The 142575-nt window shown below is 33.4% G+C and overlaps 3 protein-coding genes and 3 long non-coding RNA genes across 6 annotated transcripts; 2 read left to right on the top strand and 4 right to left on the bottom strand.

The window, feature by feature from the left end:
• Positions 1 to 4748: 4748 nt before the first annotated feature.
• Positions 4749 to 20598, top strand: LOC143042451 (uncharacterized). Its single transcript, XR_012967995.1, has 4 exons — positions 4749 to 5243; positions 6911 to 7126; positions 7988 to 8686; positions 20328 to 20598. It is a non-coding gene; the product is annotated as an uncharacterized LOC143042451 (long non-coding RNA).
• A 3500-nt stretch (positions 20599 to 24098) lies between these two features.
• Positions 24099 to 36494, bottom strand: LOC143042450 (uncharacterized). Its single transcript, XR_012967994.1, has 5 exons — positions 36430 to 36494; positions 30779 to 31773; positions 26631 to 26669; positions 25908 to 26025; positions 24099 to 24918 (listed from the first exon to the last, which is right to left on the bottom strand). It is a non-coding gene; the product is annotated as an uncharacterized LOC143042450 (long non-coding RNA).
• A 2861-nt stretch (positions 36495 to 39355) lies between these two features.
• Positions 39356 to 48407, top strand: LOC143043486 (uncharacterized). Its single transcript, XM_076215769.1, has 7 exons — positions 39356 to 39487; positions 41729 to 41845; positions 43798 to 43917; positions 45011 to 45118; positions 45614 to 45751; positions 47058 to 47198; positions 48253 to 48407. The coding sequence occupies exons 1-7, from the start codon at positions 39433 to 39435 to the stop codon at positions 48357 to 48359; spliced, it is 786 nt and encodes a 261-aa protein (XP_076071884.1). The 5' UTR covers positions 39356 to 39432; the 3' UTR covers positions 48360 to 48407.
• Positions 48408 to 52053: 3646 nt separating this feature from the next.
• On the bottom strand, positions 52054 to 71474 carry LOC143042449 (uncharacterized). The gene is made up of 4 exons (XR_012967993.1): positions 71343 to 71474; positions 61737 to 61938; positions 60714 to 60841; positions 52054 to 53508 (listed from the first exon to the last, which is right to left on the bottom strand). It is a non-coding gene; the product is annotated as an uncharacterized LOC143042449 (long non-coding RNA).
• A 13179-nt stretch (positions 71475 to 84653) lies between these two features.
• Positions 84654 to 89980, bottom strand: LOC143042448 (uncharacterized). The gene is made up of 4 exons (XM_076214739.1): positions 89892 to 89980; positions 89126 to 89321; positions 87051 to 87177; positions 84654 to 85187 (listed from the first exon to the last, which is right to left on the bottom strand). Exons 1-4 carry the CDS (start codon positions 89947 to 89949, stop codon positions 85185 to 85187), a joined length of 384 nt encoding a protein of 127 aa, XP_076070854.1. The 5' UTR covers positions 89950 to 89980; the 3' UTR covers positions 84654 to 85184.
• A 5719-nt stretch (positions 89981 to 95699) lies between these two features.
• On the bottom strand, positions 95700 to 102858 carry LOC143042447 (uncharacterized). Its single transcript, XM_076214738.1, has 4 exons — positions 102704 to 102858; positions 100954 to 101155; positions 97479 to 97603; positions 95700 to 96049 (listed from the first exon to the last, which is right to left on the bottom strand). Exons 1-4 carry the CDS (start codon positions 102747 to 102749, stop codon positions 95970 to 95972), a joined length of 453 nt encoding a protein of 150 aa, XP_076070853.1. The 5' UTR covers positions 102750 to 102858; the 3' UTR covers positions 95700 to 95969.
• Between the last annotated feature and the right edge of the window lie 39717 nt (positions 102859 to 142575).

Raw genomic sequence — 142575 nt, 5'->3', positions numbered from 1 at the left:
GCTTATCTCTATCAAAAATACATTTAAACAAAAACAAGTAAACATTTACTCAACGTATAAGTTTTATCTATGACACAATATAAATACAAAATGGCGCTAAATAAAACAACGTACAGATTTATATTTAAATATAAAAATGTTGTTGTTAAAACGGAAGTAAAACATTTTTACACAATCAATGAATTTGTTGTTCACTGTACGAGAAAATTCATCGCTACACAAAATACATACCAAAGGTGGTACATATTGGAAATAGTCAGACGAATTATAAAACACTAGATAAGTAAAAACATTGAATTATTGAAATGCATTACAAATTGTGTCAGCATATTAACTGAACACGAAAGTACGATTTAGCTTTATTTTCAATGTTATCAATTTTTATAGCGACACGCCCATTCTAACGTTGTGTATTCATACGCAAACATCTGTGTACGTTGTTATTCGTATTAATATATATCTTTGAGCCTTATTTTTTAAATGCTTAATTTTAAAAATTAATTTTTGACTCTTAACATTTAACATAATCCGCTTCGCGGATTATTCAATGTGAAGAGTCAAAAATTAATTTTATGGTTCAATAAATTCAAAATAAATAACAGCCATTCATTAAATAAGGAGATGTGGTATGAGTGCCAAAACTATTCACAAGTGTTCAAACGAAAAAAGATAAAAGCCTTCATAAATCACGGTATGGTCTTCAACAAGGTGAAAAGTCATGCCGTATAATCAGCTACTAGTATAAAAATGCATGCAAAGTGTTATAGCACAGTATTAGCACAAACTGTTAATATCAATTTGCAAAAGGCTTAACTCAGTCAATGGATACGAAGTACAAATAACTCAACTAACATAAAACGCAAAGCAATAACATTAGAGTATGCAATCACTAAAAGCCAGTTAAAAGACAATTAATCTAATAATGTAATAATTAAATCATATTTTCCTGAATTCACGTATCGATCAATACAAATCAAACTGATATAGTGTAAGGACGGTATGAAAAAAACAATTGAACATATGCAATGCCAAAAAATAAGTTACCAGTATCGACAAATTGTAGGATCATGAGTAGAGTGTAACTATCTCATACACTCAGTAAAACATTGAATCTTTAGCATAACAAATAAGTAGGACAACAGCTAATATGACACTTTAGAAATATATAGAATGAAGATAATGAGAACTATTAAGTGATGACAGAATTACAATATTTACTTAGTGCGGTGCAGTTGAACTCGTTGTAATCAGCAGAATGGTATGGTTTCCCTGCATTTGTATCACATTAGCAATGTAAAGCTGCACGTGTTTCGTAAAGTTTGAAACAAAGTAATCCAATGAATATCAGTACATATCAACAACTACCAAAGAACCAGAGTGAAATAAAGTGTTATTCTGTGCAGCATGTTTTTATTCATTTCATGCAAATTACATATCATGATCAACTGTGTGTTTTGTTACATGTTATACATGTTGAGGCCCTTTACAGCTTGCTGTTTGGTGTGACCCTAGGCTCCGTGTTGAAGACCGTATCTTGACCTTTTTTTTTACTTTTATAAATTGTGACTTGGATGGGGAGTTGTCCTATTGGCACTCATACCAAATCATTCTATATCTATATACTTTGATAGACCAGACAACAAGGATAAAGATAATGTCTACTTTCTGATTCACTGTTTAGCTTCGGTCAAGTTAATCTTTCACAGACCAAAAAACAAGAGTAAACACGAAGGTTATTTTTCCTGATTAACTGTGTGCTCTGATACATGTCATACTTTCATAGACTAGACAACAAGACTAAATAAGATTTTTTTTCTGAACATTTATGTGCCGTGGTACAGGTAAAACTTTCATGGACAAAGGAACAAGAGTTAAGAAGAACGTTTTTCCTCCTTCTGTAAGTGTTCTGTAATAATCATTACTACAGATTTATGTAAATTATCGGTTTCAATATTTAAAAGGGGATTGGCCATCAAGTCTACAACTCTGTGAAGTAACTATCTTGTCTTCTAATAAACGTACTAGATGAACTAGACTTCACATACACAAAATAACGGTGTTGTGCCATCTTCTTTTTATCATGTCGGTGTTAGCATTGTTGTTCAGACGATAACGGGCTACATCTATCTTACCCGTAAAACAGGCAATGTGCAATGGAGAAGAACCAGCTACAAAACCAAAGGTATAATCTACTGACTTCTTACTGACATAATCTGTAACATATGATGATTTAGTCTTTATAAGGCTATCGCATACTAATTATTTTACTTGTTTAACTGTTTTCTATGGATGCTTAGTATATGTGTCTACTAATGACTTTTTACTATGGATACATATGTAACAGTCATCACTGTTCTGTAACAGAAGCTATGTTATCTCGAGGACTTCAGCCGTCATTGTCACACAGATCAATATTAGGATTCATCTCTAACAGCAATCTTACTATATCAGTATGTTCACACAAAATTGCCATGTACAGATGACTCCTGCCATTATTGTCACATATATCAACATTAGATTTGTTTTCTAATAGTATCCTTACTATTTTAGTATTGTCCATTCTGACAAGCCAAGTACAGGGAACTACAGTCATCACTGTCACATAGATCAACAATAGAATTTTTCATTAAAAGTAACCTTACTATATCAGTACATACTTGATAAATATATTGCATTAAATGGCTGTTGAGTTTAAATATAAACAGGCCTATAAGATTCCAATGTTTCAGAATATATATGTACACCCTCTTGTTCAATTATAGATTATTTTTTTTTATTCTAGGGAATATTATTTGTTTAACTTTAGAGGAAATTATTGAAAATCTACTGAAGAGTTGTCTAAATAAGGTTTTAAAGTTTTACTTTTATTGAGAACATATATGTCATATTTTAGTTTTGTTTCCTTCTGTTTAATTTGTCATGTAAATTACTTGATACCCTTATAAGACCTATTTTGACATACAACTCTAAAATTTGGTTTATCATGGATTCAGTCAATTTTAATGGCATCTTATACGGTGTATATATATCTCCCAATTGATACGATATTCCCGTGCTTTCATTTCCTATCATGATTTTCTTGATAGCGGGTTGTTGCTCACAAGGAAGCTATTAAATCAAGAGTTCCAAATGGTGAAGTTTATAAATTATCTCTTCGTAAATTTTACGGACGCCATCACCAGTTTGTTGACCGTTATGGAATAACCGTTTCACAAATGATATCTGATATGTTCCTTACGTCGTAACTACAATCCCCTTCCCTTTCATAAATGTGACTTACCGAATAAGACTATTTACCGGATTTGTAATCTCATAAGCAACACGGCGGGTGCCACATGTGGAGCAGGATATGCTTACCCTTCCGGAGCACCTGAGATCACCCCTATTTTTTGGTGGGGTTCGTGCAGTTTATTCTTTAGTTTTCTATGTTGTGTCATGTGTACTATTGTTTGTCTGTTAGTCTTTTTCATTTTTAGCCATAGCGTTGTCAGTTTATTTTTATTTTATGAGTTTGACTGTCCCTCTGGTATCTTTCGTCCCTCTTTTATAGAGCTGCAGAAAATAATATTTTTCTGATACTCTTACACCGGCAGATTGAAAAATATCCTGTTGAGAAGGTTCATTCTCATTTTTATGAAGAGTATTAGGATTGAAATAAACAGCCAATAACATAGATGCTAGATTAGAATTGGGTGGATTTACTTTGGACTCTTATATTACATTGAAAACTCTTATGATATTAATCCTCTGGATATATTATATTATAGGGAAACAGTGAAGCATGACTGGAGGACCGTTCAATTTTATTATTTTTTGTTTGCTTATCTCAAAGACTATTTGATATTATGCACGTCTTTTAACATAGGTAAAACTATTAAGATATATAAAACGTTCACAGTATTTATCAACAGATGAAGTGTTTACTAAAAAAAAAAAGCAAAATGTACGTAAACGTCGCCATGCGTCGACACAAACACAAAATGTTACAAGTGTCCATTTCTTAAAAAATGAAGAATAAGCATGGACTTATATCCAATTGTTCAACATATTTGAAAAAATTAAACAAAAGCTCTGTTATTTGACTTTTGACGATGCAAATTTAAGCATGGATGCAATTTGGGTACTCCTCATTTCAGAATCAGTTGGAGGTCAGTTCAGACCAATTTTTATATGATTCCATATGGATTAAAAATTAAAATGATGAAACTATATAGTAAATAATGATACATCTACAAAAAAAACCTCATAATTAAAACTTTAATTTTGTCTGAAGCATAAATATACGTAAGTTAAAAAAATATTAAAATAGGTGCAATTTGGGTATCCTCACGTTATGTACCATTTTAATAGGTACCATTATTATTTCAATATCTTGATGCATTTAACAAACTAAAACACATTCTAAACCCCACCCTGAACTTGTTTGTCATGGTTGGAGTCTTCATTAAGAAGTTTTTAGAAGCAGTGAGGGTTCAGACCCATCATCATGCAAGCTGTAATAATTCAATTTGAACTATATCTTAAAATCAATTCTCTTGTATTGTATTCCATTGTATCAGAGACCTTGAAACTGCAGGGGCGGATCCAGTCATTTTAAAAAGGGGGCCGGTTCCCAACCCAGGATAAAGGGGAGGTCCAGCTATATGTCCCATTATTGTTGGTATCGGTGGTGCTCCGGTGGTTTATTTTTTAAGTATTAGTATCGAAAGAGATTCCAACCACAATAACGTAGATTCCTTTCCCCTTCACAAGCATTCCCTGAGATTGAGGATTGAATAAGTTCAAAAAGATGATAACATCACTTGTTCGAAGAAAATGTAGCTTTGTCGTCATTACACAGTCATTTCGATCTGCTCATACTTTAATGCAAACAAATAACAAGAACTTTCCATATAAAATTTATTCTGAAGACGATATCTCCAATGCTATTAGCAGGTGTCTTGAAAAGTATACTGATATTACCTTTGAACCGTATCAGATTGTTAAATTCTCACTCGGAAGAAGCTTCACAAACTCTGGTATAGACATTCGACAAATAGTAAAAAATTCAAATGGAAAAAGGATTGATCAATTTGTTTCAAATGAAGATGACGAAAACATTTACACAACTCAAATTAAATTTGAATCAGTTTTCAAGAAAGGTTTTGATGCCCTTTGTAATACTACAGATGGTAAATTAAGTAAAAGTGCAAAATTAGACTTTGCAACTCAAGCTTTCAGGACAGGATTTTTAGAAAACCAAGGTAATTTGATTTAAAAGTGTAACTTACTTTTATCATGTTTATACCAGGCCTATATTTTCTGACACCTACCTGTACATATTGTCCCTATGGAGTTCTTCTGTAACCGTAAAAAAAATCAATGATGTTCAATAAAACCAAAGTTTTTGACGGATTTGAAACGAGCTTGATAGTAGTCTATTAAAACATGTATGACGTCTAGAAAGGCTTTTTAATATTTTTGCTTTGACACCTTAGTTATATTTAGTGCAACTGTTACAGCATATTTTAAGGAAAAATATTAAATATGGCCTGTTCTCTCTAAAAAATAATATAGCCTTTCAAGAGTCAAGACTTCATAATACTTTGGCTTATCTGACACCTTGCTTAGTCATTGTCAGTCACTCTTAGATGTCCAGCATCCGTATCATGTTACACTTCAGGTCAGACAAGCATGACAAGTACATGACTTTTATAAAGTGAGCAGAAATAAATTTAAATTATCTGCGACATCAAAATGTGTAAGGAAAATTTGACAGGCTTCAGCGTCATCATGACATGACTGCACACATATCAAACTTACTTTTGTTTGCTCTACCAAGTGGTAAGTTTCTAAATGGAGAAAATAATTGACCAGAAAAGGTAGAGCACTACAATTAATGGTCGGAAAAATATGGCATGCATGTTTTTTGTGTAGTTCTGTTATTAAATATCAGCCACTGGACAGAATCATTATCTCTACAATAATGGTTTGATTGAAAATAGCGATAACCATGATAAATCATTTATAACTGAATTTAATAATCTAAATATTAAAAGTTACTGTATACTTACACAGTCATGACAGCGTATAAAAAACATAAATAATTTGTTATAAAGCCTACATTCTTATTTTATTTGTTGCTGTCTTAATGTTACAATACAATTGCTGGTTTTCAGTTACATTTTTGTATCTTGAAAATTATGGATATACATTGTATTATATATATATATGTATAATGATTTTATTAACTTTGTGGGCCCCTTTGTCAAAATCTTCAATTTCATGACTAGCATGTATATATGTACAATGTATACATGTACTATATTCATTTAAAAGAAACAAATGTGACTATTTGAAATTGAAACAGGTTGATAAATTGAGTTTTCTCCCTTTAATCACAAATTTCAGAATAATTGTACATGCAGTCTTTTTGTCCATGAATGTTAATTTAATCTATTGAAAAAAACAAATCAATTCACATAACACAGTTTTTCATATAAAACTAAATATAAATGTTTAACTGTCTACATGGTCTATGATTATAAAAATATCACCATGTAATTATTTAATTTGGTATTGCTGATGAATATTCCTTTGTATTTTTAAATTTGCTTAATTTTAAAAAGAAATATTAAAACGGAAATAAGAGATTTTTTATAGTTTGTTCATATGTCTAGATCTGGCACTGTATAAGTTTATTTTATGTTATCAGATGATACATGTATTTGTTCAATAGTTTTTTATGCATTTTATTCGCATCTATATATATAAAAGGTGTTTTAATACTAAATTCCTACACTATATCCATATTTATTTACAAAACTTAAAATTCAGCTGGAGCATACTGTCCAAATATTTTAAGCAATAAATTTTGATTTTCAAGTCATTTCCCATCACTTGTATATAAATACAAATCCTTTCATTTCAGATTTTCATGAAAGATGCTTAGAGAAGATGTTTTATACTGAAGAGGAAAGTGAATTATTCAGGACCGTACTTCTAGCTAACCATCTGTTTGGAAGACTAGCAGCAAACTTTGGTCAAAATTATTATGTATCACATGATCATAGATCACATGACACATATAATAAATGTCCTTGTGATGAGTGTGGAGAGAAAATACCATACAACAATTCTGGTATAGGTATGTATCTAATGCTCACAGGTCACTCTGACCTTGAGTTTAAACTTGACCCAAATGATAATAAAACATGGTCTGATTTTCATTGTGTGAATTACGTATGTACTTACATGTAAGCACTAATAAAGTAATATTGACAAAAAATTGAATGCAGAAGCATCAATCATAATGACCTCAATGACCTTTAGTTTCTACATTCACAGTGTACATATACCTTATATATACTTTTTTCTGGATCAGTATTATTCTTAAAGTAAATAAACTCATCATACATGTACAATGTAGATACCAGGATTAAATTTTGTATTTACGCCAAATGCTTGTTTCGTCTACAAATTAAGACTCATCAGTGACCCTTGAATTTAGCAAAGTTAAAAAGGCCAAATATAGTACGAAGTTGAAGAGCATTGAGTACGAAAATTAACCATTTGTCAATCTTAACAGGAAACCACTAATTACTGTACATGTAAATTAAGAATTTTATCAGTATGAATAATCAAATGCAGCTGGGTGTATGTTTTAAAAACATGAATAGGAACTATTCTATTAATTACATGCATGGAGCTGTATGCAGATTTTCCTGAAATTACAACTACTTTAAATTGAATGTACATATTAGTCCATTCTATAAAATTCTCATAATAAATGCATGAAATAATTTCTGAATTTACAGTATATATATACAGTAACAAGATCTATAAGGGATGAAAACCAACAATCTCAAAAAGTCATTGCATTAAATTAAGCCCCACTATGTGCTCAACCATAAGTGGATTAATTTTCCTGATCCAGTTTTGGAAAAGATTTAAGAAGTTACTTGCAATTGTTTCAACTTTTACAAGATTCACTTTTCATTTTTTGTAGGAAGTGAATTTCTGTGGTATGGATATCCAGATATATTGGTCAATTCTATTGGGGGAAGTACTTTGATTGCAAGGCCTGAAGAAAAAGATAGAGATGAACAAATAGCTGAAGGTGATATCTATTTTCATGCAGATTTTGAAGAAAGACAGATAATTGAAAGTGAAGAAAATATTGCACTTCTAAGATATGAAAGGAATGTATCAAAGTTTGTTGCTCAAGCTATCACTTTTTCTTTTTACCATAAATATTATCAGTTGAAAATGAATAAGAACAAGAGCAATGTCGTTCCTTTTACTCTTGTTCCAACATTAGCCGTTACTGGAACTCATTTTGACATTTATTTATATGACCATGAACATGATATTTTTTTGCGTAATAAAGGACCACCAATTCCGTTATGGAGAAATGAATATCCCGAGGCTGAATTAGATATGTCATCTGTTCTTAAAATTTGGATGGTTCTCAATCATTTAACACTCCGAACAAGTCTTGAGGAACACATTGTTCAAGAACTTAAAGGTTCATGTGGATTTTTGCATGTGTTGTCATTTGAGCACAAAACTATGATAGAACAGACTTTTGGTATGAGGAACAGGTTTTATCCTAGACGGTATAAAGAGATGGATGCTCTTCCCTTGACAAAACAGGAGAAGACGCTGAACCTTCCAAAGAAAAAGGATTCATTTTGAGAAATATGTGGTAAGATTATAAATAAGAGGAAATGTTTAATTCAATCATAGACAATTTGTTTACATATACCTCCTTGCTTAAAAGTTTTGGGGTTTGCGCTTATCGGAATACGGGTAAAGCAAGAAAAGAACTTTGAGTGCACAAAATTTATATTATTTTCATTTTGATACCTATATATACATGTAACTTGTCTATCTTTATCAAATGTTTATGTATAAAAAGAAGATGTGGTATGATTGCCAATGAGACAACTCTTCACAAGGGACCAAATGACACAGTAATTAACAACTATAGGTCACCATATTTCTTTCAACAATGATCAAAGTCCATACCACATAGTCAGCTATGGGACAGCGTTGTAACAGAACTACATAAGAAGGAACTATAAAAATCAGTTAAAAAAGGGCTTAACTCTCGCTATGTTGAATATTTGTAACTCAAGGACCAACAAACAAGTCATATAAAAAAGAAAATATTTGGATTTCCCGTCTGAAATTACTCTATGATGGTGACCATGGCTCAAATTAACACATTGACAATACTGTGAAAGTACTTTAATTCATGTGTATCAATATTCGTGGTTTGAGTAATATTTACATGTTCGTGGGTTTTTAAATTCGTTGATTTTAGTTTTCTAAAAAAAAAAAATAAGGGAGATAACTCGAATTCAAATAATTCAAAAAAGGAGGGACCCGCCATTTTGAATTGCTTTGATTAACCAATGTTCGGTAACTACAATACTATCGAAAATAAAACAACACCTACCTCAAAATCGCCGTTTTGATGTAATTTTATCAAAATTTGAATCGTACAAGTAACGTTATGACCTTCAGTTTGTTAGTTTTCATTTATATGACGTCACGTTAAGCCATAACTTCTTTGTGCAAAAACCATTCATGAAGTTTCGCGGAATTTTATTTTTATTTCATAAATGTACATTTTTATGCCTCCCCCCCCCCCCCCCCCCCCCCCCCGTAGCAAAGGGGCATTGAGTTTTATCCTTGTCTGTTTGTACGTCCATCCGAATGTACGTATCATGGTATACGTCTGTTTTAACAAAATTGGTTTCCGTTCTCTAACTTTAACCTCAACCAACTGATATAAAAGTTATGCACAATGCTTTTTACCACAAAAAGACAGAATAAATTTGATTTTTGATGTCGTCACTTTTACAGTCTAATAGATTTATGAGGGGTCGGACATGGGATAAATTTCTCCTTTCTCACGTCCCCTTTCTCTTATCTCCCGCCGTAAAACCTAAAATAAACTAATGTATGGGAAGCTCATTTCAATAGAAATCAATCTAATATCTTGTGTTTTTATGGCTTGTCCCCGTCTTGTCCTTTCACAAGATAGAAGTGTCGTTTATTCTGCTTCAAGAACCCCAATAACTTTTTCACTGACTGTTACGCTGTCTCTTTCATTGAATTTGTAAGTCTGATGCACACAGTTTCCGATTTTTTATAAAGTATAAATACAAATTATAGAAACGCAGGATTGAGTGAAAAACGGCACATTTTTGTGACACTTTCAGTCAATTTCGTTTAAAATGGTTGGAATTTACATAATGCGCTGTGTGTTTTACTTGTAGAGGATGCATATATATATATTCTCAGATATTTTTATTGCATAATTTTTACGAATATCAGAGTGTTGAACTTGGTCTTTTCAAATGTACAGTTTGCAAGGTTTGTCCGCAAATACGCACACAACCCACATGTTTACGTCATTCCAAATATATGTTATTTTATCAAGCACTTTTACAACTGACGGAATGTTTCTAATAGTAATTTATGGATGCATTAAAATGTGTCTTTCAGACACAATTACTGTATTGTGTCGTTCTGAACATGCCTGAAGTATTTGCAACCGGACAGTTTACAACCTCTTATCAAACAAACTTCTATGCATATCAGTCAACTTTGAATCAATTTATCTAAAAACAAGGATGGTAACATGTGTCTCTACACATGCACAGACTCACTATGAAATCCGAGAAATTGATAGTTTTTAGTCTTTTTCCTTATATAAGACATCATAATGAAGTAGTGACGACGCTTGGAATATTTTTAGGAGATCGTTTTCTGAATTTTTCGTTTCTGTTCTCTACCTTTAGTTTGCTTCAACAAAATGTTATAAAATTTATACGTAATGCTTTATAATGTTTTATGTTTATGCAAGAGGGGGCATCATTAGTGTCCCATGGACACATTCCCCATTTATTCCAAGCTCTAACGTATTATTTAAGAGTAGCCACAATCAATTTTGATTTGACGGTCGCAAATTTCCGTTTTACTGTCTCGCCTACGCGTCAACAGTAAAACTGCATTTGCGAACATCAAATCGCCAATTGACGGTAGGGACTCCTCAACTACAGTGCCGTTACTCCTGTGAGCTTCATTGAACTGATTTTAAAAAGTAAAAACACAAAAATACTGAACTCCGAGGAAAATTCAAAAAGGAAAGTCCAAAATCAAAAGGCAAAATCAAAAGTCCAATCACATCAAACTGCCATATTCCTGACTTGGTACAGGCATTTTCTAATGTAGAAAATGGTGGATTGAACCTGGTTTTATAGCTAGCTAAACCTCTTACTTATATGACAGTCGCATCAAATTTCATCACATTGTTAACGATTAGTGAACAAAACAAACATACTCAAAGAGTAAAAATGTCAAAATAGGGGTAAAGCAGTCAACATTATGTTATCATCTTAATCACTATAAAAACAACAAATGTAATAAAGAAGCACAAAAAGGCATACATCAAATTTAACATCCTCATTTAATTTATTGAAAGTATGTGAAAGTTTTTCATATTACAGGTCTACATAACTACATTTCTTAATTTAAATATGAACAATACATATACGGCTGGTCATATGTATTACCAGGCCATCTTCTGTTTCGTCTTTCGTCATGTATAGAAGCATGTAGTTTGTTTGTTTGGTCAAAGACCCCAAATCTGAACATCGTGTGTAACAATTGGACAAATCATACCAGTAATCTATCTTTCTCCAGCTTAGTCATAAATATTTGATCATATTTGAATAACATTTGTTGATGTCTAGATTTAAATGAATGGCATAAACACGGCTGCTGTAAATGACTTTACTAGTCAAAACTGATGTCTTTTCATCCAATTGCTGCATGCAAACAATTGACCATACATGGGGAAATAAAGCAATTTTCATTACTTTTAATCGCAATTTGAATGCTTTCCTAAGATTCAAAATATTGCAGTTTGAAACACTGAAAGAATATATATGTTTCCTTCAAAATCAGAGTCTTGTACATGTATTAATACACAAGTATGACCAAAGTTAAACACCTCCCCTTCCGATTGATAGTTGTGGGCATACAAGTTAAGGGACAACATCAAAAGTTCAATGTAGGTTGCATTATGTAAATACAGCTGTTTCTCAAAACACGCCTCTTTTGGTGAGATTATATTCATAGAAATTAATTTTGTTTACAAACTGGTTCCCAGTTAGGCAGCAACCATTTGATTTTCTGGGGGGGGGGGGGGGGGGGGCTATGGTTTTTTTGGAAAAAAAGTTTGTTTCCAGTTTTTGGAGAAAAAAATAATTTGTTTTTGATTCTGAGAAAAAAAAAATTGTTTGTTTCACCCTCAGCTGCCACTATATGTAATGCTAAAATTGAAAGAAAAAAATTGTTTTTGACTTGTCGCAAAAAAAATGGATTGTTTTTAGCCGCAGGCGGAAAAAAAATTTGTCCCAAAAAAAAAACCATAGCCCCCCCCAGAAAATCAAATGGTTGCTGCCTTATGCTCTCTGTGTTCCATCTCATAGAGACATAACTTGGGAATGTTACCAGTAAATACATGTGCATATTGTTTACATTGAAATCTGTGGTAAGTTGGTAACCCTTCATTCGAGGTAGGGATAGTTAAGAAAATTAGTGTTAGTTTAAACTCTGAAAAGTTCAGAGCATATAAACGTTGAAAATATGTCGCACAGCCCTATATTTTGACCTTTGAAAAATTGTAGTGCATTTGAACTTTCAATTCTAGGATAAGATTTTTTCAAAACTTCATGATAGCAAAAGTGGTACAGTTTTAGCCGCAAAAAGGAGTTCCTATGGGAAATTGCATTGTCAATATTTACAGAAATGCAACCTGTAGGATAAAAAAAAACTTAATTCAAATAGTTTGTTCACTGACCCCACCCCTCCCCCCTCTTACAATGTAACTTAATTTGGGAAAAATTGATTGAGCAATATGGAAATATGTAAAATCGATGTGAAATTAACAAAACTTGCAGCAAATTTTATCCCCCCCCCCCCCCACCCAAAAACTATTTGAATTTAAGTTTTTGTTTATCCTACATTGATCTTTTGATGTCATCCCTAAGTTAATCACTGTTTTCTCTCATTGATTATGGTCAATCCCAAAGTGTTACAAGACAAAATGATTCTTTGTAAATAGATGCTATTAAAGATGACTTTCTTCTTTGCAGATCAACAATTTTTTTTTTTTTTTTTTTGTGTGAACAAAAAACGCCCATTTCCGTAAAAACGAGTTCAGAGACATACCAATTTTATTAGATCATTATAATACAAATACACAGTGTAGATACTATTCTGTACGCTATCCGGAAGTCGCGATTTTCGAAGCGATGATTTCCAACTGGCTAACAGGACGGTTTTGCCTACGGTAACTTTTTCTCATCATGTGTTTACTTCAATATCTACAAAGTGCTTTGAACATCTTCAAGGTATATATAGCATCATAAATATGAGTAACTGTAACAAAAACATGCATTAGAATATAAAATATACGTGTGCATCACATCAACTTGGTAGAAAAAGTGAAATCGATGGACAATTTTGCTCTCGTAGTACAAAGCAAATAATCTTTTATTGCAAATATTTGCATCAGTTTACAGTTAAATATATACTGTTTCAATATTCTTTTCGTATTTAAGTAGAATATTCGTATTTCCCATAAAAAATATGTTTTCCTTGAGGATCCCAAAATAAATTACTGTACGATCAGTCTAGAACTGACTGTATTCTAGAAGCGATTTCAGATTTTTTGACTGTATGACCAGTCGTGATTTTGAAGAAAAAACAACAGCAATTTGAAGGTATATACGTGTATATGTGATATTATGAACTATCAAGGTTATTATAACGTGTAATTACTTTCATCAGACAAAACAAATATATTTCTGATGAATTTTTTAGACGGCAAAATAATTGTATTTTTGTTCCATCAATCTTATCAAATGCCTAAAAAGTAATACATGATTCGCTTCTGGACTTTGTAATAGTGTATCGTTACAGTTATCTGCTTAGCTATTACATTTTTAAAGATTATTTACACCGTCCGCCGTTGACCAATTGATGATAACAAAAATCAAGCTTGTCTTTTGAAATAACAAACTAGAGGCTCTAAAGAGCCTGTGTCGCTCACCTTGGTCTATGTGAATATAAGAGGAAGCAGATGGATTCATGACAAAATTGTATTTTGGTGATGGTGATGTGTTTGTACATCTTACTTTACTGAACATTCTTGCTGCTTAAAATTATCTCTATCTATAATGAACTTGGCCCATTAGTTTCAGTGGAAAATGTTAGTAAAAATTTACAAATTTTATGAAAATTGTTAAAAATTGACAATAAAGAACAATAACTCCTAAGGGGGTCAATTAACCATTTCGGTCATGTTGACTTATTTGTAAATCTTACTTTGCTGAACATTATTGTTGTTTACAGTTTATCTCTATCAATAATAATATTCAAGATAATGACCAAAAACAGCAAAATTTCCTTAAAACTAACAATTCAGGGTCAGCAACCCAACAACGGGTTGTCCGATTCATCTAAATATTTCAGAGCAGATAAATGTTGACCTGATAAACAATTTTACCCCATGTCAGATTTGCTCTAAACGCTTTGTTTTTTGAGTTATAAGCCAAAAGCTGCATTTTACCCCATGTTCTATTTTTAGCCATGGCGGCCATCTTGATTGGATGGCCGGGTCACCGGACACATTTTTCAAACTACTAACTCAAAAGATGATTATGGCCAAGTTTGGATTAATTTGGCCAAGTAGTTTCAGAGGAGAAGATTTTTGTAAAAGATTACTAAGATTTACGAAAAATGGTTAAAAATTGACTATAAAGGGCAATAACTCCTAAAGGGGTCAACTGACCATTTCAGTCATGTTGACTTATTTGTAAATCTTACTTTGCTGAACATTATTGCTGTTTATAGTTTATCTCTATCTATAATAATATTCAAGATAATAACCAAAAAGAGCAAAATTTCCTTAAAATTACTAATTCAGGGCCAGAAACCTAACAACGGGTTGTCCGATTCATCTGAAAATTTCAGGGCAGATAGATCTTGAACTGATAAACAATTCTACCCCATGTCAGTTTTGCTCTAAATGCTTTGGGTATTGAGTTATAAGCCAAAAACTGCATTTTACCCCATGTTCTATTTTTAGCCATGGCGGCCATCTTGGTTTGATGGCCGGGTCACCGGACACATTTTTAGCTCACCTGGCCCGAAGGGCCAAGTGAGCTATTCCCATCACTTTGCGTCCGGCGTCCGTCGTCGTCGTCCGTCGTCGTCCGTCGTCCGTCGTCGTCCGTCGTCCGTCGTCGTTAACTTTTACAAAAATCTTCTCCTCTGAAACTACTGGGCCAAATCAAACCAAACTTGGCCACAATCATCATTGGGGTATCTAGTTTAAAAAATGTGTGGCGTGACCCGGTCAACCAACCAAGATGGCCGCCACGGCTAAAAATAGAACATAGGGGTAAAATGCAGTTTTTGGCTTATAACTCAAAAACCAAAGCATTTAGAGCAAATCTGACGTGGGGTAAAAATGTTTATCAGGTCAAGATCTATCTGCCCTGAAATTTTCAGATGAATCGGTCAATCGGTTGTTGGGTTACTGCCCCTGAATTGGTAATTTTGAGGAAATTTTGCTGTTTTTGGTTATTATCTTGAATATTATTATAGATAGAGATAAACTGTAAACAACAATAATGTTCAGCAAAGTAAGATCTACAAATAAGTCAACATGACCAAAATGGTCAGTTGACCCGTTTAGGAGTTATTGCCCTTTATAGTCAATTTTTAACCATTTTTCGTAAATTAAAGTAATCTTTTACAAAAATCTTCTCCTCTGAAACTACTGGGCCAAATTAATCCAAACTTGGCCACAATCATCTTTGGGGTATCTAGTTTAAAAAATATGTGGCGTGACCTGGTCAACCAACCAAGATGGCCGCCACAGCTAAAAATAGAACATAGGGGTAAAATGCAGTTTTTGGCTTATAACTCAAAAACCAAAGCATTTTGAGGAAATCTGACATGGGATAAAAATGTTTATTAGGTCAAGATCTATCTGCCCTGAAATTTTCAGATGAATCGGTCAATCGGTTGTTGGGTTGCTGCCCCTGAATTGGTAATTTTGAGGAAATTTTGCTGTTTTTGGTTATTATCTTGAATATTATTATAGATAGAGATAAACTGTAAAAAGCAATAATGTTCAGCACAGTAAGATCTACAAATAAGTCAACATGACCAAAATGGTCAGTTGACCCGTGTAGGAGTTATTGCCCTTTATAGTCAATTTTTAACCATTTTTTGTAAATTAAAGTAATCTTTTACAAAAATCTTCTCCTCTGAAACTACTGGGCCAAATTAATCCAAACTTGGCCACAATCATCTTTGGGGTATCTAGTTTAAAAAATGTGTGGCGTGACCTGGTCAACCAACTAAGATGGCCGCCACAGCTAAAAATAGAACATAGGGGTAAAATGCAGTTTTTGGCTTATAACTATGAAACCAAAGCATTTAGAGCAAATCTGACAAGAAGTTAATTTGTTAATCAAGTCAATATCTATCTGCCCTGAATTTTTCAGATGAATTGGACAACTGGTTGTTGGGTTGCTGCCCTCCAAATGGTAATTTTTAAAGAAATTTTGCCGTTTTTGGTTATCTTGAATACTATTATAGATAGCGATAAACTGTAAACAGCAATAATGTTCAGCAAAGTAAGATCTACAAATAAGTCAACGTGACCTTAATGGTCAATTGACCCCTTAAGGAGTTATTGCCCTTTATAGTCAATTTTTAACAATTTTCATTAATTTGGTAAATTTATGTAAATTTTTACCAAATATAGTTCTCTGTTACTAATGGGCAAAGTTCATTATAGATAATATTGTAAGAAGCAAAATCGTTCAGAAAGTAAGAACTTCAAACACATCACCATCACCAAAATACAATTTTGTCATGAATCCATTTGTGTCCTTTGTTTAATATGCACATAGACCAAGGTGAGCGACACAGGCTCTTTAGAGCCTCTAGTTCTCAATACTAACCCAAAAGATGATTGTGGCCAAGTTTGGATTAATTTGGCCCAGTAGTTTCAGAGGAGAAGATTTTTGTAAAATATTACTAAGATTTACCAAAAATGGTTAAAAATTGACTATAAAGGGCAATAACTCCTAAAGGGGTCAACTAACCATTTCAGTCGTGTTGACTTATTTGTAAATCTTACTTTGTTGAACATTATTGCTGTTTACTGTTTATCTCTATCTATAATAATATTCAAGATAATAACCAAAAAGAGCAAAATATCCTTAAAATTACTAATTCAGGGGCAGCAACCCAACAACGGGTTATCTGATTCATCTGAAAATTTCAGGGCAGATAGATCTCCACCTGTTTAACAATTCTACCCCATGTCAGATTTGCTCTAAATGCTTTGGTTTTTGAGTTATAAGCCAAAAACTGCCTTTTACCCCTATGTTCTATTTTTAGCCATGGCGGCCATCTTGGATGGTTGGCCGGGTCACCGGACACATTTTTTAAACTGGATACCCCAATGATGATTGTGGCCAAGTTTGGTTTAATTTGGTCCAGTAGTTTCAGAGGAGAAGATTTTTGTAAAAGTTAACGACGACGACGGACGACGACGGACGCCGGACGCCAAGTGATGAGAAAAGCTCACTTGGCCTTTAAGGCCAGGTGAACTAAAAATGGATAAAGACAGCTTTGTGTAGGGGGATAATTCATGTGATATAATTTTGGTAAGTTTACAGAAATAGAAGGTCCATAATGCATTAATCGAGTAAAAATGGAGCAATTTCAGAAAACTTTAAGGATTGGTTTAGAAGGTGTTGGAAATACCTGATGGGTACCCCCATATAATGTAATGTTCAAGTCCGTATCTTATATAAAGTAACCCCATAAAAGATTTTTAGTAAAATTCGAAATAGACGGTACACAATACAGTCATTATCATTTATGATAAGGAATCCGAATAAGATTAATTAATAGTTATATCAGTGACGGATTCAAAAAAAGGGAATCCCCTTTTCTCCTGGATTGGACCCCTCTCCATTTAAAAATGGATGCGCTTACAAAACCGGCGAAACATATTGTACCGGTCCAACGGACGAACGGAAAGACGGACTTCTTTATCACTATAACCCCCCGCTTGACAAAGTGGTGTACAATTGAGTGTCAAAGAGACAGTTTTCTCGTTTGAATTGTTTTACATTGTCTTATTGGGGCCTTTTATAGCTCACTATGCGGTATGGGCTTTGCTCATTGTTGAAGGCCGTACGGTGACCTATAGTTGTTAATGTCTGTGTCATTTTGGTCTTTTGTGGATAGTTGTCTCAATGGCAATCATACCACATCTTCTTTTTTATATAGCTCTACATCTTAAACAAAGTGAAGGAACTGTGATCAATTATAGGCTACAGTACGGCCTCGAATGTGTGTAAATGCATGCATTTTTATATAACAATTAAATCTGTGTGTTTGTATAATTTTAAGTATAACGGAGGACACTTCTGAAACTTATATACTAGTATACATCAAACCTTCCTCTTATTTTAGCAACATTTAAACATCCTTATAATTAATGTAGTACCGGTAAGTCGAGTACACCCTATCAAGCTAAAACATGTTTCATAAGTTTTCAGGATGTGAATGTATTGAAATATATTTGTGTTATTTAGAAAAATGCCACCTTCTAATGTATAAATAACTTTGAAATCACCACTAGAATACAGTGACATAAAGACTGATCATACAGTTTTAAGATAAACAAGCGAGACTGATCGTACAGTGTGAAATTCAAACAAGTGTAATTATCTTATTTCTGGCTTCAAAGATCTGGTTGAAACTTTTACCACCACTTGAAATATACTTTATTGAGTTAATTAAGTCTGGTTTTTACGTTAATTTGTACACTAAGAAGGTAAAAAGATTGTTTTTAGGTTCGCCGACTGATTTTTCTTAGTGATGCACTTGAAAATCTCTTGATTAAGGCAAAGACACGAATATTGAATGTGCGGAATTTAATTCTAAACCATTTGAGAATATCGATGTCGGCTGATTAAGCAATGTACAGATGATCAACTTACCGCTTAATTCAGTATACCCATCAAATTTAAAATGTGATCCAAAAAGTTCTCGCTTCGAAAATCGCGACTTCCGGATAGCGTACAGAATAGTATCTACACTGTGAAATAGTTAAAATTTTACAAAACGGTGGACCCGGAAAAGGGATGTTTTTGGCTTTTTGTTGCCATGGCAACAGGGTTTTTTTAAACCTAGAAATGAAAAAATCTTGTTTTTAGGAACTTTTTTATGATTTTTTTAATTAAAATTTATTATTTATGAATGGACCACAATTATTTATACATGTTTTATTCAGTTTTATATTATTATACTCACTCGCATACATTATTATTTCAGAAGAATTCAAATACAATTTTCCCTAGAAATCGTCAAAAATCGGAATTTTGAGCTTTTCACCGGAAAAAACGGGACGGGCGATGTTCGATTTTTTGTCATTGAATGATTGGGTACTCCTCCCTGAACAAAATGATGTATCATATTGGTATAATGTCACTAAGAAAAAAATCCAGGTTTCATGCAAACCTTACCTTAAAAGATCAAAAGTTGTACAGTTTAATTTTTTTTTTTCTTATTTTTTTTTAAGTTATTAGAGATTAAATGGGTATAATTCTGCATGCGGTTGTAGTTTTGTGACGACTGCTATTAAAGTATTTTCAGATTTGGCAATATTCAATATAATCTCTAGATCATATCAGTAGTCAAACCTTCCGATGGGGATCTTTCCATGTTTTGATTTGGACAATGGTTGTTTTATTTCGTTGGACACTTAAATTCGTGGATAAAGTCATCCACGAAAACCACGAAAATTGGTGCCACACAAATAAAAGTACTTTCACAGTATAACAAATTTAAAATCAGTTTATTTTTTTTTATTGGTGTTAATATTGCACAAAATGGGAGAAAAAATCCTGTATACATGTATAAATCATTAATTAAAGCTAAACTTGTTATTAAACAACAGCTTTTATTAACAGTTGTTTAACTTTGTCATGTTGTATGAATCTATGTGATCTTATACAAAAATCAGTTCATGTTCAACTACAATTATGAACAAAGGAAGAACACTCTAATCATGCTCATTTTGAATACTAGTATATAAATTAATAAGATGTTTAATTTTTTAGTTTCACATTGCTAAATGAAACCATTCTTTACACATCTGTGCTCACAAGCATTCTGAAATTCTGAGATTGGAAGAGATCATTTTAAAAATTTGCTTTCTTTTCCAGGTTTAACTGCAGCCCATCACCAGTCAGGACCTGATCTATACTAGTCATCCATACAGAGATATTTCTTCATGATATAATGAAATACGACAAGATCAGTATTGTGCTATTTCTAGAATTGACAATCAACCAAGTTCCTGTCATTTGTAACTCTCATGTGATTGCTTAGTGTCAAATCATCAGAGAAGAAAAGATGGCCAAAATATCATTTAACATGTAACTGATTTAAACATGTTGTAAAAAATGTGACAAAAAATACAACAAGCAACTTATATTTTGTTTGATATATAAACAATTAATAGAAATCTAAGATTGATATAAAAGTAAGGAAATGTGGTGTAATTTCCAATGAGAAAACTGAATCAGAAACCAAAAAAAGTAGATTAATGAAACTATAAGTCACTGTACATCTGTCAACAATACACTACGATATATTCTACTGTTGAACATATGCATTTCATATTTTCAATATATCTTTGTGTTGGAGTGAAGAAATTTGTGAATGTACATAATAGAAACTAGGAAAAATCATATAATAAGAATGTAACTATACACCAGCACTGACATCTATCTCATGTGGCAGGGTAATCATTTTGTTTTCTCCACCAATCATCATTGATGATGGGAGCATTAGTTCTGTGCCCGTTCTATTTAATTGAAATGATGGAATTAGGTAATTTGGCATGCATTGTGGTCACATCAACTTGAAACTTAGTACACATGTACATAGTGATAGAGTTAGCAGGCGTGATGTCCTGTAGACATTACTTCTTCTATTTTTTTTCATATTCAGATTTAGTTTTCACAATTTAGATATGAAATTAATTTCACTTGCTCTTTAAATAATCAAAATAATTTTTTCAAGTAAAATGGTATTCAGCTCTGATTCCTTAAAAAGTCTGTCTGAGGTTCCATAAGCACAACTTCAAACCCAACTTTAAAAAGAGGCGAAATTTGAAGAGAAACAGACAAAAGCAATGACCAGTAAACGACAAAAAGACCAACAAGTACACAAAACACTACAAAATAAACAAAAGACTGCACCAGAGGACCCCCTCCCCCCCAAACACCGGAGGTGATCCTAGATTCTCCTGAAGTTAAGGCAGGATTTGCTCCACATGTTTATTCGGTTATAAGGTGTGATTTAAGAAAAATGTGTCCCTTGGTATTGGAAAGGAATGCTATTTGTTCTTCATTGATTTGCATATGATTCTCACAAATTGACAATCATAGGTTGCAAAACTGGCTGCAGTTCCATAAACGCTGCACACCGCATTATATTGCGGAATGGTAAAGACATTGAAACTACAACTGCATTATGTCTGATATGTCCATATGTGAAATAATCTGTGTACTGTAGTCTTCATCAATTACACACCGCAGTGACTGCCAACATATATAACTTCGTAACCACATGATTATTTCATTTAAATTGAAAAATGGGACAAACATTTGTGGTATAAGTATACCTACCATATTTGGGGTTTGGAATAATGATACTGTTTCTTCTTGAGTGCTTTTCTGTATTTACCTGCAGCATGGACTTTCAATTACTTAAATAATAAGTATGAATAAATGCCAAAAAAGGCAACTAAAAGAGTAAGCAAAACCAAGTTCACCAAAATTCGCTTAAATGGATTGGAATCTTAGTTTCTTTATATAAGTACATTTTTAAGAAAGGTATGTTATAAATCATGGCAATCGGTTGTTCAGTACAAAATATCTGTGTCTCAACTCTCTAACGACATGTTTTCGCTGTTTGGACTCTTGATAGCAGAAAAGGCAGGGAAATTTTGTACGTAAACGATAGTGTTATTTTTCCTGATTGTGGAATAGTGATGCACAGTAGCTTTCCCTGTCGACACATCTAATCTCGATCTTTTAAGAATTTGTAGGATTGCCTAAGTATACGTACAAATTCCAAATATCTGTTTGAAAAGAGAACAGTCAATTTGAGTCTTTTTTTTTTGTGCAATTGTATTTGACTTTTCTATCCTTCACACTTGTATTCCTCGTTCTAAACTTAAATGCAAATTGAAGGAATTCGTAGAAATTAATTTCAAAACAAAGTGGCCAACGTTGATATCTTGTGTTGCACTGGGTAAATTATAATTTGTAAAAATAAATGCTCTTTTGCATCACAAAAAATGCTTGCTTTTTAAATGACACCATATTTATAACGGTTTGAATACGAGATAAACAGCATGCAGTCGATACTCATATGAGAACCACATATGTAACTTGTATCCTTAACTTTCTCAATTAATTTTAAATTAACCGTGCATGAGATAATTATGAATTCAAGAACAGTTGCAACATAAGCAGAACATGCTGAATTTCGAGGAGCAAATGAGATCACATCATATCTGTCTGTACCCCATCTCCATAAGTGAAATACAGGAGAAAGATACAAAAGTGACATTAACACTCATATACACAAAGTAAATTGACTACGCCATGGCAAAAAAATGGAACAAGACAAGAAAACACAAGATAACTTACAAACTGAGCAACTGGAACCCTGGCAAAAACTTGGGGTGATCTCAGAGTAGGCAGATCCTGATCCATATATATCACCCATTGTGTTGCTCATGTAAGTAAAAACCCTGTAAGAAGTCTAGTTCGGTAGATAACATTCGGGGAAAGGGGAACGGGATTGTAGTACCAATTGGGACATATCCACTGTAATCTGTGAAACGGGTATTTCATAATGGTCAACCATTTTCTGATATCGTCCGTGTAAAATTAACATGATCAACAAAGTGATTCCTCGTGAACTCAACCTTCTATTCCGGAAATTCTGATGTGAAATGTAGTATCAACTTGGAGATCTTTATTCCGTATGCAGCCGCTGATCTATGTTGCTACATAGAACAACATGTAGAAATGGAAAGTTCACAATTGGGAAGCTGAAATCATTCCTTTAGTCGTAAAGTTTTGTTTTCAATTGGCCCTGATTGTCAATTTCTAGATGTAATTCAAGCTATAATTCACACTTTGCTGTATATGATATATTCTAATGTCTAGTTCGATGGGAAAAAGTTAAATCACAAAAATACTGAACTCCGAGGAAAATTCAAAACGGAAAGTCCGTAATCAAATGGCAAAATCAAATGATAAAACTCATCAAACAAATGGACAACAACTGTCATATTTCTGACTTGGTACAGGCATTGTAAAATGTAGAAAATGGTGCATGGATTGAACCTGGTTTTATAGCGCTAAACCTCTCACTTATATGACAGTCGCATCAAATTCCATTATATTTACAACGATGCGCGTAAACAAAACAGACATAATCTATTTTAGGTCAAATTGTCAAAATAGGGGCACAGCAGTCATCACCGTGTCACAATCTCAATCAGAACAAAAACAAACAAATATTAAACAAAGAATCACACAAAAGCATATATCAAATTTAACAACCACGTTCATTGCTTATTTATTTTTGTATTTGAATTAACCCATAAAAGATTGAAATATTTGAAGATAGATTGTCACAAAACTTTGAATATTTACATCAGGCTTATTTTTCGATTTTCGTGTTTTACCCATTGCCTGACATAATTATCGATTGAATTCATTAATATTTTGAAGTTGTGTTTTTAATTGATGGATTACGGTTCAGATATTTCAATACCACATTTCGCAGAGAAAAAATGTCGATAATGTTTAGGTCACCAGTACTAATCCACCGGTGGATTCATATATGAGAAGGGTACTAGCATGGATACAATATGATTTAAAATACCATGAAAAGTTATGAGTCTTAACTGTTGAAGACATTTTATTTCATTTCAGTACTTTAGATTTCAAGATACCAGGTTGATGATTTAGTATGTCAGACGCGTGTTTGGTCTACACAAGACACTTTGGTGGAATGCTTAACAAATACAAGGTTGATGAATTTTGGGTCCTCAATACTCTTCAACTTTATACTTGTTTGGCTATCTAACTATTTAGATCAGAGCGTCACTGATGAGTTTTGTGTTTGCGAAACGTGCGTTTGACGTATCAAATTATAAGCCTGATACCTTTGATATCTATTGACGAGCATTGATAACCTAAAATTCCAAAAAAACGTTGTGCAAAATACGGCTAAAGCAAACTGCTGCCTGTAACAAATTTAGCAGTAACCTGAATCTGTAAGGGATTGTAACCAGAAACAACTGGAAACAAAGGCTGTTCACAATTTACATTATGTACGATACAGAGGTTTTCTCCGTCTTCAATGTTATAGATTTCCCATGTACCAATATCTGTATTTAAGAGGAAACCTGAAACTATACGACATTCCTCGTCTACCTTGTTTTTCACGAGAGTTTTATGGAGTAGAACTTTCTTATCGGCGACCACATGGACACACACAGCTTCACATGCTGGATGATGAGCTCCCACTATCGAATATGAATATGGTTGACCTTCAATATATTTTTTCTCATCTATGGATGACTTCCTAGCAATACCAATCTCAAAAGCAATATTGTTTTCTTGCAGAGGTGTTGCAATTTTCAGATCCAATATAACTTCATAAAAATATATCCCAGGTTGTGTAAAAACATGTGTTCCCCGTGCACCTTTGAAGCGTGTGTGTCTGTAATCATAATAAAATCATTAAAAAAAATATCTGACCAACATTATCACAATGACTAAAGTCCACATTTAAAACATATGTTTGGTCTGTTTAATATCCTTATCCTTTTGGATATTTACATGTTTGATTGTCAAATTCATATGACCACACCAGTGACTTATTATTAACACGTATATTTTGAAAATAAAACATATTCGAGTTGCATTTCAGTCGTAAGCTTTGGTTTAAGTGAACACGATATTTGCGTTCAGGGGCCTCGATCGTCACTTCTGCTTCCATGTGGAGCGAATGGGTGGAAAATTATGACGCTATATTGCACGAATTGTTCGTCAAATTAAATACTTATAATTGACAATCAGCACTGCTGTCATTAGGGCATTTGGGTTTAAGTACGGACGGAACATACATATTTCTAGTTTATCATGCACAATGACAATCACTAAAACGCTTGATAAACGTTTAATAGTGCAGGTATACAGGCGATTCCCTCTATCTGGTAAATAACGCCATCAAGGCGTTAGTTGACGTTTTGCGGTGAAGAACATAACTCGAAGGTGGACTGTTGACCTGTTTGTTTATTATGTCTTTTTGTACAATCATAACTCGCTCAACTATCATTTTTCCTCATCAAAATAATATAGGTAAATTCAGAGTGGCGCATGATGTCCCTCCTCTTGGTAAGCGATCGATTTTATTTATTTGTAGTAGCTATGTGTCTCATATACTTTAATTAAAAGCTGAACTATATATGGTGTAATGATATGAATGTAAGATGTACATGTCCGTTTGACAGGGCTCATATCTTCTTTGGTGATATAATTTTGAAGTATGCCTTAATTTATAAGATGTTGTGGAATACGAAATTAATATGTTATCGTTAAGACGTCCATTGTCAAGTTCAATTAAGATCGGAATAGTAGCGGAGAGATCTCGACATTTGCACCCTATATTACAATGAAATATGAACGATACATAAAACAGCAGTATACCTGTTAGAATTGAATGACTTTAGTGGAACGTCCGGTGCGTTGTTTGCAAAGACTGTTCCCTTTTCCAAAACACTCACGTCCTTATGTGCAGTTTCCTTATCAAGGAAAAATCTCATTTCTGTACACGAAGAAAAATAAAGGCAACAGTAGATGATTTTAGATTTCCAGATAGACGTATCGACATATATATCTGGTTCATGTAAACAACTTGACAAGCTATTGCACAAATCTGTACATGTCATGTTTTGTACGGACAGGGTTTAATATTATAAATGTATAGTATGCGTTTGTTTGTGCTTGTTTAAAACTATGTTATGTTATTCCTTTATATGCGACAGTACTACTAGTATTATTTTATAAATTTGCTACTTTTATACAAAGGTGATAGAACAAACGATTTTAGAAATTGAAATCTAACGGTTGTGTTTCAAAAGGAGTTTTTTATAGTAGCAATGGCAACTGTCATTCTATATCAAGTTTATACAAAATTTGAAGCAATAATTCTTTTGAAAATATTTCAATGTGTTTCAAAATTTATATTTAGAATGGACACTTTGCATTATTCATAAATAAATGCAAATATGATTACAGTCGTTAAGATTAATAAAAACTGTACTGCTCAATTTAAACATCTTTATTTGGATTAGGGTTTTTTTTCTGTGTATAGGAAAACTAACTTTTTCATAGGAAATTTGTTATTTCATTTAATATATTGCTACTCACGACGAATCTGTGGTATGCTATCTGGATCGTTGTTCATAACTACAACAGATGAAATACAATAAGATGTGGTTTGAATGCAAATGAGATATGTCTCAACCGGAGACTAAATGACATATAAGTTAAAACTTTATACCACCGTACGGCCTTCGACAATGTACAAAGCCAGCTTCAATCTTGTTCGAAAGATCGTCATGTAATATGCGGGATATGAATAAAAGAACAAGACGCCATTTCGGTCACTATGAGAATGTCTAGTGTCTTTGAAGTGTAAATAACGATGTCATCCAGTAAAACAAAAGTTCAAAAATTCATCGTTTAAGGAAATATAACTCATTTAACGGGACAGTAACATAATTCACTGTACAGCTTAAAAACCTTAACAAGGTTAAATTTTCCAAAATTTGGCTGTGAATATCAAATGTGCCAAAACATATAAAGGTGTAATACCACCAAATCATGGTACGTCACATCCGGTTGTATACGAAAGTAGGTCTAAAAATATAATCCCTTGAATTTGACAGTTGTAGAAAATTAACCCTGCATTTCAATGCACTTAATTTTTTCTGAGTCATAAACATGTATGTTGGGTGTCTGAAAGCATCATTCTTTTTTTATTTGATGGTCTTTTAAAATATTTTGGAAAGTTAAGGTTACATAGTTATCAAAGCAGGTAACCAGTAAATAACAGTGTTAAAATTGGGTTGTTTACTTCCGGTGATGGTTACTTTCTTATATGCAATGAAATGTAGTGTGAAATTTTCACTGTAGCATTGGAAAGGATTAAACTTTATTCATGCAAAGTATTTCTTTGGTTGAAATAAAGGTAAATACTGTAAGTGTTGCAAAATTACGACGAATTTATGCAATTTCGGGCAAGCTTGCACCTCAAAATTTCTAATGCAAAATAGATCAATAAAGTTTTTTGTTATCATATTAATTTCATGACATCTAATTTTTTTTCAAGTTAAAAGTATTATGACCGCTTTAAAAACTTCGAACTTTTTTGGCTTTTTTAAGTTTCTTATTAGAGCGTCATTAATGAGTCTGTTATAGACGAAACGCGCTTCTGGTGTATAAATTGTATGTCTGATATTTTTTATGAGGTTTACCTTTTTTGAACTTTCGACTTCTGTTATTTAAGTAAAAGACATCATCGGATACAAGCGTAAATACTACACGGGCGTTCTTAAGAATGAAATTTTAAATTCATCTACATTCAAGTCCATCCGCTCCACAGAGAGTCATATAGTAAACAAGCATATCACAACCACATCAAAGCTTAAGACTGAACATTTGAAGGTCCCTACTATGTATTGGCTACCTAAACTTCACAAAAAACCATATACATATCGTTTCATCTCGGCCTCTAGTAAGTGTTCTACAACTAATCTTTCAGTGCTCTTAACTAGTTCATTAACTACTATTAAAGAGCTTGTCATAAACTTTTGTAATAAAATATATGAACATAGTGGTATAAACCATTTTTGGAGTGTAAAAAATTCTTTGGATGTTTTAGATAAATTACGTGCTTTTGATGGTCCTTTTGATTCTGTTAATAGTTTTTTTTCTACTCTGTACACTTCACTTCCACACTATCTTATTAAACAAAAGTTTTCCTATTTTGTTAAATGGTCGATTGGTAAAGCTGAATGTAGATATATTTGCTGCAACTCATTTAAAGCCTTCTTCTCTAATGAGAAAGGTAAATATGATACTGTGAAAGTACTTTAATTCGTGGGTATCAATTTTCGTGGATTGAGCAATATTTACATGTTCGTGGGTTTTTTAATTCGTGGATTTTATTTTATTTTTTTTAAATTGAAAATTAAAGCCTTTAGAAACGAAGGTTACAAATGTTTTGAATGGTAAAAATTGCAAAGTAAGCATTGACCCCTGTAAATTGAAGTGATAACACTAATGAACCCATGAAAAAGTGATCATCAAAGGTGTAAATTAGGCCATAAACATGTCACCTAAAGAAAATATAACATAAAAAATGATATAAACGTATCTTAAATTTTGAAATAATTCTTATCAAAATCAAGCCCAGTATGAAATTATTATTTCCCATATGTACGAGCACTATGAGGATATGAAATGAATACTTTATCATACTAGCATATCAATACCAGAAATCTGACTTTCATCGATCAAAAATATTTTTTATGAGAATTAAAAGATCAAAAGTTGTACAGTTTAGGCTATTAAAGATTAAATGAGTATAATCCTGCATGTGGTTGTAGTTCTGTGACTGCTATTAAAGTATTCTCAGATTTGGCGTTATTCAATATATTCTCAAGATTATATCAGTAGTCAAACCTACCGACGGGGATCTTTCCATGTCTTGATTTGGACAATGGTTGTTTTATTTCGTTGGAAACTTAAATTCGTGGATAAAGTCATCCACGAAAACCACGAAAATTGGTACCCCACGAATAAAAGTACTTTCACAGTAGATATACTTACTGGAGGTGTGATGAGATGATTGAAGCTGTTAATTTTCTCCTTGATAATATTGATGTACGTTTCGGCAACAAAGTTTATCGACAGGTTGTAGGTATCCCCATGGGCACTAATTGTGCCCCTTTAATAGAAGACTTGTTTTTGTACTGTTACGAATCACAATTTATGACTAAACTCAGTAAAGACCCGTCGAAATTGCATTTAATTGATAAATTCAACAACACTTACCGTTATCTTGACGATATTTTTTCGTTAAATAATCAAGAATTTTCTTAAAATACTGCTGAAATTTACCCTAAGGAACTTACTTTAAATAAATCAAATTTATTCGATAATAACTGTCCTTTCCTGGATTTAGATATTTCGGTTTTAAACGGGAAACTCCACACTAAAATTTACGACAAGTGACGATTTTTCGTTCCCTATTGTTAATCTTCCATTTTTAGATGGTAATGTTCCTTTGGCACCATCTTACGGTGTTTATATTTCACGACTTGTTCGCTATGCCCGTGTCTGTTGTGATGTTTTTGATTTTAACGAACGCAGCCTATGTATTACTGGTAAATTATTAAACCAGGGATATCGTTACCATAAATTACTTAAAACTTTTACTAAATTTTTCCATAGATATAAAGATTTAGTTTTGAAGTTTGGTTGTACCTGTAGAAAACTTATTTCAAACGGGATAGCACATCATCATTTTTACGGAAATGTTGTTAACCGTGCCCGGAAATTTAGATATGATCCATGTAAACTTGTCACGCCTTTAAATAAACTTATTCTAAAAGGTTAACTATTCAACACTGTAATAAGATCATTGAATATTGTTTTTATTGGTATAGATATTGATTTTGTTATCAGTAAATTAAAAGCCAACTAAATATTACTAGTATGTTATATATATATACATATTCATGGATCTACAATCTGTCGATACCTGTAAATTGGCATTGCACAAGGTCATGTTTTTCTCTGGCTGTTTATGACGTCTTTACACTAAATCCATTGGATGTTGGATGCGTAAGGATTGATAGGTTAGTCTTAGATGCATGATTTTTTATTAGTTGTTAGTGGCTTTGAACTAGCTGTCAGATAACTGCGAGTACTCTCAGGTCTGTTCATTGTGTCTTTTTTTGTCGAGATGTATAAGTACCCGGCCACGTCCACTTGTATTGTTGTCCATCTGATGAGTTAAGCCTTTTTCAACTGATTTTTATAGTTCGTTCTTATGTTGTACTGTTATACCACTGTCCCAGGTTAGGGGGAGGGTTGGGACCCCGCTAACATGTTTAACCCCGCCACATTATTTATGTTTGTGCCTGTCCCAAGTCAAGAGTCTGTAATTCAGTGGTTGTCGTTTGTTTTTGTGTTACATATTTGTTTTTCGTTCATTTTTTACATAAATGAGGCCGTTAGTTTTCTCGTTTGAATTGTTTTACATTGTCTTATCGGGGCCTTTTATAGCTGACTATGCGGTATGGGCTTTGCTCATTGTTGAAGGCCGTTCGGTGATCTATAGTTGATAATGTCTGTGTCATTTTGGTCTTTTGTGGATAGTTGTCTCATTGGCAATCATACCACATCTTCTTTTTTATAAATTATCAATAATTGTTCTTATCAGAAGTGAAAAACTAATATACTGTAGGGCAATAATTGACATGTGCATATACATATGAAGTATTTACCTTTTAGGAACTCCAGGTTTTTCATTAGTGATGGTTGAATTGGCTCAGTTTTAGGAACCGTCGGAACATGTGGAACTAATAGCTGGGCTTGATCTTTTCTTCCTATCTTACCAGGGACCATAAATGTGTAGACTTGATAGATATCTTTCCAAAGGAATAGACATCTTGCAATACTGAATATACTTCTGACAAAATTTTAATCTCTATGTTTTTGTCATGCAACTTTCTTCCACTTTCTAAATCTTCTAGGAATTTTGCTTCTTTTGATGCTGCTTTTTCAAGTTCTTGCATACCGACATATATTTGCAATTCAGTTGCATATTTTGTCATTGTACTAAACTCGTCTTCCAACTGACCAACCAATTTGGCTCTATTTTCCATTTCTTTAACAAGTTCCGCCAACTTTGATTTTATTTTTGAATATTTGTCATTTATATCGCCAAGAATTTCTCTTTCTAATTTATCGAAATGTTCATCTAGTAATTTACGCATGGATCTTATTTCATCGATTCCCTTTCCTTTTTGAGAGCTCATTGCTTTAATCCTGTCTCCTATGTGTTTTATAACCTCTTCAAAATTTTCTTTCAAATCTTTCAAATCGTTTTTCAGTAACGGAATAGCAGCAGATGACTTGACTTCTTTCAAAATGTCGGCCAATGGCTTCATGTCTTGACACTTCTGGTATGTATCGGCGATACATTGAATGCAACAAGGCGTTGCATGGGAAGAGCAATAAAGTTCGTACTTTTTGTCATGGCCTTTGCACCTATTACTCGTTTCACGTATGGACTTCGGTAACGTATGATAATTTACAGTGGACATTGTGCTATGTTCCTTAGAGGCTTTTGATCTTTTGTGATGTTTTTCACAATCTGTACAAAGAAAACCTTCACATTCTGTGCACCACGTGACTGCGTTATTAGATATTCCATCGTCCGTACAGAGGGTGCACAGATCTGTTCTTAGTGATTCCATTTTTATTTACTATATCATATCTGAAAAGCATTTCAATTTGCAGAAATTACTTTTGTTAGGTTTCAATATCCTCTTTTTAAAAACAAATGGATTAAGACATTGTATACAATCGTATTATAATCAGCTATAACAGGAAACCAACGAAACAACAGAAACACTGCATGAAGTGCAACAAAAAACAAACGACAATGCAACACACAAAGAAACGGACTATAAGATAACAACTGCCATATTCCTGACTTGGTACAAGATATTTTAAGAAAAATGCTTGATTGAACCTGGTTTTGTAGTTAGACAAACCTCGCGCTTTCATGGCAATGTTAAATATAACACTAAAATGACTATATTACATGACAGGACTACAGGACTACAGGACAAATGACACATGGAATATTTTTATAATACATGATGGACCATATATAAAGGCAACAGTAGTATACCGCTGTTCAAAACTCGTAAATCTATGGACAAAAAACAAAATTGGGATAACAAACTTAAACTGAGGGAAACGCATGAAATATAAGAGGAGAACAACGACACAACATTAAAATGTAACATACACAGAAACGGACTAAGCATTAGACAAAATCCGATGAGAATAACAAATATAACATCAAAACCAAATGCATGAATTTGGGATAGAAAAGTACCGTGACACGTCTTATAGTAATGTGAATTCACACTCAAATATAAGAGAAAACAAACGACACAACGTTAATATGTTACACACACAGAAACAAACTATAATATAACAATGGCCATTTTCCTGACTTGGTACAGGACATTTTTAAAGATAAAAATGATGGGTTGAACCTGGTTTTGTGGCAAGCCAAACCTCGCACTTAAATGGCAATGTTAAATATAACACTGAAATGACAACATAATATTACAGGACTACAATACAAATAAATAGGAGAACGTATTACACAAAGAAACACATGATTAATAGATAACAAAAGGCATCAGGTTTAAAATTCAATACGCCAAAAACGCGCCTCGTCCACACAAGACTCACCAGTGACGCCCAGATATAAAAGGATATTATTGTTCTCAATGTTTCCCTTGCACATTACGCATGTTACGCGATCTAACGCCCATCTCATCATGTCAGGAATCTAGGCAGATGCTATGTCTCCCGTTATTAGTAAAGCGGTAAATGACGATTTTAAAAAAAAGAACTAAACTCCAACAGTGCGTTTCGTTTATAACGGTTATGCTGTGAAATAATCTCTCTTTGCTTGAATATGAGATGAGTCAAAATGAATTATATATATCACTGTGCAAGAACGGAATACCAAAGTGAAAATATATATAAAATCATATTATGATGATTTATAGACGTTTTTTCCAACTTACTATATTTTAGCCCAGGTATAGATAACCTTAACCGTATTTGGCACAACTTTTTGAAATTTTGGATCCTCTATGTTCTTCAACTTTGTACTTGTTTGGATTTATAAATACTTTGATATGAGCGTCACTGATGAGTCTTATGTAGACGAAACGCGCGTCTGGCGTACTTAATTATAATCCTGCTACCTTTGATAACTATTATAGAAAACTTTGCCATTCTATGGAGGAATTATACCTTATAAATGAATTTCTTAAAATAATAGACTTATTACAGAAATATTTTGGACTGGGTCTCAATTAGAGCAGTGGCGCTATATTTGCCCACAAACTTTCACTGTGAAATTACTTAGAGAAGCTGCAATAGCTCTGCACTTATTTACTGATTACTTTACTTTACTAAATATACATTTTGGTTTCTACATTAAAGTATAAATGTATATAGAATATTCAATAAAGTATTTGGTCTCATTCGGCAGAGCTCAGTCCCAGAGGAAAGACCATATGTCCGATGCATAAACGACACGAAGGAACGGTGACACATAGCCACCCGACCCTCCGGTTACATTTTATGGTGGCCAATGTGTAATCTGAATTGAGTTGAAACTGGGCAGTGAGATCCAGATATATCTGATACTTCGATTTTTACTTAATTTAGTAAATGAATTTTATGGCACAACTGTGTATATATATATATATATTATGTACACAGCCATGTATCACCATCATTGATGGCGATCCGATGGATACATCTATTGTAGGGTTGTCACTGACTCAGACGTACTTATGAATATAATTATTTTCTGTGACTGTATCTTACATTAATTTGTAGGATCCTTTACTATAGATAATTTAGCTGATCTGTAACAATAACATCTTCATGCCTTATATATCATGTACTGTAGTACGCCGCTAGATTAAAACTGACGTGGAAAGGTAACACATGCCCACCGAAAGCTCTTTTTTGAGAGCCCAGGTGGTCGTGTGGTCTAGCGGGACGGCTGCAGTGCAGGCGATTTGGTGTCACGATATCACAGTAGCATGGGTTCGAATCCCGGCGAGGGAAGAACCAAAAATTTGCGAAAGCAAATTTACAGATCTAACATTGTTGGGTTGATGTTTAGACGAGTTATATATATATATATATATATATATATATATATATATATATATATATATATATATATATATATATATATATATATATATATATATATATATATAACTCGTCTAAACACCAACCCAACAAGGTTAGATCAGTAAATATATATATATATATAACTCGTCTAAACACCAACCCAACAAGGTTAGATCAGTAAATTTGCTTTCGCAAATTTTTTGTTCTTCCCTCGCCGGGATTCGAAGCCATGCTGCTGAGATATCGTGACACCAAATCGCCGGCACTGTAAACGGCGCGTTAGACCACATGACCACCTGGGCTCTAAAATGAAGCTTTCGGTGACCGGTTGTTACCTTTCACGTCAGTTTTAATCTAACGTCGTACTACAGTACATGATATATAAGGCATGAAGATGTTATTTTTACAGATCAGCTAAATTATCTATAGTAAAGGATCCTACAAATTAATGTTAGATACAGTCACAGAAATAGTTATATTTATAAGTACGTCTGAACCAGTGACAACTCTACAACAGATTGATCCATCGGATCACAAGCAGTGATGGTGATACATGGTTGTGTACATTCTGTATATACAATTCGTCTAAACATCAACCAAACAATGTTAGATCTGTAAATTTGCTTTCGCAAATTTTGTGTTCTTCCCTCGCCGGGATTCGAACCAATGCTGCTGAGATATCGTGACACCAATCGCCTGCACTGTAACCCGCGCGCTAGACCACACGACCACCTGGGCTTCAAAATGAAGCTTTCGGTGGCCGGGTGTTAGCTTTTCACGTCAGGTTTAATCACGACCACCTGGGCTTCATATATATATATATATGTATATGTTCCGGGCCATATGAGTATTTGTACCATACGCGTATGGTCATGACCATATGGGTATATACTCATATGGTCCGACCATACGAGTATGTGTATATTTAAAATATGTCTACATTTTGGTGAAGTGTTTACATAGTTAATTGGTTATACCGGTAATTGGACTTGGGAAAAATATTACTAGTACCTAGGAAAGCTGTGTGAATATTTTCAAACACTGTAAAACAATCTAGCTGTATGAACATTATGTGTATGTTTTGTTTGAATTGACTTTTAAGTATAGTTTATTTTCTACTTTCTACTTTCTGCAAATTTTCATGAAATATTAAAAGAAATTCAGACTGAAGGTTGCACTTTTTAAATATAGCTGTTTCCCAAACCACGCCTCTTTTGGGGAGATATATAATATTCATAGATATGTGAATTTGTTAATGTACTGGTTCCTGGATATGATGACTATGTTTCATCTCATAGAAACATAACTAAGGACTGTTACCAGTACAAAAACATACTATTTCGGTGAAAAATGATTTCTGAAGTAAGCAAAAAGTACAGGTAGGGTAGTACATAATTTTAGTACAAGTTTAACTCTAACAAGTTCATGGCATATGTAAATAAATGTTGAACATATGCCACACAGCCTTTTGACCTTTGAATAAAATAGTAGTGCATATCAACTTCCCATTCTAGGATATAATTTTTCAAGAAACTTCGTAGTAAAAGTGTCACAATTTAGCCGCAAAGGGAGTTCGTATGGAAAATTGCATTGTCTATATTGACAGAATTGCAACCTGAACCAGTTTATTGAAAAACAAATGTCAGTCAACTAAATTGACCCCTCAATATCAATGAAAGTGTTTCAATATTTCCTTTCATATATTTAAGTAGTACAGCTACAATTTAACAGCAGGTAAATATTATTCTTATTGGGGTATCGTGTTAAGGTCTGTTTCTCTAGTAATTTCATAGAAAGTGCCAATAGCAATGATCAGAATTGATTTGGCGGGAAAGGTGACAGGTTGCTGCATATCAAGTTAATGAATAAACGTTGCATAGTTGTTTGGCCCTTTTCATAATTCTGGATCCGCAACTGGTATCTAAAACTCATCTATGATGTTTATAGTTATGGTATCAGAATAGAACATTTAATTCTAATTTGATTAGTTAAACAGTAATACGAAAGTTGACACGATTTCCACTGTTTTGTGTATGTATTCTTCTCAAAACTGTAACTAACATGACATGATGATCAAAACGCGAGACCTGCGCAATAAAATCTGAACCATGAATATTAAGTATAGTATGTCGGTATATTTATAAGTTGACAGTGATAAAAAGAAATTGATATTAAGAAATGTTCTTACCATACTGTAATTATAAACGTAAATTGTACAGGGAAGTAAAATGTCCACAAACTGGGACATAAATATTTATTGCATATCGATTTAATCGCATATACAGTCTATCTTTAAAGAGATAAGGCCATGTATGTTTATTTATTCGTTTTGCGTCAATTCAAATAATCACCAACTACCACTTAGAGAGGATGGAAATCATATAATAAATACAAATAAACTCATCATAGAAACCAGGATTAAAATTGTGTACGACAGACATGACTGTGTTTCGTCTACAAAAAAACTTCATATGTAAAGTTCGTTGGAAAAACGTTAAACAGGCCAAGAAAATCCTTATTATTTCGAAAAATTGAAAGTTAAGTAAACAGTAAATTCATTGAAAATTCGTTTGACTATATCAATGAAAAATCATGCCAACACAAAAGTGATGACTATGTCATAGTGTAAATTTCTGTGATTTTATTTCATAATTCTTAATACAGTTTTATGTTGTTACAAACTTTCACAAATCCATATGTCGTAATCTTCTTAAAGTACAATTAGTAAAATAGAACTTAATGTCATTTTGAGATAACAGATTAAGCTTAACAAGTTCTCGTGAATAGACCAAATTTGTCACATTTGTATTAATTAGTGTCATTTTATATTAGAGTAACTCAACATTTGTTATAAAAAGAAACATTCAGAAATTATAATCAGTGAGGATTACCGAACGTTAGAATACGGAACTCGTATTGCTACTTTTAAGGACTTTCAAGCGGACTGTGCCGTTGTTATTGTTTTATGGACTTCCATGTGTAACTTTGTTTTATGTAATTGTATTGATGTAGTTTGGATTCAACAATAGAACATTGAAAGTACAACTGTGTATTTTTTATTTATTTAAATCTACCGCTAGTTCCCCCGTGTTGTAAAATTACAGTACGTCAACTACTAGCTCGGTAGTGATACTCGCGGAATGGAAACCTTCACCAGCAGCGGTATCGACCCTTTGCAATTGGTTGTAAATAAGAATTAAAGAACCACAAACAGTAAAGTAAACACGTATAATTACATTTGTTTTAATGTTTTAAAAATTTACATCCTATTTATCAATAAAATTTTAATCTAGGTTCACATTCCGCTATATGAGTAATGTTCTCTTACATCATAAGTTTGGTGACTATGTTGAATGCATTTTTCCCATCGAACTTGAAATAAAGAATGCCACAGATACAATTAAGTATTTACATAGTTTGACTTAATCTAGACATTTACAGTGAAGGTCGGTTGACAACAAAACTTTATAATATAAGGAATGACTTTGTACTATAAGCATATTTTTTTTTTTAGAAAATGTTCGATAAAATATGTTTTATACCTTTTGTAGCTAGTTTAACCCCTCACTTGCATGAAATTCACATAACATTCCATTATATTGACAACGATGTGTGCACACAAAACAAACAGATGTAATTTGTAAAAATTTCAAAAAAGGTTTACGACCTTCCAGAGGTTGCGTTTTCTATCATGATTTCCATTGTGGGGTCGAAAAGCTTGCTGCTTACAATGAAAATTTAATACCAAAGCATCAAATTGGTGAAGTTGTAGTCATGCATCGATTTTTTTTTAAATACCATCACGAGTTTGTTGACAGTTTTTGAATATTTTACAGATGACCACGAATATGTTACATTTGTTAAAACAACGATTATGTTTTCTTTTCCTCGATTGTAACATCATTGCATGAAATTTGTCAACGGACTTGTACTTGCATGAACAGCAAGACGGTTGCAACAGATAGAGCAGAACCTGTCTTCCCTTCAGGGGCATCGAGTTCAGACTCGGGTTTTGGTTGGGTTCCTGTTGCTTCATCTTTAGTTTTTTATGTAGTGTTTTGAGGATTTTTCTTTTTTTCGTCATATTCGGCTTTTTACCATGGGATTGTCAGTTTTCATTCTACTATGATATGTATATATATGCCTCATTTCTCAATTGAGTCAATCAACTGACTTTAATTCAAATTCCTCCCATATCATTTATCATTTTTGATTTATTACTGGTCGTTCTTTCGAATGTTGTGTGTGAAACACATGAACGTTCTGGTATAGTTGTAAAAAGGTCGTTCATATGAATTGTAAAGCTACTATGATTAGCTGACACTAAGTTACCTTAATTTGATGTGTACGGCTTAAAGATTAAACGTCGCCAGATGTCCATGTGTTCTCTTACAGGTTCGGTGGGTTTTTTTAAGTTATGTCTTACGGTTCGTTATGTTTTTCTTTATTGTCTTAGCCTTAATCAGACAGTTGGTTTTTAAAGTTTGATTATTTTTTTTTCATTTTGTCATGTCTCGACCATTACCATTACCGTGATAATAACGGTTTTTGGTTGCTCTTTCCTTTGTCTTTTTGAAAGTTTTCGGGAGATCTGTTGTTACTGACATCGAGATTATTTGGTATCCGGTTGTCTTGTTTCATATCTACAAATGTAATCATACTACATTTTTCTTGCAGTGGCGGATCCGGGGGGAAGGGGGGGGGGGGGGGTTCCGGGGGTTGGAACCCCCCTTTTTTTTTGGCCGATCAATGGATTTGAATGGGAGCATATAGTTGGAACCCCCCTTTACTCTGTGTTGGGAATCCCCCCCCCCTCCCCCTTTTTAAAGTGGTTGGATCCGCCACTGTCTTGGTATATATATAAGTAAATGTAATGTTGACCTCATTTATTTGATCATATATATTAATAAAATATTACCTCTGTTCTGAAATTGTAGATATATAACTTGACTTATTATATTGATATTTGAATCAAGATATGCATAACCATGAAACAGTTATAATACCGTGAATAGGCGGAAACCGCTTATTGATTCAAATGTTGAAAAAATGAGATAGACAGCGGAACAAATAAACAATACGTGAAATGTTACAAGTAACATATGGTTGTGCTGTATCAAAGATTATTGAGTAAGATCAGTAAAGATTGAATCTACGATATTTTACGACACATTTTGTTGTATTTTTGAAAATGTTTCTCCTGTCTTTAAGTTTCTTACTGTGTATAGTAAATGCTGTTTTTGCTGGTAAGTTATTCTTAGTCATGTCTTACAAGAGCTTTAAATCATTTACGAACTTGCAAGTTATTAAATTTATTTTATATTTAATTTTCGTTACATTTATTTTAAATTTAATTTCCATTCTATATTCTCTATTCCAAATGTAATACAGTCTATACATTTCAATTATGATAAATATTATATATATATACAATTCAGTACTTCATTAAAGGGGCTTTAACTACGAGATATAAAAAAAATATATTTGGTTTTTTTTTTTTAATTCTACCATTAATGAAAGTGGAAAGTGGAATAGTTAAATAATAATTCTCTTTTACAGTCAGTTTGATTGAAAATTGTCAAAATTAACTGCGATTTTGTCATTTGTTTAGCAAGGGACTTTCATTTTGAATTTTCCTTGTAGTTCGGTATGTTTTGTTATTTTACTTTTTGACAATATTATTAAGTTCTTTTATATTTCGAACAGATCACAAACTTAATCAGTTTCAATGAGTATAACTTTGATGTAATGGAAGAATTACTCGATGAAAACGAATGCAAATATAAATAATTTATCAAAATAAAAAAACTCTTAAACACTTTCGGGGTCGATTTAAGAATTAAAAAAAGATAATGTTGACAATACTGCATTTAGCACATAAATAATAAAATATACATTTAATCCCTACTGTGTACATCATTGGAATCTCTTCACTATAAACAATGAGATCGAAGTTGGAAGTGAAATTTAAATACTAGTATACAAAAACAAACTCGGTGACACTTGAATATGTTGATACCTTATTACCAAATTGTATATTCCTATAAAAAAATGTACTTGTACTTGTTTGGGAAGAAACATGGCAGCTGATACCGGTTTCATTCTGTTTCATATCTTTACATTGCTCGAAATTGACAGAGATGATCGGTTGATAACTTAACTTTACAACAAACAAGTTCAGTCCTATTTTTGAGTTGTAGAATTCCAGCTGCCTATGAATCTGATGTATATATTTTCAAGTACACACGCTTGCGTTTTCTGTCATAACTTCCTTCATAGAGTTACGAGGTTTTCATGTATTAGGACAGTATTGAGCCATCGGTTCCAAATGGTAAAGTGGAAGTTTATATACGTTTGAATGTTTTAAGGCCACCATCATGATTTGGGGTATCTTAGTCAAAGGAGACTCCGATTATGTTCAACAGTGGTATCAAACGCAAGGTTGAGTTATCTTCTCCTTGATTCTGTGGCTGACTGACTTAATTAACGTTTAGTGGCATGTTTTTCTTTCTGTCTTTTCTTTGTTTATGAATAATGGTTTTTGATTGCCTTCATAGTTGCCTAAACGTACTTTTATAGTCTTAAAATGTCTTTGTTGACTTTTTACAAGGACGATCCCCCCGTATGGTATCGACACTCTTGTGCTAATATGAAATTCATTTGAAGGGTTTTAACAGGTAATTGGAATATACAAATATAGTAGCCCTAATTCCTGGCCAGTAGTCGATTTAAATACTCTAAGTTATTTTGAATTATTCAGATCAATTCTCAATAAACTGTTGAAGTTCGCTTATTTTTTATGTGCTTTACGTAGGTAGTAAGCGGAAATATAATTAAGGAATTGCATTTTGTTCTGAGTAATTACTGCTTTAAAAAAAATCCCAACGCTTAGATGGTCTGAAAATCTTTTGGAACAACGTTTCTGAAATTTTCGTTTCATCAATGTTTACTTACGTTATTTTTGATAATTTTCCAACTCTTTAAAATCGATTGTTTTCCATGAGCCTTATATACAGAAGAAACGCGCATTTGGTGTTCTGAATTTAATTAATCCCTAGTACATTGGTGGCAATACGGAGTACAGTGTTCTCCAACTTTGACAGCAGATTTATACTAACACTATGTATTGAGAGTGACTGGATACAAACTACTTACAGGAAGCAAGCATTTTCTCGTAAAAAGACTATTTACCGCTTAATAGTTTCAAACAATATTGACTGAGTATAAACTAACTACTAAAGGCAAATACTCGCTATGAACTATTACTAGTAACTTGTAGATTAATAGTTTAAAAACTATTGACAGGAAGCAAACGTTTTCGCGTACTTTCGGAAAACTTAATTATTTTTGTACTGACTATTCAGACATCATCAAGTTTATCATCCTAATAGGTATAGTAAGATGTGGTATGAGTGCCAATGAGACAACCCTCCATAATAACCAATATGTAATTGTATAATGATATTTCATACTTATAAATATTGCAGATGTCGACCACTGTTTATGGCAAGGAAAAAGAAAGGCTCCAGGAGAAAGCTGGGCGTTAGGATGTAAAGTACACCGCTGTGGCGATGATGGAAAAGTCAATACGGTAATCAATGATGGTAAGACTTTCTTAAAACCATACAGTTTGTAAAGTACACCGTTGTGGCGATGATGGAAAAGTCAATACGGTAATCAATGATGGTAAGACTTTCTTAAAACCATACAGTTTGTAAAGTACACCATTGTGGCGATGATGGAAAAGTCAATACGGTAATCAACGATGGTAAGACTTTCTTATATTATTGTTCGTTTCTGTGTGTGTTACATTTTAACGTTGCGTCGTTTGTTTTTTTCTTATTTTTGAGTGTAATTTCATATTGCGATAAGACGTGTCACGGTACTTGTCTATCCCAAATTCATGTGTTTGGTTTTAATGTTATATTTGTTATTCTCGTGGGATTTTGTCTGATGCTTGGTCCGTTTCTGTTAGTGTTACATTTTAGTGTTGTGTCGTTGTTCTCCTCTTATATTAAATGCGTTTCCCTCGGTTTTAGTTTTTTACTCCGATTTTGTTTTTTGTCCATGGATTTATGAGTTTTGAATAGCGGTATACTACTGTTGCCTTTATTTACAACCATGCAGTTTGAATAATTCAAACTACGATTAATTTTTCCATAGGCGACAATGGTAGTCTTTTTCAAGATACAGACTTCATTTTTTCATATAAATAAGGCCGTTAGTTTTCCTGTTTGAATTGTTTTACATTGTCTTATCGGGGCCTTTTATAGCTGACTATGCTGTATGGGCTTTGCTCATTGTTGAAGGCCGTACGACGACCTATAGTTGTTAATGTCTGTGTCATTTTGGTATCTTGTGGACAGTTGTCTCATTGGCAATCATACCACATCTTCTTTTTTTATATATTCAAAAAGTAGATTCTTTAAGGAAACCTTTCTAATATTAAGGGACAATTATAAGAGCAGTATTTATAGTCCAAAAGTATAGGTTCCCGTTGCTTTTCTTGACGTTATATGTATTTGTAACCGTTGCATTTCAATAATGCAATGTAGAACATCTCATCCTAGCTATAAAAAGGCTTGTCATTTCCGTTTAGGCTAAAGAAATATAAGTTACTTTGCCTTTGATATCCTTTAGAGTGCACGAAGTCTTTAATGATAAAAGGGAAAAAATCAGGATTAGCCATACTCTTACTTCTGAATACCATGTTGTTCATAAAAATCAGGATAAGCTGGGCGGGGTTTAACCGATTCGCTCACAATAAACCGGTCCATCTATAGATAGGTGTTTTAGGATAAACTCATCAATGAAGTGTCCAGTCATTATTTTGTAAATTCCTTATATGACACTGATAGTTGATTAGAAATCAGTAATAATTATAACAGCAACCATCTTTATTACACACATCTTCAAATAGACTATCCTTATGCAAATTAAAACGTAAGCTCCGCCCGATCAGTTGAAATAACATTGGTAATACCATATTGTTCATAAAAATTTAAATGTCTGCTCCTATGGTATTTAATGGTTGATTGTTACCTTGATTCTAATATACTCATCCACCAATTACTAGTAGCATAAAATAAATTGGTGTGTTATTATTGCCAAGGAAAATTATACTTAACATGGTCGAAATGACGTGGATTTTAGCGGTTATATGTTTCGGTGTGGCGTTCAACAAGGAACAGTTTAAAGCCTATACTTTAAAGTCCGCTATTAAAGGCCCCTAATTAGTAAAATGTAAAACAAATCAAATGAAAAATCCAACCCCCTGATTAACGAAAAAACAATAATAGAACAACAAAAAAGGCAAACAGCAACCAAGAACACTATCACATTAAGGCCTTGACTTAAGAAAGATTTAATTATTTTTAGAATGTGGTGAGTTTACATTCTTGTAAGTGCTCAACTCTCCTTCGAAACGTATAATTATGAGTTGCGTCATGGGATGCCGTGCAAGTAAAGTTAAGAGTTAACATTTATGTTGTTTTTTGTCTTTTCTTAAAAATAAAAGCAAAATCAAAAGTATACCCTATCATTTCATACTTTGAAGGATGTGAAAACGACAATGGGCTCTGTCTTGACCTGGATACCCACTGGATGGATAGAAAAGAGTGTGCGTTCTTTAAATGCACGATGGAAGAAAGTATATACGTTATCAAACAAAGCAAAGGTAAGTATTATATGAGAGGCCGATCATGTCAAAAACCCGATAAAGTAACGCGATAAAATCACATTTAACGTGATAAATACAGTTTTAACGCGTTAAAAGAAGATTTTAACGCGAAAAGAAATCAATATATTTAACGCGTTAAAATTTGCAATTATCAAGTTTGGGATTTATCCCGTAGATGAAAATAGACGTTTATCGCGATAAAATATCCGTCGCACTGGCCATAATGTGTCATAATAAATCACATTAACGCGTTAAATTCAACACAATAACGTTGCTACGATACATTATTTTAACGCGTTAAAACATCATTTATCGCGTTAAAATGTCATTTAACGTGTTGAAATATCATTTAACGCGTTAAAACTGCATTGTACGCGTTAAAACTTCATTTAACGCGATAAAACATCGTTTCACACGACAAAACATCGTTGGTTGGAGTTAAGGAATAATGTTGCTAACGAATACTATGATCTGTTCGCATTTTTTGGAGTAGCGTGTTGTCCTGGACATTTCAGTCGAGGAGGATAATGAAGATATTACATTTCGTCTTCCTCTCACGATTAAACCATTCTCCTTAACAAACCAGATTTCAGAATACTGAAAACCATACATGTTTTAATGTCCTATTTGTAACAGGTATCTTGAACAACATACTATCAAAAACAAGTGCTGCAAACAAATGAAAACATACCACCACAAACACAAGAAGATGACACCAATGAAGACGATAACAATTTAGCACACTCAGTAATGAATTACAGCCTTCACTGTATAGGATTGGCTCACACTGAACAGCAAGGTACTCTGTTAGCAATAAAACATCTCCCTCCATTCGTTTGATGTTTTTAAGCGCTTTTTTGCCATTTAATTAGGGACTTTTCTGTTTTTATTTTTCCTCGGAGTTCTTTATTTTTGTGATATATTTTTTGAGCAAAATCACACACTATCCTACTATGTAAGCAATGGAACATACTGTCCTCAGAATCTGTTTGCAATATCACACAATATCCTACTCTGTTAGAAATGGAACACACTGTCCTCAGAATCTGTTTGCAATATCACACACTGTTAACATCTAATTTCTTTGCAGGATGTAAAGTGGACGGTGAATGTTATGACCAGGATGATTTATTAATGCCTAACGCTTGTTCAGTACTAAAATGCGATTTAAATGGAATTGTAGAAGTTAAAAAACTTGGTAATAAGCAGTGTTTAATGACTCTTGTAAATAAATGTCTTATCTACTACACTAGTGTACATTTACACCTTTTTATATACTGTAGCTTTGTAATATATATATATATATATATATCTAAAAAATATACAACGAAAACAAAAGTAAGTATGTTGACTAAGTCGCAGATTGTATCTCTTCTATTAGTATAGGTATGTATACTGGTTTTGTTGGCATTCTGAAATCGATTCACTCGTCACGTTTTGTTATTGAAATGAACATCTCATTATACTGACTTTTGTCTTACCATATGCAAAACGATTTCAATACAAGATTATTATTTTTTACTACAGTTTAAGATTATAAGTATAAATTCCTTATCAGAATGAAGTGAAGTAGACCTACCGTAAGTTTATTTGTTCATACTTCAATATCTTGCAGGCGATCGTTATATTTTTTTATATCATTATACTTTCTGCTTATTACTTTGTATTACTACACATTTACATTTGTAAATAGGTTGTGACACAAGTGAAGGCTGCAAGAAGAATAAAGCAATATGGGGAAAGATTGAAGGCGAATCCTGTATCACCGAGAAATGTGTCGCCCGGTTGGTGAAAGGGAAAAGATTCATTAGCAAAATAGAATCACTAGCTCGTATGTTCGTACCTTATTTAAAGAAAAATGATTCAAACTTTAATAATTGTATGCTTACAAAATTGTTACTACTGGGTGAAAGTTATTGTCACATTAATCAATTATACCTGTATTGATGGCTCACCCAATTTTGTCAATATAACGGAACTATAAATAACAGCCATGCAAGTGGGAAGTATAGCTAGCTATCATGAAAAAAAAACAGATTTTACACACAATTGTTCTTGGAAAATGACTGTTCTTAATCAGGAATGTAACAGTTCTTTTCCATTCATTATATTGGTGTGATAATATAACATTTGAATTAATCAGGTTTTATGACATAAACACCACTGGGTCGATGCCACTGCTGGTGGACGTTTCGCCCCCGAGGGTTTTACCTGCCCAGTAGTCAGCACTTCGGTGTTGACATGAATATCAATTATATGGTCATTTTTATATATTTCCTGTTTACAAAACTTTTAATTTTTCTTAACCCAGGAATAGATTACCTTAGCCGTATTTGGCACAACTTTTTGGAATTTTGGGTCCTCAATGCTCTTAAACTTTGTACTTGTTTGGCTTTATAACTATTTTGATCTGAGCGTCACTGATGAGTCTTATGAAGACGAAACGCGCGTATGGCGTATTAACTTATAATCATGGTACCTTTGATAACTTTTTTTATGGACTCATTTAATTTCACAATATGTGCATTTTAGTTATTACTGTTGGTGGGAATAACGTGTAAGTTGCCTATGGGATTGATAGATGGCAACAGTAGTATACCGGTGTTCGAAAGTCATAAATCAAGAGAAAACAAATCCGCGTTACAAACTAAAACTGAAACAGAAACACTGAAGTGCAGCAAATAAACCAAAACGACAATGCAACACACACAGAAACGAACTATAAGATAACAACTGCCATTTTCCTGACTTAGTACAGGACATTTTCAGAAAAACAATGGTGGGTTGAACCTGGTTTTGCGGCTAGCCAAACCTCGCGGTTTTTTTTTTTTGCAATGTTGAATATAACACTAAAACAATAACACTACATGACAGGACTATTGAGATATTTTTTTTTTAATTGCAATATACCACACTCTAATATTATAAATGCTTATCTGCATAATGATACGTTTTTCTTTTAAACACTCCATGGGGATAACCTCTATAAAAGTCATATTCAATCGATTGGGTTGATCTTGAACAATTATTTTTGTTTTAAGTAACACGAACATGTTACAGAAGAGCTGCCCTTCAACAATTGTGTCATTCGGCTATTATATCACCATCTCTATATATGTTTTTGTTTCATTCCACAGGGTCAAAACATTGCAAAGAAAAGAATGCTGATGTTTGCCATCGACGAGGTACTAACTGGCACGAATATGATTCCGGAGAAGATAAATGTCATGGTATAAAGTGTGGTCGACGTGGGCGAAGACAAATTAAAAGAATGAAAGGTTAGGTCTAACTTTATACGTTTTTTCTACATAAATACTTTATCTTCATTCAATGTTTTCATGGGTTCGAACCCCGTCCAGGTGGAACCAAAGCCTTTAAAACGGGTATTGTTGCTACTCCGCCTATCACGCAAAAAAAGTGTATTTTGTTTTCCTAATCATTCAGATTCAGATGTGTCAATTATATAAAAGTCCGAGCATCAGAACATTGAAAAAACACTCTAAACATATTTCTCACTTCGAACGACACATTTTATATTCTTTAAAAAACATTAATTGGAAGAAAATAATATATAAAGGAACTCGTTTGATCGTTTTCTTTGCAATATACCACACTCTAAAATACTAACTGGCACATCATTTTTGTGTACTGAGTAATATTAGCTATGGACTCACACTCAACATTTAATATGGCGACTTATTTCAAGATGGCCGCCATAAATTCTAAAATATCTTAAGTATATGACTGTGATCAGATTCACAAAAAATCTTACATCAAAAGTGGGTCATAAGTCGTGAACAATTCGGTATATTTACGATCAACATTAGTCGTAAGATGTGTTGTTGACACTGATTCCTGGTATTTTTGAAAAGCTCAACAATCAACCAGAGAAGAAAACGAAGAAATCATATGATTAACATACAAATACCATTGTAATATATTGGTTACATTTTGAGTCAACAGTAGGTACATTGTAGTTAACCGAGTTTAAAAGTCTAGTAAATCTGTTAGAAATATTCAAAATCGAGTAAAAACAGCCTTCTGAGGAAACTGCATGGGCTTCCAACGGATTGATACCGAGTGCGTCTTCATGGTAACCGTCTCCTGTAATACATACTGTACCCTTACTCCAAACTCATCCAAAACTCGGCATAACTTTATAAAATAAAATTACTAGTAAAGTATATTTTCAGATAGATGACCTTGAAGATGTGCCAGATATATAAATAAGAAGAAATCGTCACATATACGAAACAAACATGACCTCGCAAAAACATCAATAATAGTGTTGGCTTAATAAAGGAAAGTAATTTCGTTTCTTTTTTATTACAGCTTGCGCATTTGAAGGTCAATGTGTACCATTTGGGCAATCACCAAGAGATAAGCCAGGTTGTTTGTGTGCAAAAGGTCGTATGGTGTGTACCAAAGGGCCAATATAACCGGAAGTCAGACAACCGACATTTACATTTATACACATAAAGAATTGTGTCATATTGCACTTGTAATTTTCTTCCAATCGTAATGCTCCTCTTTTTCTTTATGTTGTCTTTACCATGTTGCATTTTATAATAACTCAACGGATTTTAACCATGGAAGTATTATATTGACTTTCATTTTACTTCCAGATGTTTACAAATTGTGACTTGGATGGAGAGTTGTCTCATATGCACTCACACCACATTTTCTTATACCTATTTGGTCCGAGACCACAATTGTCGTCCCTTGATTTTCGTTGTTCGCGAATATAGTCCCTACTGTTGACATTGGTTTACTTTACAATATTTTTCATACCTCTTCCAAATTTATTTCTCCATGTTTAATGATGCCTCAAATTGGAAGTAGGGGTGAAATTACACTGTAAAAAAATTAGTTCCAGAATTTTAAAGGAAAGTAGTGGGAAAGTAGTGATTTGGTCCAGCTGCAAACCTAAAATAGTGGAGGACCTCTTTAATAAATAAATGGTGATTTCTTGTTTATCGGGATCGGGATTTCTAACAAAATATGTCCGGGATTTCGGGATTTTCTGATATTAAAACCGGGAAATCAGGATGAGACCCCCTCTAGCCCCTCCCCCCCTCCTTCTTTCTACTGTTGTTTGTCTTTTGGACGTTTTTCTGTTTTTGTCATGACGTTGTCAGAATGCCGTCGACTAATGAGACTTCTGCCTATGTTTTTGTCATGGCGTTGTCAGAATACCGTCGACTAATGAGACTTCTGCCTATGTTTTTGTCATGACGTTGTCAGAATACAGTCGACTAATGAGACTTCTGCCTATGTGTTTGTCATGGCGTTGTCAGAATGCTGTCGACTAATGAGACTTCTGCCTATGTTTTGTCATGGCGTTGTCAGAATGCCGTCGACTAATGAGACTTCTGCCTATGTATTTGTCATGGTGTTGTCAGAATGCTATCGACTAATGAGACTTCTGCTTACGTTTTGTCATGGCGTTGTCAGAATGCCGTCGACTAATGAGAATTCTGCTTACGTTTTGTCATGGCGTTGTCAGAATGCCGTCGACTAATGAGAATTCTGCCTATGTATTTGTCATGGCGTTGTCAGAATGCCGTCGACTAATGAGACTTCTGCCTATGTGTTTGTCATGGCGTTGTCAGAATGCTGTCGACTAATGAGACTTCTGCCTATGTGTTTGTCATGGCGTTGTCAGAATGCCGTCGACCAATGAACTTCTACCTATGTTTTTGTCATGGCGTTGTCAGAATGCCGTCCACTAATGAGACTTCTGCCTATGTTTTGTCATGGCGTTGTCAGAATGCCGTCTAATAATGAGACTTCTGCCTATGTTTTGTAATGACGTTGTCAGAATGCCGTCTAATAATGAGACTTCTGCCTATGTTTTGTCATGACGTTGTCAGAATGGCGTCGACTACTGAGACTTCTGCCTATGTTTTAGCCATCTGCTTTTTGAGTTTATATTTTACTACAACAAATGACAGTGGCGGATTTACCGGGGGGCACAGGGGGCATGTGCCCCCCCCCCCCCCCCCCCCCCAGTTCAGGTCACCAAAAAAAAATTTTAACATAATTTTATTGCTACTGAATCTTCTTAATATCTAGAGCGGAAATGAATCACAGCTTGATTTGACTTCTTATACTGGCCGTTAATTAATGCCAGCGTCCACATGCGTGATTTATGACAACTTATCGATGGGTGTGTAAATATTGACACCTTTGTGTGTTTTTAATTTCTCTTTGCAAGCTTAAATTATGGAAAATACATTTACATGTTGATTGGAATCGTACGATTTTTTATTGGTTTATAATACAATACAGATTAAAATCGATTACCAGGTGAAACTTCTGATCTGTGTTTTTAAAGAATAGGTACAAATTATATGTTTATGTCAATAATGTTGGTATACATCTATATATATTTAGGTTCTTAGTTTCTCTCCATTCCAAAATACAGTACTCACATTACCATTTTATTTAGAATTTATGTGTTTTCTCTCTTCAAAACGGTCTTTTTGTGAATTTATTCAGCAACAAATCAAATCATTAAATTATTTTTTAATACCATACACGTTTGTTTTTTAAATGGAATGGAATGTCCTATTTACTTCCCTCTTTTTTTTCAAGGGAAATCGACAATTTGTCAAACCCCCTTTTTTCACCGGTCTAGGAAAAACATGATGAATTGACATTTTCTTATAAAAAAATCATTAATAAAATGCTAAATTATTTTCCTAAGATCTATTTTGTAACTGAATCTGGGACTTAATCATTTCTTTAAATGCCCGAGCATACAGTTATATTTGTTTATTTTTATTGTTTCAATTGCCATGTACATGTATGAGGCTAACTTGACAAGGTCACCATTTGTAAGGATATGAAGGTGTTTTACAGATATTAGAATAATGTACAAAAAAGTAAGTCTGGAAGCAAGGCCAAAAAAATATAGAGGTGATGAAGAAAATATTGATTGATTGTATGTTGTTTAACGTCCAGTGGCAAATATTTGATGCATGTTGAGGACAAATATAATAACAGATCAATTGGCAGGAAAAGAAAGTATAAAGTGAAATAGTAAAAACAATAAAAAAAATATAGAAATATAGAGATATAGAAACGATGATCTGACCCTCCCCCCTTTTAAAAAACAACAACAACAACAAAAAAAACACTCACACTCGCATATACCGTATATACAACTCTAAAAAATCTAAAATTTTGGTTTCATGGTGCCCCCCCCCCCCCCCCCCCCCCCAGACATCAAGGTTCTGGATCCGCCCCTGAATGAGAAGCATAAAGTTTTCATATTGTTTTAATAGGAATAATAACTACAAAAAATATAATAAAATTATAAATTCTTTACAAATTCTTTGCAAAACAGACAAAAACCAATTTTGGTTATGGCAAATACATTAACAAAACAAACATGATCAAACATTATATAAACAAAGTTTTCAGAATAAGAATTGAAATGTCTAATAAAAATGTATAAGTAATGTCAAATTGTGAAACGAAATCAGATACAATCAAATGTGAATATGAATATGAAATAAATGATCTGATTCATATCATAATATAAGCAGAAATAACTCCAGTTTCGATTTTAAACAAATTGCTGTAACTATATATCATGTCACAAAGATGAGAAATACATTTATATCTGAGATTAATACCAACTTATTCAAATATCACTTTTTGACTGTCCCTTTTTTGATCTTTCGCCCCTCTTTGGGTGTTGGATATCTACTTAATTTTCTTTTACGGAATATTTTTAGGGTCTTTACTCTGTACAAGGTTGCGCGACAAAAACAAATGTATGTCACAGTCAAGAAATTGTTAAAATGTCAGTCAGGGTTGATTTTGCTATGAATATCTAAATGAATAATTAACATGCCACCCTATAAAATTAACAAAAAAAATCTTTGTTTATTACAAATCAACATATTTTCAATATATATACATGTCAGAGGTACAGCAAAATTATCCTTAAAAACATAAAAAGAATTATTTGACTAGAAATACCAATTATTTATTGTACTTAATTTGTTACTGTGGCTTATTCATAACTCGATAATAGTAAGGGACATCAAAAGTTCAATGAAGGATAAAAAACTTAATTCACATAGTTTTTTCACTGACACCCCCCCCCCCCTCTTAATTTAATTTGGGAAAACATTGATTGACCAATAGGGATATATGTAAAATCGATTTTAGATTAACAAAACTTGCAGCAATTGATGTTTCAATCAAATTAAAATCAACTATCTCATTTGTCTAAAAGTGCACACTACAACCTAACTGTAAAGACATATTTAATACACATATAACTCAAATGTTTTAATATTTTTGTTTACATTAACAACAACTTTTTGCTAGATAGTTCTATCACATAAGTTAGTCTATAAACTGGTTATTTTTAATACAATGGTTTTGAGTCTATTTTGGGGAATTATAATTCCAAACTCAAAAATCACTGAACTTAACAAAATACATTGATTGTGTTCATTGGAGGATTTTACTCCTGTGTTGATTATTTTAAATTCGCTGTTTCAGAATCTATACTAAATTTACTCCTGGTATCTATGATGAGTTTATTTACAACCACTGTGTCGATGCCACTGCTGGTGGAGATTTATTTACCCGAGGGTATCACAAGCCCAGTAGTTAGCACTTTTTGTGCTGACATGAATTGTCATTGATATGGTTATATTTATAAATTTACTGTTTACAAATTTTTGAATTTTTTGAAATACAAAGGCTTTTCTACCTCAGGCATAGATTACCTTAGCTGTATTTGGCAAAACTTTTAAGAATTTTGGTTCTCTATGCTCTTCAACTTCGTACTTAATTTGGCCTTTTTAACTTTTTTGGATTCGAGCGTCACTGATGAGTCTTTTATAGACGAAACGCGCGTCTGGCGTATATACTAAATTTACTCCTGGTATCTATGATGAGTTTATTTACAACCACTGGGTCGATGCCACTGCTGGTTGAGATTTATTTCCCGAAAAAATCACAAGCCCAGTAGTCAGCACTTTTTGTGCTGACATGAATTATCACTGATATGGTTATATTGATAAATTTACTGTTTACTAATTTTTGATTTTTTTCAAATACTAAGGCTTTTCTACCTCAGGCATAGATTACCTTAGCTGTATTTGGCAAAACTTTTAGGAATTTTGGTTCTCTATGCTCTTGAACTTCGTACTTTATTTGGCCTTTTTAACTTTTTTGGATTCGAGCGTCACTGGTGAGTCTTTTGTAGACGAAACGCGCGTCTGGCGTATATACTAAATTTACTCCTGGTATCTATGATGAGTAAATCTAATGCATCCTGGGTAATATTTTCAAAAGTGTACACCAAAACGTCCTGATTGGTTAAAAATGTCATAAACAATGGAAATTTAACTTATGACGTGACGTTATTTTTATTTTGGGGGTACGAATAATCAAATTACTCATGATGCTTTAGATTCTGAAACGGACAATTGTTCTATCATGATGGGTGGATTCTTCAGCTTTTTGTGATTCTTTGTTCCGGTATCCATTATTGGTCATATCCGGTACGGAACGGATCTTGATTGGTGTTTTGTTGCTGCTGAACTATTACAGATGAACCTATAAAATAAGGAGCAATTTTTTTATATGGTCCTTTTTATACCCCCTAGAGTCTTTTTAGCATTGGCTGTTACATTGATTTTTTGGGCAGCCAAAACATACAGGTATTTATTCACAAGCAAACATCGATACACTCTAACTAATTAATCATGTGGAGTTTAAGTACCCTTTGGTTTGTTTCTTAGTATACCTTTATTTAAGAATTGAATGCTTCTTTTTGTAACTTCATTGGGGTGTAAAAGCGTTGACCGAAGTACATTTTGTATTGAGCAATGCAATTGCTTACGGAATAACACGTGATGTGCAGTTAGCCAATCAGAATAAAGTGTCATAATGAAACATACATCTAATGTAATTATTCTCATAAAGACAATGCATCACATCAATACAGAGAGAGATAACAAACACAACAGTAAACATTTACAATATGCACAAAACAAGCGAGTTTTCAGTTGTATTATCAAACTTTAAAGCTCCTTGTCGTAACGACAGAGAAGGTGACAAGCTTGGAGGGGGAGTCATGATGTATGTAAAATAAAATATCCCAAGTAAGCGACGAAATGATCTAGAAATCAATACTCTCGAATGCTGATGGGTTGAAGTAGTAGTTAAGGATTGTAAAGTACTGTTTGGCCTATTTTACAGACCTCCGGATTCACCATATCATATTTGGAATCATATAAACCAGTCAATTGAAAACGCAGTAAACATCGGTATTGTGGTCATGGGTGACTTCAACGAAAATTTATTACTGGCAAACCGTAATAATTTAAAAAAAAAAACCAACATATTATTAGATAATGGTATGCACCAAGCAATTACTGAGCCAACATTTTATTGTGAAAATTCCTCATCACTCCTCGACCCCCTTATAGTTAATGATATCCATATTCTTGCATAGCACGAAGTGAGTGAAAATATTTTAGAAGCAAATACTAAGTTCCATTGTCCAGTAAGTGGAATATTTAATTTGCACAAACCCAAATATACCCAATTTAAACGTAAGGTTTGGGATTTTGAAAAAGGGGACTAAGATCGCTACTATGAGGAGTTAAGACAAGTTGACTGGGATAGATTACTTGATACAAATTTAAATAATGCAGTCTCCATTGTTACACAAAAAATTCTAGATGCTGCTAACAAGCATATACAAAGTAAACTATTAATTGTTGTTCGCACGAAAGATCCTCCTTGGATGACGTCACTTATAAGGAGACAAATTTGTAGACGGAAACGTTCGCACAAAAAAAGCAAAAATACAATACTCCTGAGTCTTGGGCAAACTTTAAGAAAATTAGAAATGAATGCGTAAACATGATTAAACTAGCAAAAACTCAGTGGCGGATCCAGCCATTTCAAAAAGGGGGGGTTCCCAACACAGAGTAAAAGGGGGGGCGGGGGGGTTCCAACTATATGCTCCCATTCAAATGCATTGATTAGCCAAAAAAAAAGGGGGGTTCCAACCCCCGGAAACCCCCCCCCCCCCCCCCCTTTGGATCCGCCACTGAAACCCATTATTTTGAAAAACAATGTGAATCATTACATTTACACGTAGATTCCATCAAGAATTGGTGGAAAAAAGTGCGTAACCTGGCTGGATTTCCTTCTAAATCCTCAGACTCCCCCCCCCCCACCCCCCTATTTTATTAAATGATACCTACTAAGGCGATAATAAGGATAAAGCAAATGCCTTTAATCATTATTTTTGTGATCAATCGAGTGTTGATGACTCATCTGCAAATATCCCAGATCTAAATTTAGATGAAATCATACATACTTTAGATACTATATTTATAACGCCAGAGCATGTTTACGACCAACTTCTCTTGTTAGAATTATCTAAGGCAACAGGCCCCGACAGCATTAGCCCAATATTTCTTGAAATATGCGGCTTTAGAATTAAGCTATCCCCTAGCTCTGTTGTTCAATAAATAACTTCAGTTATGCATTTATCCATATGAATGGAAAATAGCAAATGTAATACCAGTTTTCAAGAGTGGTTCTCCAGAAATTTTATCAAACTATAGACCAATCTCTCTGTTATCTATTATTGGTAAAGCGATGGAAAAATGTGTTTCTAAATATTTATTTAATTTTCTTTCCCGTTATAAAATTATTAAAAACTTGCAATCAGGTTTTATGCCTGGAGATAGTACTGTTAATCAACTTATTTATATTAATGTACCAACGATATTGCTAAAGCCCTTGATTTTGGAATTGAAATAAGAGTTGTGTTTTGTGATGTCAGTAAAGCATTTGACCGGGTCTGGAATGAAGGCCTCCTTCATAAACTAGAAAAATGTGGAATAAGCGGGGACTTATTAAAATGGTTTAAAAGTTATTTATCCGAGAGAAGACAAAAAGTTGTCATGGGAGGACAGACCTCTAATGTGTATAGCATTAAAGCAGGTGTCCCCCAGGGCTCAATTTTAGGTCCTGTATTATTTTTATTATTCATAAACGATATTGTATGTGACATATCATACAACATCAGACTTTTTGCTGACGAAACATCATTATATATAGTTGTTGAGGACGAGTATGCTACAGCTGAATTAATGAAGTCTGATATAGAAAAAAAATCACTTATGGTCTCAACAATGGCTTGTTAATTTTAATCCAAGAAAAACTGAAACCATGATTATATCTAGAAAAAGGGCAAAACCCCATAATCCACCAATATATATGAATGATACACTGATACAAGAGGTTGAAGAACATAAACAGTTAGTGTTAATTTTTCAAGAAAACGGTTGTTGGGAAAGTCATGTAAAATATATTATTGATAGAATGAAATTCAAAACAGTGTGGCTGTGGCCATTGATTGACACATCAAATTCATCCATTGACTGGGACAATTTAGGTGAACGTTTGTATGTAACGACCACTGCTCACTATGTACTTTTTAAGGACACTTAAACTATGGGGTCACCAAAGGTTCTCAACACCTTAATAAAGTAATTCGAAAAATTAATCAGAAATAAAACGATGTTTTGATTTATATCAATTATATAAATCAAAACATAAAGGTTATTCCTGATTAATTTTTCGAATTATTTTATAATTAAAGGCGTTAAGAAACCTTTGGTGACCCCACAGTTTAAATGTATATCGTAGGTACGTCGTGAACAGTGGTCGTTACAGACAAACGTTCACGTAAATTGTCCCAGTCAATGGATGAATTTAATGTGTCAATCAATGGCCACAGCCACACTGTTTTGAATTTCATTCTAAAGCTACGCATCGCTTAAATCTTATGAGAAGTTTAAAGTTTAAGCTGTCGCGTAATAATCTACAAGTTATATATATCAGCTTCATAGGGCCTATTCTCGAATATGCGGATACTGTGTGGGATAACATACCAATTTATTTAAAGGACAAACTAGGGAGCATTCAAATAGAAGCGGCTCTTATAGTCACAGGTGCCACTAAGCTTTGCTCTAAATCTATTCTTTATAATGATACTGGTTGGGTATCTCTGAGTGAAAGAAGATCCAGACACAAAATTATTAAATTTCACGAAATATTTCATGATCAAGCTCCTAATTATCTGTGTAGTCTCGTACCTCAACAACTATATCAAGTCTATAACTATAATACTAGAAGTGCATTTAATGTTCAAATATGAACTGGAGAACTACCTTTTATCAGAATTCTTTCCTACCATCTGTTATTCGTGATTGGAACAGGCTTCCACAAGATGTTAGATGTAATCCTTCAAATTTACACTTAAAAATTATATAAATCGAGATACTAATAAAGTCCCCATATATTTTAATGCTGGTTGTAGAAAAGGTCAAATACTTCACGCCAGACTCCGGTTGAACTGCAGTGGCTTAAATGAACACCTTTTCCAGAAAAATAATGTTCTTTCCAGCCTCTGTGTATGTGGGCAAGTTGAGAGCAGCAAACACTATTTGCTAGAATGTCATAATTATAGACTCATCAGAACACAAACCATTTCTACACTACCAATATATAATATACAAACATTATTATCAGGTAGTGAACTAATCAGTGATGAGGAAAACGAAAATATTTTTAAAGTTGTACAAAGATTTATTTTAGAAACAGGGAGATTTGGTCCGTAGCAATTATTTTTATGTTGATGTCGATTAAGATGTTGAAACTTTATTTGATGTAACCTTATTTTCGAAACATTTACATATTTCTCAGCTATACATGCACTTTAATTATGAAAATACGAGTTGATCACATTTTTCGATCAAACTGACTTCTGAATAACAGGCAAACCACAGAATAAACATATGCATGTTTAATAAGAATTGAAAATTATATTATATGAGTTTCTTGTACTATGTTCCTAATTTTGTCATTTTTTAAAGGGAGACGGATTTATATAAGTTTTTCTTGTTTCCGAATCCCTGTATTTATATTGTATAGTATATTTTGTGCACTTTTTGAAATAAAATATTGTTTAAACTAAAACAAGCGAGAAATGTTACAATATTACAAGCCAGGAGTACAAACAAAAGCATTTATATTTTTTTTATAAACGAACAAAGCTTCTTCAGAACTGGTTTTCTTGTACTTGACATAAGTTCAGAATATCTATACTATCAAACGAGAAGAAATCATTTTGTGTGTCGCTTCTCTTCCTTCTACAATAAATTAATCTTCATGATTCTGTGTCCTATAGGTACCATGCATAGTCGTATTTGTCATCATTGCTTATGATTATTCCGATACAATTTAATGAATTAACTGTCAAAATTTTATTTTTGAACTGAAATGTTTCAAGTTTCCAAATTAAATTTCCGATGGGACATTTCCGTACATCATATTCTTTTGAAAATATTAAGCAAATTTGAAATGGAGACAGCCATGTTAACCAATACTGAAATATATCACGTCATAGAATGTTCATGCAAAATTTTGAAGAGTTGCGTGAAAATTTCGCAATTTGTTCGAGTTTTATGTTTCGAGTTTGTTACATGGAACAACGCTAAGTAAACGTTTTTCGGATAATCTGTGTCTTCCTTAGCCTATGAATATTATATTTTTATTCTTTCTCTATCATAATGTGAAAATTTAAGAATCAATCTTTATTTTCATGTATAATTTGAAATATTTATTTCAGCATTTCTATAAAAAAATTCCGTCAAATATTTACTTAACGCTATTTTTCGTGGTAGCAGCAATATCTAACGTTGCATCATACTCATTTCTGAAGCTGAGAGTCACTAAGCAGGTTTATAATTATATATAGTGCTCTTTCGAGGTGTCGAGATGGACATTTTCAATTTACACATATTAAACAGAAGAATTAAGTTTGTATTTTTTTATGATCACACATTTTGGTTAATATCATCAAATCATGTGTTCTAAAAAATGGAGACAAGTGGTTGAGTGATACCCCAAATAAATGAAACCTTGCAAAGCCAGTATTACAACTGACATGGACTGCAGTTCATGAAAAAACGGATTATCTTTTGGATCAATATGGTATGCACATGAGAGAAGGAATTTTCTAGACATGAATACATCAGGACCGTCGCTCACAAGTTTTGTGCCAGGATAGACGTATAACTTTATTACTTAACATTACTTGTGTGGTTTAATCTCGACTGATTGCTTACGAATTTATTTCACTTTGCAAACAAAAACTGCTTTTATTATCAAAAGTCGTTTTTTTTTTATTAATATAATACTATGTTTTATACTATTTACCTGTATCTACCTGTAATATTGGCGCAATTGAAAGGTTTTATTTTGGCGCAAATGAAATATGTATTATGGCGCAAATGAAATATGGTTTATGGCGCAAATGAAATGCCAATTGGCGCAAAATCAAAGCACCGTTAAATATAGAGGGTCTATATAATATATCAATGACCGCAGTGGATTGATAAGTAAACTGAGAATTGAATTGTAAAAAGCAAACACACTTCATTTATAGTAATGAATGTTCACAATATACTAAATGTATGACAAATGTTCATATTGAAATTAATTTAAAAAAAAAAAAAAAAAAAAAAAAAATGGGAATTTTGGAAAAAAGGAGGAGGGCACTGCAGAAAAACAATTGTCCTTTTCCCAATTCCAAGCACCTATCACTTTTCCTGAAATTCTCCAGTCATTAAAACTTTTACAAAAATACATCCTACAACACTTCACATACTTTCAACCACGCTCTGAATGCCCGCGATTTCGCGTGTGTGTTTTAGTTTAACTAAATTTTGACCTTTTGGAAAATATGCAGTTTTTCGTTTAGGGAATGAAAGATGGCCAGTGATGTTTTTTTTATAAAGAATCTTTCAAAGATATTATCCACCACAAGCATTAGCCTTTCAAAAAGGGCTAGTCGACTCTTAGCTGATGAAAATGGAAAGTGCTCTCGCTTTGTAGATTTATTCATTTACTAGAATAGCCACGTGCATCAATCAACAAATTTTACCACACACGTGAGGTCACACGTTATGAAGTAGTATATATCGTTTAACGTTGTTGTTTACGAAACTCGAGAAGATTCGACTATTTATAGATAAAAGTTACCTGTGTACCAATATCATGAATATGCATGATTAATGACCAGGCAAAATCTAATTGCTAAAATAGAGAGGAAAAATCCGATACTCTACGGGATTGAAGGACATTTACTAGGTTTGGATTGTCCTAACCAATCAATAAACTTTGATTATTCACGTCTCGTAATATCTTCCAATCAGGTAGCAAGAAAAATTCACGCACTGACTGTCCATCGTTCAATTCTTATATCGCAATAACCAATAAATGCGACCATAAATTGTGAAATATATGATTGTTTTGTCATATGAGTGAGAAATTCTAAACAAATATAATTATTATTATAAAACAAATAATAAATTTCATCAATAACTTTTTTTTCTAAATCAAATGATTTTTTTTAAAGGTGATGGTGGTGATGGTAATAAATCTTTATAATGTGTCATTCTAAAAAAAATATTGTCATCTTATCAAAGCAAAAAATTATAGAGCATGAGCTTGTATCAACAATTTAAGATGGCGTCTCAGCCTCTGGCAAAAAAAATGGGTAAAAAAAAAATATTGTAGAAATTGCCTAAATTACGATGCATTTGTACATGTACCTTCTTCGCATGGCATTTTTTTTTTTTTATATTTCCATCCAAATTGTTGTCCAATGAAACATACTAACAATTGTTTTATCAAGTGAAACGACAGAGTATAAAGATTTTTTTAAATACCTGGCTGCTGATTTTGTACAATGTATCCTGATCTCTGTCGTCTGCAGCAACCACAACAGCAGCAACAACAAAAGCACGTGACAGCCACGATGAGTAGGACAGCAACACCAATCAGAATGGGAACGTATCTAAAAAATATACAAATCACATCTTAAGACATTCTTATACAACAATTTGACATCACATAACTAGGTCTTTTATACCGTAACTGATGTCAAATATATATTTATTCCCTTTTTTCATGCACAGGTTTTGCTTGTTACAATTATAGTTATCATGATTATAAAAAAAAAAGAATTGATTGATATACATCTTCATGTGCACTAAAATTATATGCATCATGTATCCCTAACTGCAAGGTCTAACCTATACAGTACTCGCTTTTTCGCTACCAAATAACTATACTGGGTTAAAACGAACCATTGGCAATTCCTTTTAAACATCACACACCTTTCGAAAGTCTGTCTTAGGAAAAATGTGATATACTTGAGATATAAGATGCTTAAATAAATGACGATCTCAATGTAATGAAAACGGCATGAAATCTGATATTGGTTCACACGATTCTTTCACATTCATGTCACGTTTGAAGAGAACGTTGCTTGTGTACGTTAAAATTTAGTCCAGAATAAGTCTTGTGCTCGAACTGATTTCAGTTTACGAAACTTATCTCGTAAAACAAAGAAAATGAGCAATTTTTTGCTGACCTTTTCATCCGGTCAATTTTGTGATCTCTAAATTGTTCTGTAGACCAAATAGACTTGTCCTATTTCTTAAAGCAAATGGCATATCACTTTACTACGTAAACATAGTGAATTTATTTCATTATTTAATGAACCATAAAAATGAGATCAAGGTCAGTGATATCTTGACAGAAGAGCACACGCATCATTCAATAATTAAACAAATCTTATGCACATATCATTAAACGTAATTGTGACATTGATCTAACCATGAGAGCTTATGGTCAGTCATAAACCAAACAAGTTCGTTTTGAACCCTGATTTCTAATCCTGTACTTACAAATGTGCAGCCCACCATTGGAAACAGAAACTCTCTCTCATGTATTTTGGTGCCTGTAGCAGGATATTATGACAACAGTAGTATCTCACTTCAACAGATTTTGGATTAATGCAGCAGAAGTCTGAGCACCATTGTGATGAAGTGGGGTTTCCAATAGGGTCTTTGTAATCTTTGCAACATTCCCCACCAAATACATCAGAAACTATAAAACATCATATAGATGTCATAAATTCATCATTGAAGAATATAAAGCAGTCAAAATGTAAAAGAAGGAAAATGTACACCAACAGTTGTGTTAAGGATAAATAAAAAAAGAGGCACATATGGGCTCGTATTAATATATTGCTCATCTAATTATAATATCGCATGTTTGCTAATTAGGACTTGTATATGCACATACAAAAATTACCTTTTATGTTGCTGATCATTTTGAAATACTTATAAGGGTGCAATCAACAGTTTTTTTCTATGACGTCACATTTTGAGGGACCATGCATAAGTGACCCTTAGTGGTGGACTGAGTAATAAAGATACTTGAGATACTTGTATAAAACTAGATATCACTGGAATCAGAATGTTCTCTAGTTTATAATGAAATAAAAATAATGTGTACTTTTAATATATTAAAAATATTCCATCCAATGAACATGGGGAAAAAAAGGTCTAATTTGAACATAAAAAACTTGAAACCAGGTCATGTGCACACCCATGAAGATATGATCCATGCACATTTTACATAATCAAAACTGTATGAAATTTGTAGGTGTTTACCTGGCCTTTCAAAAAAATCTTGTTTCAGGGTACGGTTTTCTGCTCCGAAAAGAGCTACAGTGGCTGCAAATAAGTTTTCAATTTTCACTGCCAAAAAAACAGGATTTTTACAGTGTTGTCTCCCCTCAAGACATGTAAAGTTAATATAATTTTTAAAATTATTTCAATCATTCAACCTGTTTTAATTGAAAGCTAATTAACTTATTTTTACAATCAAATACAAAAAACATGATACTTTTTCTTAATTGAGTAAATAAACAGGGGTTTCCCTCCATGGTTATTTTTAGTCGGGGAACAACCCCTAGTTTTTTATACGAAACTGTTTATAGCACCCTAAGGGACGGGCCATAAATTATCAAGGCATAGGACCGGTGCAAAACTGAAATGAGGGCTGGGGGCCAAGGGGTTTAACTGTTATACTGTTATGGGGCAATTTAATTCTTTGTTATCTGTTATTCTGAAATTATATTTACTGTTAGCTGTTATTGTCTTAGTCTTTGTTAGCTGGTATTGTGTTTTTAGTTTTTTTGTTATCTGTTATTATGATAATGTATTTGCTGTTAACTGTTATTGATAATTGGAATGTTAGCATTTTTTTGACAGCCAATATTCGGTAGAAATTGAAGATCATTGGAACATTGGGGTATACCACTACTAATATGTTGGTCCCATATTCGGAGAAGGATTCCATTAACATATACCCATCACAGAAGTCAGGCCCAGGACAATTCGATAACTTCTCAATGTCATATCAGATATTTATAAAAATCGAAAGGGAGCTTCAGTCAATATATATAAACAATACACCAAAGTTTCATGAGAACTGCTGAAAACATTTTTGAGTTATTGTCCGAAAACTAGAAAATACCACCTTTTTGTAATGAATAAAAGCCCCTAACTCGAGCTCAATAACATAAAATCTAAAATTAATAAAAATCGAAAGGGCACTTACAACAATAAATATAAACAATTCAGCAAAGAACTGCTGGAAATGTTTTTGTGTTGATGTCCGAAAACTGGAAATTTCCCTCCTTTTTCAAAATTGCTCAACTCAGAAACGTAAAAAATTATAAAAATAGAAAGGGAGTTCATGTCAATAGATATAAACAATTCACGAAAATTCCTTGCAAATTTGTGAAAGGATTTTTGAGATATTATCAGAAAACTGAAAAAAAACCACCATTTTTATTGAATAAAACCCCATTATAATACTTAGACACTTAAAATCTAAAATTTACAAAAAACAAAAGGGAGCTCGCGTAAATTGATATAATCAATTACCCTAAGTTTTATGCAAATTGGAAAAAAAAGAGTGTTTGAGTTAATGTCCGACATGTTGACGATGGACGGACAACAGTATACCATATAATTAATACGTCCCGTAAACGAGCGTATACAAATATTATATAATATATATCATATTGAGTAGTAAACACATTCTAGATACAGAATTCTAAAAATCATGTTCATAGAAAATGGAATTCATTACAAAGGATTATAGTTTTATCCTGCAATTGGGTGTTCTATTAAACAGATACAGCCCTACAGATATCGATATGCTGTATCTGTATACTATACAGATATCGCTTTAAAGCTCCGCTCACTGTCGGACTGAGTATTGTATGAACCTGCGTGATCTCAGAATGTGTATTGCAATCGCATTCCAATGCCGGACGTATCAATTGCGAATTAACGATTACTTTTATACGTTCTGTATGTTTTCATACATTTCTTTAGAGCAATAAGAATCACACCAATTTTCTGATAATATACACACATGAACAGCAGTCTTTTCTACGATGACAACTATCGATTTCAAAACTTGAATGTGTATGATTGTGTATAAACAAAAACAACCATGTCAATTTCAGCATGCATGTTTAATGAATGTCGAGACAACTCGTACACTCCTGTTTCAAATTGGACAATGTTTTGTTATTTGTTTTTACTGTTGAAATTAGTTGTTATGTTAAAATAGATAATCAATCACTTTGATCGATGTATTATTGTTGACCATTCGAGATTCTTTTTTTTTTAGTTCACCTGGCCGAAAGGCTAAGTGAGCTTTTCTCATCACTTGGCGTCCGGCGTCCGTCGTCGTCCGTCGTCGTCGTCCGTCGTCGTCGTCCGTCGTCGTCCTGCGTTAACTTTTACAAAAATCTTCTCCTCTGAAACTACTGGGCCAAATTTAACTAAACTTGGCCACAATCATCATTGGGGTATCTAGTTTTAAAAATGTGTGGCGTGACCCGGCCAACCAACCAAGATGGCCACCATGGCTAAAAATAGAACATAGGGGTGAAATGTAGATTTTGGCTTATATCTCTGAAACCAAAGCATTTAGAGCAAATCAGACATGGGGGTAAAATCGTTCATCAAGTGAAAATCTATCTGCCCTGAAACTTTCAAATGAATCGGACAACCGGTTGTTGGGTTGCTGCCCCGAAATAAGTAATTTGAAGGAAATTTTGCAGATTTTGGTTATTATCTTGAATATTATTATAGAAAGAGATAAACTGTAAACAGCAATAATGTTCAGCAAAGTAAGATCTACAAATAAGTCAACATGACCAAAATTATCAGTTGACCCCTTAAGATGTAATTGCCCTTTATAGTCAATTTTGACCAATTTTTCGTAAATTTTTGTAATCTTTTACAAAAATCTTCTCCTCTGAAACTACTTGGCAAAATTTAACCAAACTTAGCCACAATCATCATTGGGGTATCTATTTTAAAAAATGTGTCCGGTGACCCCGCCAACCAACCAAGATGGCCGCCATAGCTAAAAATAGAACATAAGAGGTGAAATGTAGATTTTGGCTTATATCTATGAAACCAAAGCATTTAGAGCAAATCTGACATGAGGTAAAATTGTTTACTAGTATCAGGTCAAGATCTATCTGCCCTGAAATTTTCAGACAAATCGGAAAACCTGTTGTTGGGTTGCTGCCCCCGAATTAGTAATTTTAAGGAAATTTTGCAGATTTTGGTTATTATCTTGAATATTATTATAGATAGAGATAAACTGTAAACAGCAATAGTGTTCATCAAAATAAGATCTACAAATAAGTCAAATGACCAAAATTGTCAATTGACCCCTTAAGGAGTTATTGCCCTTTATAGTCAATTGTTAACAATTTTCATAAATTTTTGTTAATTTTTGTAAATTTTTAGGAAATATTTTCCACTGTAATTACTGGGCCAAGTTCATTATAGATAGAGATAATTGTAGCAACAAGAATGTTCAGTAAAGAAAGATCTACAAACACATCACCATCACCAGAACACTATTTTGTCATGAATTTATCTGTGTCCATTGTTAATATGCACATAGACCAAGGTGAGCGACACAGGCTCTTGAGAGCCTCTAGTTTTGGGAACCCGTCTTCAGCTGAATGTGTGATTACTGAATCGTATTACTACACGTGCCTCAAGGGATTTCAAATCGAAAATAAATGCTAAACATGTGTTTTTGTGTCTTTCAAAACACAAATAATATACAGAAATATAAATCAATTGCTTTTAAAAAGCAATTGGAGGCGGTCTTTCCCCCTTTGAAATTGATTGAAATGGGGGGGGGGGGGGGGTGTTTGTTTGTTTGTTTGTTTCTGTATATAGGGTCTATATCATTGTTACCGGAGAAGTTTCATGTTTAGTTTGGAAAGTTTTTATTTTATTTTAGGTACAGCGCGCGCGCCAGATTGAGGAGACATGACGTCACGTGACGCGGGTTTATAATAACGAAAACTTTTATTTTTTTTATTATCTTTTTATTTGTCTTTAGGTGGGGACGTTGAACAGACAACATGTATAGAGACACAATGTAATTTCTTTTGTCATTGTAGGAAATTGACATTTTGATCACAGTTCACCAGCAGTGCATGTTTGGGATTTAATTGATCCGGTGTAACTTTAACACACATTTAAGGATTATTTTCTGATAATGTACATTTTTCAGCACCTGTTTGTAACACAGATTATATATAGTATTTCAATCTAGGAGCGGACATTTTATTGTAGGATGTCACTGAGATTTACTGACCTAGCAAGCAATTTTTACGGCATTGCCATTTTTTTTCTCTAGGAAAAGTCTTGAGAGATATCTGCACCACGTTGTTTTATGAACCTTTAGTACATGTATGCCCTGCTGACTGCAAATTTTGGGGTCGATTGGACTTGTAGTTTCAGAGTACATGTGGATTTTTTTTTTTGAGAAAAGATGTAAGAAAAATATTAAAATTCAAAATCTTGAATAATTGAGAGTTTTTTCTTTCCATATTGTTTTAAATATACTGTAATAAATAAACTGTCATACATATTGATTGATTGATTGATTGATTGATTGATTGATTGATTGATTGATTGATTGATTGATTGATTGATTGATTGATTGATTGATTGATTGATTGATTGATTGATTGATTGATTGATTGATTGATTGATTGATTGATTGATTGATTGATTGATTGATTGATTGATTGATTGATTGATTGATTGATTGATTGATTGATTGATTGATTGATTGATTGATTGATTGATTGATTGATTGATTGATTGATTGATTGGTTTATAACTTAAACACTTGAGATAAGGTCTCTTGAAACAAGCGAAAAAAACCCAAATGAGAACTTGGACCCCGTATTAAACACACACAACGGAAGCATGCATACAATGATTGATTGGTTGATTGATTAATTGATTGGTTAGTTGGTTGGTTGGTTGGGTTGGTTGTTTGGTTGGTTGGTTGGTTGATCGGTTGATCAATTAAACACGTGGGATAGGGTCCCTTGAAACAGGCGAAAAAAAACAACAAATGAGACATTGGACTCCGTATTAAATACATGAAACAGAAACATGCATAAATTGATTGATTAGTTGGTTGGTTAAACATGTTGGTTGGTTGATTAAACACGTTGGTTGGTTGGTTAAACACGTTGGATAGGGTTTCTTGAAACAAGCGAAAAAGAAACAAATGAGTTCTTGCACTCCATATTAAACACGAGACGGAAACATGCACCGATTGATTGATTGATTGATTGATTGATTGGTTGGTTGGTTAAACACGTTGATTGGTTGATTAAACATGTTGGTTGGTTGGTTAAACACGTTGAATAGATTCCTTAAACAAGCGAGAAAGAAACACATGAGATCCTGAACCCCATATTAAACACATGAGACGTAAACATGCACTGATTGATTGATTGATTGGTTAAACACGTTGATTGGTTGATCAAACACGTTGGTTGATTGGTTAAACACGTGGGATAGGTTGAAACAAGCGAGAAAGAAACAAATGAGATCTTTGATTCCATATTACCATGAGACGGAAACATGCACTGATTGATTGATTGATTGGTTGGTTGGTTAAACATGTTTATTGGTTGATTAAACACAACGGTTGGTTGATTAAACACGTTGGTTGGTTGGTTGGTTAAACACGTTGGATAGGGTTTTTGAAACAAGCGAAAAAGAAACAAATAAGATCTTGGACTCCATATTAAACACATGAGACGGAAACATGCACTGATTGATTGATTGATTGATTGATTGGTTGGTTGGTTGGTTCAACACGTTGGTTGGTTGGATAGTGTTTCTTGAAACTAGCGAAAAAGAAGCAAATGAGATCTTGGACTCCATATAAAACACATGAGACGGAAACATGCACTGATTGATTGATTGAGTGATTGGTTGGTTAAACACGTTGATTGGTTGATTTAACACGTTGGTTGGTTAAACACGTTGGATAGTGTTTCTTGAAACAAGCGGAAAAGAAATAAGTGAGATCTTGGACCCCACATTAAACACATGAGACGGAAACATGCATGCATGCATGCACTGATTGATTGATTGATTGATTGATTGATTGGTTGGTTGGTTGGAATTCAAACACACATAAAACTCTTTAAATAGTGCCAAAATCACATAATTTGCCTCTTAGTACATGACCTTGACCTTTGACCTTTCGACCTTCGTCAAGGTCATTGCTCCACAATGTCATTGCAAAAGACCCTATGGGTCAAGGACCTTTTGATTAAGAGTTTTGCCTAATAATGGCTTTTTATAAACCATAAATGGGGGTTATGTCCCTTACATAATGGTAAAACCAATACAGTCATAACGTAACAAAGATGCCCCTTGAAGTACCAAGCATTTTTCACTACTTAAATTTTCTGTATCTATAACCATTCCAAAGTTATAGGGAAATCAAAAACAAATAAAAATCTAAAATACGACCTTGACCTTTGACCTTGACCTAATTTTCATTTTTTTGGACCAAGGACCTCAAATAAAAAGATCCTAGGTCTCTATCACTTATGGTGTTCCAGTTTAAAATACATTTCAAAATTTCAAATACAAAAAGGGAAATAACTCTCATATGGAGCGTTCATATTGCTTCGGTCGAAATTGGATAAATCATGCGAAGGATATAACGAGCAATTTTATAAAATAAATTTGTCGTTATCTTTTACGGTTGCGAAGGAGTTGTGATCACAAGGAAAACAGTGTTTGGGGAGATAACTCCTACAAAGAAAAGTATTCGGTTACGCAGGGTAAATTTCAAAAGCGCATAAACTGTTCGATATCATATACCAAATATCTAAGCGACATATTGCGAAACAAATGTTTATCGCAAGAACAAAATTTGGCGGAAGAAGAAAAAAATAATCAGAAGAAAAACAATAGTTCTTTCCACAGAAAAGTGGAAAGACCTAATTAATTGCAGGATAAAGACAATAACTGTTTAGTGTCTTTAAATATCAGCTGTATTTGTACTCGGCTCGAAACAGGTGTAATAGCTCGCTAAAAGCTCGCATACACCTTGTTTCCTAGCCTCGTACTAACACAGCTGATATTTAAAGACACTAAACAGTTATTGTCTATATAATAGGGAAAAGTACCACAAAAAAAGTAAAAATCAACATTACAGGGGCAATAACTCATAATTGAGCTGTAAAAAATATCAAAGTTGATAGATCTTATCATGCTGATAATCTTTGAAATTAATCCTGTAAATTTACTTCCAATAGTTTGCAAAATAAAGACAATGAAAAACAAAAAACAGAAGAATTGTATATTTCAGAGTCAGTTACTTTAAAAAAAAACAGGACAGCATTTTTTTCAGAAATTTTCAGGGTTATACATCTTTTCACGCTGTGCATTTTTACAAACGTCCACTTGTAACTTTTTTCATAATAACAACAACGAAAACAGAATAAACATTATGCCAGGGGCAACTCCAAAACGGGTTTCCAGATTTTTTTCTCAATTTTCAGGACAGATAAATCTTGTCGTGTAACCTTTTGAGCAATTTACACTTTTAAGCTATCTCACATATTTTTTTCCAGATTATAGCAAAAACTACAGAAATTTATCTATACATTTCTAACTCCAAAACAGGTAAACAGACATTTCTCTAATTTGCAGCATTTTGTTGTGATGAACCATTTTGAAATTTCCCTTTTATCCTAGCTTCAATAGTTTTTCGATTACAGAAAACTTCTTGAAATTCGGGGAGGGTTGGTCAGATATTTCAGGGGCAATAGCCTCTCAAACAAGTCGTTAGGTTTTTCTCAAATTTTTCGAGTGGAATCATCATGTAATGCTGATAATTTTACCAATTTATACAATTCCTTTGATTTTATAAACTGACCAATCGGAAATGCCAACAATATATGATATATATAAATATATAAATATAGATAATTATATTCTGATTAAACATTCATCAGTGGGATTAATTGCATAATATTGAGGAGTGAGTTTTGTCTCTTGCTTGTTATAAGTCACTTAGTGTCAAAGGTGTTGGCTGTTATGTTTTATTGTTGTTTTGTTTTGTATATGTTTTTATATGTGTTCGTGTGTTTCAGCGATGATACTTTTGTACTGGACTTTATACTGAATAAAATTAGTTAGTTAGTTAGTTAGTTAGTTAGTTAGTTATATATATCTTTAATATTCATAAAGATATATATGGTTGTATACTTTTTGGTATTATTTTATCTTATCATATGGTTTCGTTTGAACCCCCCCCCCCCCTCTCCCCCTTTTTAGATCAATGCATTTGAATTAGGACATGTGGTTGGAACCCCCACCCCTCTTTTCTCCTGGGTTGGGACCACCCCTTTTTAAATGACTGGATCCGCCCGTTTTATACTTTTGCTTCGCCCACTTCATTTCATCGCCTCGAATGCACAATCAAGCTTGTGTTCGCCATATTACATTGCTAAATAAAATCAATGCACACATAGGTGATCATAGGTACAAATGTACATTTATTTCAATTGAACAAGGTACATACACATTCTGATTTCACTGAAATCCCATGATCTAAATTCCAAATTGGCACGTTATTAAATAATAAATTTATATATTTAACTTACAATGTAACAAATTATACTGCGTAAAAAAAAATACATAGATGCATGGTGAGAGTCCGATTTACATATTTCCATTTCTTTTATTAAATCAAAACAATACAAACAGGTTTTTTTACCTGAGGGAGCATCTCAAAGTTGTACCACAACTTAGTTAATTTTCACACCTTAAGCATGAAGGAAAAAAAATGCCCATCAAAATCCAAAAGAGATTTTAACTTTCTGAAAAACAAAATGCATTTAAATTTAATATATCTAGTAGATGCCAGGCATTAAAACCCTTCCAACTTCACAGGTAAGTCGATCTGTACTCGCATGTAAATACAGCCATATTTGTTCGTTTGTTATGATGAACCTTAAATGCACAAATATTGTTGTCATTTAGGTCATTTAGTCAATATTTGAATATTTGTAATTTAAAACGTATCCTTTCAAATTATGAAAAAGCATTTTAACTTACCACCAAAAGTAATCACAACAAAGACCAAGAGAATACATTGTGCAAACGTGCTGATCGCCATGGTTTATTTAAGTTTGTAATTTAAAACCATTGACATAGTTGAGAGACTTTTTGTGAATAAAAGCGTAACTATAAACCGAAGCAAGACATCTCGGCACATTACAAACTCGGGACATGTCAACTCGGCATAGTGCAAACTCGGCACATTACAAACTCGGTACATTCATAATAAAAATGTATCAGATTTATTATTGTGCCAATAAAGACTTATTTTTATTTAATTTGAAATTAATACTTAGTAAAATATATAACAAGCACTGACCTGTGATAAGTTTTTTTTTTTAACTGTGAAAGATGGGTACACGAGTTTGTAATATAGGTATGTATATAGAATAGAATATTTTTATTTCCCAAATTACAGGGCCCATAAAGGGCATAAAATCAGATACAATTGATTTACATAATTGGTAACAACAACAATAGAGGCATATACATATATATTTGGAATATAAGCACTGGTCAGAATCAAGCTAAAAACCACATATATATTGTGAATAAAAGAACAATAAAATTACATTATACATGTATATGTATTTATTCTCAAATTATTTACTTGACTTAGTGTCAGTGTTCATACCTGATCTCCTTAATTCAAAACAGTCACAAATATAACAGCCCAGTGTTTCCATAAGAGTAACATTTTCTTGGGTCAAGAGCCATAAAAATTTAGAAGATTTATTTAAATTTATAAAATTACAACAATTGTTAGAAATGTCTTGAAAAAAATCGTCCCTTTATATATATATATTATTAATTAAATTTTAATATATTGATTTTTTTTATTTGATTTTTTTTAATTTTTCAGCGAATTTTTATCTTACAACTTTGTTTATAGGGTGTATTTATGAAACCAAAATTCCTATTAATTATATGATTTAGTCATTTAGCTAAATGAATCTTCATCTAAAAATGCTTATGAAAAAATGCTACATACAGTTATGATCTTATTTATAATAAAAAAAATATTTTAAGAACGTGTTATTAATTATGCAACATATTGATAATTACTAGTAATAAATTGTTATGTTTTTTATCAATTTTGGGACTTTTTGTCTGTATAAACCTAAAATAGTTGTTTTTAAAATGTATCACATGTGTATATAATAGTATATATATAGTTAACACATCTACTTTCATCCTTTTATTGATATTAATACTCAGAAGAGTGTAGTGTTCCATAGTTCAATATATTAAAGTAAATACTGAGTAGGCAAACACATATTAAACTTTATACATAAGTACATAACTGAAATATCTCTATACTCTTACTTTATAAACATATCTCGCTCCAAGTCTTATTAATTCCATAACTATTTGTTCTCGAATTTTCAACATAAACAAGCGAAACTGCGAGCTACTGCTCACTGATGATACCCCCGCCGCAAGTGGATAGTATTAATAGTGTAAAAATATGCAAGTGTTCGGTAAACAGGAAGTTGTCGAGTGATGAATCTGAAAACGCATCACACGGTATAGCTGACTTATATAAATCCTGAAACCAAATTTCAGAAATCCTTGTATTGTAGTTCCTGAGAAAAATGTGACGAAAATTTTCAACTTGGCTATCATGTGTAAAATCAGACAAGTGTTCGGTAAACAGGAAGTTGTCAAGTGATGAATCTGAAAACGCATCACACGGTATGGCTGACATATATAAATGTTGATACCAAAGTACAGAAAGGGTGGATGTGTAGTTCCTGAGAAAAATGTGACGAAAGTTTCATGGGACGGACTGACTGACGGACGGACTGACGGACGGACGGACGGACGGACTGACGGACGGACGGACAGACAGAGGTAAAACAGTATACCCCCCTTTTTTTAAAGCGGGGGTATAAAAAGCAGGTATATGATCACTTTTTCAGACATAACTGAAACAGACTATCGTCTTCTTATGAAAGGAAAGCTTGACAGTGCACTTACTTGCAATCTATGCAAGAACACAACAGAAAATGCTCCTGTTGAATCCACCAGATTAGAGCAAGACAGTGAGCAACGTTCCACACTGACAGGATATGGTACCTTCAATATCTCCTTGATTAGCAGAAAATCAAACTCTGTAAATTCCACATTCACAGAATTATCTTCAGTTAGGAGCAATCCAACAAATCTTCCCTATGCATCGCCAGTTAATACATCACACAGAAATGGTTTATCAAGAGTGCCGAGACGTATTCTGTTGCCATTGTCACCTCACTGGACATGTAACATTGCAAGTTTGGCACCAGACGAGGCATCAATAGAACCACCAACATCAAATACAGGTGCAAACAGTTCAACAAACGATGCGACTCCGGCGTCACCAAGTTACACGCCACGTCGAAATGGCTTACCTCGAGTGCCAAGGCGTATTCTGTCGCCATTGTCACCAATCTAATTAAAAACCGATCTCTCATCGCTCCCGATTTCTGATATGTCGCGTGGGAGATCTAACGAAACCCGCTTTGAGGTCACATGTGAGTGAACTAGAAGTTATGAATTTATAATGATATGCAAATGAGTTGACGACCTATCAATAAGCCAATCAAAAAAGTTTATGAATTCTTTTGACTGACGATTTCTTCGTAAATAAAATTAGTTACATCCCTTTACCTCACGATAAACTTTCAAGATCGTGGAAGACTCATTTTCATTGGTCGAAAAAGACACTTCCACGCGACATATCAGAAAACGGGAGCGATGAGAGATTGGTTTTTAATTAGATTGCATTGTCACCTAACAGGACATATATTATAACGTTGTTAGTGTGGCACCAGAACAGTCATTAATGCAGCCACCAACATATCATACATCAAGAATACTCAGCCATTCACTGCCCGATGCACCTCAGACACATTTAAATAGAACAACCAGTGTGCATCCTCTTTCGCCCTTACCATTTGATGCGTCATATGACTTTACTCTTCACCAAGATGAAAATTATGACCAGGAGATTGTTGAAAAGTAAGATAGATATATATATATTAAACAAATTTTGTACTGAAATGATTTTTTTGATTTTCACAAAATATGTCATAACATAAAAAAAAACATATTGATTTATTTGAAAAGTGTTAACACAAATAAATATTTCATTTCATAGCTTCAAAACTAGTCCTTACTTTCACATAATGCTTCTTATGTTTTTGTTTATTTTTACAGTTCCATACAAGAGCCGAAGTTGCCTGACACAATTTTACCAGATGATCCACCAACATTTTCCATGATAGAAAAGGGGACACAAAGAAGTAATTTAAAAATGGTTAGCAGTGACGGTTACGAATACACAAAGAAGGTATATATTATTTTTTTTCAAATACATAATTGATATCTCTCGACAATTATCTTTTTAAAGCTTTGGCAAAAGGGTATATCTACTTAAAATTATAAATGGTATGAATATGAATTATAAAATTAAAGTAACACTTTGCTATCCTTGAAATATTAGCGGTTTACTAAGATAAATTAACTACGGTGCGACATGTATATTCTTTATAATTTAGATGTCTAAAGGCAATTTCACCTACTGGAGATGCATCAAACGATAAAAAGGCAGTAATTGTCCCGCTACTGTGTCACAGAAGGGAGAAATTTTTTAAAAGAAACCCTAAACCCCATTAACCCAGCAGACAAGGGGCTTTGAAAAAAGTTCTAGTTCATAAAGAGGTATGCAAAGCCTAGACAGAGGAACATATTAGCTTAATAACCTGTTTCGCAATATCATAAAGTGAAATGTAAATTCAGTGGAAACTTGACATAAGCGGATCCAGAGGGAACTTGGGGGAGTGGGTAGGGCACAGTGGGGAAAATTTCGTTGATTATATAGGGAATCACTGACCATGACTGGAGCGCCCCCTTTTTAGGTCAATCAGTGGGCACCCTTACAAAATTTCTGGATCCGCCACTGGAACCATTCAAATGTCACCCACCAACAGCCCTATTAAATATAGTACAAATAAGACGACCTGACCCAGATGATTTCTCTAAAAAATGAATTTTATAACATGCAGTACAAATAAAGCACCTGATAAGACTTTGTCATAGTAAACATTTGATATTTAAATAAATTGTAATAATTTTTAATGTTACATTTATGGTACTTCAGTAATCTTTCAGGCTTTTTAAGTTAGAGATTATAACAGTTTAAACAAGTACTTTATAGTACTATTTCAAATCCTTGTATACATTAAGTAAACGCCCTGTTTTGCTATCGATATCATCAAATTAGCTAAAAGTTAGATATTTGTAATCCGCCATTCAAGTAAAACATATCATAAATTGATTCTTCTGTCCAATTTTAGTACAAATCCAGGATAGTTTAAGAAAGTTATTAAACATTTTAAAACTGAAACCACAGAGTGTGTACTTGTGGACAACGCCGCCTACCATTCGGCAATCCTCGGTAGAATCCGCTACTCTCCTTCTATCTTAGATGAGGGTACGGAATAGGCCGAGTTGAGACGAATGCGCCGCCTACGTATACGACGACGGAATTACGGACCGCATATATATATATATATATATATATAAAACGTCTGTATAGTAGTCAACGATTTTCCCCACGAGGGCGCTGGATCGTTACGAGTAACGATACATGTACACAATAAATAAATTATATAAACGCCTAAAAAAGTGTACACAACAACTCCAAATACAAAAAAGGTAACTATAAATGTAATTATTTATAAATATTTCGGATAACAGATATCCTTCGTCAGTCAGATTCTGATGTGAAATGAATCATCTTTGAGTCTCGTTAGATTAAACTTTTACTAAATCTTGAATTTTATACAATAAAAAAAGTCAAACCGAACATCAGTAAAGACGCTTGCACCATTCTAAAAAAATGTTAACATGACATAGGTTATATGGTTTATTACAACAGAGAGCTCATATATATGCTTTAAATACAAATAATAATGTGCGATGTGAACTAGCACAATTCTAAAACTGTATCGGGAACGACAATTATGATGATATAACATGTATACGCATGATAACGTCTGTAAAATTACCAAATAGACAGCACTGAACGATCTAAATATTTGAAATTGAGAGTAAAGTAGTATATATGTCTCGCTTTTGCGACAAAAGTCACAGGCTCCACAAAAAGAATCTAAATTTTAACAAAATCTGTACAAGGAATTTGAGCTTTGCATGAAGAGGATGTTTTACTCAATTTAAAAATGATTTCCAAAATTTAATAACAGCAAATTTCAATCAAGCATTCTAAGTCTTATTTTCTGTACCTCAATACCAGGACCGAATTTTGGCTACAGTACTGGGCTAGTGGAACCATCGGGGACTCACAATCATAGATAATCTATAATGTATCTTATATTATGACCACATTTGCTATATTTACTATGCAGGAACAGAAACTGGTCAGATAAAATAATGTGGCACGAGTACAAAAATAAATGGGACAGCTTTCCCCATACGTTCAATGATACATGATGTAAACAAGAGCATGTGTATGACCCTCAACAATGAGCATTACACTATATATGAAAAATTAAAAAAGCTCCGGTATTGCAGTCGTTCTTTTTCTTTTAAACCATTCCTCTTTACACTCGCCCAGTACACAATTTCATAGTTTTCTGCAGGTTTTGTTTCACGTATCACGATCATTATTGGTTTTACTTCGATACCGTCGGCCAGAAATAATAAAACAACTGTAAAAGGATACGTCTCTGTACCAAAGGTCTTGATGTTTGTGTATGCATGGATCCCTTGATATTTGGATTGAATGCAGATCAAATGTTATGGCTGTCTCGTCGGATATCGATGATGGGGAATTAAGAGAAGAACAACACGTAAAAAACTCACAGTGAAAAAACTGCAGTAATTGTTAGCAGGTCTGCATGGGGTAGAATAAGGAAAGAATAGAAAATAATGAGCATACAGGGTAAAAAACAAAGAATAGATAAACATTGACACAAAAAAAAAGGAGAATACATAAAAAGGAGCAGTCAGCTGGACTTAATATATTAAAAAAAATTCCATAACAACTTAAACACAAGAAAAAGATAATCTAGGGTATGTGTACCACTGAAAACAAAATGTGAAGAGAAAAATCAACTGCCTGATTTAGGCTAGGAGCAATTAACAAAAAATATGCGTGAAAAAGTAAACAAATGATGGCCACTGATCTATCTGCTCCTAATTGATTTTGGTAGTTTTTTCCCACTATTTGGAATATATGTTGGTATATATAATATAATATCTTTATTGCAAAATTACACCTATAATTGTCAAGCAATACAAACAAACAATTATACATTTTAAATACAATGCAATACAATGAAATACAATACATAGAGATTACTGTAAATTCAGAAATTATTGCGTTCATTTATTATTGCGATTTTGTCAATTTTAAATTAAATGCGATTTTAATTATTACGATTTTGAGAAAAGTCCTGCTTAATTCAGTTCAGATATTACAAAATGCGAGTTTTAATTATTGCGTTTACAACTCTGTCGCATTATTCGCAATAATAAAAACCTCGCAATAATTTCTGAATTTACAGTAATACATGGCCTTTTCCATATCAGCCTGGGTATCATCCCGAGACCCCCATATCAGCCCGAGACGGAGTCGAGGTGCTGATATGGGTCGAGGGATGATACCCAGGCTGATATGGAAAAGGCCATGTATTAATCGCTTTATCATATACTTCCGACAATAGTTTCATGTAAGGCAAATAAACAAATGCAATAACTAAAACGGTCAAAAACTTTATAAAGAAGTTAAATTATGAATCAAATATACTATAATTGTCCAACAACAGCATCACTACCTCCATATATATGTATGGTAACATTTCCTATAGAGGCATTTTGAAACATTGGAAATTTGGAAGAGTTTTATGATCATTATTACTCCATGTTTGTTGTACTATATAATGATTCTTAATAGTCAATGGCATTTGTTAGCAAGTACTAAACCACAAAAGTTCCCGTATATTTTGACGTCGTCATAAAAATATCTGACGTCACAATGGAAAAGAAAACAATCGACACCGGAAACACCGAAAGTAACTTGCACGAGAAGCACTGTTATGGGTTTTTGCACGAGACGCCCCTGATATGGGTTATCAGCCCGGGTGGGAAATTATGGCCTGTGTACTTCCGCTCATTACACATATGCTATCATATCAATGCTAAGTACAGTGGAGATCACTTCTAACCTCTCATTAAATCTGTCAGGAGAACTGTTCTAGAACAGTACGTAGAACTGTCAGCCTGACACCTTTTAGTCAGTTCTAGGTTAGAACTGTTCTAGCTAGAACTGATTTGGTCAGTTCTACCTAGAACTGATTTGGACAGTTCTACCTAGAACTGATCCTGACAGTTCTACCCTAGAACTGATCCTGACAGTTCTAGCTAGAATTGACCAGATATTTGGTCAGTTCTACTTCTAGAACAGTTCTACGGTTAGAATTGATTTCTAATTCTACGGCTAGAATTGATTTTTATAAATTCTACGGCTATGGTTTTTTTTTTTGGAAAAAAAAGTTTGTTTCCAGTTTTTGGTGAAAAAAAATAATTTGTTTTGGACCCTGAGAAGAAAAAAATTGTTTGTTTCATCCTCATCTGCCACTATATGTAATGCTAAAATTGAAAGAAAAAAATTGTTTTCGGTTTGTCGCTCAAAAAATAGATTGTTCTTCGCCGAAGTCGAAAAAAAAAGTTTGTACAGAAAAAAAAACCCATAGCCCCCCCCCCCCCCCCCCCCCCCAGAAAATCAAATGGTTGCTGCCTTAGAGAACATGTTTGACCTGTTAACCCCGCCATATTCTGCATGTATGTGCCTGTTCCAAGTCAGGAGCATGTAATTCAGTGATTTTCTTTTGTTGATGTGTTATATCTAATATCGCATCAGAAACAAATATCAGTAGTTTTCATACCTCAGACTGACTCATGTTACAAAATTATTTGTCTGTATCAATCAAAACTGACCATATTTGACAGCATCAACCAAAACTGACCATATTTGACCACATCAACCAAAACTGACCATATTTGCTCTTTTTTATACAACTCTTATAGTCGCATAGTAAATCTGTAATATTTTTATGTAAGGATGGAGTGCATTATCATTATAATACAAATGATCTATATTATAGGGTTATAGCATGAATATTGGGGAATATTGTTCCGAGTAGAATTTTATATTGCGCGTGCTTATATTTTTATATCAGGATGGATTGTTCAATATAAACATGATAAAGGAAAGCAACATTGGAAAACAAAATTATGCTCACATCAGTTTAAAGTGCCAGCATGTCCTCTATTTAATCAAAATTTTGAATCGTAAACTAATTTCAGTAGTTTTGATATCTCAGACTGACTCATGGATATAACAAAATTATTTGTCCGCATCAACCAAAACCATGAAAACTGACCATATTTGACCGCATCAACCAAAACTGACTATATGTGACAGCATCAACCAAAACTGACCATATTTACACTTTATAATGTAAATCTTAATATATATATATATAGCCGCATAGTAAATCACTTATACATGTAGTTACATATCACGATGGATTGTATAATTCAAATGACAGCAATATTGTAACACATTGGCTAAAAAAAAAATTTCACATCAATTTAGAGTACCAGCAATTTTCTGCAAGTCCTCTTTTTATTCAAAATATTGAATTGTAAACAAATTTCAGTAGTTTCGATATACATGTATCAGACTGAGTCGTTTTAACAAAATTATTTGACCATATCAACCAAAACTGAACTTATTTACACTTATCATGTAAATATATATGGCCTCATTGTAAACCAATAATATTTCTATGTCAGGACGGATCGTATGATAAAAATGACACCAACTTTGGAACACAATACACCTATATTGCTAATCCTGGCTGACCCGGCCTCTTGAACCTTTGAAGCATACAACAATCACTTTTCCATTGTGGGGTCAGATATTTTGTTTTATGATGTCAAATTTTTACGGGAACCTGTGCGATATCCAGTAATGGCAGACAAATAGCGGTAAGGTGTATTTATACCATATCTAAAAATTTAGCGCACCCTTATTTTCTCTCTGTATCCATAATAATGAACCGTCACTAAAGTGACTTTTTAAGTCAGTTAGTTTGTGATGTTTTTTTTTAAACAAAACTATTTTACGGCATCATCCAACACTCACATGACTGATTCATATACTTTATTTTAAAATAAAAAGTATATGTATGGGAAGTTCTCTTCTTGGAATAGTATACTGTTGATATAATTTGAAGACAAATGGAAGAAGGCAAAGAAAAATGCATGATTTTGTTTGTAGCCGAACGTCCAGTGGCAAATGCTTCATTCATGTTCAGATGAATATATTTTTTCTGAGTTTCAGACTCCCAGATATCATTTATAATCGTTATGGATAAGTCTGGCTAAATTGACGAGATGGTGCAAATGTATATAGTTTTTTTACGTTATAATACAACACTTTTATCATTAATATCCCATAATTCATCCACTGTACAATTTTCGTATGAACATTTGTCAAAACAGAATCTTAAATGAATGTAATTCCAAGGCAAACAAGGTAAATTACGATTAAAATGCCATGAATTAAATGCAGAGATGTATGACATGTATGAAGAGACTGTTAAAAACGGGGAACGAAGAAACGTAAACAATGATGTTTCTATGCAATCTTATAAAAATATTTCTCCGATGAGTTGGATAACCGCCTATTCACTTCGATATTTGTACATGTAACGTATGATCAGAAAGAAATATAGAAAATCTGCTATTATATGGCAAAGTAATTGGAAGTGATTTATTTCTTCTAAATTCTAAAGTGCCCCTACTACAGTGACGTCAGTTTAGAACTGTTCTACAGTCCTGACTGATTTAGTCAGTTCTGCTGACAGTTCTACGGTTAGAACTGATTTGGACAGTTCTACCTAGAACTGATTTAGACAGTTCTACCCTAGAACTGATCCTGACAGTTCTACCTAGAACTGATTTAGTCAGTTCTACCTAGAACTGATTCTGACAGTTCTACTTAGAACAGTTCTAGGGTAGAACTGTTCTAGGTAGAACTGTTCTAGGACAGGTTAGAACAGTTCTATGACAGTTCTCCTGACAGTTCTAATGAGAGGTTAGAAGTGATCTCCATTGTATATGATAAAATATAATAGAACATATTTTAAGAGTTCAAATTATAAATTGATGTATAAAATACAATCATGAGCTTGTCTGACATGGGTCTGACCCCCTCAGTTCTTAAGACTGCTTAATGAAGACTCCAATATGTCCAACAAGTTCAGGGATTGGGTTTAGAATGTGTTTTAGTTTATTAAATGCATCAAGATGTTGAAATAATGGTACATATTCTTTTAGATAAGCAAAAAAAAATAGAACGCAATGATATGTTAATGTCACAATACAACAAGAAATGAAATTCGTCATCTAGGACTCCACATTTTTTACATAATCTTTGTGCTCTTAGAATGTTTCTGTACCTTCCCAATTCAATGCCTAGGGAATGATTACTCAGTCTAAATTTTGAGAGTAACTGTCCAGGCGGAAACCCAGTTGAAATAGAACAAAAGAATCGAAGCTCTTTGTTAGAGAAGGCGATAAATGCTTACTGTAATGTTTACTTTAGTAACAAAAATTTTAAAAGTTAATAGAAACAAATAAAACGACAATTTTCTTCTCAATTACGAAGTGTTTTATTTTAAAAAAACACCATTTGCATAAGTTTTCAATTTATTTATTACATAGTAATGCAGAACAATTAGATATCAAGTCGACGACATGGGTATCTATCAAGTTGGACGTAGAAAATGCATAACATCCTATCTTTTTTTTTTAAATTACAAAAATGTACCACGGACGGAGAACATATCAATCTATTAGTTCAGTAATTTTCGTGTCTGCTTTTCCATTATGTGACTCAAGAAAAAATTCTAAAAAATGGGTAACAATTGTATCAAAAAAAAATCGAGTGCACCTTTTTATGTTAGGGCGTGTTTGAGTTGAAAATTTTGTCTTGAAAACGTACAAAGCAAGATTATTTGATATATCATCTCGCTTCAGATTCAATCATTTTTATATATCAAAGCTACAGGTTGACTTCATAACATAAAGATATCACAGTACGAAAAGTTGAAATACATGGGTCAAGTGAAATACCTGTCTAATGAATCACAAAAACAGAGTAGGTGTGTTCGAATCGCTATTTTTTTTTACTAAAAGTACTTTACGACAGTCTTTTAAGTTGGATGATGAAAATGAAAGAAAACAAAATTGTGTGTGATAACTAGGGTTTTTAATCTTCAACTGCTAAAATGTTTAGTCTTCCCTTCCACGAAATATTAAATTAGAATTTTTTTAAATGTTTAAGAATTTTCGAAAATTCCACCCGACAACCGATCAAACAATAGTTTTAAGTTGAATCAATGCAGACAAGAACATTAACTGATGCTCATTAGCTAGTAGATACATTTGTCTTTTAAAATACAACTGATCGTAATGGTGCTATGTGGATAAATTTATCGGTTTTTCAAGACCAAAATTGGCAGCGCGTCATTCCTACAATGGCTTCCATTTCTACGATTGTGAAATAACTGGCGTAATTGGGTAGATAATTTTGACGAAGTAGAATCCTGACTGTGTCTATTTATAAAATTATTGCAATTTAAATATTCCTCAGACTGACAATTAGTTTTTAATTTCCCATAAAGACAAAGTTTGGATGAGGAATCCAATTTTGAAAGTTAATTTAAAGTAGTTTTTTCATATTCCTCTGAAACACACTTTTAAATATTACATTTTAACACGTTTTTTGATTGTTTGAAAGGTACATTAATATGAGAGTAATTTTCTTGGTTCATTTTCATATCTTTAAAAAAATTATCTGCAAATGAGTATCAAGAATAAATTCCTGCGGAATGTAAATTAATGTTTGTTTGTAAAGATTCTTTAACCAGGGGATTAATATCATTACAGTTTATTCTATAAAAATATATATGTATCTACGAAAGTTACTAAGTCAGAGAGAGGTTGTGTTTTCTCGATACATTTCTACACTAAGTTACTTGATTGTTAATCATTTTACATTTTGAAACTGACAATCGAAAGTTAATCTAAATTATGCGTCACTTGGTCATCATATACCCCACTGTTGATCTCTCAAAGTACAGGATCAGCTAACACTTCAGAAGTACCCGATTCACCCTTGATTTTCGGTGGCGTTCGGGTTGTGCTTTTTTTTCTTTCTTGTGTTTTGTGTACTGTTGTTTGTCTCTTTGTCTATTTTTCGTACTTTGCCATGGTTTTAGTTTCGACTAATAAGTTTAAAAATCCCTTAAATATATATCGACTCTCGCTCGCAAAGGTATATGTCTTTCAATTCAATACGTATCCTCCATAAAGCTGTGGACCAGGACATGCGAACAGATGTTATTCCCTTATGAGGATCTGAATGGGAATTGCTGAACAGATGTTATTCCCTTATGAGGATCTGAATGGGAATTGCTGAACAGATGTTATTCCCTTATGAGGATCTGAATGGGAATTGCTGAACAGATGTTATTCCCTTATGAGGATCTGAATGGGAATTGCTGAACAGATGTTATTCCCTTATGAGAATCTGAATGGGAATTGCTGAACAGATGTTATTCCCTTATGAGGATCTGAATGGGAATTGCTGAACAGATGTTATTCCCTTATGAGGATCTGAATGGGAATTGCTGAACAGATGTTATTCCCTTATGAGGATCTGAATGGGAATTGCTGAACAGATGTTATTCCCTTATGAGAATCTGAATGGGAATTGCTGAACAGATGTTATTCCCTTATGAGGATCTGAATGGGAATTGCTGAACAGATGTTATTCCCTTATGAGGATCTGAATGGGAATTGCTGAACAGATGTTATTCCCTTATGAGAATCTGAATGGGAATTGCTGAACAGATGTTATTCCCTTATGAGGATCTGAATGGGAATTGCTGAACAGATGTTATTCCCTTATGAGGATCTGAATGGGAATTGCTGAACAGATGTTATTCCCTTATGAGGATCTGAATGGGAATTGCTGAACAGAAAATAATGAGAATAAAATAAGGAAAACAAACAATGGCTCAAAAAGTAAACAAAACAGAAATGAAGAACACCCCTCTGCCAAGTTACCAGTATATAAATAACACATAGCTGAGAGGATGATATAGCAGATTGTAACCATTTTTTCTCTTATCGCTAAGGCGAGCACCATTGTTTACTTATGAAAGTGTAAATATTAATACTATATTTTTATTTTCTACCCCTAAAACTAAATTTGAGAACGACGGAATGTAAGATCATATGTGTTGCTTCCTCGTCTGTTTTCATAAGCTGGACAAATATTTACGACCGCACTATGAAATTAAGTGAAGACATGACTGGTATATATATACAAAATCACAAACACGCACACAAGGCGGCTGCCGTTACATATTTCTCAATGTTACTTGTCGATGTTGCTGTCTCATTGGCTAAGAGCCAACATCTTCCTATATCCACACAACTGAGTATTAACGAAATATTTCAACAAACGTATATTCCAAGATCTTCCTAGCTAGCAAAATATATTTACAATACTAATCATATTTCAGAGTTGCAAAATATAAAACCTTATCCATTATCGTTCAGGATTAAGAAATCAATTGGAATACAATTATTCATAAATATCGTATGTGATGTTCCTTGAAAAAAAATGTGATGATGGTACCGTTGATCGTCATATCCGTCAAGAACTGGTGAGGTATTGCCGTTATTGTTGAACCATTACTAAAAAGAGATAAACAAAATTATAGTATGTTTAATGAAAATAATGACAAGTTCATTATTCTGATCTTCATGAAAAATCGGCAAAAAAGTGAAAGATCAGCACTAAAAGCAGTGGCGGATCCAGAGGGGGTTTCCGGGGGTTGGAATCCCCCTTTTTTTGGCTGCTCAATGCATTTGAATAATGACACATAGTTGGAACCCCCCCCCTTTTGTCCTGGGTTGGGACAACCCCCCCCCCCCCTTTGGCAATAGATATTTCTATGTTTCCATATCTACCTGATACTGAAAAACTCTTAGTTAGTTTTACTTGTATATATATGAGTATATATATATATATATATATATATGAGTCTAAAAGATTGTGTAACAATACCGATAAATAGATGGGAAACAAAACACTAAAAAGTGTTGAATATCATCGCACAAAGATGGAAAAACTGAACAGATGATATAAATTATACAATAATTGCAGATATTTCGGCTCAACAAATGGCCTTCTTCGGTGCAAAAGTTTTAACAATACTGATATATAATGTATAAGGTGTAAACATAGATCAGTAATAATACAGGTAAGTTTTGGTCGATTGATTTTAATCCAAAATCCTGAATATAATAATATAAACACTAGACTGTAAATTTAATTATTTCTTTCTATTGATTCCGTCTGGGTGGAGGACACCCAGTGTTTTTATCCAAAACTTCTCCCGATTCTCTTTTTGCATATTTTGCCATGGCAAATGTTTTCCATCTATTTATCGGTATTGTTACACAATCTTTTGTACTCATATAATTTTTCCTGTTTGTGTAGTATTGTCAATTTTGATGATCCAATACCTATTAAGTTTACTGGTTGGTAGATTCTTATAGAGATATATTTGTGTGTTCAACTCAGTTATTTTATTGTTGTTGTTACTTTTGTTTATGTCCCAAGTATAATTAATAGTTATCCCATAAGGACGCGGTATGTCAGTGTAAGATCATCCCGATGGCCGGAGGCCAGAGGGTGATCTTACACTGATACACCAAGTCCGAATGGGATAACTATTTTACATCCCAGCTGTTTTAGATTAGACGAAAACCCATTTACAATTCATCAAATCTAGTTTAGAACGCCACACAAGCATTATAATATACTTTATATATTACTATATGATGTATACCCTTTATGACCCCCGAACACGATGAGTAGATATCAAACAATGTCAACTCGCCCCACTGGCCAATCGGCCCACACTATATCGCCACTTTATAAAAAAATCGCCCCACTCTTGTTTACCGACTCCCCCAACTTTTGAAAAAAGTGTAAAAATCAAATTTAACAATCAGTCTGACAACTCACTTATTAACGAAAAGGGTTTAAACCCCACTGAATAAAGGTCTGCCAACTCGCCCCCACTTATAAAACTTATCTTGCTTCCTTTAACTATGTTAAATTACTGATAGTTCGTATCTAGTCGTCCTGGTGTAGTGGTATGTGTCGTGGCTTGGTATGCTAAAGGTCTTGAGTTCGAATCCCAGTATATACACTGGATTTTTTTCTACGTGAATTTAGATAGATAGTCTTTTCCGTACAATTAGTTATAAGTTTTATAACATGTATGTTACAGAACAAAGGAAAGCATGCATAACAAAGAAACTCAAACTGGGGTGATCCGGCTCAGATCACTCCTGTTAGAACAAAGGAGCTGGGATGTAATGTTACTTATATGACAAATAAAGATTATTATATAAGCAGGATACGATCTATAAATGTGTCAACATGCATTCCCCTTAAAAGAAAAAAAAGTTACAATTGTGAGCGACACAGGATTTAAAGAGCCTCTAGTTTTTTAAAGGTTATATTTATTCGCATAATGAGTTTACCTTTCTAAATTTGGAAGCAATATTTAATCCACTAGACTGTCCACTTGTCATTCCACAACAGCAGATACAACTGCATGCAATAACAAGACTGCCAAACAAAGCTACACCAACCAGAACAGGGACATACCTATAAAACATAGATTGAATTAATTGTGCTCGATTTGTATACCTTGGACCATTGCTCAAACAATCAGAACAGAGACGTACCTATAAATCATAGATTGAATTAATTGTGAATGCTTTATATACCGCCGATCGTAGCTTCAACAATCAGAACAGGGACAAACATGAATTAAATTGTAAGTTTTATTTATAGCCAGTCACAACTTCGCCAATCAGAATCTATATGTAACTATAAAACAAGGGACGGTTCATATCGCCGCCCTCGACTACGCTAATCAGGGCTTATATGACGTTCCTACAAAACAAGGTTTGCATCAAAGTGTACAGTTTTATATCGCCAATCAGGACTTGCATGTAAATCAATTCAATTCAATGTTTTATTAAAGTCTCATCTCTCAACAAGTACAATCAATCTATACATTGTAAAATAACACTAAATAAAATGAGAGCCATTCTATACAGAATTATAAGAGACTAGTAAAATGCATATAGATATAATACACAATATGAAATAAAATACTATTTACAATATATAAAATTTCTACGTCTTTTTAAAAGCAAATGACAGGTTTTGGCACACACACGTATTATATTTACATCTGAGAATAAAAACACTAACTTTTGATTATCATCTTAAGTATTAAAGTTATCATTAAAAGTTTCAGCAACATAATATAAATGGTTTCTAAAATCGTAATAAAGAGGACATCTTAATAAAAAATGCGCTTCATCTTCAATAAAAACGTCACATATATGGCACACTCTATTTTCTAAAACAATATTTTGATATCTCCCTGTTTCAAGTCTTAGGGGAGCAACACCACATCTAAATTTGGCGAAAGCACTTCTGTGACTGAAGGGTAAAGCTATTTTGCAGTATTCCTCCGGTTCAAAATGTTCCTTAAACAGTCTGTAAGTTCGTAGCTTATTGCCACCTCTGCCCGATATAGATTGATCTAAATGTAAAACAGCATGCCAATTATCGACATGTTTTTCGTGTAATTTTGACATTAATTTTTTTATAACATAGTTAGTGTCCATATTTTCCGGACACGATAAATGATTTAAATTTAGTTCACAGAAGGTTTTCTTTACTAAAAAAATTCCAGTTTATAACACACTTATGCTTTAATAATACTCATACTATTAGCCCACTTGTGAACTTTTGCATTTAACCGATTTGAGCTCATGTTATTTAATCTACACCACAAACGAATAATACTTTTCCACTGCTTATCAAAAATAGGTGTTATACCTAAGTCTCCAGTAACTGCAGCATTTGGTGCATATTTTCCTACTCCGAGAAAAAAATCTACAAGCCCTATTATGTATGGAGTTAATACAAGAATATGTTTTTACACCCCATATACCTGCTCCATATTCTATTAAGGACAAACCAAACTTTCATATAATTTTACAAATACATCGAAACAAACACCACCTAAAAGTTTACACTTGGCTATCACCAACCCTAAAGCTCTATTTGCAGAAGATGCAACGACTTTTGCAGTAACATTATGCACAGGCACTTGTCTCAGAAAAAAATTTCCTATATTATAATAAGGTATATAGGATTTTTTTTTCTGAGACAAGTGCCTGTGATATTATGGTCTAAATGCTCGTTTAAAACGAGGCCAAGATAAGTATAATTACTAGAAAACTTAATAGTATGACCATTGCAATTAAATGAACATTCAAAACAAGGGATGAATCAAAGTGTATGGTTTGATATTACTAATCAGGACCTGATCAGGACTTAGACGTATCTATGAAACAAGGAATAGATCAAAGTGTACGTTTTTATATCGATAATCACAACTCCGCCATCAGGATTTGGACGTACATGTACATATGTACTTACACGTATGCTGCCCAACACGTAACTTTATTTTCTTACACATGTACTATCCGTCATTTACACACGCACTCAATATATGTATGTATGAACTTACACATGAGCTGACCACCACTTGCTGCAGAATTCTTCCCTATGGTCAGATAAAGCTCTTTTCGACTCATCTTCACAGCACATGTAGTCACGATAAATGGTATCATAACAACAGTAGCTGGGACACCATTTAGCATCGATTTTTCTACCACTTCGAACTGTGTATTCTTTGCAACATTCGTCACCAGATACTCCGGTAACTGTATAGAAAATTGTTTTAGTATTTAATTCCAAAAGAGATGCATTATGGGTCCAAAAGAATGTCATTATGATGCAAATTGTCACTGAACGTTAAATAAGCAATTATTAATCAATCTTAATGAAAATCATGTTTCAAATTTGATGCAGTATCAATAAGAGAAAGTGGAGAAATAAACGCATTTTGTAGAGTGTTCCGAATAGGAAACATTGTGAAGCCTTGTTGACCACAGTGAAGGATCCAAAACGTGGTGGGTGACAGTCCGATGGTTGTTACACCACCTTATTTACGACCAACGCTTTAGAATGGCGACATATGGTTGGAAACACCCGCTTTTTTTATCCTGGCTAGGCGCCCCTTAAAAAATGGCGGAATCCGCCACTGGACCGTAATCCGTTTTCTCAAATTAATAACAATTTTAAGCCAACCCGGCTGTCCCCCATAATGTTCGTTGCACATTCAGGACATTAACAATTAATTTGATATACATGCATCGTTATGAATTGACCAACTGTTTCAGATTTGTGAAAAGGAGGCTGTATAACATAAAGTGCGTTCACAATAAACTTACCACATAAGATCAGCATAACATATGTACATCGAATACAGAAAAATATACTGCTCGTCATATTTCAATTGATATTTGATCCTGGTGACAACAGTTCAGAATTGTGTTAAAGATTCACAAAACAAATGATCAATTCAAGTTCACTCAAAGTTATTAAGTATTAAAGTAAGTAATTTTTATTTAAAATAAAGACTATCATCAAATGACAATTACAAATATCGAAAATAAGGAAAAATAAGTCCACAAATCCATATTTTCAGGAAATATTTGAAATTTGAACCTCAGTTTACTCAAAAAGTAGCACATGAAGATATATCTTTTGTAGCAGGAACAATTCTGCTGGAGATTCGGGAATACCAGAGGTAATTCTAGTTTGTGAACTAAATTATACGGAAACGACTGATGCCAAATGTGATGCGCTATAATATATCTAAGCAAATGAAAACCAAAAACTGAAAACAATATATAATTTAATCAGCAAAGTACAACTTTTATTTTGATATGCCAAAAGTAAGTAGAAATGGAGCATTCATTGACTTCAAATTACGCGTCCTAAGGAGGCATGTAGCTGATTCACTAACCTAAACGATGGTCGGAAAGCTTGGCTTTCCTTGGTTGGACTGAAAGTCAGTCCTCAGAGGATTCAACATAATAATCTAAACCAAGTTATATAAAATATATATTTTTCTAACAGAAGGTAATCAAGGGTTTTGCGACGGTGCAAATATTAAACTTTACAATATAAGGGACGACATCAAAAGGTCGAGGTAGGATAAAAAACTTAAATCAAATAGTTTGGGCGTGGGGGGTTAAAAATCTGCAAGTTTTGTATATCTAAAATCGATTTTAACATATATTCCTATTGGTAAATCAATTTTTCCCAAATTAAGTTAAGAGGGGAGAGGGGGGAAGGGGGGGGGGGGTCAGTGAAAAAACTATGTGAATTAAGTCCCTAAATAAATATCTTAAACCAAGGAATTCAAACATCTAAAGCTATGCAATTTAACAAATATGTACTGAATAAGCTTCATCTAAATCATCAAATAAAGAAATATGAAATTTAAAGTTTTAAACAAGAGAAATAATAATGACATAGTAATCATAACTGCCACACTTTTATCACATACATGTATTTGATTTAATCAGGTAAAAATAGCCTACATGGAAATTCACATAGACGGTCAAGGTCATTACATTATAGCCCTCGCTTGTAGGGTCATTATATATTTAAATAGTATCTGTTTCCGAAGAAACAATGGACGATTGTCTGCATTACCTTTAATCTTTTAAGTGTTAATTTAAAGCTGACCTTGACAAAACATGATCTATTAACTAGCCAGAGTCAATCATTCGATCCAACTGCGAGGACGAATTAACAAGAATTGGAGACAAACCAACAATGGTATTTTCAAACTTGGAATAGTGTTAATAGTTTCGCTTGTGAGCCTTCAAGTTATCATTCCAATTAGTCTAAAAAACTTAATCGAAATTGGTCGTACACATTAGAAGAGATTAGGAATGGGACAATCTGAATTGGGTCATTTTGTGACGATCATGTGCATAATTATTGAGTCAATGGCTCTATATTTATAAAATAGAAATAAGAAGATGTGGTATGAGTGCCAATGAGACAGCTCTCTATTCAAGTCACAATTTATAAAAGTACACCATTATAAGTCAAAGTACAGTCTTCAACCCAGAGCCTTGGCTCACACCGCACAGCAAGCTATACAGGGCCCCAAAAATTACTAGTGAAAAACACAATAATAATCTTTATAAAAAACGATAAACGAGAAACGCATATGAACCACATCATTAAACTGCAAGTACTGAACATCAGATTCCTGACTTAGGACAGGTGCAAACAATTGCAGCAGGTTTAAACGTTTAAATGGTACCAAACCTTCACCCTTCAGGGATGATTCCACTATATAGTTTAGGGCCGCTTTTGTTATTGCTTTTCTGAATATGACACTCATTATGGGCCAGTTCAATTTGAAATCCATTTGAGGCAAGGTAAATTTATAAAGATGACCTGTTGAAAAAAATACCAAATGAATGATTTTTTTCAGTGGTGTATATGGCAAGCCGTTTTGCTATTTAATTTAACTTTAAGATATCTTAAAGATATATTGTATAGTTTATAAGATACTATATAAAATACCTTATAGATTATATAAGATATCTTATAAAGTTTATGAAGTTTACTATTTTCAAAATAATTTTATAAAATATAAGAGATATCTTATAAATTATATAGCACATCTTATAAATTATATAAGATATATCCTATTATAAACTATATGAGATATCTTATAAACTATATAAGATATCTTATAAACTATATAAGATATTTTATAAACAATATAAGATATCTTATAAACTATATATCACTTGACAGCTATTGGATTGAGACCAGGGAAGTTATGGTGATCATATCTCTGAGAATCATATATATATATATCATAATCAGTAGCCCATCCATAATTATTCAAAATATTACAACTTCTTAAATCAGTCATGTCAGTGTAGATGTTTAAAACTTAATATACATTTTCCGGTTTTACAGGAAAATGATATTATTTCGTCTTAGATTTTATGCATAAAAATTCCCAATTTGATGTTCAAGGGACCCATTTGAAAACACCTGGAATCATCCCTGCCCTTATCTGAAACAACAGAGAAACATCAAGACATAGAAAGACACACTATAAATATCTGTTGTTTCATAGACAACGACGGATATGTTCCAATCGTCCTTATCACAATGCCGTCCTCCATCGAATGAGGTCTATCGAATTAACATCACAATGCCGTCCTCCATCGAATGAGGTCTATCGAAATAACATCACAATGCCGTCCTCCATCGAATGAGGTCTATCGAATTAACACCAGTTTGTACTTTCATGAGCAGCACGACGAGTGCCACATGTGGAGCAATACCTGCTTATACTTCCGAAGAAACCGAGATAACCCCAAGTTTTTGGTGGGTTCTTGCTCAGTCACTACTTTTGTGTCAAACTCCGTACAGTGATCGTTTCTGATCGAAACTAATTTCCTTTACTCCATTTCTGTAGAGTAGTTTACGGATCAGAGCTGGAACTGCCGGAGAGTTGCTTTGGTGTGGCTTTTTATCTTTTTTTTTAAGCCATGGCTTTGTCAGTCTATTTTTGTCTCCTTTTATAAAATGCTGTTAGCGACACTGAAATCTGCATCTTACAATTATTTATCAACAAAAATGTGTGCCCAGTACACGGATGCCCCATCCGCACTATCATTTTTTCTTTGTTTAGTGGACAGTGAAAATGGGGTTAAATCAGGGTTGGCAAAGTATTACCCGCCCGGGAATTCCCGGTATTTCCCACTGGGCTGGGCAATACTCATAAAACCCGGGTTTTTGCCAACCCTGGGTTAAATGTCTAAATTGGAATTAGAACTAGAGAGATCGCGGAACAAGGAACATGTGTACTAAGTTTCAAGTTGATTGGACTTCAACTTCATCAAAAACTACCTTGAAAAAAAAACTTTAACCTGAAGTGGGACAGACGGACAAACGAACGAACGGACGGACAAACGAACGAACGGACGGACGCACAGACCAGAAAACATATGGGGCATAAAAATGAGGAGCTTTGTTATATTTGCTGTTATGAGACATTTATCCACAGTGACCAACGGACAAGGATGTTAACAACTATGAGCAAAACCCACACATACCGTAAGTCACCATTTATAATATGCCTTCTTCTTAGACAACTAAACCATCTGCACAGGTTTAAAATGTAAAAAACTAGAGGCTCTCAAGAGCCTGTATCGCTCACCTGACTCTACTCTTGGGTTTTTAAAATCTTATAAAAAAAAGATAAAATTTGGATACAAAGTAACAACACTTGGCCACCACCTCATTAGGAAAGGAGTCATTGTATGGATTTCCCATAGGGTCCTATGTTAAACTAAGTCCCCCGCTGGCGGCCATATTAGATGATGGATCGGCTACAAAGGTGCAACACTTGGTCGTCACCTCATAAGGAACATTCATACTATGTTTGGTTTCATTCCATTCAGTGGTTCTCTAAAAGAAGTCATTTGTATGCATTTCCCATAGGGTCCTATGTTAAACTAAGTCCCCCCCCCCCCCCCTGGCGGCCATCTTGGATGATGGATCGGCTACAAAGTAACAACACTTGTTCAGCACCTCATAAGGAACATTCATACCATGTTTGGTTTCATTCCATTCATTGGTTCTCTAGAAGAAGTTCAAAATGTAAAATGTTAACGACGACGGACGACATGATGTGATGAGAAAAGCTCACTTGGCCCTTTGGGACAGGTGAGCTAAAAAATAATATTCATTTCCCTGTTTCTAAAATCTTAATTATCTACGGACATGTAATGTTTTTGGATTTGTTTGTCGTTCGGTTGATAAATTATTGACTTGCACATGTATACCATATTATCTTCTCATATACTTGTGAAAATGAGACTAATTTTAAGAATGTTAAGATCGAACCGACATGTAAGCCGTGAAAGGAAGCTATAAGTCTGGTATATTAGAAAATGTTTTATTGTCTATGAACATTATGTATGTCAAACAAACAAAAGAAATATCAAGTGAACAGATGACCCACTTAAAAGAAATGAAAATTATACAATGTATCGTCCTTCGAATATGAAAAAAAATAAATAAAAAGCTTTTAAATTCTGATCAAAGCTATTTATATACAAGTTTTTAAACCTATAAGCTAAGTGTTTATTACAATCATTTGAATCAGTAAAACAACAAACCAATATTCAGAAGAAAATGCTACATATTCTCTTTTATGTCATTATTTTTCAAAGCTCATTCAGATCCTCATCAAAGCGTTATCAAAACATTTTAACTTCTAGTCAAAGTATCATAATAACATATAGACGCTTAATATATAATTACACATACTAAATTAATTATCACCAAAAAAAATGCTTAACAATTAAAGTAGTCTCTAAACCTTTATGTACACCACGTTTAATAAAAACATTGAAATCTTATTCATTTACACTGTATAGCCTATTGAATCGGGTTGTGTAGTCTGTAAATTGATTGGCGGCTTTTTTACCCAGCCACATGAAGTCGTTTCTAACAAAAACAACAATTTTGAGTAAACTTAAGGATTTCCATCTTGCTCATAAGAAGTAATGCCATTTTCAAACGCAGTGTATATTAAAAGATGCACATTTAATTGGTGTGAAATTATTTCAAAAATGCTATCTACAATGATCATTTAGATAATGAAAATGACTAAATATTCTAAAAAATTCACACCCACACACTCACATGACTATTATGCTGAAACTACAAGTATAAAAAGAAAACATAAAACAAAATTCAAGGGGCTAGGCAAATGTGTCCCATGTACTAATTATAGAATGTATTTAGTACAAACTCCTCTAAGATGTTATAATCAAGAGATAAGCCATCAAATAACTTATTGACATCTTTGTCACATACCTTATGCAGCAAGTTTGTCAAACACATTAGAATGGTCAAGGCTTTTTGAGTTTTAGAGGTATTGCTAGTATATAAGAGTATATTTAGACAAGGAAGGGGTTGAATTGATATGTTTCCTCAACATACTTGTATAGTAAAAAAGGTATGACCATTTCCGTTTTAGTTTGCCTGGAAAGAAATTTTTTTTAGTAACTTTTATCACCGAACAGAAAATTTTATATATTGATAAAGTTATCTTGAACAACAAAAATAAAAGAATCGTTGGGGGTTGGGGCAGGATATTTGTACATATAACTATACTTTATATATTTTTTTTTTTGGGGGGGGGGGGCGGGGGGAATGAGAATACATGAAACTTTAATAATTTTTAAAATATCAACTTAATATGTACTGCCCCTAAGCAAGATTAATAAGTTACATTCATAGACATTTATAGAAGTTTTCACTATTTTCATTCTAAAGTATGATGGAAATGTAACTAAATGTTCTTTCGTAATCTTACAGGTACATTTGCATTGATATATGAATTATAACAATCCTTATTTGAAACAAGCTGTTTTCGTTGGTCATTTGTTGCACTGAAAGGACGGTTTTCATTGGTTATACCCTGCGCGGTAGGGATCACCATGTGTTGACATCTGTTGCTGTTGTTGTTGTACCATTACGGTTGGTCCTGAAAATAGTGAAATAAACACGGTCAAGTTTCCTATCCCTGTGATAACTTTGCTTCATTTAAAAGGTTGAACGAATTCCCTATGAAGTACATTTTGTATGAAGCGCCATTTTTAAAATGTGCGCACGGTCAACGCTTTTACAAAACTATGAAGTTACAAAAAGAAGCATTCAATACTTATAATTACATTTTTTTAGCTAGAATCAGGGAAACACGATTTTTATCAATTTTCAATTTTAATTTACCTGTGCACTTTATAGTGGAACCTCGTGTCAAAAGACTCGATCATCATTTATTGTGTAATGAGTTGATTGAGGAATAACGCGAAATTGCAGTGTATCCAATCAGAATAACGTACAATGTATTGTACATTGTTGTAATGAAACATACATCTAATGTAATTATTCTCATATATATTTAATATCGAAAACTTTCAAGAAAAGAAACCAAAACTAAATATTATTAATTTAATATGACTACAGATAAAAAAAAACTAATATAAAACATGTTATGGCCGGAAGTTGGAATATCGGGTAATTTTCATTTATTAAATTAAGTAAAAAAAAAATCGATTAACGTCCACTGACGAACCACCGCCTAAATTCACAAAAGAGATGATTTCAGCTTTCCAATTGTGAACTTTCCATTTCTTAGTAGCAACATTCCAGCAGCACCTGCATATGGGGTATATGTATCCCAATTGATACGATATTCCCGTGCTTGCATTTCCTATCATGATTTTCTTGATAGAGGGTTGCTGCTCACAAGGAAGCTATTAAACCAAGAGTTCCAAATGGTGAAGTTGAAATCATCCCTTCGTAAATTTTACGGACGCAATCACGAGTTGGTTGACCGTTATGGAATAAACGTTTCACAAATGATATCGGGTATGTTCCTTACGTCGTAACTACAATCCCCTTCCCTTTCATGAATGTGACCTACCGAATTAAGACTATTTACGGATTTGTTATCACATAAGCCACACGACGGGTGCCACATGTGGAGCAGGATCTGCTTACCCTTCCGGAGCACCTGAGATCACCCCTAGTTTTTTGGTACGGTTCGTGATGTTTATTCTTTAGTTTTCTATGTTGTGTAATGTGTGCTGTTGTTTGTTTGTCTTTTTCATTTTTAGCCATGGCGTTGTCAGTTTGTTTTAGATTTTTATAAGTTTGACTGGGCCTATGGTATCTTTCGTTCCTCTTTTTCAGCTGTTTATTCGTTTTATTCAAAAGTAAGCAAAAGTGTCTATCTTTAAATATAGTTGTTCAAACTTATTGTACCGCGTTAAACCTATTCTAAATTGAACTGAAATTACTTCTTAATTAAAAGATCCCTTCAATAATTCGTGATTTCATTTTCAAAATAAATGTTGCCATGTGAATATTACTTAACATTGCATTCCTTTTGTTTAAAATATTAACAGTACCTGATGCTCCTTGATGCTGTACGATCACGCCAGGACTTCGTCGTCTGCAACATCCGCAGCAGCAGCAACAACAACAACCCGTGATCAAAAGCAGGAACGCTACACCAATCAAGATAGGAACATATCTATAAATAGTTTGAAAATTAATTTATACAAAAATAACAACAGAACGTACACCAATCAGGATAGAAACGTATCTAACAAGGATGTGTCCATAGTACACGGATGCCTCGCTCGGACTAATGTTCAGTGGACCAAGAAATTGGGGTAAACACTCTAATTTGGCATTAAAATTAGAAAGATCATATCACAAGGAACATGTGTTCTTAGTTTCAAGTTGATTGGACTTCAACTTCATCAAAAACTACTTTGACCAAAGACTATAACTAATAACTAACCTGAAACGGGATAGGCGGACGGACGAACGGACGGACAAACGGACGGACGCACATACCGAAAATTATAGTCGCCATAAATGGGGCATAAAAATAGTATATCACTACAGACAAACCAACAGGAAGTACACGGATACTATGGGTGCATATTCTGCTGTCTGTACGTCTGTTGATAATTTTATTTCGCTATTCCGTCTGTAGTAAACAAATACGATGGTCTCTCCGTTGTAAACATTGCACTTTTACACGTGACTAACTTAATAAGTTATACATACCTGAGTGATAAAATCGTTTCGATAAAATTGAGAATGGAAATGGGGAATGTGTCAAAGAGACAACAACCCGACCATAGAACAGACAAATACCTACCATGCAATTAAAAGGAAGTTTCACGAATCAACTTTTAATTCTGCATTAACAAATAATTTACTTTTTAATAAAAAAAATGTACGTTCTCAAGTGCATTATTGCAATAATTTAACTTTGGATGTAAATCGTTAATGGAATTTAGAATAAAATGATAAAAAGTTACTGAAATATTTCTTCTGTCTATGAATGAAATACATAAAAAATGTGGTGCACACTGAATAACCCGCGTAATTAGTCATTCCTTGAATGAAGGAACATTGTCCATCATCAATTTTTTTACAGGTATTATATAGTCTCATTTTTTTTTTTTTTTTTCTTTTTCTAAATTATTATCACTGACTCGAAATTGTATAATAAGTTGTCTATTCTTAAACTAAATAGAAAACTTCAATTTTTTTTACTGTTCAAAGTCTACTATCATGGTTATATTTATATAGGATTGACAGTGAATTAACATGCATACGTCAAGTAATTTAGACTTTGTTATCTTTAGTTTTTGTATTTTTCATTGTTTTTCAAAAACATTGTTTTAAAAAATTTCCTTGTATGAAACCGTCAAACGGGTTTATCTTTTGAAAAAATATATCCGTGTTTTCGTGTCCTGTAATATTTGTTTATAAAATTATCTAATTCTTCAAATATTTTAAAGCCCAATGGTTTATAAAAATCAACAAATACCTTTCTTATCTTAATGATCTATCAATGTAGCGTTATATGCTTCCTGTCCAATTTTGTATTTATTCTACAAAACTACAATATAATTTGAACTTTGATAAAAGAGTTAAGGGGGCTCGCGGGTCTAAATAATGTTTTGTATTTAATAAAAGATTTCTCTATATTTTTCTATAAATGAACTTTATCTTACAGTAATTAGAAACATAAAATAAAATAATGGGGTCACCGTTCATTTGCGCTCACAATCTGCCTTCGAATGAAACATACATTTTTGTAAAAGTGCTTTTTTATGTTGAACTAATAGGAGAAATAAAGGTAATATTGAAATGAAAAAAAAGAAATTTATTACAGAAATCGCTAAAATTTTACAATAGTTTAGTTTAAGAACAGCTTTTTTGGATAATAAAACATATAGGTCACCGATGAGTTAAAAAAGATGTTTCAATTTTAATGCCAAAAAATGGCATTTTTCCACCAAAGGGAGATAATTTGGATTTTTTTTTAATGATATATATACATTTTAAAGTCATCTAAGGCCAACACGAATTGATTTTTTTAATGATTTTTGTACCATATGACAAAGTAACAATTTCTAAAAAGGTAATAGATAAAATTTGTAATGAAAAATAAATGTTTATTTTTTTCTGAAATTTTTATACCCTCGAGCCTCCTTAAAACAGGAAATTCTGCTTTTACTCGGAATCTCTTGCCCATGTTACATTATACATCTAGCTTGTTCATTAAAAGTTTCAGAATAATCTTTGCACCCTAAAGTGCCATGTTTACCACCTGATAAAAAATAATGGAATTTAAGTAGATAAACTTAAATTCAGTTATCGCTGGGGCCACTGACGGTTTGTGTTTCATGTTTTTAGATTTATCTAACATGAGTGACGTTATATTTTGTGAAGTAATTTAGTCCTTTTTAGGAATTTCATCGCAGCAAGCAAGCTGTTTAAATTCCGTAAGCAGGAAAATTCAAAACCCGCCCTCCCACTCCTTTTTTTTTGTAAGAGATACTGCTCTTTTGTATTGATTTTCAGGTTTGTGTCGGTGACAGTGGGTATACAGATTTGACTGATAGTGTCAACTTGTTCGCGATTGAGAAAAGTGACTTTTATCTATCTGTCTGTCTGTCTGTCTGTCTGTCTGTCTGTCTTATCTATCCCATCCCCTCCCCTCCCGTCCCGTCCCGTCCCGTCCCGTCCCGTCCCGTCCATATTCATGCGACCTTCAATTTTACTCTTAGCTGGAGATGGGTTTCGCATGTGTTCAGTCATTTCAAAGGAAAGAATGTGAACATTGGAAAGTGACACAATGGAGCCACTCAGAAGAACAATTTCGTTGACCGATTCTACACACACACAAACATTCTTTTAAAAGTAAAACGATGATTTACATGTTTTTTTAAACTTTATCAATGACATGAAATCAAACAGACCTATAAAAAACATTGTTATGCACGTGTTTTTCTGTCTGTCTATTAATATCTATAATATGCATGGATTCATTATTATTCATTGGATACCATTTTTTGTGGATTTCGTTGTTATAACAATGGCATGGTTTTCTACAAAATTAAACGTTAAACGAATGACAAATTTTATTTGCACATAAGTACATGTAAGGACTTTAGTTTTCTTGTTTGCATGGATTTTCCAACCCTCATTCTGGGTTAAAAGTTTGGCCCCAATACTAAAGAAAAGTATGCTTTTCCTCCAATTTAAGCTCTATAAAATTCCCAATAGACATCATCACAAGATTGTGTTGGTGTCATTTCAACCAAAAGGACAAAATACCTTTTTACCAAAAGATATTTTTTTACGTTTTGTTACTTTCGATATTTTTAGTCCACACTCCTACACACGAAGGTGGAGCCAGACAGTGCATTAACAACGTCTAAGATGAAATTTAGAGTACTGGTTTTCACTCTTCATTATCATTTTCGCGGGCCATGTGTAAATTTCCAACAAATCTATGGCTTCCATGAATTATTTCTGAACTATCAAACTCCCCGTGTCTTCTATAATACTTACACATGAGCGGCCCACCACTGGATACAGAAACTGTCCCTCATGTCGTCTGATGCCTGTATCATAGAGTTGTCACAACATGTGTAGGTTAGTCCAATAGTCCTGGGATCATGGCAGCAGAAGTCTGAGCACCATTGTGGAGGGTGAGTGTCCCCAGTAATGTCCGTGTAAGATCTACAGCATTCACCGGCAGATACATCACACACTGTCATAAAAAAATATTGTGATAAATTAAAATCTAAGAGTATATGTTTTTTATGGATAAAGAGAGACTGCATGCTGGTTGCCGAACAGGGCCAGTCGAGACGATTTTTTGTATGATTTATGGGATAACAGTATTTCAAACTCTAAAAAAATACTGCATTATCATACTTCATGCTTTGACTTTAATTATTGGGTAGATATTTTACTATCGGGGGGGGGGGGGGGTGATTGTTGCATGATGCCGCCCTTTTTTTGCGGATCAAACAAAAATCGATAAAAAATAAGACAATAAACTAATTTTTAAAAAAATGTTCAAGTTCTAAGTTTTAATGACTGTCAACGTGATAAAAGAAGAAATTGTCAGATGATACGAATGCACCCATTCAAGCTTTGCAATGTTTCAACTCTACAACGTTTTAAATAATTTGAACTGTCCACGTTCGAACACTTTCTTTGTTTTGTGATTGTTGTGTATGAGCATGCGCGGATCCAGCCATTTTAAAAGGGGGGTTCCCAACCCAGAGTAAAGGGGTCTAACTATATGCTCCCATTCAAATGCATTGATTGGCCAAAAAAAAACCCGGAACACCACCCCCCCCCCCCCCCCCCTGATGAGTTCCATAAAATTTGGATGTGGCCAACTTTTAAGTTAGCCTGAGTGTGGAAACGAAAATGGGAAAGAAAGACTCACGGATGGACGAAAACTCAAGGGTAACACTAAATGCCCCCTTTGCCTATGATGGTGAGGCATTTTATAAACAAAATACATCTTGATTCAACTTCTGTTGTAACTTTTCTAATGATTTACGTTACGTAACCTTGTATGCTTCGTCTCCGTTGACATGACAATCTATTCTAACCCTCTCAGCTATGTGTTAATGATGGTGTTTAAAAGCTGATTTAACTGAACTAAACGTGTGCATCAATAAATAGTTGTCGTGATAACATAATTATGACAACATTTAATGTAAAGAATTTGATATATTTAACATGTTTAGGATGCAACGATTATATGTGTACCTCATGCGTAATTTGTACTATAAAATTCAATTTGATGATTGAATGTATTGACCATCATTTTTTTAACCAAGCTGTTGCATGTGGTTGGTGTAGTTGGAGTGAGCTCATACAGTGAGAAGAATGGTACTCCTCTTCTGTTATGTGTGCATTTCTCTATATCTAATATATATATATAGTATCAGACACAGTCAAATGCTGTAGATTTTATAGGTAAATTTTCATATCAGACATGCACGTCAGACGACAAAACATGTTCTATATATAGACTACATTTATACAATGCACATTATGCTATGCTCTAGTTTTAACTAAGAATAAAGTTTGTAATATAATTCCTCGATAATAGTCAAGTTTGCGTATACAACCCACATAATGATTTCCACTTTTTTTGCACCAAGCTTCCCATGTTTTCAAATAAAAGGTAAACAAAGTTAATCGTCCAATCATGCATGTGTTTTTCTTTACAAAATCTTACATTTTTTTAGTCTATATATAATTAAAACAATGATAAACATGTTAACATACTTACCATATAAACTTATCACAACACAAACGAAGACAATATTAAAATGCATCCTTTACGCTATCAATTTCAAATCTAAACTGACACTGACGAACAGTTGTGCGGTATCTCTTTGTGTAAATGAGAGAAAGGGGCGTGTCTTATTTTACGACGCATTTTCAGAAAATCAAGAAAAGATAAAATTTGAAGGATTGAACCTAGTTTTAAAATGGGATAAGTACAGTAATTTGGATTTCCTTTTCTCGATTATGACCATTATGCTGGTCATTTTTATCATTTTTATCTCTTAATAAGTGATCACTCAGTAAAGTCGCTGATAGCGGTTTCCGTCGCAGTGGCTAATTGAGTTCAATGATTTTTGAGAAATATACAGATGTCTACGTCATATATAGTATACCGTGCATTTATAATAAACGTGTAGCGTAGTGACCGATAATAATTAAAATTAAGAAACAATTTATAACGATTATTACCCTGTATTTAAAATAACCGATTCCTTGTACACGTATCATGATCTATCATGTTCTCTATATTCCTCGACAGGACTAAGGTGCATACGTGGTTTGATTGCCACTCGGGTGTAACACTTCAAACCTTTTATTCATAGGGATTCTGCTGGGGTTTTGCCCCCCCCCCCCCCCCATCTTTTTCATATAATTTCTAGTAATAAAAATGTATGTACATACATTTTCATGTATTGCGTAGGTCACGGGTGTTATTCGGTTTATCGAGAGAAATGATCGTGAAAGGAATATCTAACGGCGGTCAAGTATTGAGCGACGATCGTGAAAGTTCTGGTAACGGATCGTGAAAGACATTTAATGTACATTCTAGTTCAGAATCTTTGAAAAAATCGCTTAATTTTCAAAACGCGGAAAAAATCCGAACAAAAAAATATGTCTGTCAAAATGGTTTAACTGTGAAAGAAGATAAAGAAAATATGAAGTACTTTTTGAAAAAACACAAAAGGCGCAATGCGTGTCTATGAAATTAATTACAAATAACACGCTTTTTGTACCTATAATGGTCATATTTCAGAATATCATGATATATTTGAAATTTGTTCTTTGGTGTATCTGATAGCACAGTAAAATTAAAGTATGTTCTTCCCTTAAAAGCGTTAATTTGTTTATGAAAACCTTGAATTTGTTGAATTTCCATCAAACTTGATCGTGAAAGATCAGGCAACGTATTATTTTGATCGTGAAAGAAAATGCGTGACCAGACTTAATACTAGTAATCAGAAATCAGTATTTCTTTTACCATTTGATAAACCTGCAACTGGTTGAAGCCTGTAACTATTTTGATAAGGATGAACATTAAAGCTATTATTTTTTGTTTCTATTCAACACTTTACCTCGAAAGTTAAAAATAAACAACAACTAAAAACGTGTCTAAATAAGTGTGAAAGATTCAGCTCTGTGAATCGGTCTAGTGCAATTCAGGCAGACCGACACTATTTAGCCAATAATAAGAATATGCAACGTTTAAACAAAAATGTTATTCATCAAACAAAAAATTACAGCAAAAACGGCATCTTTCATGTGTAATTTGAGATTGAACGATAACCAACATTTTGTGCAACAGTACTTTCTTAAGTTCTTTATATACAACGCAGATGTGGATTGCTTTAACTATATACTACAGACTGTAGAATACCAGATCGCAAATGCTGTAATGTCTGCTTTACTTATGATAGTATATTTGTTTAACGTCTATAATATCAAGGGTTTTACTAGAAGTGTCAAATGCGCTTAAGATTGTCATTGGTTCATAAAAAGAGGTCAAGGTCAGATGAACCATGCCATACAGATCTCTACAAATATCCCGTACACCAAATAAATGTGTTCCGATCCTTACAGTGCCTTAGAAACTGACAAATGTAAAAGTTATGCTTGGCCAATTAATTCGGAACATAAGGTCAAAAGTATATGAACCCTGATCGACAGCCAGACATAGACATCTTACTATCATTCAATATATCAAATATAAATGACATCACCATTGTCATATATATATGAAACATGCAGGTAGACATGTATACCATACACGAAATACCTTGGCGCTATAGCATTCAGGTATATATCCAAAAGGACAAACAACATAAAACCAACATTGCCGAATGATGCATGATAATGAGTTCGATGTTAGTTGAAACCTTGCAGAAGTCGAAAATGTACACCTTACAATCATAACAACAACACTGGATTGTTTTTTCGGCGTTTTGTCACCCATTGTCTTTTATTATTGCCGTATTGTTATTTCTTTTTCTTTTCATTTTCTGAAAATATTAATACTTTGAAATGCTTAAACCTATTGAGGATGTTGACCTATCTAGCTTTTCTCAATATCATTAACAAATATTAATTATCATATAATTGAAGAATAATTTGAACGTCTTCGTAGCATCAGATCTTTCACGATCCTTTTCACGATCTTCAAAAATGCGGTACGTCATCTTTCACGATCCGAAAAATCAATTTTGTGTAAATAGTTCTTTATTTACCAAGTTTCAGATTATATTTATACAAAATAACTATGAGAACCATTTGATTAATTCAAATAGAATGCCCTTACTCGGATACAAGTAGTTTATCTAGTCGAATTTGTGAAAAAATCGTGTTTGTTTACATTTTTTATGTCATTGAAATGTCGAGAAGCAATCTGCCTTTTGTTGTTTTGTAAAAACTATGTACTTTTGAAATGGGATATTTTCACATACTGATCATAATGTTAAACCATTTTGACAGACAGTTTTATTTTGTCGTAAATTTGTCTGTGTAATTAATTAAATTAGAATATTTACTGATCTTTCATATGTCCTCTCGATTAAATGTCTTTCACGATCCGTTACCAGAACTTTCACGATCGTCTCTCAATACTTGACCGCCGTTAGATATTCTTTCACGATCATTTCTCTCGATAAACCGAATGACACCGTTGTAGGTGGACAGTGGTGGATCCAGAGGTGGGTTTCGGGAGTTGGAAGGCCCCCTTTTGTTTGACGGTCAATGCATTTGAATGGGGACATATGGTTGGACGCCCTCCCCTCCCTTCACACTTTTTTAAAATAGCTTGGTCTACCTCTGGTGAAAATGAAAACCTTTCCAGTATCGGTTTGGTTTCGTGTGGTGTGTTGAAAAAGTAAAAATACCAAAGTGTCAAAAGAGGAAAACTTTTGTGGATGAAAACACCGCCGGGAACACCAGGAAAGATAACAGACGAAGAAGAATAAGCATATTATATGAACTTTTTTAAACTATTGTACCATATATTTCTGATGGATTTTCCCACCTTTCCACATATTTTCAAGCTGGAAAATGTGACCTATTCCATGGGCACGTGCTTTCACCTGTGAGATTGCCAATGTTACAACAATATCATACTTTCCTTTAAAATTCAGACTTGTGAAAATGTAATTATAAGAATTGAATGCTTCTTTTTGTAACTTCATAGGGTTCTAAAATTGTTGACAGTGCTCACATTTTTAGAATGAAGTGCTTCCGCCCTTCATACAAAATGTACTTCGATCAACGTGTTTACACCACAATGAAGTTACAAAAAGAAGCATTCAATTTTTAAATAAAATACAATTGTACTGGACAAAAAAGACCCTTTATCGGTAGATTTATCTCTTCCATATTTTGGCAATCCATCCATTTAAATAATGTATATGTTGTTATGATATTGTAATTATTATGTTTATTTATGTTGGCCTAATTTGTGTTGTATGGCCTGATAGTTGTTTACCAAATAATCTTATAATTGTGCAGTTTAGGAATCACTGGAACAATCACAGAATGATTGGAACTTTCTAGAATGATCCTTATAAAAGATGCGTAATTTAAACTTCTACGTTATTCCAGAAACTTCCGTTGTAACTTTCCAGGATTTTCCACAATGTTCCATTATAGAGTGTTCTAGAATTTTCCATTGACAACACTATATATACAGACACTAAAGTTAAACTCTCATAATTAAACTTGGACATAGACATTGATAGACATTAGTATTCACAGCATTTGGATTGACACTTTTATTCTACAAACAACATCATACTGGATTGTGACATTAGTAGTGAACGTAATATTCAAATTGGATTCCGAAAGATTTCCGGATACAGATAAAGATAACAGATTGGACTCATATTTTGACAGTTAAGTTAACAGTAATATTTGTGTAATACCTTTTGTAAACTTTTGTATATTAAATATTGTTAAATTTTACTATTGATTTGTGTCTTTTGTTGGCTACAATTTAAAGGCGATTTCTGGCCGTAACAGAAATTGGGGGGTCGTCCGGGAGACTGAAAATATATCATTCAAAATTTTTTCAATATTTTTATTATAACTAGCCAACAAAATTCTACAAAATGGCATTTGATGCCGGTAAATTTTTGAAAACGCCAGACCTGGAGAGTTTTGATAATTTAAAGAAAGACGAATTAGTGTTGCTTGCTAAACATCTGCAGTTAAATTTTAAAGTATCTATGAGAAAACAAATTATAAAAAATTTGGTTATAGACAAATTAGTTGACGCAGAAATTTTAGGTGAAGAGGCTCTTGAACTTAAGGTCGAAAATGTAGATGCCTTTAAATTAAAACAGCTTGAATTAGAACATGAATTTAAATTAAAACAAGCAGAACTGGAAATGAAGGAAAGGTTGGAAATAGAGAGAAAAGAAAAAGAAGATGAATTTAAATTAAAAGAACTGGAAATGAAGGAGAGGGAGAAAATAAAAGAAGATGAATTAAAATTAAAAGAACTTGAAATGAGAGAAAGGCTAGAGATGGAAAAACTGAAAATTGAAATGGTCAAAGAAGAAAGCAACACTAAAGTCCAGTCGAAATCAGATTATTTTGATGCAGCAAAAAATATACGTTTGGTTCCAAAATTTTGTGAAAAAACAGTCGATAAATATTTTCCACAGTTTGAGAAAATTGCTAATAATTTGAAATGGCCAAAGCCATATTGGACTACAATGCTACAAAGTGTTTTTGAAGGAAAGGCCGCTGAAATATACTCTGCACTTCCATCAGAAAAAAGTTCCGATTATGACACCGTGAAACAGGAAATTTTGAAAGCCTATGAGCTAGTACCAGAAGCATATAGACAGAAATTTAGATCTTATAAAAAGTTTGATTCGCAAACCTATGTGGAATTTGCTCGGGAAAAAGAAGATCTATTTGATAAATGGCTTACTTCAAAGAAAACAAAAAACAATTTTGATCAACTAAGACAATTGATGTTATTAGAAGAGTTTAAACAATGTGTTCATTCAGAATTAAAAACACATTTAGACGACAAAACTGTTGAGTCAATACATGATGCGGCTGTAATTTCAGATAATTATACTCTTTCACATAAAAGAAGTTTCAAGAGTCAAAATGTTAATACTTCCAGTGGAAATTACAAAAATCAAAGCACTGAGCGTACTGATAGTAAGCCTGTTCCACAGAATAAGAGTCAGTCCAGTTATAATATGTCTAGTCCAAAATTTGATACTTTTGAGAAGAAGTCACTGACTTGTGCTTATTGTAAGAAGATTGGTCACCTGATGGCTGATTGTTTTAGACTCCAGAAGAAGAATGAACGAGATAATAAGCCGAAGACCAGTGCTTGTACGACACCTTATATTACCAGTACATTGGAATGTCCTGCGAGTCAGGCTTTTAAGTCCAGTTTTTGTGATTACATGGAGGAATACAAACCCTTTATGTCTGATGGGTTTGTTTCTATTGTTGATGATACCACTCTTCAGCCTATTAAGATTTTACGGGACACTGGAGCTTCTCAGTCTTTATTGTTAGAAGGTGTGTTGCCTTTGTCCGAGAAGACTTCTGTTGGTGCCTCCGTTTTGTTACAAGGTGTAGAGTTAGGTTGTATAGATGTTCCTCTCCATCGTATTTATCTGAAGTCAGATTTGATAACTGGACCAGTTGTTGTAGGTGTTCGTCCTAATCTCCCTGTTGAGGGTGTTACCTTATTGCTAGGAAATGATCTAGCTAGGAACAAAGTGGTTGCTGAACCAATTGTTACCAGTGAACCGGTGGTGGATGTTAAATCACCTGAAGATGATGCTGAATTGTATCCAGCTTGTGTTGTTACTAGGGCGATGGCTAGAAAACAACAAAATGAGAATTTGCAAGAAGACAAGTTTGATTACATGGACCTTTCTGACACTTTTATAGCTGATATTGAAGATCCTGGTAACTCAGAAAAGGCTATTATAAAACCACCTAGTGTTAACAAAAATGTTATTATGCCATGGCCAGATGTAAACAGCCATTCATTAGACCGAAATAATTTACTCGAAGAACAACATAAAGACCCTGAGGTTCTTCAGCTCAGCCAGAGGGCTCAACCACAGGAGGAAGCAGACAAAGTGGCCGAATGCTTTTACCATCAGGACGGCATTTTAATGAGGAAGTGGAGGCCTCCTGATGCTACCCCAGAGGAGGAATGGAGAGTGGTGTACCAAGTGGTGGTGCCTAAAGTTTATAGGCAAGAAATTATTGGTCTTGCCCATGACACCCCCTTGGCTGGGCACTTAGGTATAAGGAAGACTTGCCTAAAAATATTGCAACATTTCTACTGGCCCAGACTTAGAAATGATGTCGCAGAATACTGCAAATCATGCCATATATGCCAGATTGTTGGTAAGCCTAACCAGAAAATACCACCAGCACCACTTCTGCCTATTCCAGCCTTTGACGAACCTTTCAGCAGAGTTCTAATTGACTGCGTTGGACCTTTACCAAAGACCAAGACTGGAAATGCGTATTTATTGACGATCATGTGTACATCTACCCGCTTTCCTGAAGCTATTCCGCTCAGAAATATCAAGACACCTACTATCGTCAAAGCTTTGATCAAATTTTTCACATTAGTAGGACTTCCTAAGTCTATACAGTCCGACCAGGGATCAAATTTCATGTCGGGTTTATTTCAGCAAGTCGTATACCAGTTAGGGATTGCTCAGTACAGATCAAGTGCTTATCATCCAGAATCTCAAGGTGCCTTAGAACGTTTTCATCAAACATTGAAGAACATGATTAGAACTTTTTGTCTTCAATTTGACAGAGACTGGGATGATGGAGTTCACTTTCTACTTTTTGCGGTTCGAGAGGCTGTTCAAGAATCCCTTGGATTTAGTCCCTTTGAGTTGGTATTTGGTCATACTGTAAGGGGACCATTAAAATTGATTAAGGAAAAGTGGCTTACTGAACATACTGACTTGAATCTTTTAGACTATGTATCTAGATTTAAAGAAAAATTGTATACTGCTTGTCAAATTGCTCAGAAAAACTTAAAAAATGTACAGAACAAGATGAAAATTTGGTATGATAAAGATGCCAGGGATAGAGTTTTTGAGCCTGGTGATAAGGTACTTGTATTTTTGCCAGTCCCTGGACATCCTTTACAGGCTAAATATTGTGGTCCTTATACAATAGAGAGTAAAATTAATGATTTGAATTATATTGTAAAAACTCCAGGTCGGCGCAAACAAAATAGAGTGTTTCATATTAATATGTTAAAACCATATTTTGAGCGTACTAATGTACTATGTGATAGTAAACCAGTTGCCACTTTAGGCATGGTTAAATTTGAGAACAATCATGACAAACCAGATGTAATTGAACCAACTTTTAGTTGTAAAACTATGGAAGAGACAGTTAGATTGAAAAATTCAGAAATTTTGTCAAATTTAGATTCAAAACTTGCACATCTGTCTTTTGATCGTAGAGAAGAAATAAAAACTTTGGTATTTTCTTTTAAAAATCTTTTTCCAGATGTGCCAAACAAAACCACTGCTGTTTGTCATGATGTTGATGTCGGAGATGCTTCTCCAATTAAGCAACATCCTTACAGGCTCAATCCACTCAAACTTGAAGTTATGAGAAAAGAAATTAAATATATGCTTGACAATGATATTATTGAGCCGAGTAACAGTGAATGGAGCTCTCCTTGTCTCCTTGTGCCAAAACCAGATAAAACTTTTCGTTTCGTGACTGATTTCAGAAAAGTAAATTCAGTCTCAAAATCGGATTCCTATCCGATTCCAAGGATAGACGATTGTATTGACAATATTGGTCAAGCAAAATTTGTTAGCAAATTTGATTTATTGAAAGGTTATTGGCAAGTTCCATTGACACAGAGAGCTCGTGAAATATCAGCTTTTGTTACACCAGGTGGCTTATTTCAATATACTGTAATGCCATTTGGCATGAAAAGTGCACCAGCTACATTTCAAAGAATGATCAATAATGTTATAAAAGATTTAGACTGTTGTTATGCTTATATTGATGATCTTATTGTATGTAGTGATAGCTGGGAACAGCATTTAACACATTTGTATGATACTTTTGATAGATTGTCATATTCAAATTTGACTGTTAATCTTGGTAAAAGTGAATTTTGTCAGGCCACTGTTGATTATTTAGGGCATACAGTTGGCCAAGGTCAAGTAAAACCTATTATGGCTAAAGTGGAAGCTATTTCCAAATTTCCTCCTCCTACAAATAGAAAACAACTTATGAGATATTTAGGCATGATTGGATTTTACAGAAAATTTTGTTCAAATTTTGCTACTGTGGTTCAACCACTGACTCATCTTTTACGAAAAGATTCTAAATTTATCTGGAGTGAAAATTGTCAAAAAGCTTTTGAAAATAGCAAATCACTTTTAATTAATAGTCCAGTTCTGATTACTCCAGATTTTGAAAAACAATTTAAACTTGCTGTTGATGCAAGCGATGTAGGAATAGGAGCTGTTTTATATCAAGAGACAGATGATAATGTTGAAAAACCTATATCATATTTTTCTAAGAAATTAGATAAACATCAGAAAAATTATTCAACTATTGAAAAAGAGTGTTTTGCAATGTTGTCAGCACTTCAACATTTTGATGTATATTTGAATCCCACTGTATATCCTATTCTTGTTTATACTGATCATAATCCTCTCACCTTCATGCATAAAATGAGAAACAAGAATCAGAGGTTGACTAGGTGGAGTTTATTGTTACAGGAATATGATGTAATTGTAAAACATATTAAGGGTAAAGATAATGTAATAGCTGATGCTTTATCTAGAGCTTATTAAATCACTTTGTATATATTATGTATTTTTGTTCATATTATTCATGATAAGTTTTTGTTACACTAAAACTTCTTTTAAGGGGGGAGGTGTTATGATATTGTAATTATTATGTTTATTTATGTTGGCCTAATTTGTGTTGTATGGCCTGATAGTTGTTTACCAAATAATCTTATAATTGTGCAGTTTAGGAATCACTGGAACAATCACAGAATGATTGGAACTTTCTAGAATGATCCTTATAAAAGATGCGTAATTTAAACTTCTACGTTATTCCAGAAACTTCCGTTGTAACTTTCCAGGATTTTCCACAATGTTCCATTATAGAGTGTTCTAGAATTTTCCATTGACAACACTATATATACAGACACTAAAGTTAAACTCTCATAATTAAACTTGGACATAGACATTGATAGACATTAGTATTCACAGCATTTGGATTGACACTTTTATTCTACAAACAACATCATACTGGATTGTGACATTAGTAGTGAACGTAATATTCAAATTGGATTCCGAAAGATTTCCGGATACAGATAAAGATAACAGATTGGACTCATATTTTGACAGTTAAGTTAACAGTAATATTTGTGTAATACCTTTTGTAAACTTTTGTATATTAAATATTGTTAAATTTTACTATTGATTTGTGTCTTTTGTTGGCTACAATTTAAAGGCGATTTCTGGCCGTAACAATGTAACAACATTTTTTAGTAAGTTTGGTTCAGAGCAAGTTGAAGACAAGTCCTCTTGGTGCGGAATTGTCTCCCGCTGTGTTGAAGATCCATTGAGGGCTGCGCTTGCGCGGTTTTCAGCATTTTGGTCCGGTTGTTGTCTCTTTAAAACATTCCACGTTTCCATTCTCAATTTTTTCTACTAGGTAATTTGTATTTTAGTTGTCAAAAGTTATCCTTATATAGATATAATTATATATACTAGAACACACCCGCGAAACCGCTGACTTTTAGAGCTTGGTTGAAAGTATGTAAACTGTTGTAGGAAGATTTTTTTTACAGATTTTATGTCTGGAGAATTTCAGAAAAGGTATCAAAAGTCATAGGTACTTGGATACAGGACAATTTTTTTAAAGTTATGTCCCTTTTCTCCAAAGTCCGTTTTTTTTTTTTTGTTTTTTTTTTTTCTGTTAAATTCCATTATTTTCGCATTTCGTTATACTATGATCATACCATATGCAACTATTCCAGTCATAATTACGTTCGATAACTCTGCATGTTACTGGTTTAATTAGGATTATGTAAAATTTACTGGTTACCCGATGAATGATTTAAAGAAAATTAAACAATATATTTATTTCACCTTGGTTATTTAATATCCATATTCGAGGTCTTTTTTTATAAATATAAAATAATATCGTAATAAATTTCATCGAGAACACTAATTAATCTACATTGGTATTATTATTATTTAATAAATAAATTTGGTGCATTTACTGTCTTCTGATTGGTTAAAATTATTAGTTTAATTTTCAATGTTGTCAATTTTTATGGCGACACGCCCACTCCGCTGACGTTGTGTATTCATACGCCAACATGTGTGTACGTTGTCATTGTTAATATACATAATATAAAAAGTTCTTTGAGCTTTATTTTTGATAGAAATTTAATTATAATGAATGGCAATAATTTATTTTGAATTTATTATTTATTGAACCATAAAATTAATTTTTGACTCTTCACATTTTACATAATCCGCTTCGCGGATTATTCAATGTGAAGAGTCAAAAATTAATTTTATGGTTCAATAAATTCAAAATAAATAATAGCCATTCATTAATTATTTAGGTATTGTCAAAACTTACATCGTGATTAGGTGCCATGTTTATTTTCGATCTTTGATCACGTTGATGTTATATATGACTTAATTAGTATCTCCTTTAGCTAGCTATGCCCTTGACTATCATTATAGTGACTATAACATGTCATATTTAATTGCAATGTAAACAGTGAAATTAAATTGAATTATGTGCATGTACAAAATAAGTGTCGAACATCGTCCACGTTAACTCGAATAATTCAAGCCCTTTCCGTGTCCGATTTTCTCCCACACGAGGGCTTGAACTCCTCTGTGAGAGAGAGCCAATCGGCGGCGATCAGGATATTGAGTCTGCGCAACTGTCTTGTAATTGTCTATCCAAACACGTGTGTTCAATTAACACAAATCCGATAATAATTAATTAACATCAATTAACATCAGTTTACATCATTTAACATCAATTAACATCCGGAACTCCTCCTTCTTTAGCTGCCAACTTAGTAAAAAATTCCAATATTGCATAGCGGTGTGAATTTTCCGGTTGACGGTCTTTATCAAGGAAGACGTTCAGGCGTTAATGTAGCCTTCGTAGATCAGCGGAATATAACGACTGAATTATTCGGGTTACGTCCACGTTTGAAAATTATTTAGTCTCCATTTTTTTCAAAATTTCATAAAATAAACACCATGTAACAGCTTTATCAAAAGGAACCAATGTTTGATTCTATGCTGCTTTAAGGAAAGACAATGACTGAAAACGCGAGCATCCAACGGTTATTTGATTTTCAATGTAACAATCTTACAAAATATATTTTTACCAAGTCGTCCCACGCTGTCAATGAGGTCGCCATCTTGAAAAATAATACCAGATTTTCTGAAAATGACTGATTTTCAAATCAATTTGGAAGGGACAAGATAAAAAATTAAACTATTGCATAAACGATATTTCAAATATTTATGAATACAGTAATAAGCACATATTCTCACAATTATTCCATCTGTTTTGTTTAAATCGCAATTTTAGGTTTAACACGACAGAAAATCCAATATTTATCGGAGTTGGATGATTAACAGTGTGATCTTATCGAGGCAACAAGACAAATTTTCAAAAGCATTTGGAATGGAGAAGACCAAAATCTAAACTTTTTCAAAAGGCATAAATATATTTCTTAATATATGAGGAATAACTATATATTCCCACACTTTTTGTATCATGAACTTAAAGTACTTTATTTTATCGATTCTTGAAAGCCCCTCTGCATTTCTATACATTTTACTTGGGCTTAATACGGGTGATGTGTGATGTCAAAGTCACGTGGTGACTGCTATAGTTGGATATGGTTTATTATGAATATATAATTTGCTATAAACTATCAATTCCAAGTGGGTTCTCCGCGGCGATCACTGCTATATTAGAGAGAGTCTCTATAAACGCGAAAATACTTGTTTTGTACACGAGTACATCTTATATGAAAATTATGTGCAAGTTTAAAACCGGAATTCTTGTATGACTTAAAAGTTTGTATGATGACGGAAACAATATCCGGACGCCTTTAGGTGTTGGACCAACATTTAAATATCCGTATCTGTTCAAACATATTTTGCAATTTTCACAGCTTTCTAAATATTTTACCTTAAGTTTAAAAGAGAGGCGAAAGATACTAGAGGGACAGTCAAACTCATAAATCGAAAATAAACTGACGACGCCATGGCTAAAGATGAAAAAGACAGACAGACAAACAATAGTATACATGACACAACATAGAAATCTAAAGAATACGCAACACGGACCCCACCAAAAACTAGGGGTGATCTCAAGTGCTCCGGAAGGGTAAGCAGATCCAGATTAGACCAATCATACCAATATTTCGGACCTAATTTCTATTTCAAAAAACAACGGCAGACATTATCTGTTAACAAAACTATGTTCATTACCGGTTAATAAGTTACATAAAATTTTGGAGGATTGCAACACAATTTTATATAGCAGTCCTAAGTATGAAATTGTTCAAATTATTATGGCATATTGTTATTCTAAACTTTTTCCCAAAATTGATCGCCCTGAAGATCATAAAAACATTTTATTAAAATATAGTATGTCAATAAAGGTTTTGATTTTGTAAATATTGCCGGTATATTTAACGACCATTCTGTTAACCCTTTCGGCGCCAAAACGACATTTTTGTCGTTTACCGCTAGCACGCCAAAACGACATTTTTGTCGCTTTTTTAGTAGAAACCACAAAGCATTAAAAACATACATAAAAAACTTCATTTGACTTCCGAAACCATATAAGGTTTAAAGAAAAATAATCGACTTTGTTCTGTGTTTCAAGAATAAAAATAAAAGTCTCAAATACATATTGAATTTTGGTGTTGAAAACTATTTTTTCTGTGATAATGTGCAAATTTTTACATAATCTATACTCCAATTATAAACTTTGTATGCCTTTATTTATTAAGTTAACTGAATGAAATTAGTTCACATGGTTGACTTAAAAAAAATACAGTTGTTATTTTATTTTTAAATTGTAACGTTTATCTGAATGACGTCATCAAAACTGGTGCTGTGTGTGACGTGTGTGCGTATAAAAGTGGCAGGTACTTGAAATTACTGGAAACGTTTTGCAGTAAAAGCATTTATTTTTTACCGATTTTTACAATGTGAAGTGTTACAGATCGAAAATCATTCGATAATTGGCAACACAGTTTGCTGGTTTGTAAATATATTAAATAAAACTGTTTGTTCAAATTTAGAAGGTTAGCTCGGCAGCTATAGTCGGTAGAATCCGGGAATATCTCTTTTTGAATGCACTCTTTTACCCATCATATTTCTTGAGAAATTTACCCATTTTGGGTTGGCTTAAACATAGGTTTACTTCACTAGTATTAAAACAATCAATTAAAGTTATAACTTATAAGGAATAATTTTGACAATGCCGGTCTAATAAGATAATTTCTGCGAAACCAAATCAAACCCGGATTTTTTTGATTGATCATTCTAATACTTAAATACGGCATACAATCTGAATACTCCACCTTATGTGTACTGTACATCCGTCTCACTTTGTTGTCAATTCAATATGTTAGAATACATATTCAACTTTTATTTAAGATCGTGTTTTTTTATTTACCCATCACTTACTGAGTATTTTTGGATTTAGTTTTGTCTTTTGTTACTGTGCTGGTTTTTATTTTTTTTGTGCTTGGTCCAATTTTGACAAGTCAAGCTCTTTTTAAAAGCTTTTCGCTATTTATCCTAATGTTAAACTGGTACCCGACAGTTCTAGATTGGAGGAGGGAATTAACGACCACAAAAATTTACTGAGTTATTCCAAAGCTAGGAAGAAGCCTTTGGCAAAGTTGTCGTATCACATACACTTTCTTTTCATGTTTTTTTTCGATCCTGCAATACTTAAACATGCATGTCGTGATTATCTCGTTTTAAGTGTTTCACATTGAATTATATAGTGACCAATCGTGCATACAAGGAGAGAGGTAAAATATACCAAAGAGATAGTCAAACTCACAAGTCGAAAACAAACTAACAATGTCATGGCAAAACACTAAAACTGCCCAAAAGACAAGTTAAAGGCAGCAAAGAATACTAAAGACCGAGCAACATTAACCCAACCAAAAACTGGGGGAGATCATATATACACAACTATTGTCGAAGGCAGTACGCCGACGACCCGTAGTTTATAGCCTTGTTCTGATGACTGTGGTGGCTATATGTGTCTCATTTGTAAACCATACTACAGATATCATAACTTTCAGATATCATAACGGACTCTTTCAAAAATAATACTGGTGCCAAAAGAAAATTCTGAATTATTTATTTTAACAAACATAATTGTTCAACAACAGCTAAAGAATAAACAATATATAAACACGGACGGCAGTGCATGATTCTATAAAAATTACATACAAACTTATACATGTACTATAGTACTGACAATTCAAACCCAACACACGCAATCGATATACGAGCTTGTTTATATACAGAAGTTAGCATGTAGATCAGTCCATCTGATTCATTAATATTATTACACTATTGTCATCATTTTGAATCCGGTTTTTTTGCGTTACTAGGAAAGATTAAACAAGACTCCAATCTAGCTACTTCGTATGACTATAACATAAAAAGATCAATATATAAATAAATAGAGCTATGGAAAAGAGTTAAAAATATAAAAACATATTATGAGGCATCTCTTGTCATTCTAAGACCAGTGTTTTTTTAATTTTCCGTTTGGTTTAATACTGGAAAATAAAGGGTCGTCTAAAATTGCGTATTATCTTCTATCTAACTGGATGGGATATGAATGACAACATTTTAACCCGGGGCAATTTATCTGTGTCAGTCATCGGCGATGTTTTCCACTCATGCCTGAGAGTTGTTTTATTGTCTCAGTCGTTGTTTTCGATAGTATTTGAGTGGGTTTTTTTTAATGTCCAAGCGATTGCGTTCGTTGATATCAGACTGCTATATTTGATTTAGGAAATGAATGATATAGCAAATACTGGTAGTCTCGAATAAATCTATTCACAGCCAATTTATACTTTTGCTTTTAGTGTTTGAAATATCGTATAATGCATATGTCCGACTATCTTCTTTTCAGACAGTAATTTGACCTCTATATATCTTTGTTAATTTGTTTGTGTCCTGGAGTGTCATTTTCAAGTCTCATTTACACCGAGTCTGGATCTCTTTTTAAAATTGAGCTTGTGATTATATTTGTGCATGTTTCAAATCAAATTCAAAACTTATAGAATCAATCACAGTCAAAAGGAAAGTACGTCGTCCGTAAGTTATGATTGGAGTAAACTATTGGTACCAACATTTACCTCTTTTATTTCAAACTTCAACCTTACCGTGTACATGTACTAGTTTAAACAAAAATAGACATACATCATAATGTAGGAATCTATGAAAGAAAATAGTTCAAGCATTTGGGGCTATGTCGATTTTAACAAAATACCTAAAGAAACTCTTGCCAATAGAATTTGTCTTTACGATTAGATAGTTTCTCCTCATTTTCTGCGGAAATCACACCTATGAAAAAGGGATCTACATCAGATTATCGATGTCAAAGATCGCAACAAGAAACATAAAATATTTTTATCGACAGACCCCGTTTAATGACTGAGGTTAAGTCGGACTTGTATTTAGCACATGCAGCATCGGACCTATAATTGTGTTTTTACTGATATTAAGTTCATAACATTTTATAGAAATAGTATCTGTAAAAATCAGATTACACCATTAAAAGGTCAAGTGAACCACAGATATTAATACATTAAATTGAGACATCAAGTGTTGCATAAAAAAAAATATTTAGTGAAATTATGAAAATTTGCATGCCGTTGACATGTAAAATATTGATTGACTTGAATATCAAAAAAAAATCAGTTTAGGATATATTTATAAAAAAAAGAAGCAAAATAAATGCTAAATGTTCACTACTACATGCACTGGTCTAGTCAGAAAAGTGACATTCCTCAAAACCAAATAGGCAAATCAAAATGAAAGATAAGTCACACAATTGTTAAGTTAAAGCAAACTTATTTCAGATTATACGTTATCGGGAAAAAAAAGATAAGTATTGTTGTATATTTATGAAATGTTTTCCGCTTAACTATTTTTTACTCAATTATTTGAGACTTATGATGGTTGAATTATTACAATGCTATTTACTTGTATCCCTAATATTGTGGTGATATGAAAAGATCTGCAAAGTGTTAAGTCGAACTCTTCATCGATGGTGCTTTAGAGAAAAAAAAACAAACCTGAGCTAAGTATAAAGAAACTGAGAACACTGCTCGTTTTTTTTAATCATTTGATGATATCAAATCTTACATATGATGATGCTTCATAGAGGGGCGTAAAGAAAAGGGGTAACTGAAAGAAGGAAGGCGAAATAAAGTTGCAATTTCACGATGAACGAACAATTAAAAATTCTTGCACGTTGATTTTTTTTACCGATTTCACAAAACACGGTGAATAATGAACCTTTTTCACGGCTGCACGTGAAATAAAAATAGCAAAACATGTTACACGAAAATAACCCTTTACCACCCTCTTAATATCAAAATACAGTAATTGAGCTATATGTTCTTCAATATATTTTCACTGTTAATAATATTTATGCTATAAGAATCTTCATTCATTTCCATATTGTCGGGTTTTTTTTAATAGTATTCTAGAAAAGAATAAAAATAACTTCGAATTTTAGCCCGAAAATTAAGCAAAAATCCCTGAACATAGAATTTACGCATAGTTTGCTACGTGTACTCAAGTTAATTCAAAGGTCACCAGAGATATAGGAAATTTCCCCGAATGTATGAGATGTCCAATTAATCGATTAACGAGGAAACGTGCATGTGCTTGTACGGTAATGTGTTGACGTTACGTTACGTATCATTTTAGTAACGTCATTGAAATATGTATGGCAACGTAACCATGTGAAAAAACAACGTCTCGGCGCTCAAAGGGTTAAAGAACAAATTCCTGGATATTTTGACAATACTGAGCTACCTCTTATTTGTTATATTTACAAGAAATCTACCCGGAAATTTGTGTTTAATTATAGTCAACTGTGTAAAGATGTTAATATCAGTGAAAATACACCTACTTCATGTAATTGTAGTACCTCCGAATATATTTATGGACCCATTTCCCATGTTATAACAGGAGATCTTAACATCGTTCAAGACCGAGAGTTAAAGACCAAACAGCCTATTGTTTATGCGCATCAGCTAACGCAACTTGGTAGTGACATAAAATCTCTATGACGTTGTTTATAGCAATGAAAAAAACGTCAAATTATAACGGACTGAAGTACGTTCACTATTCACTATTCACTTTTCACTATTCAAAATTCATGAATAGTGAATTGTGTTTTTGTGCACTATTCACTATTCAAGTTTATTATTGAATAACTTTAATATCTTCTTGTATGTCCTGGATATATAAAAAGAAGATGTTGTATGATTGCCAATGAGACAAAACTTCACAAGAGACTAAATTACACAGCAATTAACAGCTACAGGTCATTGTGCAGCCTTCAACTATAAGAAAAGCTCATACACCATAGTTAGTCACCGAATAAGAACGGCCTTATTAATGTACAAAAAATTCACGAAAAACAATAAAGTATTTAACACAGCAAAAAACGACAACCACTTGATTACACACTCCTTACTTGGGACAGGTACATACATGTATACAGAATGTGGCGGGGGTTAAATATATTAGCGTGACCCCCCCCCCCCCCTAACCTAGGACAGTGGTGAAACAGTGCAACATAAGAACGACCTTATAAAAATGATTTGTGTAAGGCTAAACTAAACTCATCGAATGAATACAAATAGAAATACATGTAACAAAAAACATAGAGTAATCGCGGACAGATATACTTGTACATCTCAACAACAAAAAGACACTAAGTACAGTTCTGAGAGTACTCGCAGCTACTGATACATGTATAATACATTATATGCATATCTACAAGCTTACGGTACAATTGTCGCACTTAAGTTGTAACATATATTTCGTAAAGGGGGAAAAAAGGGGTGGTCCACTTTTATTCATCAAGCATTAATCTTATCATTCGTTTCCCCCATCATTACTCTATCGAATTGTTCCCACCAAATGAAAACCACCGGGGAGGGCAAACTAATTATAATGTCTCAAAGTGCCAATAATTCTTTTCTAAATCTCATTATCCAATTTAATATAAATACTCTAATCTCATTTTTTCACATTTATGCATAAAACATGGAAAATATAAAAACTATAAATATATATATACAGGTAACAAAAGTTTCGTATAAAAAAAGTTTCGTATAAAAAACAAGGGGTATTTTCTCAGAGAAAAATCTAATAGTCGCACTAAAAAAGAGGATACCGTAAACCCTTGAATCATAAAACAAGAAAAAATACTTCCAAAGGACGTTACGATCGAGTTTTGAACCCTCGAATCCCCTAATTTCAGGTATATCCTATATGCCATAAGAAAGCTTATAAAATGAGGAACACAAGCTATTTTATGAATATAGTGCACGGATTTGGTTTAAGGGATATAACGGGGTCAATATTACGGCGCTCAAAAATAAAAAACGGCCAAAATCAAGAAAAAATAATTCCAAAGGACGTCACGATCGAGTTTTAAACCCTCGAATCCCCTAACTGCAGGTATATCCTATATACCATTAGAAAGCTTATATAATAAGGAACATAAGCTATATAGTGAATATAGTGCACAGATTCGGTTTAAGGGGTATCGAGGCGCCCGAAAATAAAAAACGGCCAAAATTAAGAAAAATTACTTTCAAAGGACGTTGCGATCAAGTTTTGAACCCTCGAATCTCCTAATTGCAGGTATATCCTATATACCATAAGAAAGCTTATATATTAAGGAACACAAGCTATATAGTGAATATAGTGCACAGATTCGGTTTAAGGAGTATTGGGGCGCCCGAAAATAACAAACGGTCAAAATCAAGAAGAAATACTTCCAAAGGACGTTGCGATCAAGTTTTGAACCCTCGAATCCCCTAATTACAGGTATAACCTATATACCATAAGAAAGCTTATAAAATAAGGAACACAAGCTTCATAGTTAATATAGTGCACAGATTCGGTTTAAGGGGTATCGAGGCGCCCGAAAATAAAAAAACAGTCAAAATCAAGAAAAAATACTTCCAAAGGACGTTACGATCGAGTTTTGAACCCGCGAATCCCCTAATTACAGGTATATCCTATATACCATAAGAAAGCTTATAAAATAAGGAACACAAGCTTCATAGTGAATATAGTGCACAGATTCGGTTTAAGGGGTATCGATGCGCCCGAAAATAAATAACAGTCAAAATCAAGAAAAAATACTTCCAAAGGACGTTACGATCGAGTTTTGAACCTCGAATCCCCTAATTACAGGTATATCCTATATACCATAAGAAAGCTTATAAAATAAGGAACACAAGCTTCATAGTGAATATAGTGCACCGATTCGGTTTAAGGGGTATCGATGCGCCCGAAAATAAAAAACGGCAAAAATTAAGAAAAATTACTTCCAAAGGACGTTACGATCGAGTTTTCGACCCTCGAATCCCCTAATTGCAGGTATATCCTATATACCATAAGAAAGCTTATATAATAAGGAACACAAGCTATATAGTGAATATAGTGCACAGATTAGGTTTAAGGAGTATTGGGGCGCCCGAAAATAACAAACGGTAAAAATCAAGAAAAATTACTTCCAAAGGACGTTGCGATCAAGTTTTGAACCCTCGAATCCCCTAATTACAGGTATAACCTATATACCATAAGAAAGCTTATAAAATAAGGAACACAAGCTTCATAGTTAATATAGTGCACAGATTCGGTTTAAGGGGTATCGAGGCGCCCGAAAATAAAAAACAGTCAAAATCAAGAAAAAATACTTCCAAAGGACGTTACGATCGAGTTTTGAACCCTCGAATCCCCTAATTACAGGTATATCCTATATACCATAAGAAAGCTTATAAAATAAGGAACACAAGCTTCATAGTGAATATAGTGCACAGATTCGGTTTAAGGGGTATCGAGGCGCCCGAAAATAAAAAAACAGTCGAAATCAAGAAAAAATACTTCCAAAGGACGTTACGATCGAGTTTTGAACCCTCGAATCCCCTAATTACAGGTATATCCTATATACCATAAGAAAGCTTAAAAAATAAGGAACACAAGCTTCATAGTGAATATAGTGCACAGATTCGGTTTAAGGGGTATCGAGGCGCCCGAAAATAAAGAAACAGTCGAAATCAAGAAAAAATACTTCCAAAGGACGTTACGATCGAGTTTTGAACCCTCGAATCCCCTTATTACAGGTATAACCTATATACAATAAGAAAGCTTATAAAATAAGGAACACACGCTTCATAGTGAATATAGTGCACAGAATCGGTTTAAGGGGTATCGAGGCGCCCGAAAATAAAAAATAGCTGAAATCAAGAAAAAATACTTCCAAAGGACGCTACGATCGAGTTTTGAATCCTCGAATCCCCTAATTACAGGTATATCCTATATACCATAAGAAAGCTTATAAAATAAGGAACACAAGCTTCATAGTGAATATAGTGCACAGATTTGGTTTAAGGGGTATCAAGGCGCCCGAAAACAAATAACACTCAAAATCAAGAAAAAATACTTCCAAAGGACGTTACGATCGAGTTTTGAACCTCGAATCCCCTAATTACAGGTATATCCTATATACCATAAGAAAGCTTATAAAATAAGGAACACAAGCTTCATAGTGAATATAGTGCACAGATTCGGTTTAAGGGGTATCGATGCGCCCGAAAATAAAAAACGGCAAAAATTAAGAAAAATTACTTCCAAAGGACGTTACGATCGAGTTTTCAACCCTCGAATTCCCTAATTGCAGGTATATCCTATATACCATAAGAAAGCTTATATAATAAGGAACACAAGCTATATAGTGAATATAGTGCATAGATTCGGTTTAAGGAGTATTGGGGCGCCCGAAAATAACAAACGGTAAAAATCAAGAAAAATTACTTCCAAAGGACGTTGCGATCAAGTTTTGAACCCTCGAATCCCCTAATTACAGGTATAACCTATATACCATAAGAAAGCTTATAAAATAAGGAACACAAGCTTCATAGTTAATATAGTGCACAGATTCGGTTTAAGGGGTATCGAGGCGCCCGAAAATAAAAAAACAGTCAAAATCAAGAAAAAATACTTCCAAAGGACGTTACGATCGAGTTTTGAACCCTCGAATCCCCTAATTACAGGTATATCCTATATACCATAAGAAAGCTTATAAAATAAGGAACACAAGCTTCATAGTGAATATAGTGCACAGATTCGGTTTAAGGGGTATCGAGGCGCCCGAAAATAAAAAAAAAACAGTCAAAATCAAGAAGAAATACTTCCAAAGGACGTTACGATCGAGTTTTGAACCATCGAATCCCCTAATTACAGGTATATCCTATATACCAAAAGAAAGCTTATAAAATAAGGAACACAAGCTTTATAGTGAATATAGTGCACAGATTCGGTTTAAGGGGTATCGAGGCGCCCGAAAATAAAAAAAACAGTCGAAATCAAGCAAAAAATACTTCCAAAGGACGTTACGATCGAGTTTTGAACCCTCGAATCCCCTAATTGCAGGTATATTCTATATACCATAAGAAAGCTTATATAATAAGGAACACAAGCTATATAGTGAATATAGTGCACAGATTCGGTTTAAGGAGTATTGGGGCGCCCGAAAATAACAAACGGTCAAAATCGAGAAAAATTACTTCCAAAGAACGTTGCGATCAAGTTTTGAACCCTCGAATCCCCTAATTACAGGTATAATCTACATACCATAAGAAAGCTTATAAAATAAGGAACACAAGCTTCATAGTTAATATAGTGCACAGATTCGGTTTAAGGGGTATCGAGGCGCCCAAAAAAAAAAAACAGTCAAAATCAAGAAGAAATACTTCCAAAGGACGTTACGATCGAGTTTTGAACCCTCGAATCCCCTAATTACAGGTATATCCTATATACCATAAGAAAGCTTATAAAATGAAGAACACAAGCTATATAGTGAATATAGTGCACAGATTCGGTTTAAGGGGTATTGAGGCGCCCGAAAATAAAAAAAACAGTCGAAATCAAGAAAAAAAATACTTCCAAAGGACGTTACGATCGAGTTTTGAACCCTCGAATCCCCTAATTACAGGTATAACCTATATACAATAAGAAAGCTTATACAATAAGGAACACACGCTTCATAGTGAATATAGTGCACAGAATCGGTTTAAGGGGTATCGAGGCGCCCGAAAATAAAAAACAGCCGAAAACAAGAAGAAATACTTCCAAAGGACGCTACGATCGAGTTTTGAATCCTCGAATCCCGTAATTGCAGGTATATCCTATATACCATAAGAAAGCTTATAAAATAAGGAACACAAGCTTCATAGTGAATATAGTGCACAGATTCGGTTTACGGGGTATCGATGCGCCCGAAAATAAAAAACGGCAAAAATTAAGAAAAATTACTTCCAAAGGACGTTACGATCGAGTTTTCAACCCTCGAATCCCCTAATTGCAGGTATATCCTATATACCATAAGAAAGCTTATATAATAAGGAGCACAAGCTATATAGTGAATATAGTGCACAGATTCGGTTTAAGGAGTATTGGGGCGCCCGAAAATAACAAACGGTAAAAATCAAGAAAAATTACTTCCAAAGGACGTTGCGATCAAGTTTTGAACCCTCGAATCCCCTAATTACAGGTATAACCTATATACCATAAGAAAGCTTATAAAATAAGGAACACAAGCTTCATAGTTAATATAGCGACAGATTCGGTTTAAGGGGTATCGAGGCGCCCGAAAATAAAAAACAGTCAAAATCAAGAAAAAATACTTCCAAAGGACGTTACCATCGAGTTTTGAACCCTCGAATCCCCTAATTTCAGGTATATCCTATATGCCATAAGAAAGCTTATCAAATGAGGAACACAAGCTATTTTATGAATATAGTGCACGGATTTGGTTTAAGGGATATAACGGGGTCCATATTACGGCGCTCAAAAATAAAAAACGGCCAAAATCAAGAAAAAATAATTCCAAAGGACGTCACGATCGAGTTTTAAACCCTCGAATCCCCTAACTGCAGGTATATCCTATATACCATAAGAAAGCTTATATAATAAGGAACATAAGCTATATAGTGAATATAGTGCACAGATTCGGTTAAAGGGGTATCGATGCGCCCGAAAATAAAAAACGGCAAAAATTAAGAAAAATTACTTCCAAAGGACGTTACGATCGAGTTTTGAACCCTTGAATCCCCTAATTGCAGGTATATCCTATATACCATAAGAAAGCTTATAAAATGAGGAACACCACAAGCTTTATAGTGAATATAGTGCACAGATTCGGTTTAACGGATATCGAGGCGCCCGAAAATAAAAAACGGCCAAAATTAAGATAGATTACTTCCAAAGGACGTTACGTTCGGCCGTTTTCGCTTTTCGGTCACTTGTTACCCCTTAAATCGCATCTGTGCCACATATTCACTATATAGGTTTTGTTCCCCCTTCTATTACCTTTCTTAGGATATATAGGATATACCTGTAATTAGGGGATACGGGGGTTCAAAACTCGATCGTAACGTAATTTGTGGTGTATTTTTTCTTAGGTTCGGCCGTTTTCGCTTTTCGGTCACTTGTTACCCCTTAAATCGCATCTGTGCCACATATTCACTATATAGGTTTTGTTCCCCCTTCTATTACCTTTCTTAGGATATATAGGATATACCTGTAATTAGGGGATACGGGGGTTCAAAACTCGATCGTAACGTAATTTGTGGTGTATTTTTTCTTAGGCGCTCCATAATACAGATATCCTATAAGTAAGTGCTATTATTAGATTTTATCGGGGAAACACCCCTAGTTTTTTATACGAAACTTTCAGTCCTTGGGTATATTACCTCCTATTGTCCTAATAGACTTTTTATATTTTACATAAAGTCTTTATTTATAAATATATAAGTATGTGAGAAATTTAAATGTTGGAAAATGAGATTTTGAAATTATTGGCACTTTGAGACATGTTTACTCTTTTTCCCTCCCCTGACACATGGAGTACCGTTTTTATGGTTGATTTCATTTTATGTGGACATCCCATGCAGGAAACGAATGAGCATTTTAATGCTTGATTAATAAAAGTGGACCCCACACACCCATTCAAATATGTGTAATAATTGTGACAATATGTGCGACAATTGTACCGTAAGCTCCTAGATATGCATTAGAAGTGGATTTGAGATGCATGATCAAGTTCAATATTTTACGTAAAGAATAAATAATTCTAGATAAAAGGGATCTGCATACCAAATATCCTATCTGTTTATACCTTAATACTATATATTACACAAACCTCGTATTCTAATCGAATTCCTATAGCAATTCATTACAGACATTACACTTAACAAATCAACTTAACGATCTTATTCTAAAAGGTTACGAATTCGGCCTGTCATTTATTCTTTGAATATTGTTTATATTGGATAGTAAAATAAATTCCATTGATCTTTTCTACACTCTGATGATTCCTGTATCTTGGCATTGCATGCACAATGTCATGTTTTTTTCTCTCTCTGTTCTTAACTATGTTGGATATGCTATGCTTGATAATTTAGTCTGAGGTGCATTTTTTATTAGTTGTTATTTGTTTTGAACTAGCTGTCAGTAATTGAGTACCGAACACACCCAGATCTGCACTGAGTGTCTTTTTATTGTTGGGATGTACAAGTACCCGGCCACGTTCACTCTGTGTTTTTGTTGTATGTATTTATCCTTATATCTATCTGATGAGTGAAGCCTTTTACAACTGATTTTTACATCGCGATAACCATGAGGGCATTCCGATGCATTGCTACAGTAGGAATTCTACTGTAGCGTACATTGTATCTTTTGTTTTTGACTGGTAACCGATCTATAATTTCGGAGACATTATCGAGTGCATCATAACATTCCTTATCGTCTGGGCAGAGTATACTGATTTGTATTACTACAATCAGAGAAATATATATAAAAGAGATTAAGAAGTATCTGCTACAATATAATAGTTATTACGGTGTGGTTGTTTGTTTATCATTTATGCACGAACTTATCGTACAAAATAAATATTTCTTTGTACATTAACCTTACTTTCATGCGTAGAGATGGGAGACAGGTGCTTGTGACCGATGTTCAGTAATTCAGTACTTTTATTATAGTTGGTTCTTATGGGGTACTGTTATACCACTATCCTAGGTTAGGTTGGGGTTGGGATCTGCTAACATGTTTAACTCCGCCACATTCCGTGTGTATGTGCCTGTCCAAAGTGAATGTCGTTTCTTGGTGTATTACATACTTGTTTTTTGTTCATTCTTTTGATAAAATAATAATGCCGTTAGTTTTCTCGTTTGAATTGTTTTACATTGTCATTTCGGGGCCTTTCATAGCTGACTATGCTGTAGGGACTTGTGCATTGTCGAAGGCCGTACGGTGAGTAGCTGTTTTAAATATCTGTGTCAAGAGTTGTCTCATTGGCAAGCATACCATATCGGGTTTTTTTTCTTCTCATTTTTACATATACAAGTTGATACTAAATTTATTCAATTTCACAAACTTGAATAGTGAATAGTGCAAAAAAACACAGTTCACTATTCATGAATTTTGAATAGTGAAAAGTGAATAGTGAATAGTGAACGTACTTCAGCCCGGTCAAATAATAACGTCCTATTTCGCGTTTTTCTCGGATTCCAACATGGTGTACGCTACGTAGGTACGCTACGTCTCCCAAGAAAAGAGGAACTATTGTGCGTCACGCTACTTTAATATCCTGCGGAAATTTAACACACATGGACACATAAGATACTACACTATATTTAACCTTCGTTCTAATAAAAATAATAAAATATAAATTTTGATCTCGACTTTTTGCATTTGCGCCGTTCTTCATTTCATTTTTTTTTTATTCTTTCACATGCGTAGATTTTGTCTTATATTTGCGTCGATCTGCATTTATTTTTTTTCTTCTTCACTTGCGTAGATTTTGTCTTTCGTTTGCGCCGATTGTGTACAGGTTAGGTGAAAGTTTTTTATGCCCGATTTATGGGCATTAAGTTTTATCTGGTCTGTGCGTCCGTTCGTTCTTCCGTCTGTCCTGCTTCAGCTTGAAGTTTTTTGGTTACAGTTTTTGGTCAAGGTAGTTTTTGACGAAATTGAAGTCCTATCAACTTAAAACTTTGTAAACATGTTCCTTATGCAATGATCCTTCTAATTTTAGTGTCAATTTAAACAAAAAATAAAAAATTGAATATTCAAAAGGTTAGGCCGATAATCAATTATTCATAGGGCTAATATGAAATTTGAAAAAAAAAAATAGGCAGGACAGAAGTTTTGAGTAAAAAAAAGGCAGGATTAGACAATTGCCAAAAAAAAAGTCAGGACGACAATTTAGGTAAAAAAAAGTCAGGATAAACTAAAAAAAAAAGCAGGACCAAACAGAGTGAAAAATAAAAAGGCAGGACAAGGTTACAGCTATAAAAAAATGCAGGACAACATTTTTCATCCTAGCCCCCCCCCCCCCCCCATAAAAATCAAACGGTAGCTCCCTAAGAAGAAATGATAGACATATCGTGTAATCTCACTGAAACTTACAGCTAATTTCCAAATGTATGTAGATCAACACTTTGGTTTGCCTGCTTGCTTTGTTTGTATATTTTGTATAATTATATTTTGATAACGTGCAATTAAATGAAATAGCATATATACAGGTTTACATACCTATATGTCAATCTTAATTACAGAGCTTGAGTAAACATTTATACAAAGCAAGGAAACCAACCAAAGTTTTACCCTACATGCAGTAGGAAATTAATAAAACTAATACTCAGCGAATGTGAATTAAAATCAAAATGTTCAGTGTTTAAAACTAAATTGTTGTAAATTTAACTTATAACAAAAACAATTGCTCCAAGAATAATATCTTACATAAAATCGCTACAACTCTGACCGGAAAGATTGAAAACAAATTTCGATTTTCAATGCTGGCAACAACTTTTTCTTTGTTTCAATTTCCAAAATGAGCAATTTAGATTTATTATATTTTATTCTGTTGGAGAAATCTTACTTTGTAGTTTTCAACGGAAAATTATTTCTAAATTAATTTTTAACCAAAAAATTTTTGTATTTTATGTACTGTCTCGTTTATTGAAAACACTTGAGGTAGTAATAAAAGAATTGTATTTTAAGATAGATGTATAACGTTTTAGAATCAAAACTTTCATTCATATATTATATAATTTTAATTTCCTTATATCTTAAATATTCTAAAATAATGAATTCACAAACTCGATGCAATAATTTCTAAACGTCCGTCTTAGTCGGGAAAAATAATGGTATAAAGAACTCTGTCCATGCTTTTGTATGTCCGTCTTTCAACAGTAACGAATGAGCATATATAGTCTGGTCTATTCAAATACTCTGTAAGTTAACCAGTGCCATCTTTCATTTCTTTTTTTTTTTATTTTCAATATTTTTGCTTACGTGGGACAGAGGACAAAAACAGACTATCAATACAAAAGCGGCGTGAAAAGTTATTTCAAATAATTTTCTATTCCGACGGATGGTGGTTCTGATGGTTTATTATTGTGCGGCAACAATATCATAGGGGGTCTCATTGGGGGGTTCCGATCCCGGGTCCCGCTTACTGTTTTGTCAGATTCCCGTATCCCGCTTACACTATGTACGTAAGCAATTCTCATTTTTTTGTCATTTCCCGGGTCCCGCAAGACCTCATTTCCCGTTTTCACGCCACAATAATTTGAATTTCACGTGGCAAGCTTACAAAAAATCAGCAATCCCGCGTCACGTTTAGACCCCAATGAGACCCACATCATACAGATCAGAAACTGATACATGCTTAATCTCTAGTATTACCGGATAATAATAAAGTAAGTGAATATAGTTGTTATTCTTGGAAATTTAAATGTGGGTTTCAAACGTCCAATTTGCGATTTCTTTTTTCAAATAGAGCGCCAGCAAGGAAATTTGTACTATGACGTCAGATGCAATGTTATGAAGAAAGACCACTCTTTCTTCAAAACGAACGAGAAAAAACATGAAAATTACTCATATCTTTTTTGAAAGGTCGGTGACATACACTTTTTTTTGCTTTATTTTGAAGAGTACATATGGCACTTTCCTTCTTTAAATTTTTATGAAGAAATCACTGGTAGATATTTTTTAATACTGGAAACGTTTTTCAGTTTTACGTTTAATTTTTGGCGGGAATGAAATAAATCATATTTTTAAAGATCAAATCAATAAAAGCCTTAAATTCTTGAACCTGTCTTTGAAAGATACAAATCTACTGTTTAAGGTGAAACAAGAATTATACTTGTAGGTTTGATATAAAGTATTTTTTTGAGAGTTTCGATAACAAGCAACTATTATGTTAATATTCGGGAAAACACGAAACTGATGTTGCTATAGTGACAAAACTAAGTCGGTGACCCCCAATTTTTTTCATCATATTTTGTTCCTCAAATCATGCAACACCTTCACACAAAATTTGAAGGAAAAATCACTGATAGAAATGAATAGGCTGTTTGGTCTTTAAGGGCATACGATACAGTTACAGGGGAGGTAATGACGTTGCTAACGTAAAATGTTATTTTCGCGACGTCAAACTGTGACATATCAGGAAAAGATGCATTTTTCGACTGATTTGTATCATTCAAACTGATTTAATTTGAAAACGAGTGCATGGACCCCTATTTTAAAAAATGACATTTTGTTTCATTTTCCAGGGAGATTATGTGGACCAAATTTTATAAAACTGTAAATAGTGCAATTTTTTTAATTTTGATAAATATACAGCAAAAAATGACGTTTTTTTTCTCAATTCATGACCATTTGATAAATATGAGTTATTTCTGAATAAAAAATGCATACATTTTTAGAATATTTATAAAATACAGAAATAACAAATTATTTAACAAAAAACAATTTGTGTTTATCTTTTAAAACAAAAAAGTTATGGCTTTCTTTCGAAAGGAAAAATACTGCCACAAATCCGAATTTTGAGCAAATATATAAAATTTCGACCTCATTTAACTCAAAAAGTAGCACATGGAGGTACATATTTTATTACATATTTGATTTAATCAGGTAAAAAATAGCCTATATGGAAATTTTCATCAAACTGTAAATACAGGATCAAAACTGTATCGTATGCCCTTAAAATCATTCCTCAGTAAAGGACCTAAATATCGTCCCCCGTCAATTATTAATTGGAATGAGTGTCGTAATATCATCCACGACTCACTCCATACTTACTGTATGAAATGGATAAAACGGGAAAAAGCTGACAAAAAATCTTTGGACTCTTTTTTTAATTCAGTAATGAAGATAGTTGATATACGTATTCAACATTTAAAAGAACATTTTACTATTAACAATAACCACAAAAAACCTATTTCTCGTATCAAACATAAACTAAAAGAACTAGCCAAGAAATTTGTTTTTGTCCCGGCCGATAAAGCTGCTAATAATATTATTATTGTTTGACGTAAATTTTACATTGAGGTTCTGAAAAAAGAAATCACCAATTCACCAACATTCCAACTGACTCCATTTTCAGAAAACGACATCTGTAACAAACATAAACTTTTAGCTACCGCTTTACAAGCAGAGCCAAATACAATGAAAGTCCCAACTATGTACTGGCTTCCGAAGCTACACAAAACACCTTACAAATATAGATTTATTTCGTCTTCAAGCCATTGTTCCACTACTAAATTGTCTATTCTTCTTACCAGCACACTTGGTACAATTAAAAACCTGATAATAAATTGTTCAAATAAGGCCTTCGAAAATAGTGGAATTAATTACTTTTGGAGTGTCAAGAACTCGTTAGAAGTACTTGATAAATTGCATGCTTATATTGGTGATTTTAAATCTGTTCAAAGTTTTGATTTTTCTACCCTGTATACCACATTGCCTCACATTCTCATTAAGAAAAAATTCACACACCTAATTAAATGGGCATTTAAAAAGTCAGAATGTTAATATATATGTTCAAACTCTTTTAGGTCATTTTTTAGTTGCAATAAACAAAAAAACTATGTCAATTGGACATGCTTTGATACTATATATGCCCTTGAATTTTTACTAGATAACATTTTTGTTCGCTTTGGGGATTCCGTATATCGTCAGATTATCGGAATTCCAATGGGGACTAACTGTGCACAACTTATTGCGGACCTGTTTTTGTATTGCTATGAGTTACAATTTATGACAAAAATAAGCAAAGACCCATCGAAACAACATCTGATAAACAAATTTAATAATACTTTTAGATATTTGGATGATATTTTGGCTCTCAATAATGACGACTTCAGTATGTATACTAAAGAAATTTATCCTGTTGAATTTACTTTAAATAAAGCTAATACTAACAATGACCAATGCCCTTTCCTCGATCTTGATATCTATATCACTAACGGAAAGCTGAATACTAAAATTTATGATAAAAGAGATGATTTTTCATTTCCTATCGTTAATTATCCATTTTTAGATGGTGACGTTCCCTTGTCACCATCTTACGGTGTTTATATATCTCAACTTGTACGATTCGCTCGTGTATGTAACAATGTTTTAGATTTTAACGAGAGAAATTTATGTATTACTGAAAAATTATTACACCAGGGTTTTCGATACATCACAAACTAGTCAAAACATTTACTAAATTTTATCATCGGTATAAGGACATCATTCGTAAATATAGCTCAACATGCAGACTTCTTATACGTTCAGGTATTTCACATCCAATTTTTTATGGAAATATTCTTTATAAAGCACAAAGGTGTCAGTATTCACCTCAAAAACTAACAAAACCTTTGAATAGACTTATTAAGAAGGGATATAGTTACGATACTGTTGTCAGGTCATTAAAGATTGCATATTTTGGCGTTAATATTTATTCACTTATAGGGTCTTTTCATCGGAACTAAACACATTTATTCAAAAACCAGTTGTTGGCATGACACGGGTTATGTTCTTCTCATATATGTTATGATGGTATGATACTAAACCCCTAACGGGAAGGATTGTGCCTGATGTTCATATGATGAAATCATAATCTTTCAGTCAGTTTAATTGAAGTCTGGAGCTGGCATGTCAGTTAACTGCTAGTAGTCTGTTGTTATTTATGTATTATTGTCATTTTGTTTATTTTCTTTGGTTACATCTTCTGACATCAGACTCGGACTTCTCTTGAACTGAATTTTAACGTGCGTATTGTTATGCGTTTACTTTTCTACATTGGCTAGAGGTATATAGGGGGAGGGTTGAGATCTCACAAACATGTTTAATCCCGCCGCATTTTTGCGCCTGTCCCAAGTCAGGAGCCTCTGGCCTTTGTTAGTCTTGTATTATTTTAATTTTAGTTTCTTGTGTACAATTTGGAAATTAGTATGGCGTTCATTATCACTGAACTAGTATATATTTGTTTAGGGGCCAGTTGAAGGACGCCTCCGGGTGCGGGAATTTCTCGCTACATTGAAGACCTGTTGGTGACCTTCTGCTGTTGTGTTTTTTTCTATGGTCGGGTTGTTGTCTCTTTGGCACATTCCCCATTTCCATTCTCAATTTTAACTTCATAGAAACCAGGTATATCCTGAATTGTACATGTATCAGCTTTCTGCATGGCAATTTTCAACATACATTTAAAGCCTTCTAAGAAAAAAACTAACCTTCAAAAAGAGATTCTCCAAAAATAACCCCTTCATTGTTTTCTGGAAATCTTAGATTTATACTGTGGAGCACATTAATCTTCAATTCGATGCAATTATTAAGAGTCGTGGTTTTGGTGGGGTTTACATAATAGAGAATAATGGACCAATATTTCAGAATAGTGGGCCAATACAAAAATAAGAAACAGAAAAAATATGTCAAACAAGAATGTGTCCCAAGTACACGGATCCCTCATCCGCACTATCATTTTCTATGTTAGGTGGACCGTGAAAATGGGGAAAAAATCTCTAATTTAGCATTAAAATAAGAAAGATCATATCATAGGGAAAATGTTTACTAAGTTTAAAGTTGATTGGATTTCAACTTCATCAAAAACAACCTAGAACAAAACCTTTAACCTGAAGCAGGATAGAAGAACGGACGGACGAACAGACCAGAAAACATAATGCCCATAAATGGGGCATTAAAATTTAAAAAAAAAAGAGAAAAATATGCAGAACAAGAATGTGTCCCCAGTACACGGATGCCCCGCTCGCACTATCATTTTCTATGTTCAGTGGACCGTGAAATTGGGCTATAAACTATAATTTGGCATTAAAATTAGAAAGATCTTATCATAGGGAACATGTCACTGTGTACTAAGTTTCAAGTTTATTGGACTTCAACTTCATCAAAAACTTCCTTGACCAAAAGCTTTAACCTGAAGCGAGACAGACGGACGGACGGACGAACGTACGGACGAACGAACGAACGGTACGACGGATGAACGGACGGACGAACGAACGAACGGACGCACTGACCAGAAAACATAATGCCCTACTACTATCGTAGTAATTCAATTTTGCTTGAAAAATAAACAGAAGAAAAATAACAAAACATAATAAATTCTGATATCTTTTTGCACATTGTACAGTTAATAATCGCTCTTTTGAACCACTTTAAGATAGGTATAACCGATATCATATTTATTTATCTTATTCATTGGTTATGTATCAATAGTGCGCAAAATGTAATATCGTTCATAAAAAACGTACATAAAAACAGCACACAATATTATACTGGGCGTTCTATTTGCTGATTGTGTGAGAAAAGTGAACGAGATATAAAAACACGTCTGACCCCGCCAAACGTGACGCGCATGTATACCTGGCATCTCGCCATTTTGTTTGGTAGTCTTAGTTTTTCTTCTTTTTTCTTTGTCTCGTCTCTATTGTACTGATGTCAGAATCATGCACTCGGGGAGCGGAAAGTTTTTCTTAGAATTTGTTGACCTCTATGTGACGTTTGAATGTGTCTGTGACGTAAAGCTAGTCCCACTTTCACTTTAATTACTAGTTTTAATATATATACACAACACATTTGTCATAACACATATATACCACACCTGTACTTTCACTTTTAGATAGTTCATGGAATATAAAATGAAAATTGAATCTTTAAAAACAAATATATAGACAATAACTGTTTAGTGTCTTTAAATATCAGCTGATTTTGTACGAGGCTAGGAAACAAGGTGTATGCGAGCTTTTAGCGAGCTACTACACCTGTTTCGAGCCGAGTACAAATACAGCTGATATTTAAAGACACTAAACAGTTATTGTCTTTATCCTGCAATTAATTCTGTATATTGTTTGTGTTTTGAAAGACACAAAAACTTACATCTTTAGCATTTATTTTCGATTTGTAATCCCTTGAGGCCCGCGTAGTATGTAATATAAAAATCACACATTACGCTAAGACGGGTTCGCAAAAAAGAATCTCGAATGGTCAACAATAATACATCGCTCAAGGTGAATAATTATCTATTTTAACATAACAACTAATTTCAGCAGTAAAAACAAATAACAAAACATTGTCAAATTTAAAACAGAAGTGTACGAGTTGTCCTACGCTTCAGACTTGACATTCACTTAACATGCATGCTGAAATTGACATGGTTGATTTTGTAACTCAATCATACACATTCAAGTTTTGATATCAACAATTGTCATCGTCATTGGAATGCAACTGGAATACACATTCTGAGGTCACACAGGTTCAAACAATACTCAGTCCGGCAGTGGGCGGAGTTTTAAATCGATATCTGTATAGTATACAGATACAGCATAGCGATATCTGTAGGGCTGTATCTGTGTAGTAGGACACCCAATTGCAGGATAAAAGTTTCTATTCTTTGTTACCATATTTTTCCCATACCGTTAATATAGTGTAAATTATTGAGAAAAAAAAATTGAGAGTTGATAAATTGATAAATAAATATGTTCGAGCATTGCGAACTCAGAAAAAATCCACAACCCCCATTCCCCATTCTGAAGTTGAATGGTTGCTCCCTAAATGAAAAATAACTACTATGAAGTTTCCCAGTGACCTTATCTCAAAACCAATGTGGAGTAAGGGATCTACCATTTGATTCTTAAAAGGGGGGGGGGGGGCTAGGATGTAATTTGAATAAAAAGGCAGGACGGGAGTTTTGAGAAATAAAAAAAGGCACGATATAACACTTTGCAAAAAAAGAGGCAGGATGATAATTTATGTTAAAAAAAAAAGTAAACTAATTGAAAAGGCAGGACGAAGAGAATGAAAATAAAAAGGCAGGACATATATTACAAATTTAAAAATGAAGGACAACATTTTTCATCCTAGCTCTCCCCCTAAAACCAAATGATAGCTACCTAAGATGAAAACATACAGCGATTTAATTATATGTTGAGACGATTTTAGCAATGCTATGATATTACATGAAGTTGTTTCACCACGGTTAGGGAGCATAGTTATTTCCCAAAAAGCTCAAGCATGAATTTTCTACCCGCCACTTTGATTGTTGTCCATCATACCAAACCAATTTTGTATATCTGTCCGTGTTTTGTACTTTAAATCCGTTTTTAATGAAAGTATATGTGAACTCTGTTTCAAATTGTGCTTTTAGTGTAAGAGCCATCCTGCAAATGATGAACGGCCATGTTGCTCACTTAAAATATTACCATTACCAGCTAATGTCGAATGAACGCGCACAAATACGGAATCTCCTTTATTAATTTGCGTAACAACGGTTCCGCTCACGGAAACGTCATTACTATGACCTATTCGAAGGAAGCTGGACCCGAAGACAACATTATTTACCAAAATTTCGGTGGAATGTACAGCTTCGTACATGCGAGTAACCCATGTGAACACGTAGGTCCCAGCTGTAGGTGCGGTAAAGATCCCCGTGACTGCATTGTAGCCATTTCCAGCATTAGTCTTTGCAACATCGTATATAAGGGTATGGTGAGTGCTAGGGTTGATTTCAAGCTTAGATAAATATGCATAGAATGCGACTACATGCTCGCTTGTAATTTCATTTGAAGGCAAAAGTAACCGTTCTGAAAATATGAAATAAAAGACACTCAAAGTTTGTTGTAATATAGAAGTTATAATTTTTGTTATGAACTCGATTATAACCTATAAAAACAAGATAATATTTCGTGACAATTAAAAACAAAACACCAATCTACACATAGTCCGTAGCCATGTCTGTTGTTATCATGTGTATTTCACAGATGTAAGGCACATTTCTGTGCAATTCAGTGCTCTTCAACTTTGTTCTTTTTTTCATTGACATATTTTGATTCACTGATGAGTCTTTTGCATTTAAACACTGGCCCAAAGAATGAGAACTTGACGCTGCAATGCCCCCCCCCCCCCCGCAATAAAAATATATATCCCTGTCTCGTTTTATCGCAATGTGTGATGACTATGCAGTATATTATATGCGACTGCATTGTGTTCTGTTTGTATAAATATATGTGTATGATATGCATGCTAGTTCTTTTACTTGATTCTTTTTTTTTTTATATATATGTTCAATGCATCTACCTTATTTTTCATGAAATAAAATAAAATAGGTTGTTTTTGTCAAACATCGAAGAAATTAAATCTCATGATATGGACCGAATATTTATCACTTTTCAAATCTTTAATGTCAACATGATATTTTAATTTGTTGTTTGTTTGATTTCCTTAATATTCTTGTATGCCGGGACTAAAGTTTCTTGTTTACTACATTTTAACAAACCTATTCGTGTAAGCTTTATGCATGATAATCGTACCGAACGATTTGGAGATATTTGGTTACTTAACGTTCGGTGGCAAGTATTTCATGCATGTTTCAGACGTACCATACCGAACGATTTACGGAGGATAAGAATCATGAGTACATATATTGATTTAAAAGTTACCTTTTCGAAAAATTGCATGTGTTTTAACCATTCCCTTGTACGAACCAGTTAATCCATCAGTATCGTTTGTATTTTCGTGTTTGTCTGAACCATTGGGAGAAGTAGTAACATCGTTCTTAACAAAATCGCTTCTCAGATCTGAATATTTTCCAACAAAATTATTTTCAATTATTTTCAAGCGACGTTCGATTTTTCTACGATACTCTATTTCTGTTTTCTTATCTGTCGTCAATTTCTGAATGGTTTTTCTTTGGTTATCAATTGTTCGCTCAAGATCTGATATTCGGTCATCTTGTCCATTAACTGTCTCCCGCAAAGCTACCAATTCTTTATACAGAGTTTTGACATCGATGACATCGTCATCTATATTGCCATTAACATAGCTAATTGTAAGAGCAGCACAACAAAATATTATTGCACGAAACATTGTCATTAAGAGCAAATTGTGGTGCTTATTTTATCTTAAAAATTCACTACAACCGATTGTCACAATAGGGACGGTTCGTTCTTATAATCATGAACAATTTGCAAAGATAACGAGGTGTATAAATATGTAGAATTCCCATACTTTTAAAGGTTCATTTTATTTAGTTCAAGTCCTTAAAAATGACTTACAACCTACAAGAATATTTATCTACCATTTTCTACATAAAGAAGTGCTTATGACAAATGTACCAAGTTAGAAATATGACAGTTGTTTTCCATTCGTGGGTCTCATTGGGGTCTAAGCGTGACGCGGGATTGCCGATTTTTTGTAAGCGTGACACGTGAAAGTCCAGTTATTGTGTCGTGAAACGGGACATGGGAAATGACAAAAAAAATGAGAATTACTTACGTACATGGTGTAAGCGGGATACGGGAATCTACCAAAACAGTAAGCGGGATCCGGGATCGGAACCCCCCAATGTGACCCCCTTTGATGTGTTTGAACTGTTGATTTTTCCATTTGATAAGGGACTTTCTGTTTTGAATTTTATTTGGTGTTCGGTATTTTTGTCAATTTATTTTCGATACAACGAAAATTGTACAGACTTATTCAATATTGCAGTCCACAGCATTTTAATTATATTTTAATTTATGCGGCTATAATACAAACCATTAATTTATAAGTTTAATCCTGAAATGTAAACCAACCTTAAAAACGTAAAAATTAACATTACAGCCATTCATGTTTAAAGAAGAGGCGAATCAGACTGCTATACTTAGAATTAACCCTAATCAATGCATACCTAATAACTTATAAATTATCGCTCCATTCATTACTAAATAAATCCAAAAACAATACAATGTAAAAATTAAACTATAGCCTGAAGAAGCCTGTATAACTGGGAGTAATCCATTTGCGCCAAAAATGCGTCCTTTTGCTCCACAACTTTTTGTTTGTCCAATGCTACGTTTGTGACACCTGTTTTAAAATTACATAGTATTAGTCAGACATTTGCGCCAAAAATAAAATTGACGATTGCACTAATTAAAAGAAAAATTGTCTTGCCTCCTCCTTTATCCGGACTTGGAACCGATGGTTTACACTGGCGGAGTTAGAAAGCCACTTTAAGTCGTTTTTAATAGAAAACTTTAAAGAAAAAAAAATAACAAAACTGTGTACATGCAGTCGGACAAGATATTATATATCATATCAAAAGTTAGAATTTGTAACATAATACGCACAAAGTGTCTGCGGCTAAGTTCTCCTTTTGCATATTTCTCATACGTTTGAATGGCAAATGTTTCCTTTTTTAAAAATGGTTTTCTTACTGCTGTATGGGAACTTCGCAATTTTATGTATACAGTATCAATTTACTGTCCAAAAATACAAATATTGAAGGGTGGGATCCATGAAACAGTTCAGTGTAATGCATTGTAACTGTTGAGGAATGCATCTGCTCCATTATTAGTACATCTTGCGGTAGATTGGATTTCAGCCCGTACGGATGGGGGAGCTAAGCACTATCATCAAATATATATTTACCATTAATATGTATGATGAAAATGTGTAATGGAAAACTCGCGCAAATGAGTTCCAAATATTGGCGCAATTGATACATTTGAAAGAAAAAGATTGGCGCAATGATACCCCTGCAAAACAGTAATTAGTGAAAAAGAACTCATGTCGTTTATCCGAATATGCGGTGCATTATATTTGTGCGCATTACCATTACATTTGTGCGTAAAAATCATTAAATCATTCTAGGCAGCTTTCAGTAAAAAAAAACTTGCGCAAATTCAAGTTTTATATTTTTATTTAAAAGAAAATAAACAACCCTCTATTAAGCTTTGTGATTAGTCCAGCCTGATACTAGTTGTTAACTTTAGAATATCCAAACTACTCGGTTGTGTCTTAGTAACGCAACATTTGAAAACGACCTCAGGTCGTTTTTTTTCTTGTATAAATTGTTTTATATTTTGTCAAGTCGGTGCCTTTCCTAAATACTGTAAAGGTTTTTCTCATTGCCAAGTTAAATTTATAGGTGGTATTTTGTAAACACGGCTGTTTCACAAACTGAAGCCCAGGCTTAGACGCTTTCGAGTCACAGTTGGAGCACAATCTGTAATGTATATTTAACTTTTATCTAATAATTTATAAAACTGGGGGAACATATGAAAAAAATATTAAGAGAGATATTGTAAATCTGATTATATATGTTACAGCAGAGTCTATATCTCTGGTTACAGTTCAATAGCAGGTTCTTTCTTTTAATCTTCAGCATAAAGCTTTGACGATATCCTGATAATAATTCTCTAAATGTAGATCTATACAGGTCTATTTGAAAGGTCCTGGTTGTTTTTATTAAACATCATTTTGTGTGGGTACTTGATTGTATCATATGACTGGTATCCGTTTCATCAGACTGAATCCAGATTAAACGTCACGACCTAGCTGTTGACCTCTATCGAAATCAAGCCTTTGTTATTTTTCATGGTTTAACTCATTTTCCTGGTTGTTCTTCTGGAAAAAAATGGCTGCAAATGATTATAGAATGCAACAATTCATGGATGCCGAGGCACAGAAGCAAAGATTTCAAGTGCTTGTGCACAATATAAACGATAGGTGCTGGGACATGTGCGTAGACAAAACCGGACAGAAACTAGAATCAAAAACAGAAGCATGTTTACGTAACTGTGTTGACAGATTCATTGATACTTCGAACTTTGTAGTCAACAGAATGGAAACTAGTTCAACAGCATCAACCCAAAGGACAGGAATGGAATAAAATCTCTTTTCATGGTGGTGTAAATCTGAAGGACTGAATGACATGCATATGAACGATAGACTGTTAGAAATTCTCCACATTATCATTACAGGTCTACATGTAGTTGCCAGACTGAGAGATGTGATGTTTTGAAAAACACGAACAGTTTACAAACTTTTAACATATTTTCTGTGTTTTGTGACAGATAGGTTTTTAGTTTTCATTTTGCATTTGTGAATTTTGAGACAATTGCATAAAATATTGATGATAGATAAA

The sequence above is a fragment of the Mytilus galloprovincialis genome, chromosome 8 (assembly GCF_965363235.1).
Source record: "Mytilus galloprovincialis chromosome 8, xbMytGall1.hap1.1, whole genome shotgun sequence".
Classification (NCBI taxonomy): domain Eukaryota; kingdom Metazoa; phylum Mollusca; class Bivalvia; order Mytilida; family Mytilidae; genus Mytilus; species Mytilus galloprovincialis.
The sequence above is the reverse complement of the archived record's forward strand: the minus strand, read 5'-3'. Positions and strand labels throughout refer to the sequence as shown.

What these genes read in the sequence shown, in the direction of transcription:
- LOC143042447 (XM_076214738.1), bottom strand. Translation starts at nt 102,749, where the DNA reads ATGCATTTTAATATTGTCTTCGTTTGTGTTGTGATAAGTTTATATG. An exon ending in TGTTGTGATAAGTTTATATG is followed by an intron (nt 101,156 to 102,703) that starts GTAAGTATGTTA and finishes TTTTTATGACAG; the next exon opens with TGTGTGATGTATCTGCCGGT. An exon ending in ACAGCATCAAGGAGCATCAG is followed by an intron (nt 96,050 to 97,478) that starts GTACTGTTAATA and finishes CACTATTTTCAG; the next exon opens with GACCAACCGTAATGGTACAA.
- LOC143043486 (XM_076215769.1), top strand. Translation starts at nt 39,433, where the DNA reads ATGTTTCTCCTGTCTTTAAGTTTCTTACTGTGTATAGTAAATGCTGTT. An exon ending in AGTAAATGCTGTTTTTGCTG is followed by an intron (nt 39,488 to 41,728) that starts GTAAGTTATTCT and finishes TAAATATTGCAG; the next exon opens with ATGTCGACCACTGTTTATGG. An exon ending in CGTTATCAAACAAAGCAAAG is followed by an intron (nt 43,918 to 45,010) that starts GTAAGTATTATA and finishes ATTTCTTTGCAG; the next exon opens with GATGTAAAGTGGACGGTGAA.
- LOC143042448 (XM_076214739.1), bottom strand. Translation starts at nt 89,949, where the DNA reads ATGACGAGCAGTATATTTTTCTGTATTCGATGTACATATGTTATGCTG. An exon ending in TGTTATGCTGATCTTATGTG is followed by an intron (nt 89,322 to 89,891) that starts GTAAGTTTATTG and finishes TTTTCTATACAG; the next exon opens with TTACCGGAGTATCTGGTGAC. An exon ending in AAGTGGTGGTCAGCTCATGT is followed by an intron (nt 87,178 to 89,125) that starts GTAAGTTCATAC and finishes TATGTTTTATAG; the next exon opens with GTATGTCCCTGTTCTGGTTG.